At 40.9% G+C, this 144,179-nt stretch overlaps 5 protein-coding genes and 1 long non-coding RNA gene across 16 annotated transcripts in view; 1 reads left to right on the top strand and 5 right to left on the bottom strand.

The window, feature by feature from the left end:
- Positions 1-3,268, bottom strand: part of si:dkey-178e17.3 (somatomedin-B and thrombospondin type-1 domain-containing protein) — a 23,019-nt gene extending 19,751 nt beyond the window's left edge. For both annotated transcript variants that reach the window (XM_036143979.1, XM_036143980.1), the window contains exon 1: positions 2,483-3,268. In XM_036143979.1, the coding sequence (XP_035999872.1) occupies positions 2,483-2,732 (250 nt within the window). In that variant the 5' untranslated portion in view covers positions 2,733-3,268. The remainder of the gene's footprint in view (positions 1-2,482) is intronic.
- Positions 3,269-5,764: 2,496 nt separating this feature from the next.
- Positions 5,765-43,263, bottom strand: si:dkey-178e17.1 (tricarboxylate transport protein B, mitochondrial). The gene is made up of 9 exons (XM_036143978.1): positions 42,923-43,263; positions 18,594-18,701; positions 17,278-17,377; positions 11,678-11,816; positions 11,172-11,256; positions 10,907-11,011; positions 8,524-8,639; positions 8,337-8,410; positions 5,765-6,817 (listed from the first exon to the last, which is right to left on the bottom strand). The coding sequence occupies exons 1-9, from the start codon at positions 43,032-43,034 to the stop codon at positions 6,703-6,705; spliced, it is 954 nt and encodes a 317-aa protein (XP_035999871.1). The 5' UTR covers positions 43,035-43,263; the 3' UTR covers positions 5,765-6,702.
- On the top strand, positions 28,406-29,096 carry LOC118564806. Its single transcript, XR_004932047.1, has 4 exons — positions 28,406-28,491; positions 28,651-28,713; positions 28,802-28,888; positions 28,986-29,096. It is a non-coding gene; the product is annotated as an uncharacterized LOC118564806 (long non-coding RNA).
- A 1,647-nt stretch (positions 43,264-44,910) lies between the features above and the next one.
- Positions 44,911-91,351, bottom strand: cltcl1 (clathrin, heavy chain-like 1). 4 transcript variants are annotated; one of them, XM_021318059.2, is made up of 33 exons: positions 91,095-91,351; positions 75,837-76,044; positions 75,480-75,482; positions 71,082-71,350; positions 69,222-69,383; positions 69,028-69,141; positions 68,762-68,935; positions 66,863-67,060; positions 66,444-66,644; positions 66,196-66,348; positions 65,912-66,034; positions 64,885-65,022; positions 63,264-63,428; positions 62,931-63,111; positions 62,677-62,840; positions 62,459-62,584; positions 62,202-62,344; positions 60,938-61,172; positions 60,736-60,858; positions 60,502-60,647; positions 60,241-60,424; positions 59,070-59,262; positions 58,823-58,980; positions 58,471-58,635; positions 55,779-56,054; positions 54,523-54,672; positions 53,631-53,762; positions 53,429-53,539; positions 52,929-53,099; positions 52,225-52,446; positions 51,913-51,939; positions 47,116-47,191; positions 44,911-46,326 (listed from the first exon to the last, which is right to left on the bottom strand). In XM_021318059.2, the coding sequence occupies exons 1-33, from the start codon at positions 91,134-91,136 to the stop codon at positions 46,190-46,192; spliced, it is 5,070 nt and encodes a 1,689-aa protein (XP_021173734.2). In that variant the 5' UTR covers positions 91,137-91,351; the 3' UTR covers positions 44,911-46,189. The 4 variants fall into 4 exon arrangements, with proteins under 4 accessions (XP_021173734.2, XP_012721059.2, XP_021173735.2 ...); XM_012865605.3 differs by lacking the exon at positions 51,913-51,939; XM_021318060.2 differs by lacking the exon at positions 75,480-75,482.
- Positions 91,352-95,292: 3,941 nt separating this feature from the next.
- On the bottom strand, positions 95,293-111,139 carry si:dkeyp-117b11.1 (B-cell linker protein). Its single transcript, XM_036143977.1, has 20 exons — positions 111,083-111,139; positions 110,930-110,994; positions 107,215-107,240; positions 107,062-107,099; positions 106,915-106,952; positions 106,548-106,641; positions 104,996-105,048; positions 104,892-104,913; positions 104,716-104,811; positions 103,665-103,693; positions 102,220-102,256; positions 102,027-102,087; positions 100,972-101,002; positions 100,789-100,825; positions 100,598-100,697; positions 100,418-100,455; positions 100,246-100,280; positions 98,451-98,519; positions 97,517-97,675; positions 95,293-95,880 (listed from the first exon to the last, which is right to left on the bottom strand). Exons 2-20 carry the CDS (start codon positions 110,930-110,932, stop codon positions 95,764-95,766), a joined length of 1,083 nt encoding a protein of 360 aa, XP_035999870.1. The 5' UTR covers positions 110,933-110,994; positions 111,083-111,139; the 3' UTR covers positions 95,293-95,763.
- A 6,188-nt stretch (positions 111,140-117,327) lies between these two features.
- plat (plasminogen activator, tissue) lies at positions 117,328-136,463 on the bottom strand. 7 transcript variants are annotated; one of them, XM_012865636.3, is made up of 15 exons: positions 136,336-136,463; positions 129,452-129,556; positions 127,835-127,958; positions 127,484-127,618; positions 126,638-126,748; positions 124,251-124,425; positions 122,649-122,740; positions 122,391-122,565; positions 122,212-122,297; positions 120,808-120,870; positions 120,498-120,702; positions 120,278-120,414; positions 119,896-120,036; positions 119,170-119,318; positions 117,328-118,112 (listed from the first exon to the last, which is right to left on the bottom strand). In XM_012865636.3, exons 2-15 carry the CDS (start codon positions 129,512-129,514, stop codon positions 117,945-117,947), a joined length of 1,824 nt encoding a protein of 607 aa, XP_012721090.2. In that variant the 5' UTR covers positions 129,515-129,556; positions 136,336-136,463; the 3' UTR covers positions 117,328-117,944. The 7 variants fall into 7 exon arrangements, with proteins under 7 accessions (XP_012721090.2, XP_012721091.2, XP_021173765.2 ...); XM_012865637.3 differs by having other exon boundaries at positions 127,916-127,958; XM_021318090.2 differs by lacking the exon at positions 136,336-136,463 and adding an exon at positions 131,738-131,926.
- Between the last annotated feature and the right edge of the window lie 7,716 nt (positions 136,464-144,179).

The raw sequence follows: 144,179 nt of genomic DNA, 5'->3' as shown, positions 1-144,179 counted from the left end.
GTGTTCATTAGGTCCATGTCCACACATAGCACTTTGCATATAGGCCAAACAGTTCAATTCTATTATGAGACCCCCACTTTGGGAATCACTGCTTCGCCTGACTTGTAGCAAAGCAAGCTAAGGGCTTCTTAGATATTTTTTCTACAATGAGGGTTGCCAGCCTTCTTGTCAGTCTTCCACAGAGGCCAGATTTGTGAAGTGCAAAAATAATATTTGTCCTGCTGACGCATTCTCCAACCTGATCTCTGGATCTCTGCAGTTCCTCTAGAGTTACCATGGGCTTCTTGGCTACTTCTCCTATTAATGATCTCATTGCCCTGCTTGTTGGTTTAGGTGGTACACCCATGTATTGGTAGGTTTGCAGCTGAACTATATTCAGATGGTGGATGGAACGGATCTTCTTTAGATGTTCAAAGCTTTAAACTTCTTTATAACTTTAGCCGTGACCTGCCTGCTGTGTTCTTTGGTCTTCACAATGCTTTTTACTCACTAATATTATCTAACCAACATTAGAAGTCTTCACAGGACAAATTCATACGGAGATTAAATAATATAGATTTGTCCTTTGTTCGGTGAATCACGAACAAAAACAGACTGAAAACAACTGCATATCACACTTTTCAGATTTTTATTTAAAAATGAAAAGAAAAAAAAAATCACGTGACCTGCAATGTTACATGTTTTCGCTCATTATGTGGTTCTGTTGGATTTTCAGGCCATGACCTCCAGCGTGAAATGGAGCGGCTCGCTGTTGAATCTGTAGTGGCCGATATGAGAGTCAGCTCATGTAAGTCTGAGGCCATCGTCCTCAGCTGGAAAAAAGGCGTATTGCCTCCTCTGGTTTGGGGGTCAGTCTCCGTGTCAAGTGGAGGAGTTTAAGTATTCTGGTGTCTTCCTCACAAGTGGTAGTATGGAAGGACGATAGATGGACAGACAGATCAGGGCGTTGTCTGTTGTGGTGAAGAAAGAGCTGAGCAAAAAAAGCTAAGCACTCAGATTACTGGTTCATGTATTTTCCGACCGTCACCTAAGGCGAGTTAAGGAACATTACGGGTCGTTTTAACACACCGCAAAGTTACAGCTCTCTGTCTCCTGACTGTCTCACTGCAGAACTAAACTCCACTGCAATCCTAACCATCTTTGGCAGTCGGTTGCCTTTATTTGTCCATATATAGCAGCAGACAAAGATGATGGGGCAAATGGTGGCAGTGGGGTTGTGGAGGCGCTGGTGGTGCGGAGGGGTTTAACCAGTCATTTGTTTAACTTGTTTCTGTTTTTCTAAGTTGTGCATTTTAAAGCTTTGATGTGAAGGTTAAGGGTCAGAACTGCAAACCTGAAGACACCTTCCTTTGAAAAGGCACTTAACAAACACTATATTTAGTCCTCCCAAGTCTCAGCCCAGGAGATTGTCTTTGGGTTTTCTCCTAGAACAAACAGCCACGATGGAGACACTGGAGACAGTTATGTGTAGTATGTCGCACAGTCTTTCTGCCACCTGAGTGCCAGCTAGCTTTCCCCCATGTGCAACGAGACGACAGATGACAAGAAGGCAGTGGTAGATTTTATTATAGATAATAAAACTAACTGTCCAGGGCAGCACATCCTATGAGATGTTATGAGTGCTTACAAAAAAAGTCATCAATTTGTTGTGCCTCACCCAAGATTTTATTTCTTTATTTTTATCTTTTTGTTTCTATTAATATAAGATATCGGTTTACATTTACATATTATTGCGTCCCTAACTTTTTTCAAAATATCTGGCTTTACAGTGCAAGTTCATCTGTATAAAAAGCACATAAATTATTTGTCTTTGCATATACTTTACTATTACTATATTTACTATCCTTTTAAGCAATTGGACTTTCTGTACTCCTTTAAAGTGAATATTTAAGCACTTTGTTGTTTAGAGGTTTCAACTTTTAGCTGAATTCGACCAGGAAATTCTACCGCAACACCAAAGATGTGTCCTAACGCACATGCCCTCAGGTAAAATGGGTCACACAACGGTTAAAAAGTACATGGAAGTTGGTTTGTAATTAGGTAGATTAAAATGCTATTTCATAGTTCTTGTATTTTCATTTTTTTCTTTGCTCTTTTTTCCTCTTAAATAAACTGGGGCTCTATTTGATCATCTGTAGTTCTTTTTTGCTTCAGAATCATCTGAGACTGATACGTATTAGAAGAGAAAAATATTGCCAAGCCAAACCTCAATTGAATGATTCTACTCTGATCCATATCTACGTATATCTGTTTTGTATATCTCTATAGTATATTGTAATTTCTGTATTTGTTGAAAACTTTTATGAAGCAAAACACCAATCTGGAAGACATTTGTTGGGGGGAGGGGGGGCGCTCGCCCAGGACGTTATCTATGCAAGAACCGCCAATGAGAGCATCAGTTATTGTAACCGTGCAACGCTTTATAGTTTTCAGGAGTCATTTGGAAAAAAATAAAATGACGAGGTAAAAGCAACCAACTCACCGGATATTTGGCACACGTACTGATAGTCCTCGCAGCAGTCTCTGGTTTTCTGACAGTAGCTGTCGCAGTAGCACACCGTTTTTCTCCTTGTGTACTCAAAACACGTGTTGTCTCTGCCGGGGCAGCAGTGCTGGCTCGCCCTCTCCCTGCAGCCGGCTTCGGCCGTCGGGAAGAACTCGCTGCAGAAAAACGCCAAGTATCCACAAAGGCAGAACCAGATGCGCGCTGCGCTCCATCCATGCGCTCCCATGACTGACGCTGCTCCAGGACCACCTGCTCTGCACCAGCGCTCAGAAGACTTTCACTCCGACTGCCGTTTTAATTATTTTGTTGGGTATCCAATATTTTCTGCATATAACACATACATATAATAAAAAAATCTACCAAACATACAATCGAGTGTTGCGTAAAACTAGATATCTGGTGCGAAAGCTCTCCTCCGTTTGTCTGGCGGACGCCGCCCCCTTTTGAGTCACTTTTATAGCAAAATACTAAGTGGGCTACCGGCCTATCTACAAGGTCCACCGCTCTATTGCATTTTATTAAGACGGATTATTAAGGCCATCTCTGACCCTAAACAGAATAAGCAGCTCACTCTGGAACATAAAGTTTTTTTCTCTTTTAGATGAAAAAAAAAAAGATCAGCTTTAGATCCAAATTATGAGATATAACTCAGCAGCACGAGGAACAAATACAGAAAATCATCGAGTGAATAAAAATAAAAAGTGTAAATATCCTATTGTCAACGACCGAATCATTTCCACTTATTCCGCGGAATGATTGCAAGCAGCCCACAGAAAGAGGCTGAGGGAACAATGCCATTAGTTACACTCCGCTGCGTCTAAGTGAAAGGAGAATGGCAGCAACCAGAGTTATGGGTCACTGTAAAAATGCACTAATCTCTTTTGGCAGCCTTGCAATCAAATGTCATAAATAATTATTTTTTCCCCCGCTGAATAATGTGAGAAAAAAACGTCTTGGATTTTTTTTTTTTTTTTTTTTTTTTTGGTATGACGCATTAATCGCGTGGTGATAGTAATAGTTTTGGTCTCCTTTAATGCTTTGTTTTTCCGTTGTTGTTTTGCATTTATCAAGCCGCGTGTAAACAGGAAAGCAGCGAGGATACTTGGAAATGACTTCAACAATTAAGTTCTCTTCCTTCTCAACTGCTCGTGTTTTGGCCTAAAATCTTGAATAAACATGAAGGACACACAGCACGGTGCGGTATTTGTTTTTCTTTTCTTCCAGGAGATTTGTTTTGTTGAGGTAATTTGGCAGCGCACTGTCCAACATATTTAAGAAGAAATGAAGGAGGAAGGATGATGAAACGAAAGTCATTCTCATATGAAGACTGCTAAAGTGTATATCACCAGTGTGTGTGTGTGTGCATGTGCGCGCGTGTGTGTGTGTGTGTGTGTGTGTGTGTGTGTGTGTGTGTGTGTGTGTGTGTGTGTGTGTGTGTGTGTGTGTGTGGTTGTGCACTGCTGTGTTTGTTGGGTGGGTTAGAACAGGTTGTGCTTGAGTTACAGCTCTCTCTAGTGTTTTGGATTAACTTTGCAGTTTCCTTTTTTAAATCTTGAGGTGTATCAGTTGACAGAGTAATGTTCCTAAGGCCTGTGCCACATGATATATATTCTGCACTCTAGTTAATTTCCTTACTTTGAAATATTACAAGAATGTCTGTTTGTAAAAAAAAAAAAAAAAAAAAAAAAAAAAAAAAGTTTTGCTGCTTTTCGGCCAATTTTATCCTCAAGTACATATAAGTAGAACACACGTAACAGAGTCTGTTTTACCTCCTGCACACTTACCATCTTATTAGTTGTGTTTTGTTGTTGTTCTTGTACGTCTCTTAAGCCTAAATAAAGTACTTTAAAAGACACTTTAAAAGACCAGGGCTATTAAAAGCTCAACATATTTTCTGTTTTTGGTGTTTTTAGATTAATCTATGCTAAACCTTTCAATGATCTCACCTAATGTTGCCTAAATTTCTCTGAGCACCAACATATCTTGTACAGAGCTGTGGGCTCCTCCTTAAATTTTCCCTAAGCAACGTGTAAAGTGTGTGTTTTGTGAGAGATAAGCAGAGAGGGATTATTCACACTCTCCACATTTGTGTGAATTCAAACTTTTTTGTTCTCCCACCTTTTATCCAAATCTGCTGAAACCAAAAACACAGAACAACAGACAAGTAGCTGATGGAGGGTTAAAAACAAGGGCTGGTCTGCATATATATATATTAAAAGTTAAAAAGAGGCTTTGGAGATCCTCACACCATACAGGACGCCGCATTAAGAGCAGACAAAAAGAAGGGGCAACATTTATTGCACAAACAGCATCTTAGTCACCCACAGCCTAAACACACCTGCACATACAACACACTGATATGGTCTCAGAATGACATTTTGCTTTAGACAACATTTGGCAGCAAAGAATACAACCGCTTTGTCAGATTTAACAAAGAAATAACTATTTACTTCGATAAAGAAGGAAATTACATTTCCAATTTCGTACAATCATTACAGTTACACCAATTATTCTGCACATCACACATAACGGGGACCGACTCCATCTCTGCTACAACATGAGATAACTGATGAAAGTACCTCAAAGCATTTACCAACAGACACATCGGGAAAAGGCACATGAGTGAGAAGTAGAACCTGAATGAACATCTGCATTTAAAGTGGACTGCTCTGGATACTGTTTGAAATAAATCGTAAACTCTTTCTTAAAGAAAAGAGGCAATACCTGCTTGTGATTCCTCTCCTGGTTTGTACATAAGTTCAAGAGATGTGAATAGCTTCGACTAAGAGGGAGTTTCTAATGCAGAAGGTTAGTTCCCCTAAGAGTATGCTTGGATTTATCTAATGACCCGCTAATGTAGGCGACATATTTAATGCAGAGTTAACCTCAGGATGAAACAGAGGGCATATACAGCATAAGCCACCATTATTGCCACCCCTGGTAAAAACGTTTACAAACGCCTTAAAGGAACTCAAAGGTCCTGATCCAGCACAGTTTGTCACAGGTCTTTATATGAAAATGTATAATTTAGAAAAGCATTATTCATTGCTTCATTTTTAATCTTATCACAATTTCCAGTTCAAATCTTCGGAACTTGAATGACCTGTTCACTTGCCTTTCCCATTTTGAAGACAAGCTAAGAGTAATCAGTCTTTGCGTCAGACCATATTTATCTCTCAGGGAAATTTAAAGTCATGCATCATTAAAAGAAAATTCACACTTTCTAGAGTGTGAATTTTTTTTTATTTTTTTAATAAAAACAGCAAATTGAGAGGAATAATTCAGGTAATTCACAGTGAAACCCAAAAGTTAAATAATCTAAAGATAACTTTATAGCTCTTGATAACAGAAACACATGACACATTTAACACATTTGGCACCGATTAACAGCAAATGGTCCTGTTTGAATTTAACATTCAGCTTCCAATAAACACATTTAGTTCAAGTATTACTAAAATAAAAATTACTCTTTAGTGTGTGTTCTGGTTTCTCTAAAATTATTTAAATCGTTTATGTTTTTACTCAGATAAAACTGCCTCTGTGTAATAGAGTTGGCATTTGGCACAAAATTTAAATATATGTTAAATTACAGTGCAATTTTTTTTAAAACAACAATATGCTCTATTCTGTACTGTATAAAAATAACTCATATACTCTACATGTAAAATTACTTAAAATTAAAGATCTACATGAGTGTGTATGCATGTAAACTGCAACCAGCTGCAGAAAAGACGAAAACACAACATTTAACTCAAGAATATCCAGAATTACACTTAAATTCTTGCAGTAAACATCATTGAAACAGATACAGGTTATGATGAAAGTGAAGCAGAAACATTGAAAGAAAATTAATGCAGTTATGGTTGCATTTAAAAAAGAAGTCTCAAGCAAAAAAACAGCATCTTTTCACAGTGATTCAGCTAACTTTATAAGCTTTATAAATCAGAAAGAACTTTTTACTTTATTTTGTTGGGCATAAAATCTCTGCTTCACCTCCATAGGTTCAAATGTAAGCACCCATTCAGGCTTTTTCTTTTCTCCGGAGCCTTTGTCTATCAGCATTTTGACTTTGAGGTCAGCATTTACCACAGATCTAAGTTCAGGTCTTCACCTCATCCTGTTCACAGCTGGTTTTATGACACAGAGGAGATCTAGAGAACTTAGATCTGTGCCACCTTCGCTGCACGTCCTGCAGCTCACTCTGTCTTCCAGACTACATTCAGGGCCTTCACGACCTCCTCGTAGATGATAAAAACAATGGCTACGTCGAGACACACACGGCCGAGCCGGGGAACTGTTCCTTTGTAGAAACTACGGACAAAGGCAAAGAGGGGGGGAAAGCAACTTTTTATCCACTGATATTTATTTCAGGATATCTGATAATAAAAACACACATTACCCTTTATGTCAGAAGGTAAAATCCCCAAGGCTAGTTTATTTCTAGTTTGATTTCAACAAAATTAAAAGCTAAAAGATTTAGAAACCAAAATTACCACCATAACTTAGCCAGGGTCACCATAAGGGCAATCTGAGCACATGAATGGAGACCCTTTGCACAAAGGAGCCCTTTATGTGTGAGTGGCTTCTTTGTGACAGTAGAAAGAATGTAAGAGGGAAGCTCCAAATATTTGTCCAACCAGATTCAAAGAGAAGCCGCTTCCAGCCTGGATTTCAGAGCAATTATGTACAACGTTGGATCATTAAAGTGGTAACCGGTGATCAAAGTACGGACCCAGATTTGATCACGTTTAAGGCGAGTGGGCAGAGGAAAGTGTATTATTTGCACTGATTTAAGATCAAGTCTTTCTTTTTGCCATTTAACGCATAAAACCCAAGTGATATCTGGCTGATTTAGAGTCAGCCGCTCGTTATCAATAAGAATTTTTTTACATACGGAACCATGTTCCACAGCGAGGGTGGGGAGAGGACAGCACTGGGTCCTCCAGCCTTGTTTCAAACTCACAGTTTACTGCTCTGACTCTAGATTACGATAAGCGGTGGCAAAAAGCTATTTTGTTATAGGCTTTTGCTGAATTTTGGAGATCAACACACATCTCCCTTGCTTAAGCGGCATGTTCTCTTGTCTTTCCCATTTTTGCACCGCGGCTACGCAGGGCTGAATTTGTGTTCCCTCGTTTTCATAACCCAGGGAAACAGGAAGGCAGAGATTACAAATTAAAGGTGTCAGACATGCTGAAGAACTTAAAATAGTAAAGTAATGACAGAAAACTGCTTTGGTTATATTATTCTGATAGAATTGTCTGGAGAGCCTTTAACTGAAGCACCTCTGGTGGTTAAAAAATTTTTTCCTAATATGTATTTTCCCCCTATCAAATAAATGCACTCAAATGAAGGGAAAAATTAGGGGGGGGGGATCCAGAGTGACTAATTATTGTTCAGTTGTTGAGTTTTTCCCCTGCTAATTTACAAAAGATGCTACAAAATGTTCTGTGGGGGCTTTATAAGAGATGGTGAACTAACTTATAACTTCAAACCCAGCAGAGGTGTCACGGTGAGAGTTCAGTGTTAAATTAAAGGCTAAATAATAATTGTTAAAGGTAGAATAACAACTAAAAGAAAGAACTATTAGGCTGGATTGAGTTGTTTATCAGGATAGTGTCACTTTGTCTGGAAATTATCTAAATTTGCATATAAGGACTCGATCTATAGAAGTGGATTCCACTGGTCAGTCAGGTGAAGATGAGCTTTGATATAAAATTTATATAATTTCACATGCCATGATGTTTATGTACCGATTTTACCTGCTAAAAACTGAAAGTAAAAAACAATAAGATTGAATAAATCAACAGATAACTGGAGGCCAACTCACGCTGCCAGGCCTTCATATTTGAGGATCTTCAAAGCGCAGTCCAGTGTGCTTTTATATTTATGAGCATCCAGACCCTAGAAAGATTGCAGGTAATAAGTATAAATTATAACATTTATCCAAGCTTGAACTGAAGCAGAAGCAAGAAGCACAAAAACTTTCTTTAGTGTGGCGGCACCACATTGTGTACCTGCATCCGTGTCTTGATGACATCTAACGGAGTGTTTCCAAATACACTGGCAGCTCCTGCTATGGCTCCAAAGGTCCCAGTAATGATGGGATTAATGGCTTTGTTTTGGTCATCACCTAGTAGTAGAAAGAGTGAGAAATTGTTGGGTAAAGCTCAAAAAGGCAAAACCAAGTAGACACTCAAACAAAGGTCTAAATCTCAGAAATTAAGTGTGTCCTAAAACCAAACAATGCAATATACTGTGAGAAGACTCTGAGCTCTCATGATGTTTGTATTGTACTTTATCGTTAAATTAGCACAAACACATGTGACCGATTGCAAAAGTATCCATAGCCAATGAACTTTTACAAATTTTGTCACGTTACATCCACATCTGTATTTTAATGTAATGTGTGACAGACCAACACAAAGTAACGTATAACTGTGAAGTGAAAGGAAAATGATACACAGATTCAAAATCTTTTCAAACAAACTAAATCTTGAAAGTGTGGTGGGCATTTGGTTTCAGCCTCTAAGTCAACACTAATTACAGCTGTGGGTGTTTCCACCAGCTTTGCTCAGCTAGAGATAAATCTGGCTATGCTGCATAGTTCAACCGCAGGTTTAATGGAGAGCATCTGTCAATTCTCAACTTTCTCTTCTGGTCTGAACTTTCTTTAATCCAAACACGCTTTGATCTGAAGCAGTGGTGTCTGGTCCGTTCTCAAGGGAAAGACTCCCGCGTGTTTTAGAGCTTTCCTCGGTACAACCCACCTGACTTAAACAACAGTTCATTACCAGGTCTCTGCAGGAGGTAATTCAACCATCTGAAAACTGTTGTGTTGGAGCAGGAACATGTCTAAAATGTTCAGGGACACCTGCTCTGGTGGACTGGTGTGCAACACTGCAGCTCTGACCGTATTTTGGGTTTCCATCCTTCATTCAAGTCTAAAGTTTTTCTTCCACCGCCAAGTGTAATGTGTGCAGTGTTAGTTTTCTGGCACGCAGTAGGCCAGTAGTATGTAGGCCAAAAAAGTCATCTGACGAGAAGCTGTATATCCCCAAAATGGAGGTCGAACTACAAATCAGACGTGTCACTGGTTTCTGTCAACCATAGGTTTATTTCTCCATAAAGGCCAGGTGTCCTTTATTGGTAATTGTCTTGTTGACAGACTCTCACATCTGAGCTGTAGATCTCTGCAGTGTCTCCCGTCACTGTGGTTCTGTTGGCTTCTTCTCTGATTAATGCACTCCTTGCCTGGTCGTCAGTTGAGGTAGATACATATCATTTGGCTGGTTTTCACATATGTCAATAACATTTCCATTTACAGCTATTGGTCCGTGCTGTCTTAGCTGTTCCAGGCTTGGAATATTGTTTCATAACCTAACAGGGTGTAAATCTGTCACTCAGCATTGTACTTTATGTTCTTGGGTCCGTAAGTGAGATCTTGGATCTCAAAGAGACAAACTTCTATAAATAAAGGGTAAATAAAAAATATATATATAACCCTTCTCTGCTTTGAACTTCACAACAATGTTTGCATTTTACTTCTCTGCTGTATTCCTCGGTCTCCATGATGCTGTTCACCAATATTCTCCAACAAACCTCTAAAGCAGGGGCCAGCAATCTTTACAGTCTAAAGAGCCATTTTGTCTACAGTCTACTTGAATTAAACTTGTTCAGAGCCGCAAATGTTGCCTGGCCTTTTGAAAACAGACAACTTATATTTTTTGATAAAGATCTACTGTAGGAAATATGTTGTCATTGGTAAAGAATCCCTATTTATGTCTATTTTGAGATTTAAAAAAAGAGGATGGATGGGATGTTGATATTTGTGGATAATGATGTATAAAACAATAATAGTTTCCAACATAATGAAAAAATATTTATTTAAAATTAGATATTACTGGCACTTTTAGCATCATTCTGTCGTGGAAATTAAAAGAAATTATTCCAAGAAAAAACTGCTAAAACCTGCATTTATTATCATTATTACATTTAAATACCATAATAAAAATATAATTTGTAACCAAAGTTGTTAAGAGCCACTGTGAAAGGTCCAAAGAGCCACTTGCGGCTCCAGAGCCACAGGTTGCAGATCCCTGCTCTAAAGCCTTCACAGAAAAGCGGATTTCATGTATTTATTATTAAGAGTATCAGAGTGAAAACCATGTATAATTTTCCTTCCACTCCATCATAACTTACTTTTCTTGTTGGCCCATTCCATAAAAACCCAATAAAGCACAGTGGGGTTTTAGGTTGTCAAATGACAAATGAAATAATAAAAATCAAGATTCAAGAGGCATTAATGCTTTAGCACAGTGCAGAATTCCTCCTGCAGAGGTTTCCTCTTTAAATGAAATCAAACAAACACAAGCAGAACATTTCCTCATGCGCACCGACCTTTGTACCAGTTCTTTAAAGACGTCATCACAAAGAATCTGATCGCCTGGTTGGAGCCTTGTTTGAGGACCGTCGCAGTCAGACCCTGATATGTTCCTCTAAGTCCTGTTGAGACAGCAAGACAGAGGTCAACATCACCAAGCTGTCCTCTGTTAATCAAAGTCAACAACACATGCAAACACTCAGCGCTGGTTGTTCGGCTGCTATGAGCTGCGTCTCCAGCAGATGTCAGGAAAATCACGTAAGATGAAGACTGCATCTTTACCCTGAGACCTGACGATCTCTCGCACTCCGTGGAAGAAGCCCTTGTATTGTGGGTTGGCTGAGGTCTGATCGTGAATGAATTTCACCTTGGGAGATAACAGAAAGGGAACAGACAGGACAGAAAGTGCTACTTTACAGAGAAAACACACAAGGAGCTGAAAGCTACATAAAAGTTTGTTTTTTTTCTGTTTCACAGACAAGTTCAGCTGGGACCCACTGCATGTCCAAAGGTACAATCCAAAACCTTTCAAACTGATTTGATCTTAGGGGAGTTAAATATTTCTGTGGATATTCTTTTTTTAGCCTCCCACCAAGTTGACAATTGATAAACCGTTGCTCCCATCCAGTCAAGGAAAACACCTTTTCCGTTTACATAGTAAAAATTAACACAGCAGACAAGGAGCAGAATCTTACTAATTATTAGACGTGTTCATCGGGCAAGCAACAACAAAAATCTAAGAAATCAGCTCTGTCAATAAACTATAAACCAGTTGTTATAATTAATACCTTAACGGTTTCCATGGGGCAGACCACCAGCACGGCCTCCATGACACCCGCTCCGAGCCCACACAGCAGGCCGCGGGTACTGTCCAGTCGGCCGTTCTCATCCTTCGCGTGGTTACTGAGGAACTCGAACATCCCGAATCTAACAGAGAGAGCATAGTCAGCTTTAAATGATGAGAAAATAACCTAAAGATGTTGACTTAGTCATTTTATAATCTGGTCTGCCGTTCCTTAAGTGCCAAAAAGAGGTTTGATGTAGCTGCCAATTTCATGTTTGCGATGATTTTCACAACATTTGCATGAATGAAGTGCTTTCTGCCCTGTTGCTTCAAGTTTTACTATAACTGAACTGGAGCTCAGTCACTGACACTGACATGATGTCTCTGAACAAAATTGTTCTTCAAAAGATCAGCATCTCATTTACAAACCTACTCTCTTTATAGTCCTAAAGTTAATTTTTTATCAATTCTGCCTGCTCTAACTGACAGATCCTTCCCTCTGGACTGATGTGGGTTGATGGAAGACTGTAGCTGCTGGGTGTGTCAAGCCGCATAAAGACACATCACCCTTTTCTCTCACTGTCTGGTTATTGCGTTTTCCTCTTTTCGCTCATCAAAGCAAATCTTTTGGAGTGACCTTCGTCCCACAGAAATTAGTGATCAGAGCTGACAAGGTGTGTGTAAAAAACAACCAATCTTCATTTAATAAACGCTCCTAATTCTGGCCTTCTTCGTTATTACTGTACGTGTCTCCATGGTTGTGCTTGTTGTTTGTCTTCCAACATGGCCAGCAGGTGCTTTTTGTGACATCATTACAAACTCCGCCTTATGGTTAACCTGGCTCCGCCAGATGGATTTGCTCCGCATATCCATCTGGAAACCTTCTGTTGAAGTAATTTTGGGAAGGGGCGAAAATACTGGTTAGCTGATTGGCCTATGTTGATGATAGACGGGCCAAATAAACCAATCAGATCAACAAAGCATATGACGTACTAACACGACAAGAGGAGCCAATTGATAGATCAAACTCTTGCCGAAACCAGTCGGGAGAAGAGCAAAAACATCTTTTCCTCTGAGAAAAGCCTCCAGAGCAGTGTTTTGCTCTTCTTTCAGTGAAGAAATACTCTGTAATTCCGATAAAACTTGCTCGATAGCCACGCTAACGCTAGTTTCATCGGCTGAAGCCGCCATGTTCTTTAGACTGAACTGTCGCGCTTCTCGTTGCGTCACACCTCAACCCGCCTCAAAGCCAACGCTGACTGGACGTTCGTTTGGTGAACTGCTCCAAATTTTCTTTAACGGAAAGTAGCCAGACTGATCTGCGAGTGAAACCATGAAAGCTCACGAGATCAGGATGGTCTCACGAGGCTACCTTATGGTAGGTTTCAGGAAGAATGGCACCAAATTTTGATCCAAATCACACAGTTTAGGTGGCAACGATGGAATATCCATGTAAACTTCTGACATTGGCACCTTTGAGAACACATCGGACTGAGACTCTGTACTGGGAAAACGTCTCGTTATAAATGATCGGATCAGTATTAGTGATCCGATCAAGGGGGAGGGGGGGTTGATCCGGGCTCCCTTAATACATGATGGAAGAGCATAATTCAGTCTGAAAGATCTTCAAATCTTCAGCTTCACAGCAGGACCCAAAATGGCCCGACATCTGACTCCAACTCATATTTCTGGAGGTCACAAAGTGGCTGACAGTGCAAAATGTGTTGAAGGCTTTTAGTCTATTGTGCTGGCTGCTGGGTTCTCATTAAAGATCCCCCGATACAGCGCCTCAGCTCTGCAAACCCGTGCCCAGCAACAGCTGCCGCCGAGGCCAGCCCAGGCAGAAGGATGTGCTTCCTGCGTCTCTGCAAAGAGCAAACATTGTGCCAGCGAGTCCGTTACGAGAAAGGTTATTTATAGAGGAAAATTGAATTGTGGTGACAGCTGGGCATCGCCTGGTCCGTTTTACAAAAAGGGGAGGGGTCTTAATAAATGCCTTGTTTTTCCTCTGTCTGCTTGGACCGTTTACCTGCCATCATCTCAGCTCCAGCTGAATTAATTTCTCTTTGCTGGGTTCATGTAAGCTCAGTTTTGCTCTCCATCTGCCTTTCTGCTGCAAGAGGTTTTTTTCCTGCTCTTTACGGTTCCACATCTGTTTCTTACACAGATTCAGATTCACTCTTTGAAACGCAGGCTTTCTGCGGTTAACTGACTCCTTCTGTCAAAAACAGACTAGCAAAAAAAATAAAAATAAACCAAGCATCTCTTTTTAAACACACACTACTCAATAAACACAAACAGCTATTTAGCCTTCAGGAAATAAATAGTAAAGCACACGTCCACATAAAGCACGCTTCGACTCCACGGGGTGGCAGCGCATTTATTAACTACAGCGCCGCTGCAAATCAAACGTTGTTCATTAAAGGCTGCCGGGGAGAAATATGTCGCCGTCAGGCTTGCTCCTCCGCCAATTTACCCCGCTCCCCAATTTAACATGTGGACTAGACTTTTTGGGTTAAAATATGACACATCTTTTGGCCGACACACCTACAGCGAGAGATGAGTCAGCCTTCGACAGAGGCAGGGCTGCCCAGCCTTTAATAAGGGGTCTTCCTGCAAGGTCAGTTCTTCCACGAGAAGAGAGGATGAAAGATGAAAACATTGCAGTGGCAGGAGAAAGCCAGGAATGAAGGGGGGGAGGGGGGGGGGTTAATGGGAGGGAAAAGCAAGTGGCTCGATTGGACGTCCATCTCGTACATCCCTGGCAATCTTCCAGAGCGCTCCATGATGATAGAAAGCTAATCAGCTAATGGGATGGAGGAGGAAGAGGAGGGCTGGGAAGGCAAACCGAGTCATAAAGAGAAGGACGAGAGAATAAGATAAAAATAGAAAGTTAAACCAAGCAGTGGTTAATGGAAAACTGCCAATATTGCCGATAAATCTAAAACAGTGCTTTGGCTGTTTAAATCTTTAAACTGGGGGGGGGGGGGGGGGGGTCTAAGTGGTTAGAGAACAGAGCGATTGCGTCCTGGAGAGGCTGCAGGGTTCCAGGTTTGAGTCCCACATGCTGTCACTCTGAGCTCCAGAATGCGCTGAGGGATGCATGAATTTCATTGTAATGTATTGTATGTATGCTGCAATGACAATGATGAGGATGATGATGACAATAACAATTATTATTATTATTATTATTATTATTATTATTATTACTAGTATTATTGTCCTTTTGTTCATTCAGTGTTTTTAATCATGCTGATTGGTCTGTAGTCTAAAACCAGGGTTGCCACAACTAGTCAGCCCAATCGATGATGTTGACAATATTAATCCCCTTACATCGATATTTTTGGTCTACACAATTATTTTAATGGATTTTTCAATTCTTTTAAAACTTTTTAACCAAAGTGACAGGTGTTTTCTTCTTGATGATGTGCAGGAGCCCTTGATTGCAGAACTTGCACGTGTCTGTGCTCCGTACACCAGCTGAGCTTTGCACCACGTATTGGTTTGCTCCGTCTCAGCAACACTTTCCAAAAAACAACGTGAGTCTAAACGAAGGGACAAATTGGGGCTTTTGGACTTTCTGGTATATTGCAAACTTCAGCAGCACAGGTGAGATACATAATGAGCATGGTGACGCCTAGGGGCCACTGATGAGCCAGTGGAAAAGACAAACCTCATTATGTTGCTTTTTTGAAGTTGCTGCATGCACTATTTGAAATTAGTCAGGTTGTCTAACTGCTACAATTTCCACTGATTAAATGTTGGAGGACATGTTGTGCAGACTGTGTGCAGCCTGCTGTGTCCAACTTATGTGTATGTATTTAAATTGCAGATAATTGTATAAATACTTATCTAAATTAATTAAATTTAAACCAGCCAAAATCAGGAATAATTCCAAATATATATAGACAGACAGACAGACAGACAGACAGACAGACAGACAGACAGACAGACAGATAGATAGATAGATAGATAGATAGATAGATAGATAGATAGATAGATAGATAGATAGATAGATAGATAGATAGATAGATAGATAGATAGATAGATATTACATGAAAATGCTAGGTTCTCCATTATTCCAATTTAGATAAAGGGTTGAACAATCATCTTTGGCTGGAGTCCTAATATTGTTTACCTCCAGTTTAATTTCATCATATCTGATATTCACAACATGCTCAATATTCAAGCTTTCTTATTATTAAATACATAAAATATCATACGAAATCTGCCATAATAGGGGTTGCACTTTATGCTCACAAATTCAACTTTCAAGTCTTTGCTTCCATTATTTCTTCATGATATGCAAAACGTAGAAAAGTGCATTCTAGAAAAATTAAATTGAAACTCAATTGGTGCTGATTTTTGGACGAAAATGTGTTGTTTGTATTTAAGATAAGTTGTATTGGATGGATGGATGGATGGATGGATGGATGGATGGATGGATGGATGGATGGATGGATGGATGGATGGATGGATGGATGGATGGATGGATGGATGGATGCTCAAAAAAACAATAAACATCTGACTTGATTTGTTTCCTCAGAGAAAATGTTCCTTCAAGCTGACAAAAAAAAAATCCCAGCTCCCTCTGGAAATGATGCTGAAAGCTGACAGGCACGTGTGCACAAACATACACACAAAAGCCCACACTTACTCTACATTGACACACACACACACACACACACACACACACACACACACATCTCAATCTCCATAGCCCTATTGAGACCCCGTCAGAGTTTGAATGGCATCTTTGCTTCGCCTGACTGGACCTGTCTCTCTATCATACAGGCACGCTCTGCACCTCCAGCATAGCGCACACACACAAAATAACACACGCTCAGAGTGAAAGAATGAGGGGGACCAAGTGCAAAAATGAAACAGAGAACAAAAAAGCAACAACAAAAGCAGCCGGCTGTGTTGTGACGTTCGTGTGTTCGCGCGTCTCCCCGCTTGCACAAGAAGTACGGCGCGCACACTCGTCTGTAGATAAATGTCAGCGCTGGGGGAAAAAAATAACAATTACACTGAAGGCTAGTGTGGCATTTGTGCCAAGCCTTGTGGGTAATGGGCTGGAATAATTGGACTGCGTGAGTTAAAAGTTTCAGGTGGAAAACCGCCACAGCTTAACTGGTTTTGTTTCAATCAGCATATTTTCTCTGCATGCATGCACACTTCGCTTGTTTATAAGCTTATTAAAATATCAAATTCTATATTTTAAATGTAAATAGCAATATATTTGAATGGATTTCTTTACGTGATGAAAGTCACAGTAAACAGCTTAATAAATCCATCTAAAACTCCTGGAAAACCCCTTACACAAACACCTACTTACATACTGATGCATGTTGGGAATGGCATATAGGTTAAATTTCAAGGCCTTGTTCTTTTTTTATCAAATGAACACATGTAAAGAATATTTTACTCACTGTATAGAAAATGAAGAGAGAAAGTGGATTTATATAACTAATTTGGTTATTTGTAATTTTACTGACCTAAATTCGTCTTTTCCTGTAAGAACTGTATGAAAAACACTTATAAATAACAAAAATTCTCTCTTCTGTAAGGAATATTAATGTTATAAGTAGTCGTTTCACTCACCTGACTGCTGATTTGGGTATGGATCCATACAGCAGTGAGCTGAGTCCTCTGTAGAGTCCTTTAATACCGTGACTCTGCATCGTCTGCTTCACACAGTCACCTGGAGAGAGGCATATGTTAAAAGCCAATCTTAAATTAAAGCAACAATCTACTTATCGTACTAAATCACACTCAAATCGGCGTCAGCTGCAGCACAGGAAGCTACTGCAGCAAGTTAGAAAAGCAGTCATTTAAAACTTCATAGAGCGGTTGTTTCGCAGGTTTTTTAATGCTTGGACCGAACAAAGAGCAGGGAAAGTGAATATAGAGATTGAAAAAATAAATTGTTTATAAAATCCGTCGACACATCCTCGGTTTGAGAAGAAGCAGCACAAGATTATTTGGGTTCATGATCAGTAATTTTGCAGACAGTGAAACCGCAAACATCGCCTCTCCCTCCAGATAAGTAGACCAAACACGACAGTCTTGTACTTTTAATCAGAACATGTCATACTCCAAGCAAGGAAGGGCTTAGAAACCTTAAACAAATATTTTTTTCCTAATGTGCTGCAGTAATTTCACAGTCACTCTAATGACAGCGTCTTTCATTTATCTCTATTTCTCCTCTTAGATCTTAGCCTCTCAAATCCAAACTCAAAACACACGCTGTTTCCCTCTTAGTGTTGTTTGCGAAGCTGATTTCCGAAACCAAGTGAATGTGTTTTTATGACCTGTATTTTAATTTGGCCTCCTGGCACCCAAGGGGCCTCTGTATTTATGATTGGATTATTGCTTGCAGGCAGCTGCCAACCATTCTGGTGGATTATTATTATCATAGTAAGTGTGCTCAGCAGTTTTTAGTATTGGCTTTGTTCACTATGACTCCTTATTGTTGTGAATTAAAAACAACACAATACCCCAACCCCCCATGTCGGTTGCAATATAATGCTACCTGACTCATTTCCCAAAATCTTTTATACCATCAGACTAAAAGTTCTTTCTGTCAACTTGTTTTGCTGCTGCACGGAGACATTAGTCCAGCAAGCCACTCAGTGCTATCAAACCAAATGCACAGCCAAGCAAGAAAAGCAACAGCTGTCCTGAGTGCTAATTAGCACCGTCTCCAATCCTCAGAGCCCGCCTCAGCAGACTTCGGCAGATCCTGGCTGTTTGTGTTTGATGGGGCGCACGGATAACGAGCGTGCACGTGTGCACTGGTCTGTTCTGATTCACATAAACAAGCACAGGGATAGCTACCCGGCATCGGTGATGTACCTGAGGATGACGGGTAATTAGATAATGAGCGTCTGAGAAAGAAAATGAGACAGGATAGATACCTATTCCTCGGTATTTTGGTGGGTTGGCCCTCTCATCCAGCTGCAACTGGGTTTTCACATATTCTGTGGGGAAAGTAATGCAGATCTCGATGCCACCGGCGATTCCACCTGGAGATAAAGAAAATCAGAGTGAAAACTGACCTGAGCACAGAATACAGACGACAGATTACCCTAGAACACGAACCAAACACGGAGAAGCAGCATTTAGTTCCTATGCTCCACTTATCTGGAACAAACTTCCAGAAAACTGTAAAAGTGCGGAAAGCCTGAGTTCTTTTAAATCAAGATTAAAAACACATTTGTTTAAAATTGCCTTTGACTGTTCTAGTTAAACTGTTGTACTGTTTTTAATGTTCTTTTTAGTTTCTACATTCTATCCCTACTTGCTTTTATTCCTATATTTTAATCATGTAAAGCACTTTGCATTGTCTCTGTACTGAATTGTGCTATATAAATAAATTTGCCTTGCCTTGCCTAAAACTAAAATTGTGCAAGTGGGCATGGTATAAAAAAAATAATTTTTAATTCTTCTTTTAAAAGTAAGTAAATTTAATGTGACTATCCAGGATTTCATAGGATAGGATTTTATGGTGTGAAGTGAATGCATAGTCATGCATGGTTTTCATAATTTCTTACTAATAAAAATCTTAAAAGTGTGGCGTACACTTGTATCAAACCCCCATTACTTTGGTATGCCTAAATAAAATGTAGTGAACCAATTGGCTTCAGAAATCATGTGATTGGTAAATGGATTTCACATGTGTGTCTTTTAATCTCATTATGAATCCAGCTTTTCTATGAAGTTCTCAAAGGTTCTTTAGAGAACATTAGTGAACATACGGCATCCCAGCAGGAACACAGCAGAAGACTGCAATGCAAACCTACTAAGGCAGGACTGTCTACTTTAATTTACCAGCCAGGCAAGGAGAGCAATAATCAGAGAAGCAGCCAAGAGGCTAATGGTAGCTCTGGAGGAGCTGCAGTGACTTACTGCTCAGGTGGGAGAATCGGTTAAGAGGACAAGTATTAGCTGTGCAATGCACAAATCTGACCCTTAAGTAAGGGGAAACAAGCTGCTGAAAGAGAGCCGTAAGAAGTCCCACGTGAAAGATGGTGCTCTGGTCAGAGATCAAATTTGAACCTTCCGGGTTAAATGCAAAACACGATGTGTGATGGAAAAATATCCATGCACATTATCTTGAACACCACATTCATAGAGTGAAACATGGTGGCGGCAGCATAAGGCTGTGGGAATGCTTTTTTTCAGCAGGGATAGGGAAGCTGGTCAGAGTTCAATGGGAGACGGATGGATGGATGACGCGTTGATTCAGGGGGGGCTGACCACAAATGAATGCAGTACATTTCACATTTTGCAACTATTTAAAAATGTATGCACCCTTTGTATTGTTTTGTCACATTAAATTCCAACAAAAATACACAGAGGGTTGTTTCAAGTAGCAAGATTTAAAATAAATGATGGAAGGAACACTTTACTAAGGCATTGCAAGGAAGGTGGCAGGTTTGTGTGGATGCTGCCTTGCCTAGCATTAGTTAGTCTCATATCCCCCTATGAATTACGTCATGGATCGTTAAGAGTGACGCCACAAATAGCTTTCAGTCCATAAACATTAAAAGCACTGCTGCTGAGGGAGAAAGAGCAATGAGCTCGGCAAAGATTAATCAAGTGCTCCCACAATGGCTGAACTGGAGCTGACGCATAGGAAGGACGTCATACGAGGAACCCAAGACTGACGTGGATTTATTTTGTTTGCAGAAAGAAAATAAATAGGAATTAAAAAAAAAAAAAACATGATAAATGTGTGAGCAACAGCAGAAAGCAGAAAGACACCACAACTGTGTCCAAAACTGCAAATGCACAACAGAGATGAGTCACAGAGGAAGGAGGGACAGAGAGAAGGTTGACATTAATTAAATTACCCACTCAGCCAGTGGGGAGGCTCCCCATTACCCAGGCCAAGACCCTCCATTAAGTCAATGACACAGGCACACACATGCACACTGTAAGAGGAAAACACACACTGTTTGTCTTCTTGTACACGACACATCATAAATGTTGCGACACTTTTTGCAGCCTCTAAAAATCTGCAATTTAGATCATTTAACAACAACAGATCAACTAAAATGCAAAACTGGACAGTTCAGCTTCCACCAACTGATTGTTGGATTGACTCTCCGGCAAGACTGTCTAAATTGCATTGATATCTTAGATATATTTAGTTTTAACCTCAATCCTGCGTTGGAGAGCTAAATGCCGTCTCAAAATCTTCTATCACACTGTTTAAATTCTGGACCCATTCCATAATGTGCCGGGCCGCATGTCAGGACTTTTATTGAAAGATTAATGCGGCAGAATAAAATTTAGATCCAGTCAGAGCTCAGACAGCTGTGTCGTGAATGAAAGCCTAAGTATCTAAAATTAAGACAACTTTTTGAACCGATTTTGATCAGTTTGTGGCCGTGCGTCAGGTACAAGTAGTATTTACGTAAGGCCTGAGGCTTGAAGGACGCGTCGGTCTAAGACTGTTTAGCCTAAACTCAAAAACTTTAGTTCAAAAGTTAAATGGCAACACCACCTGTCAGGTAAAGTGTACTTTTCTCACTAGAAGTTAGTTTATAAAGCTAAAAGGAATAAAATAAAACTGATGCGCCTGCAGGTATGAAACTTTGGCTATTTTAGGGTCACAGGACTCCCAATTACCCCAAATACTGTTCTATTTTTTTCACCATAGTTTCCCTCAAAAGTATCTATTCATATAATAAATGTATGAAAATTATAGTTCCTAACTTAATTGGAGCAATTAAATAATATTTATTATCTCTCTTAAAACTCTGGCAGTTACTTTGGCACATATTGGTTGGGTCACATGTAAAATAGAACAATTTTATATATTCTGCATTTTACAGTGGAATCTATTTTATTAGAAATACTTATTATTTATTAACAAATTAATTTATTTTTCTTCATACGCCACAGCTATTATAAGTTATTTGAGCAAATGGTGCAGAAGAGATGTGAACAAATGTGCTGACAGAGACCAGATTGCAAATGCTTACATGACTGATTTACATCTTAATGTCATACATATCATTAATGTCATGTAATGCCACATAAAGACAAAAAGCAGATTTTTACAAAGCCTATCATGAGCCTAAACTGAGAAATCTGAAGTCGGGACTCTGAATCTGTTTCAGAAACTTTAACTTATGGCTGGACAAAATAGAAAAAAAAACATATCGATAAAATTGAAATCATACTGATCGATATTGATAATTATCAACAAATTGAAAACATACATTTTAAGGGTGCCCCAGGCCATTTTATGCTGGTGCTTAACGACCTATTTGAAGATAAAGAACACACAAACACTGAACTCAAACTCAACCCTTTATTCAACCAACTTTTTACCAAAACTGCAAGTTTTTTAAAAAAAATGAAAAAGAACACGTGCTCTCTTTGAAGGGGGCGGAGCTTGGAGGCGGAGCATTCCTGGGTCTGCGTTTGTGATTGGTTGAGAAGATGTAGTGACTGCAATATTAACCTACATGGCTAGAATGCGAAAGGAAGGAAAACTGTTATTCTATTGAACTTTTTATTGACCCTTTTCTATCATCGATATACGTCTATCGATCGATATGTATTGTTATTGAATTATCGTCCAGCCCTACTTTAAATGCTAAACTATTAACATGATTGGATTCAGTTTATTGTTTGGTAACTGGACTTTAAATCAGCTCTTGCGGGGTGAACTTCATTTGGCAATTCTTCTAAACCATGGCACTCTAGCCAAGTCTCACAGGTACAAGGCTATTGTTGTATGGAAATCACTTATGACAGATCTGCTGATAAGCTCAGAAAGGTTGGTCCTCTAATTCCTCCTGTGCTGCTTGAATGGTTAGTAAATGGGAGCCAACCGAGAAGCAGCAATGACGCCTCATTCTTGCCTTTCTGATGTCGAATCAGGGGGTTGGTGTGTCGTTAAAAAAGACATTAACCCGCATGACTCTGATTTAAGATGTGAACATGCAGCAGTGTAAAGATGGCCAGCAGGAAGTCGGCCTCTAATGACTACAGATTGACAGAGTTGGTGAAAAATTACCACAGTTCAAAAATACACATCTGAGAAGATCATCGATAATCCCTGATACATTCCAGGATTTTTGTTAGCCAAAGGGTGGGATCTTTCGTTTTCTAAATAACCTGTTGATTATAGATGAATGATTTTTTTACATTGAGGTCAGATCTGCCGATTCGAATTTTGACCGAGTCTAACTTTTTATTCTAAGGATTACGACACAAACGAGAGAAGAAGAAAAAAACACGCGGCTGCTCCCAATGTCAGGCCAGTTCACCGGTCTCTGCTATTGATACAGTAAGCCTCAATCAATCTGACAGACAGTTTTAGACGACATCTCGTCCCCCCATGTTCCCCCCCTACATAACAAATACACTCCATCTTTGGGGCTTGTTATATTCTCTAGCCGGAAAGTGTTTGCAGTGACAGAAAAAAAAATGAGTGGACCAACTCAGAAGCAGCAACACACACAAACGCACGATCAATCCTCATCAGATGTGCAGCATCTGTACAGGTGATGAGGCTTGGCTGTCTGCTAGTTCATTTTGCAGCCCCCATTCAGCACAGACTCACACACACACACACACACACACACACACACACACACACACACACACACACACACACACACACACAGATATATCTACACACACCTTTAAAGGTGACAGCCTTAATGACTCCAGTGTATCTGCCAAGCGTGGGTTACACAAGAGAAAATGGCCATTAATCTTTATCTGTACAGACTCGCTTCCCTCTCCTACTAAATTTTCAATTTTTTTTCCCCTTCAGCAGCATTTTATTTCATCTCTCCTCATCCTCAAGTTTCCCTATATCATGCCTTAAAAATCAATACATCAACACAAACTCATGACACCAGTGTGGGGATATCCAGAGATGGTGAAAAATAGTACAGCACCTACGACAAATCTGCTTTAACAGACTTATAAACATGAAATATTCACAGAGTGAACATATTTTACATCACTCAGACACAGACAGTTGGAGTTGATGGGCTGTGTAAAGGTAATGCTGTCCCTCTCTGACCAGGCAGAGGAATTTACAGCTTAATCAACAACCATACCCCTCACAGCTGGGCCTGGGTTTATGCTGCAGTCGCCAAAAGCAAATTTCTGGTAAAAAAAATATAAACAAAATGTCCCTGTGGATCAGCATGAAGCGTCTAATTCTAAAAACGGATCCATTAATACCCTGCTGCAACTAGTCACATGAATTTGATCCCATTTAAAGAGCAGAAAAGAGTTTGGGTGAGACCATCACAAATCTGGATTTCCTAAACCAAAAAAATTTACTTGGATACATAAATACTGTAGCCGATTGTGGAAAGATAAAATAAGAACAATAAAAACTGCCCGTAGTGAGAATTTATCAGTGGGGAATAAAAAGTGTCCTATTAATTAGTCATAACATGTATGTATATATTAATCTTGAAATACAGAGAAAAAAAAGTGCAACTACACAAAAGGTGGTAATTTCAACTCTTTTTTCACATTTTCCAACAGTCATCCAGCTGCAGATGATGCAACACAGATGGGCTCACCTCAAAAATAAAACCACGCAAGGATCAAGGTTTCAAATGGTTTCAAAGTCTAAAGGAAAATTTGGTTGGGCTTAAAGACCATTTAATAACTTTTCTTTTTGTTTATTTTTTACACGTACAAATTTGAATCAAAATGAATATTTTATTTGACAACAGCTCATAATCTGACCGGGAATCAGGACAACAATCAATTTGAAACAGGCAATAATTTAAAGACTTCAGGAAGTGATATTAAATCAAATTCTATTTCACATGATTATTCATCATATTTCATGCAGCGTACTATTAATGGAGTAATTCATTATACGGGTATGAAGGGGTCTGTTGACTGGTACAAAGAAAAAGTAGGAAGGGAAGAAACTCCCATTTGTTGGTGTGAAATGGAGGCACAAATTAGCAAGCCCCTGCCATTTAATTTTTCGTTTACATTCAAAATCCTCATTAAGACAGAAATATGCACACCTACAGTATACCCTGAAGTTAAGGGCAGTTCTGTGCAGAAAAGAGAGAAGCAAAAGAAACCAGGTGAGCCAACATGTACCCAGCTGACAGGGAGGAACATTCCTGAAAACCGTCCCTGCCTGATGTTGAATAGCACTAATGAGCCTCAGACACATCTGTCCCTCTGATAACTTTCCCTTTTCATCAGGAGATAATGGCAGCTGAGCTCCCACTGCCAGTGTGCAGATTCTAAATAGAAGTGAAAGTCCAGATCCCCGTGTTAAATACCTGAGAATGGAGAAGAATAAACCCAATGTGCATGTTTGCAGTTCTGAGGCATCCGAACTGCTGATCAGTTTTTCCAGCAGAATCAAATATTTATTCTGATCATCTTTTATCTCGTAAAAACTCTAGAGGGAGGAGCACAGCAGAGGAGGTCTAAGGGAAAATTACGTCCATGTCGCCAGTCTAAAGAACCGAGGGCGCAGCCAGAGGAATGATGCACTTCAAACGTCAGGTCTCCTATTAACAGAACGAGAACGTTTCTGTTTGCCTTCTGCAAAAGATGAAAGGAATAATTCATCTGACGCCTGGCCTTTTCAGGCTTTCTCCGTCCTGAACAACACTCTCTAATTCAACCGCTGATGCCTAATTACAGGCAGGATGTTGATTAATTTTACATGGAAACTGCTTAAACTGCTTACAGCCCTGCAGCATAAGGGTAAGACGCTGATTTACAAGAGGAGGACAACTAAAGCGCCGGTTGTTTTGACAGCGTGTGCAACTAGAGACAATGCCGCAAGGGCTTTAGTCTGCTGACGGATAAAGCACTGTTGTTTTACAGTAACAGTATTTATAACACTTGTTAAATTATGCCAACGTTACCTGACAGTGCCAATGTTCTGGTTGCAGTCAAGACTTTCTACGTTTTATTTATCATGCAGTCATGAGTATAACTAGAAAAAAACTGCCACATAAATTGACATTTTCATGGAAACACAGACATCAAAGCTTCCTCAAAAATATAAAATGCCAGTCATAAGATCATTGCTATCTAAAAATTAACAGAGAATCGAAAAAAAAATGTATTTAAGTTACTGAAAAACACAAGGCACTAAAGATCAAGCTGTTCATCCTTAGACGCCATCATTTCTTGTCAGTTTAGCATGAGAAAAGAGAGCCACTTCAAAATGAGATGAGTGGTTTACCTGAATAAATGAATGACAAATAAATTTGCAGATATATTTATAAAAATAATCTATCTGTTTTTAAACATACTGTTACTAATTGAGCAAAACCTGATGGCTTTTCTCCAACCCATCTTTCAAAATTTGTGATAGCTGATGTCTGAATTATTGGGTAAGGTCCCTATTGATAGTGAGGAACAGCTGTTGAATAGGAACATTTACTTTTGTCCTGCTGATGGAAATTCATGGGTGAAGTTCATTGTTCAGGTCTGGTCTTGTTGTATAGTCAGCTTTTTTTGGCACGTTTACATCAAAATAACTGGAGGATGATATCTGACTAACATCATTGTATAGTTCATCTGGATTGATTTTTATAACACTCAACATAGATTGCAGACATAAAGTAAAACAGAAAAACTTCTTAAACATTATAAGACATCGATTTACTAAAACACATGTCTGTTTAGTATCGACTGTCATGCAATAATTTGCTTCCTACAAACACAGACAAAAGGAAAGGTGCTGCACAGTTCAACTACATACATATCACACTTCACTCAGTGCTCATAACACATCAGAATCTACTTACAAATCTTAATTATTCATCACGCTCTCCCATTTTTAATTAATAAAATAGAGTTCTATCAAATCTTACTGACCACAAAGGGCCAATTTGTCTGAGCAGCAAAACAACACCCTAACCTATAACCTAAAACTTTGTCAAAAATACTCCAGAAAGAAGAACAAAATCTATGGAACAGAACTAGGCATGCATTTTTTTTTATAGAGACGGATCTCACCCAGGACTGTAAACTGCAGACGCTTGAGAAAATAGGATATGTCACCTTTTAAAAGATTGCTGATGTCTGCAATTTTTCTAATCTAAAGTATCCATTTTTAAACAGGGGCCAAGTAATAACTAGAAAATAAATTACCCCTCCACGATTATTTAAGCTTCAGGGTAAAAATAAATTTACCATCAATCAACTTTAACAGTTTTTCAAAGGTAATTTAAACCCAGTTAAGTAAGGATAAAAATATTGTAGATTTATGACATAGCATATTGAGCAATTTGTTTCTTGTTTTGAAAAACCTCCTCTTTGTTATCAATGCAATTACTTTTTGTTTTGTTTTGTTTTTTTACATTTTAAGTTGCTTAGAGGTTCTAGGCTGGGACAGATGTTAGGAAGGGCTTACAGGGGCTGTAGCCCACGGCCCCATCTTTTCTGAAGCCCCAAAGTTAAAAACATACATAATTTACAAACATTGCACTTTACGTAAAACTCATAGATCCACATCAAGTGAAGGTTTTAACATTTTTGGGTGTTTAATAATGACCAATAAATAAATAAATGTTATAATTCATCATTTCAGGAATAACATGGAGAAGTCTGCTAGGGAACGTTTTAAACTAACGATGCATAAAATTGTACCTGCTATCAATCCGAGGTCAAGGTCGCTTTTATTTATATAGCACATTTCCAACAACTTGTGCTGCACAAAGTGCTTTCCAAACAAATCAAATGTAATTTGCAGGAGTAAACATCGTGTAGTTTAGGTAGAAAAAATAATGCTTACCCAGGGGCAAACAAAATTCCACAGTCAGCCCTGGAAAGAGCCACTGGAAAAGAAAAGTTATAAAGCTTGCAGCAACTGGATGACTACCCATTGGTACTCCAAATTGGAAGGTATCCATTGACAGAAGTTTCTAATCCAATGTTTGAGGGAAATCCTTGTGGGAGGTGACCAGAAATTTACTGGTTTTATATTTTGGAGGGCAAAATATTATTGCAAACATGAAAACCCCCAGTATAAGTTGAGTATGGTCACTAGAGACAAGTATGTCTGATTTTCCTTCATATATCTTTAACCTGTCAAACTAACCTTAAACAAGTAGGAAGGGATGGGGAAACAGGTTGGTTTGGTGAATAGATGACAAACAGATGGATGGATTGATTCTTTTATTTTATTTTACTTTGTGATTTAATGTTAAATTAAACTTTGTGTAACTAGTTATGAGGGGACAATCACTAGAAAAAGACATTAGAATATTACATTTATTTAATGTCTCTTGCTGTCTGGGTTTCAAAGTCTCCTATCCACATGGCTTTGCTTTTGAAAATTAGGTTCAGATAGGAATTCTTGAAATCCCCTTTTTAGAAGACTAATATTATTAAACTAACTTTACAGAGAGAATGATAATCCCTGGATGTAAATTGCTCAAACGATTTTCCCTCTTTCAGCCATAGCGTATGGAATGTTTTTTATTAGTAAAAACATTTTTAGCATTTAATTTCCACTTCTTTCTGTTGTGCTTAAAGTTTATGTTGAGAATTGTTCATAAAGCTATTTTGTTCTTTAAAACCTGTCAAGGCAAATATAAATCATGTGGGAAAAACTATATTACATTCATACCAAAAGTGCCCTGGACTGGGATGAGCACTGAGTAATTTTGGTTAATTGAGAAGAGCACCCATTAAGAGTTGATAATCTGCAGCTGCTGTGCCCAAAAGTGGGGCTATTTAAGCCTCACATGTTTCTCACACATTCATCTGCGGCAGGAACAATGGGAGGTGTTTGGATTCTGATCTTATGTGCAGTGGCTTTTTGGCCTAAAGGTTTGGCTGGTTTTTGTTGCAAAATTCTTAACTTAATGCTTTACAAATATGCACCATTTTATGATTGTGATGCTTAAGCAGTTTGTGTGGTTTAAGGAGGTTGATGCTACTTGCTTGTTATAGTATTTGGAAAAGAGATTGCAGTTACTTTCTCCCCAGGCTCTTGCTTGCCAATTGCTCAAAATGGAGGAATGCATCATGAGGTGCAAAAGACTAAAAACTGTAAGACTATATTAAAAAGGGTGGTGGTGGGGTGCTAAAGCTTTTCAAAAAACTGTACTTCTGGCATTACTATGGGTTTGTTTTGCAGTTTTGACCTACAATGGAGTTTCGCTGACGAAACCGATTGCTTCACTCCAGTCGTTGGATTCCAGGTTGTTGCAAACTTCTAGAGAAGGTATGTTTGCTGTAAAACTCTTTTCAAAAGCTCATCTTGACTGATGTGATCTAAAAGTGTAAGGGGAGTGTTATAGTTGACTTTATTTTCTATTAAGTCCAACTGGAAACCAATGAAGTGGACGTGTCAAGTGACGCCGCCCACAACGTGTCAAGTGACGCCGCCCACAACGTGTCAAGTGACGCCGCCCACAACGTGTCAAGTGACGCCGCCCACAACGTGTCAAGTGACGCCGCCCACAACGTGTCAAGTGACGCCGCCCACAACGTGTCAAGTGACGCCGCCCACAACGTGTCAAGTGACGCCGCCCACAACGTGTCAAGTGACGCCGCCCACAACGTGTCAAGTGACGCCGCCCACAACGTGTCAAGTGACGCCGCCCACAACGTGTCAAGTGACGCCGCCCACAACGTGTCAAGTGACGCCGCCCACAACGTGTCAAGTGACGCCGCCCACAACGTGTCAAGTGACGCCGCCCACAACGTGTCAAGTGACGCCGCCCACAACGTGTCAAGTGACGCCGCCCACAACGTGTCAAGTGACGCCCGCCCACAACGTGTCAAGTGACCGCCGCCCACAACGTGTCAAGTGAGCCGCCCACAACGTGTCAAGTGACGCCGCCCACAACGTGTCAAGTGACGCCGCCCACAACGTGTCAAGTGACGCCCGCCCCACAACGTGTCAAGTGACGCGCCCACAACGTGTCAAGTGACGCCGCCCACAACGTGTCAAGTGACGCCGCCCACAACGTGTCAAGTGACGCCGCCCACAACGTGTCAAGTGACGCCGCCCACAACGTGTCAAGTGACGCCGCCCACAACGTGTCAAGTGACGCCGCCCACAACGTGTCAAGTGACGCCGCCCACAAACGTGTCAAGTGACGCCGCCCACAACGTGTCAAGTGACGCCGGCCCACAACGTGTCAAGTGACGCCGCCCACAACGTGTTCAAGGGACGCCGCCCACAACGTGTCAAGTGACGCCGCCCCACAACGTGTCAAGTGACGCCGCCCACAACGTGTCAAGTGACGCCGCCCACAACGTGTCAAGTGACGCCGCCCACAACGTGTCAAGTGACGCCCGCCCACAACGTGTCAAGTGACGCCGCCCACAACGTGTCAAGTGACGCCGCCCACAACGTGTCAAGTGACGCCGCCCACAACGTGTCAAGTGACGCCGCCCACAACGTGTCAAGTGACGCCGCCCACAACGTGTCAAGTGACGCCGCCCACAACGTGTCAAGTGACGCCGCCCACAACGTGTCAAGTGACGCCGCCCACAACGTGTCAAGTGACGCCGCCCACAACGTGTCAAGTGACGCCGCCCACAAACGTGTCAAGTGACGCCGCCCACAACGTGTCAAGTGACGCCGCCCACAACGTGTCAAGTGACGCCGCCCAACAACGTGTCAAGTGACGCCGCCCACAACGTGTCAAGTGACGCCGCCCACAACGTGTCAAGTGACGCCGCCCACAACGTGTCAAGTGACGCCGCCCACAACGTGTCAAGTGACGCCGCCCACAACGTGTCAAGTGACGCCGCCCACAACGTGTCAAGTGACGCCGACGCCGCCCACAACGTGTCAAGTGACGCCGCCCACACGTGTCAAGTGACGCCGCCCACAACGTGTCAAGTGACGCCGCCCCAACGTGTCAAGTGACGCCGCCCACAACGTGTCAAGTGACGCCGCCCACAACGTGTCAAGTGACGCCGCCCACAACGTGTCAAGTGACGCCGCCCACAACGTGTCAAGTGACGCCGCCCACAACGTGTCAAGTGACGCCGCCCACAACGTGTCAAGTGACGCCGCCACAACGTGTCAAGTGACGCCGCCCACAACGTGTCAAGTGACGCCGCCCACAACGTGTCAAGTGACGCCGCCCACAACGTGTCAAGTGACGCCGCCCACAACGTGTCAAGTGACGCCGCCCACAACGTGTCAAGTGACGCCGCCCACAACGTGTCAAGTGACGCCGCCCACAACGTGTCAAGTGACGCCGCCCACAACGTGTCAAGTGACGCCGCCCACAACGTGTCAAGTGACGCCGCCCACAACGTGTCAAGTGACGCCGCCCACAACGTGTCAAGTGACGCCGCCCACAACGTGTCAAGTGACGCCGCCCACAACGTGTCAAGTGACCGCCGCCAACAACGTGTCAAGTGACGCCCGCCCACAACGTGTCAAGGGACGCCGCCCACAACGTGTCAAGTGACGCCGCCCACAACGTGTCAAGTGACGCCGCCCACAACGTGTCAAGTGACGCCGCCCCAACGTTTCAAGTGACGCCGCCCACACGTGTCAAGTGACGCCGCCCACAACGTGTCAAGTGACGCCGCCCACAACGTGTCAAGTGACGCCGCCCACACGTGTCAAGTGACGCCGCCCCAACGTGTCAAGTGACGCCGCCCACAACGTGTCAAGTGGACCCGCCCACAACGTGTCAAAGTGACGCCGCCCACAACGTGTCAAGTGACGCCGCCCACAACGTGTCAAGTGACGCCGCCCACAACGTGTCAAGTGACGCCGCCCACAACGTGTCCAAGTGACGCCCCCACAACGTGTCAAGTGACGCCGCCACAACGTGTCAAGTGACGCCGCCCACAACGTGTCAAGTGACGCCGCCCACAACGTGTCAAGTGACGCCGCACACAACGTGTCAAGTGACGCCGCCCAACAACGTGTCAAGTGACGCCGCCCACAACGTGTCAAGTGACGCCGCCCACAACGTGTCAAGTGACGCCGCCCACAACGTGTCAAGTGACGCCGCCCACAACGTGTCAAGTGACGCCGCCCACAACGTGTCAAGTGACGCCGCCCACAACGTGTCAAGTGACGCCGCCCACAACGTGTCAAGTGACGCCGCCCACAACGTGTCAAGTGACGCCGCCCACAACGTGTCAAGTGACGCCGCCCACAACGTGTCAAGTGACGCCGCCCACAACGTGTCAAGTGACGCCGCCCACAACGTGTCAAGTGACGCCGCCCACAACGTGTCAAGTGACGCCGCCCACAACGTGTCAAGTGACGCCGCCCACAACGTGTCAAGTGACGCCGCCCACAACGTGTCAAGTGACGCCGCCCACAACGTGTCAAGTGACGCCGCCCACAACGTGTCAAGTGACGCCGCCCACAACGTGTCAAGTGACGCCGCCCACAACGTGTCAAGTGACGCCGCCCACAACGTGTCAAGTGACGCCGCCCACAACGTGTCAAGTGACGCCGCCCACAACGTGTCAAGTGACGCCGCCCACAACGTGTCAAGTGACGCCGCCCACAACGTGTCAAGTGACGCCGCCCACAACGTGTCAAGTGACGCCGCCCACAACGTGTCAAGTGACGCCGCCCACAACGTGTCAAGTGACGCCGCCCACAACGTGTCAAGTGACGCCGCCCACAACGTGTCAAGTGACGCCGCCCACAACGTGTCAAGTGACGCCGCCCACAACGTGTCAAGTGACGCCGCCCACAACGTGTCAAGTGACGCCGCCCACAACGTGTCAAGTGACGCCGCCCACAACGTGTCAAGTGACGCCGCCCACAACGTGTCAAGTGACGCCGCCCACAACGTGTCAAGTGACGCCGCCCACAACGTGTCAAGTGACGCCGCCCACAACGTGTCAAGTGACGCCGCCCACAACGTGTCAAGTGACGCCGCCCACAACGTGTCAAGTGACGCCGCCCACAACGTGTCAAGTGACGCCGCCCACAACGTGTCAAGTGACGCCGCCCACAACGTGTCAAGTGACGCCGCCCACAACGTGTCAAGTGACGCCGCCCACAACGTGTCAAGTGACGCCGCCCACAACGTGTCAAGTGACGCCGCCCACAACGTGTCAAGTGACGCCGCCCACAACGTGTCAAGTGACGCCGCCCCACAACGTGTCAAGTGACGCCGCCCACAACGTGTCAAGTGACGCCGCCCACAACGTGTCAAGTGACGCCGCCCACAACGTGTCAAGTGACGCCGCCCACAACGTGTCAAGTGACGCCGCCCACAACGTGTCAAGTGACGCCGCCCACAACGTGTCAAGTGACGCCGCCCACAACGTGTCAAGTGACGCCGCCCACAACGTGTCAAGTGACGCCGCCCACAACGTGTCAAGTGACGCCGCCCACAACGTGTCAAGTGACGCCGCCCACAACGTGTCAAGTGACGCGCCCACAACGTGTCAAGTGACGCCGCCCACAACGTGTCAAGTGACGCCGCCCACAACGTGTCAAGTGACGCCGCCCACAACGTGTCAAGTGACGCCGCCCACAACGTGTCAAGTGACGCCGCCACAACGTGTCAAGTGACGCCGCCCACAACGTGTCAAGTGACGCCGCCCACAACGTGTCAAGTGACGCCGCCCACAACGTGTCAAGTGACGCCGCCCACAACGTGTCAAGTGACGCCGCCCACAACGTGTCAAGTGACGCCGCCCACAACGTGTCAAGTGACGCCGCCCACAACGTGTCAAGTGACGCCGCCCACAACGTGTCAAGTGACGCCGCCCACAACGTGTCAAGTGACGCCGCCCACAACGTGTCAAGTGACGCCGCCCACAACGTGTCAAGTGACGCCGCCCACAACGTGTCAAGTGACGCCGCCCACAACGTGTCAAGTGACGCCGCCCACAACGTGTCAAGTGACGCCGCCCACAACGTGTCAAGTGACGCCGCCCACAACGTGTCAAGTGACGCCGCCCACAACGTGTCAAGTGACGCCGCCCACAACGTGTCAAGTGACGCCGCCCACAACGTGTCAAGTGACGCCGCCCACAACGTGTCAAGTGACGCCGCCCACAACGTGTCAAGTGACGCCGCCCACAACGTGTCAAGTGACGCCGCCCACAACGTGTCAAGTGACGCCGCCCACAACGTGTCAAGTGACGCCGCCCACAACGTGTCAAGTGACGCCGCCCACAACGTGTCAAGTGACGCCGCCCACAACGTGTCAAGTGACGCCGCCCACAACGTGTCAAGTGACGCCGCCCACAACGTGTCAAGTGACGCCGCCCACAACGTGTCAAGTGACGCCGCCCACAACGTGTCAAGTGACGCCGCCCACAACGTGTCAAGTGACGCCGCCCACAACGTGTCAAGTGACGCCGCCCACAACGTGTCAAGTGACGCCGCCCACAACGTGTCAAGTGACGCCGCCCACAACGTGTCAAGTGACGCCGCCCACAACGTGTCAAGTGACGCCGCCCACAACGTGTCAAGTGACGCCGCCCACAACGTGTCAAGTGACGCCGCCCACAACGTGTCAAGTGACGCCGCCCACAACGTGTCAAGTGACGCCGCCCACAACGTGTCAAGTGACGCCGCCCACAACGTGTCAAGTGACGCCGCCCACAACGTGTCAAGTGACGCCGCCCACAACGTGTCAAGTGACGCCGCCCACAACGTGTCAAGTGACGCCGCCCACAACGTGTCAAGTGACGCCGCCCACAACGGTGTCAAGTGACGCCGCCCACAACGTGTCAAGTGACGCCGCCCACAACGTGTCAAGTGACGCCGCCCACAACGTGTCAAGTGACGCCGCCCACAACGTGTCAAGTGACGCCGCCCACAACGTGTCAAGTGACGCCGCCCACAACGTGTCAAGTGACGCCGCCCACAACGTGTCAAGTGACGCCGCCCACAACGTGTCAAGTGACGCCGCCCACAACGTGTCAAGTGACGCCGCCCACAACGTGTCAAGTGACGCCGCCCACAACGTGTCAAGTGACGCCGCCCACAACGTGTCAAGTGACGCCGCCCACAACGTGTCAAGTGACGCCGCCCAACAACGTGTCAAGTGACGCCGCCCACAACGTGTCAAGTGACGCCGCCCACAACGTGTCAAGTGACGCCGCCCACAACGTGTCAAGTGACGCCGCCCACAACGTGTCAAGTGACGCCGCCCACAACGTGTCAAGTGACGCCGCCCACAACGTGTCAAGTGACGCCGCCCACAACGTGTCAAGTGACGCCGCCCACAACGTGTCAAGTGACGCCGCCCACAACGTGTCAAGTGACGCCGCCCACAACGTGTCAAGTGACGCCGCCCACAACGTGTCAAGTGACGCCGCCCACAACGTGTCAAGTGACGCCGCCCACAACGTGTCAAGTGACGCCGCCCACAACGTGTCAAGTGACGCCGCCCACAACGTGTCAAGTGACGCCGCCCACAACGTGTCAAGTGACGCCGCCCACAACGTGTCAAGTGACGCCGCCCACAACGTGTCAAGTGACGCCGCCCACAACGTGTCAAGTGACGCCGCCCACAACGTGTCAAGTGACGCCGCCCACAACGTGTCAAGTGACGCCGCCCACAACGTGTCAAGTGACGCCGCCCACAACGTGTCAAGTGACGCCGCCCACAACGTGTCAAGTGACGCCGCCCACAACGTGTCAAGTGACGCCGCCCACAAGTGTCAAGTGACGCCGCCCACAACGTGTCAAGTGACGCCGCCCACAACGTGTCAAGTGACGCCGCCCACAACGTGTCAAGTGACGCCGCCCACAACGTGTCAAGTGACGCCGCCCACAACGTGTCAAGTGACGCCGCCCACAACGTGTCAAGTGACGCCGCCCACAACGTGTCAAGTGACGCCGCCCACAACGTGTCAAGTGACGCCGCCCACAACGTGTCAAGTGACGCCGCCCACAACGTGTCAAGTGACGCCGCCCACAACGTGTCAAGTGACGCCGCCCACAACGTGTCAAGTGACGCCGCCCACAACGTGTCAAGTGACGCCGCCCACAACGTGTCAAGTGACGCCGCCCACAACGTGTCAAGTGACGCCGCCCACAACGTGTCAAGTGACGCCGCCCACAACGTGTCAAGTGACGCCGCCCACAACGTGTCAAGTGACGCCGCCCACAACGTGTCAAGTGACGCCGCCCACACGTGTCAAGTGACGCCGCCCACAACGTGTCAAGTGACGCCGCCCACAACGTGTCAAGTGACGCCGCCCACAACGTGTCAAGTGACGCCGCCCACAACGTGTCAAGTGACGCCGCCCACAACGTGTCAAGTGACGCCGCCCACAACGTGTCAAGTGACGCCGCCCACAACGTGTCAAGTGACGCCGCCCACAACGTGTCAAGTGACGCCGCCCACAACGTGTCAAGTGACGCCGCCCACAACGTGTCAAGTGACGCCGCCCACAACGTGTTCAAGTGACGCCGCCCCACAACGTGTCAAGTGACGCCGCCCACAACGTGTCAAGTGACGCCGCCCACAACGTGTCAAGTGACGCCGCCCACAACGTGTCAAGTGACGCCGCCCACAACGTGTCAAGTGACGCCGCCCACAACGTGTCAAGTGACGCCGCCCACAACGTGTCAAGTGACGCCGCCCACAACGTGTCAAGTGACGCCGCCCACAACGTGTCAAGTGACGCCGCCCACAACGTGTCAAGTGACGCCGCCCACAACGTGTCAAGTGACGCCGCCCACAACGTGTCAAGTGACGCCGCCCACAACGTGTCAAGTGACGCCGCCCACAACGTGTCAAGTGACGCCGCCCACAACGTGTCAAGTGACGCCGCCCACAACGTGTCAAGTGACGCCGCCCACAACGTGTCAAGTGACGCCGCCCACAACGTGTCAAGTGACGCCGCCCACAACGTGTCAAGTGACGCCGCCCACAACGTGTCAAGTGACGCCGCCCACAACGTGTCAAGTGACGCCGCCCACAACGTGTCAAGTGACGCCGCCCACAACGTGTCAAGTGACGCCGCCCACAACGTGTCAAGTGACGCCGCCCACAACGTGTCAAGTGACGCCGCCCACAACGTGTCAAGTGACGCCGCCCACAACGTGTCATTTTCTATTTGAAAATAAAAAGTCCTACCATGAAAGACCCTGGTTTTCTTGTCTATGTATCAGTGAGCTTTGGTTTAGGCCATTCACTGTTGTGAGGTTACAACATTGGTGATGAGGGCCCCTAAATCAATGCAGTCACAAGGGTCTGTATCCCCATGGTCTCGATAAAAGCCTCACCCTGAATTTTAAGTTCAAATACAATATCAGGAAGTCATTTTGCATAGCGAGTCAATACTATTCACCTTTTGCTATGGAGTCTTTAACCTTAAACGAGGACGATTACAAAGCTAGCCAATTGGATGTTAACGAACAGTGCCATGTCCGGGCCTATGCTTTTGAGCTGATAGGCATGACCTCTGGGACAACACTGAGGGGAGTAGTAGCGATGATGCTAGTGGGCAGCATGGCAGGGATAGGGATTTAACAGGAGTAGCTTTACCCAGCCTTTCCAGATCCTAATTTGATGCAAAACTTAAACTGATGGCCTGAGCTAGAAAAATAATGGGTCAACCCGGGATCTTTAGCAGGACACTGATCTGAACCATGAAGCCAAATCAGTACAACAATGGTTCACCAGAACCAAAATCAATCTACATCATAAGCCCCAGATTTTAATTGTACAGAAAAATCTGTTGGGAGGCTGAAGAAAAGAGCATATTATTTGGACCATGACTGGATGATCTGGAGAGCTTGTGCATGGCAGAATAGTTAGATACATCTGTCTGGAAGCGATATGAGATTTCACAGGCAGCAAAACAAAGTTTCACACACTACTAAAAGCAAGTGTACCAACAATTCTACCAATATTTACTCTTATGGGATTTTCCCAGACAAAATGAATGTAAAGATATCAAATGGTTTTTTTCAAGCATTTTTCAGTGAAATAACCACGAATGTATGAAAACTAATTTTAAGGCTTTTACACATCTTTATCAGAGGTCTTACTAAATGTGACCAGTGCTGTATATCTGCAGGTGCGCCACACCAACATCTAACCGACAGGCTGTGGAAGTGGAGGACGCTAAGGGGGAATTGGACGGAAGACTGCACAGTGATTTATTAGCTCGCCTCCCGGTGCTCCACAAGCAGCAAGGGGGAGTGGTTTGAGTCGCCTGTGACGTTAGGGAACGGCTAATAAGCCACAGTTTGACGAGCCCTCTGAGCCTGAGACGAGACAGCCACTCTGAAAACCCGACCGGCTGGCCTCAGGCAAGAGAACGAGAAAGAGAGAGAAGTCAATGAAGGGATGGAGGGGAAAAAAGCACGAGGTATGACAAAAAAACATCGAATAATTCAGAAATGTGTTTGAAGATGAAAGTCCTATATCTTGGCAGACAAATCCTTTTTGGTAAAAGCTACAACCAGAATCCCTGACACAAAACCTTCCCTTGCCCCGACTTCAGTTAGCGTCACTTGATGTGAACAAACCAACAGCGGCAGAAAGAGCTTTTAGAAAACGGAGCATCCCTCCTCCCAGCCACTCACTGAGTGGGTTCTTTTATCCATTAAGTTTTGACCTTCTATCTCCACTTGCTTTGTCTTCGTAGAGCCGTCGGGAAGATACAAGTGGCTGGCTTTGTCTGCAGGGAAACTCTGGCAACCAGAACAGACGCCAGGCATGGTGGGAACTAGATTCTGGAAGATGGGGGAAAATACTGTTTGTTCTCTTGGTATAAACTATCCCGTCAACTGTCTTGGGGGGGGGGGGGGGGGTTTATCCCAACCTAGTGACACACTTTTACTCCCCAAAGCATTCAGAAACAATTTTATCTCTCTGTAGAAAGCAGTAGTTGAAGACATGCTGCTGTGAAACTTGACAGACAGGCCCGACTCGACCTTACCGGCACAACGATCAACACTGGGCCACAACCAGTCAGTCAGGCTGCGCTGGACTGATGGGGGCAGGGGAAGGGCTCTGCATGGCCACGTTTGCCTTACTCAGCCTTAAACATGACAATGCTCCAGTCCTGCTGTTCCACCCATAGCTAAGCATGTTAAAGCCCAAATCCTGTCCTTCTTCTTTCAGAACGATAAGACGACTCATAACTATGGAGAAAAGAGGCCTAAACTCCACAAAACATGCACCACAGGGTAAACTTTAAAACAAATTCAGCTTTTATTCCAGTTATATAATAACAGAGAGAATTGTATAGATAATTTTTCTATATATTTATTCAGTTTTTTTACCAAGCCACTGCTAACTTGCTCATCTGCCCCACAACTAAACTCCTAGAAAGAGATTGAACTAAATATGGCATGATAAGTAAGTCAATTTTCCTTATTCAATCTTCAAAACAGGAAAGACGAGTAAACATGCCCCTCAGGTAAAGCGGAGGTTTGTTGATCAGGATATTGGCTGCTCCAAACTTGCCAAATTATACAGAGTCAGAGAAAGATATAAAAAATTTAAAACAACTGAAATTGTGAGAAGCAAGGCTGGATGTTTATTCTGCCATGTGCTGTGACCAGGATGGTAAGCAGGGTAGTTATAAAAATATCCAAAGTTCAGTGTTGATGAACTACAGAAAGCTGCTTGGAGTCACTAAGTCTCTCATGTTGTTACCCTGGACCAGAAACTAACCTTGAACCTGCCTGAATATCTGCGGGCTCGTATTAACTGTGTGTTAATAACATAATGTTAATATTAGATTCAAGTTCTCAGCATGTGTCGCAGGGTCCTTTTACTGTTGTGAAGTCTGGATTATGCTTCAGTTTTAAAATGTACAACTGTTAGATCATCCTAGACTAAATATTGACACTTTAACGCACAGCTTGAAACCTTTGGTACCATTAGTTTAATCACCCACTTTAAGTACAGTTCAACCTGAATTCACTCAGAAACTAGAATATTGATAGCTAAAATGAGTAAAATTGTTATAATCCAGGGATGTAGCAAATTAAATGTAAAGCATCAGAATTCAATATCAATCGATGTGAAAACTGTTGCATTTATTAGACATTGTGATACTGCCATCCTTTTGATAATAAAAGAATGTCAACATTTCCCATATTCCATTTTCTTTTGTCTTTACTGTACTCATACATTTTCTTAATCAATTAAATTATTGATAAACTCCATAACCTTGTTTTTTTCATTTGGGAGAGAGAATGCACATTAATGTACATTTAAAGGAATTTAAATATGACAGTTTATAGCCTTGGGCTGATTTCCATCTGCAGCCCTTCCTGGCAGGTTGATGTTAAACAAAGAATAAAAAGGAGAACAAAGCTGTGTATGAATGCTATGTCAATTTCTGAGGATGATATAGCTGGTTTACATACGTGTATGGCGTGTAGTGCATCATACGGTATAACAAGTAACAAAACATGCATTATCATTCCTCAACTGTCAGCAAAGGATGAACTCACCGAACGGGTTCAGGATTATCTGGATTTCACGTCAATTCTGAATTCCTGAAACCTTAGAAAATCAAAGGCAGAGCATTTAAATGTCTAAATGGTGTGGCTTCTCTTTACCGTAACCGGCTTTTACATCCACACATCCCCAGGGAAAGCTAATCAAGATCTCAAGGCTAAAAGCTCTTAGTTGTTCCCACGACTCGACTCATGACCAGGGAGCTTGTTTATCACACTTTGAAAAGTTTCAGGTTTTAACATCCAGTTTTTAAACCGCTTAAATAAAATTCAACTAAAGACCGAGAAAGTGCTGGAGCAGCACATCATTGCCTATTCTCTATGCATCGGCTGCACACTGATGGTCAGCTGGCTGAAACAAGGCTACTTTATTTTTGCCGAAACCCAAAGAAGCGGTGGTTGTTTGGAACAAATACTGGTGACGGAAAACACAGGCAGTCATGGGGAGAAAAAAAACAGCTGATACATTTTAAAAAAAAAATAAAAACAAACACTACTTTGGCATATTTTTTTTTTCTTTGTCATACCGTGATGTTCTGCTATTTCTATTGTAGGTTCTCATATTACAAGAATCTTATACTGGCCCATGCCAGTTTTCTTTCGTTGGTTTAAAGTGGATCCAAGCTTTTGATGATAATTATTGATTACGTCCCAATCACAGTAGAAAAACAAATTCAGAATGAGTATAATAAGCCTTATTTTGAAACCAAAACCAGTTGTTTACAGTTTTCATTCAAAAGAAATTCATCCAGGAATATAAAAGATTCAGTAAGTGACATCTGACAGAGTGCAGAGCCAAAATCAGCAGAGTGCTGCCAAGCCTCAGCGTGGCGCCTTAATAAAGAAGCACCTCAGAGAGGTTCTTCATCAGCTGGAGCTGCTGCAGCCCCATCATCATCACACATGGAGGTCGATAGCAGGAGCAGGGGAGGAGGGCACTGGGTTCTGAACTGATTAATTACACATACGCCTTTTAAAAAGCAACTCAGGTAGAGCTAAACGATAACAGACAGCTAATGAAATGTATTTTGTGGGTAAAATAAATTGCTTACAGCTTTGATGCAAACCTTACTGTGTTTTATGTTTGATCAAACACTTAGTTAATACCAGTGCCATGGACAGCCTTTCAGTCCAAATTTAATTTGAAAAACATTAAGGTCGGCAGTGTTTTAGTACTGATTTATGTGTTTGAAAGATGTATTTTGAAACTGTCTAAAAGCAAAAGATTAAACAGAAACCATGGATCCAACTCTAAAACTACAAAACGCATATAAATATGTTAAGGAGCTGCTTTGTGTTTTTGTCAAGAGTTGAATAATTGTCCTCCTTGCTCAATGGAAACTAAATTTTTTAGGCATATACAGTCCACAATATGCTTTCATCACAACTGAGAAACACAGTAATACCTGATGTGATGCATGGTACTGATGTTAAAGGGTCTGATTGTTGACACAAAGTTTAAAATACCAAATAAGCTCAACCCCTGACGAGAGCTTGTCCTCTACATTACTCTGCTCTAATGGTATTACGTAAACAATGCAGGAGGAAGGATGAACAGAGGTTCCTGCAGGCTGGACCGAATCCTGACAGGACAGAGCCACAGAGGATGGAAGTAGCCGAGATGCTCTTCAGCACAAAGCTTTTACATTTTATTTATTTTTTTAGTGGCCAACAACGTCACATTAGGGTGGAAAATGATGGTGACCAGCTTATGTTGCTGGGAACCTGGAAACAAATCATCTACGTTATATTTATTAGCAACTCAGGAAACTACAGTGGGTAACCAAAAAAAAAAAAAAAACGGTGATTTGTGTCATAAAGTGGTTATTTAACCTTGAATTTAGGAGTTTAACAGTTTGAAGTGTTGTTCAGACTCCATTACCACTAAGAATCTTAAAGGATGCTGTTGGGATTTGATGTGATAGACCAACACAAAGTGCAGCATAGTTCTGAACCGGAAGGAAAATGATATATGTCCTCAAATTTAATTTACAAATAATCTGAAAAACAAGGATGCATTTGCATCCATACTCTCACACTCCTGACAAAAATAATCCAGTACAACCAGTTGCTTTTAGAACTCACCTGTGAGTAATTTAATTCAGTATAAATCCAATTGTTCGGTAGCAAAACATGGCTGTCCATCTAAACTGACAGGGGCAGTGCTCAAATGAGATCAAGATGAAAGCTTTTGGCATATATGCAAACCACTGCTGGAGCTGCACATAACAGATCTGATGGGTGTATGGATGCAGCTACGAGTATTCCTGGAAGAACATCTGTCGGATACAGCTGTGTTCATGTGTTAGAATGGTCCAGTCAAAGTCCAGACCTAAATACAACTGAAAATCTGATGCAACAGTTTTAATTTGAGATGCAAAAACACCATCCAAACTGATTTTTTTGCCATGCAAAGAAAGGCAAATGTTTCAGTCTAACTGTGCAAAGATGGCAGAGTACACGCACTTCTAGCTGCAATGAAAATAACAAAATAACACGCTTCACTGTTCCAATTCAGAATCACGCTCTACTTGAACTTATTTTATTTCATAATCTCCCATTATATTGATTAAAGTTTGTGGCTGTAACGTGGAAATTTTCATTAAAAAAACTCAAGGGATGTTTTTCATGGTGCAGGATAAGAGCAGCCTTGATTTTCCCAGTTCTCGGTGGCACCACAAAATGAACATCAGTGACATGTAGGAAATAAAATAGACTCAGTTGCGCAACAGATTCGAGACTAAAAACAAAGTATCAAAAAATTAGCGCACTCGCTTTCTGCAACTGTAACTTTTCTGTGAGCAGTGAAACCTCCGGCATTTGGTCCAACACCGACTTTCTCCTCCCGTGAGACAGACTTACCTGCCAGGATCGCTTTTCCCGGATGAGTTAGTTTCGCTCTTCCAGCCGGAGCCGCTGCCGCCAGACACCGCGGTCTGCAAAAAGGGCTGAAAAACGCGCCTTTATCCTGCATGATTGAACAATAAAATCTGTAAAACAAACCTAAATCTGAATAGTTTTTTTTTTTTTTTTTTTTTGGTACGCAAAACCAACAGTTTTTTCCCCCTCTTCCTTCTTATATTTCTGTAAAGTGAGGAAAAGCGCGCGTCAGACGCCGGTGCGCTCTCCTGCCTGCAGGTGATCTGCGCTGCGCTGCGCCGCCCGGAGACTCCCGGATCTCAGAGTGAAGGTGGGCGGATACAGTCAAGGAAGTTGGCACCGACTATTTCTAACATGTGCCGACTGTCACCATGGAAATATCGCTACTGGTCGGGACTGTTTCTGCGTAATAGCGCAACGCTCGCAGGATGTAACGATGGATAAAGATTTAGTTTCGCGTCTTAATTCGTTTCTCGAAAACATTCGTGAACTTTGCAGGCAGAGAAGCGGCAGCGGGACGGGATGATTTAGTGGTTTGCATTTCTGGGGGGAAAAAGGGGCGAAACACACCTTCTTTTGAAATAAAAAAATAAAATAAACAGGGTGTGGCGCAGCATCCTGTCCCACTGTTCATCGCGTACCAACAGAAGGGAGGAGGGTTCTGTTCTTATTAATTTCTTATTTGTTCGTTTGCTTCTTTAATCTAACAAATTCGTCTGACAGCAGCTCCGCGCATCCCAGCCACGCCCTCTCCAGACAAAAGAGGCTGGCGCTCTGGCCGAGACAGACTCCATCAATCATATCCGGCTGGTGGTTGCCCAGTTACCAAAAAATGTCAATCTCTACCAAATCGACGACGAAACGTTTCCCTGCGGGTGGAACTCGACTAACACGACAAAACCACCCCTTTGAACTCAATAGTAAAGAAAAGCATAAGAACACGCACAGACACGCCCTCAGTTTTAACGTCACTCCTCTTCCTGTATAGGGAATCTTCACATCTGGATCTCGACAAATCCCATTTGGTTGCGCAGATGAGTGATATTTCAAGTGGTTACCACCCAATATTGAGTTTATCAGAAAATTGAATTATGCTGATTAAAAACGTAATTAAATACAGAAATACTCTCATGATCTACGCTACAGCCTACAGTCATGGCCAAGCCACAAAACTGTACAGAGTTCTGTATCCAAGCATATTCGTGTACAGTTGAGGAGAAGGCGAAAGTGTGGCAGAAAAGGGTGAACAGGTACACAATGCAGGCTTGGAATGTGAAACAAATCCCATTCAAGAGTTCAGATGAGAGTCAGAGCTTTAAGAACCACAACACCAGAGCTGGGGCTACCACCGCTGTATTTATTGTAGCCATTCCTGATTCAGACATCAAAAGGGTCTTACCTGGAGTACGAAGAAAATGGATTGGATACTAAAGTCCGCTTTTCAGATTAAAGTTAATTTTGCACGTCGTTTAGGGATCAAGGTCCCAAAGTCTGGAGGGATTGCACAGGATTCACGTTGCTTTAAGTCCAGTGTAAAGTTTCCACAGTCTGTGATGATTTGGGGTGCCATCTGATTTTAGCAAAACTAGTCAGAACCAAGAAATATTTGAGGACATCATGCTTTCCCCTGCAGGCAAGGAGAGCTTTAAGATGCAATACCTGCTTTAATAACCCCAGTACTTAACTTGTCTTCAAACTCATCTGAACCAAAGCCCACAGAGAACATACACACCAATGTAAGAAGAAAAATCGCAAGACACCAAAACCAACAAAATTATGACCACTTTTAAAGAAACCTGAGCTTCATTAGCATATCAGCCGTGCTAAAGGTTCGTCACCTCCATGTCGTGCTGCATTGATGCAGTAGTTCATGCAAAGTATGCGTTAAAAACAGTAAATAAAGACATCACAGAAGGTCATGATGCTACGAGCAGAGTAAATAAAGGAGACAAAAAAATCAATGAACATCACTTTAAGCAGACTTGCCTCAAGACTTTGCCATTTATTAAGCTGCTGTTTTGGCCCTTTTGCCTTTTTCTTACAAAAAAAAAATCTTTATACTTTTTTTTTTTTAGGACTACAACACATTATAGGCAATACATATGGTGTTTCATACTATTTTACTTCTGTTCTGTTAGGAATTTCATTACATTTAAATTACACACTTTTTTTAACTTAACTGGCACCAGGAAGAGTCGCCATCTCCATGAGACTTGAAGCTTCACCACATCTTTTTTTTTTCTCTTTATTTTTTTTTTTAATATGGTGGGAAGGATTTATCATACATCTTTGTTTTGACACAAAATCTGTAATACTTGATATACTTGTGTGTAACATGACAGTTGTGCTCCTGGTTGCAGTATTATTATTTGGCAGCACATGCACATATTGATGATTTCACCTGCTTTCTTTTGTGTTTTTTTCTTCTTCTTTTTTTTCCCCCTCCCACCCATCCTGACGTCGGCGGCTCTGAGATCAGGTCGGCGGTGGGTGAAAGTTTCGTAATGTGCCCGCAAAAACTTCTGAGGCTCCACGCACACACAAACACTCATTCACAGACAGCAACCCTTATTCACAAGCAGTCATTAGTCAGCACCCTGCCAATACTTGTACCTGTTGTGAAAGGACACACAGAACTATTGCACAGTTAACTGTCTTCCAAAACAGAGCATGACACAGATGTGAAATCAAATGCGAGACAAACAAGCCACCTCCCTTCGATTAAATAAGGCCGCAACAGTGCTTTCAAGAGGAGCGTGGAGGAGCAAACACGTGCCTCCCACCGCCCCGCTGCTTCTCGGATAAGTCTCTTCTTCATCAGTGCGAAACAGAGAAACAAACAAACAAACAAAGGCTGCTCTATGGTTAATAAAGTCCACATGGAACAGTAAGAGGACAGAGTGGTTCGGTGAAGGTAAAGGTGCTCCCCCTGCAGCTGAGAGGCAACTTCAAGCTGTTCAGATTAGTGATGCAGTCGTTGAGTCCAAGTGGAAAGATGGCGGGGGAGAAAACCACTGTCCCTCATAATGTCTCTAGTACCACTCATCTAAACCGGGCGTAAAGAATCTTGAGATGAAGGTTTCTACTGCAGTTTCAGTGAGCACTGGCGGAGAGACTCTTTGGAAGGTGAAAGCCTCCACCACATCGACTGGGACTCAGGGCAGCATGTTTCAGGTCAAGTGTGCGCGAGTCTTTCGGGGGTGAGGGTATACCAGGAAATAAGATGAAACAGGACGAGGACTTGGGAGTCTACATGTTGAAGCCATAGGCGGGCTGGGCGGGGTAACCCGCCGCCGGCGGAGCAGCGGCGCCAGGGTAGCCGTATGCCGGATATGCTGGCTGAGGAGCCACAGGAGTGGTAGCGGCGGTCAGCATCAGCTGCTGGCCTGGTGAGACAAAAAGATGTGGGATTAGTGAAGGACAACAGTTTAATTTTTTTTATGAAAATTAGTTTAGAACGCTGCCTTTTCAAAAATGTTCTCAGTCTAAAACAGGGGTCTGCAACCTGTCGCTCTGGAGCCGCAAGTGGCTTTTAATAACTTTGGCCACAAATTATATTTTTATTATGGTATTTAAATATAATGATTAATAAATGTAGGTTTTAGCAGTTTTTTCTTGGAATAATTGCTTTTCATCTTCACAACAGAACGATGCTAAAAGTGCCAGTAATATACAATTTTAAATCATTATTTTTTCATTATGTTGGAAACATAATGAACATATTTTTTACGTAATTATCCACAAATATCAACATCCCATCCATCCTCTTCTTTTAAACCTCAAAATAGACATAAAAGGACGTTTCTTTAACAATGACAACATATTTCCTACAGTAGATCTTTATCACAAATTATAACTTGTCTTTTTTCAAAAGGTCAGGTAACATTTGCGGCTCTGAACGAGTTTAATTCATGTGGACTGTAGGCAAAATGGCTCTTTAGACTGTAAAGGTTGCAGGCCCCTGGTCTATAAGATAAATCTATTGATTATGAAACAGTAAATTGTAATTTCTTCCTTCAGCTAGTCCGATGAATTCATTCCAACTTCTCACTTTGTTGGAGGTAAAGCAATAAAATTTCTCTGCCATCTAAATCAAGATGCACTGAGTTAAAGTTCACAGTCACAGTGAAAAGCACTAGTGATTTCTATAACTCATTAAGTGTCTCTGAACTTACCAAACACTATCGGCTGAGGCTCTTTCACTTCATCCTCAGTTTTCCTGTGGCTTTCTGCCTCCTCAAGTTTATCCACCTGAGGGCAGCAGAGAGCACGGATAAGTTATTCATAACGTAGGAAGTCTCAAATCATACACTGAGGTTACCCTGAGGGAAGGTTTCTACTCAAAATTATATACAAATGTAGCTTAAATATTTACTAAGCTTCAATACCTTGTAAAAAATAATGTATTTAAATCAAGATTTTTGCAGAGCACCTACATTGTAATGATCACATAGATTTACAGGCTTCATTTAAAAAGGCTTCTATTTTTTAATTCTCTCAGAGAACCTAAACTGTAAAAAATCTCCTGTATAACAATTAAATTAAGATTTTCCTTCACATTGAGTAAATAAATATTAGAACCTTCAAAAAACACTACAAACACACTGTAACTCCCAGTGTAGCTATGGTTACCAAAGCGAAGATGACATGCAGGTCTGGTGAGGATTTCTAAAACAGCTTCCAGTGAGAATTTTAAAGAATAATTTAAAAAAAAGGGTCAGTTCACTGAAGTTGCATTGAAACAATGCACAATTGTTGCCATATGCAGGATTTATCTCTAGACAAACCGAGCAGCGGCAGTGATGACCAGTGTCTTATGCTAGCTTGTCTTTAAACGGTCCGATTTGCCCAGAATGATGGAAATAAAGACATTTGCATTAGAAAAGCTTCAGATTTTGGGTTTTACTTTCACCTCTAAAAACAGAAATACAACTCTTCAATGGCTGTGAACTGACCCTTCACAGACTGGATTATAACACACATCAAGGTTAAAGGAATATTATGTTATTTATTGGGAGATAAGAAGCCAACACAGCCTATACACATGCCTACAGTGCCTTACAAAAATATTCACCCCCATTGGACTTTTGTCTGTTTTGTTACATTCCAAGCTGCAATTAAAATGTTTTTTAATCTTATTTATGTGATGGATCTGCACAAAATAATTGAAGTGAATAAAAAAAAATAGAAATTGGCATGTAAATATAATGCATCCACCCCATTTGCTATGAAGTCCCTACTAGCTCTGGTGCAACCAATTACCTTCATAAGTCACAGTGAAATTAAGTCAATTTGCGTGCAATCTGTGTCCCGCCTCTGTCAGTATAAACAGCCCCAGAGCTTGCAGCTCCACTAAGCAAGCGGCATCACACCATGAAGACTGAGGGGCTCTCCAGGATGAGGTTATAAAAAATATGCCAATATTTTATTCTCCCCCTTAGCTCTATCAAATCAATCATCTTCAAATGGAAAGCACATGGTACCACAACAAACCTGCCAAGAGAGGGCCGCCTATCAGAACTCAGACCGGGACAGGAGGGAATCAATTAGTGAGGCAGACACTCAAAGATCTGTCCAAAATAAGCCCTAAACTCCATAGAGCTGGACTTTCTGAAGCAGTGGCCGCAAAATGCCATTTCTTAGTGTTAAAAATAAGAAGGCACATGTTCAGTTAGCCAAAAGGCACGTGGGCAACTCCTCAAATGTATGGAGGAAGGTGCTCTGGTCCGATGAGACTAAGACTGAACTTTTCAGTCACCAATACATGGCCGTCACACCACGTCCGGAGCAAACTCAACACATCCCATAACCCCTAGAACACCATGCCGACAGTGAAACACGGCGGTGGCAGCATCATGCTGTGGGGATGCGTTTCAGCAGCAGGGACTTGGAAAGTGGTCTGAATCGAGAGGAAGATGGTCAGTCTGCTGGTGATTTGATACCAGGACTGAGGTTTGCCCTGCAGCAGGACAATGACCCGGAGCGCACTGCTAAAGCAACACATGATTGGTTTAAGGGGAAACATTTAAATGTGTTGGAATGGACTAGTCAAAGTCCAGACATCAATCCAATTGAGAATCTGTGAAAACCATCAACATGAAGAAGCTGAAGCTGGAGCAGTTGTGCCATGAGCAATGGTCAAAAATCTCAGAGGCCAGATGTGGCGAGCTCATAGTGACTGATCCAGTGTGCACAACCAGTGCACACTGAAGTTTTATGTTATTTTGTCAAATTTGTGGCGTGCTTCACAATAAAAATAAACAACATCTTCAACGTTGCAGGCAGGTTCTGTAAATGAAATGGTGCAAACTCTTAAACATTTAATTTTAATTCCAGGTTGGAGGCATCAAAACATGAAAATGCCAAAGGGGTGAATACTTTTGCAAGGTAATGTATATGCCGGTGGCACATTTCTGGTCAGTTCAGCACCACTGAAAGCAGAGGCTTCACATGCATCCCCTCCATAGCTGCGAGTAAACGCTTCTCAGAAATCATTTAAAAATTCGGCTACTAATCACAAGCTTACCGACCCCCTAAAGGGGCATTGAAGGAAAATTAAAAAAGAAAAAAAAAACATTTCTGGTGCACACCAGAAAGTAATTTTTTTCAAATTTCCCTTAAATGTCCCTTTAGGGGCTCCGTACCAGCTCCCATGTTGAGCTCATATCTGCCAGGCAGGCAACCAGTCTTTAAAACAAGAGCTGGTTGTAATAATGTGGAGAAATGGTGCTAACTGCGAGCGGCTTTGTGCTTTAACTGTAGATATAACTGGAAATAAAAATCCTGATGTAAGAGAATCAGCTTAAGCAGCGGTGCACCTGAATCAGTGGGGATTTCTATTGAGTCGAAAGTACAAGAACCAAAAGTAAAAAAAGGGCTTTATAGAAGTGGAAAGGTCAAGCTCCACTTGAAAAGCACTTAAAAACCTCATTAATATTGATGTGGCAAAAACGTTTCTTTTTTTCTCTTAATTTAAGTTTCAAATCGCTAAGAATTAAAACAAAAGACCTCTCAAGGAACAGAAGAAAGAAGGTCCGTACTTTGTTTGCAGGCTGTAGGTAAAAACTAAAAAAAAAAAGATTTCCCTGCAGTTAGAAACATGGGGGTGCATCTAATAAGCTTTTGAGTGTTGCTTTTGATTTCATAACCCTATTTAATATTAAAGTGCTGCAGTTAACATGCAACCATGAACCAGACTCTATTTCGGAATAGCTTTTGTCCTTTTTCACGTCATACAAGTCAAGCCCTTGAGTTCCCTGACCCTCGAGTTTCAGAGCTTGCTCTGTGACTCCAGACCCAGCAGGGCGTGGTCTACAAGTCGCAGCCTTCGCCTGAGCAATATGTGAGACGTGTCCCTGTCCCAAAGAGGGGACTCAGCTCTATGTCGCAATCCTCATGCAGGCATTATAAATCCATTCAGTGCTTTAAATACAAGCAAAACGGTGCGCCGACATTAGCATTTTATCTGCATAGGATTCTGCTGGGCGACATTTTTCTCAGATAAGATAGACCTAGGAAAATCATGTTCTGTGTGCTCTTACAGTTGACGTCAGCCTCGTTCTCCATTCCTCTATTACCCCGTACAGGTCGTCTTTTTGTTCTCCATACATTAGTCCACTATTTTTAAATTTACCACTCAGCACTAGATGCAACCCCATGAGGGCCAAGTTAGAGGGCGACAGGTTTTTGTTAGGCCAGGACAGACTAATATGTGGTCATGAAGAAAAATACATTCTGAACAGGCTTTAGCTCCGGCCACCAACACAGAGTTTAACTTTGCAGATACGCATAGGCAAGTATCAGGAATCAAGGTTTACCAGGGTTTTATAAAAGATATGGCTCCAGAAAGGATAAAAACAGAAATTCTGTCGTTGCAGCACTCCCCTTCCCCCCACCTGATGCTGCACACTGCCAGTCAGCTGGCTGAAAGAAGGCTCCTTCACTTTGGAAACCAAAGGAGGGCAACAAACCACCTTAAGGATGACTGTATTTAAAAAGTGTACTTGTCAAGCTCCAAGCAGCACGTCTGTTAAGCAGCTGTCTGCAAACTAGTTACTGAAACTGCAAAAACGGGCCAAAAAATAAGTAAAATGTTCTTAAAGATAGTGTATTTATCCTTGATTTGGGCAGGTAAATAAGATTACCTGCCAATGGAACGAGTATTTTGACCCCTAAAATAAGATAATTAGACATCCTTCACTTGAAATAAGACGATGGAGATGAATTGTTCTTATTTTAAGTGAAAAAATCTTATTCCATTGGCAAATAGTCTTATTTACCTGCTCAAATCAAGGACAAATGCACTGATTTTAAGAACATTTTACTTATTTCTAGTTCCGTTTTTTGCAGTGTGAAGCAGTCAGCCAGACTAACCAACCCCCAATGCATCAGTTATATTTCTGTTCCTTCTAAAGAGGAGAACAGCCAAACGGTCTGATATTTTTGCCCAATAAGCAATTATAAACTGCTATTTATTCAGTGTTTTTTTTCAAAGCTTTATATATCAAAATAAATTGTATAGACAGCACCAGGAGCATAGCCCTTGGTGTTTCCACATGCTCTCTTAGATTTATTTTTTACTATGTTAAAAAGGTAAAGATAATAAATGTGTTTTTACTTAACATCTGTACTGAAAAAGCACTTATTAGCCCGAATAAATAAACCCAATACACTTTGTTGTGTCCCTTTAGATTTAAAAAAGAAAAGTTTTGATATTTAGTTTGTTGCTTTTTCCATTTTTTTTTTCTCAATTCTATTTTACTGTTTTAAAACAGGCTGGAGTCATTTGTTTTTTAGCTTAAAATGTGTTGATGGTGAAGTGGAACAAAAGCCTGCACACTGCAACCACAGCTCTCTAGGACCCGGGATGGTTAGGTTGTGCTCGGTCTACAGTCCATGCTGCGTTCCTACAAGTGTTACAACATAAAACAAACAGAACAGAGAAAATGTTTGAAAAAAAGAGGGCCAGAGACCGTCACCTTCGCTGCAAATTCATCAACCTGAAAAAGAACCCAAAGAGACGACTGAAAATGTCTACAGGTTAAAATTTTATGAGACAATCAATGCTTCCTTCCTCGTCTAGTTGCACCAGTACAACCTGGTTCTTCATCAACTATTGTATTCAAACCTGACTTGTCAAGACAAGTATATGCAAAAAAAAGGTGAACTACTTATGCTGTGCAGTAATCCTGTGCTAAAATGATCTTAAAGCACAAAAAAACACAATTTTAATGTAAGCACTTTAAGCGAGGGTACTCAGTTTTTGACCTCTCCTCAGTTCTAACCTTAGTGAGGTACTCTCTCATGACTTGAATGAAGTAGGGCATGGCGAAGTCCATTATGTTGTGCCTCCAGGCCAGTTCCAGCACCACATCGGGGTGGAGGAGGTCATAGGAGGCGAACAGGCAGGCGGCAAAGCACTCCTTCCTGTCTTCCTCCAGAAACCACTGCAGCAGAGTCTCTGCCAGCTCTGCATCCTTGGACTCTGCGGCGAAGAGCATGGCATCCTGGGGGACATCAACACGACCAGGAGTTAAATTACTGCACGTCACAGAACAGAAAGCGTTTCATACAGGAACGAGCCGTAAAGAAACAAACAAACACCGCCATCTGCTGGAAGATGAAGACACTACAACGTTTCCAGTTTAATATTAAATATTTCTATGAAAAAGTTTAGAAATGGGCTCATTTGCATCTAATATTAATACAGCGCTGATACTGATGATTTAAGCTGAGATACAATCCAATCCAGATATACAGGCATTACATGTATATTTAAAACAGTCAATAGTCCACCATCACAGCTCCATTGAAATGTAAAAACGGCATTAATTGATAATTTCATGGAAGACCAGTAACCCTGCAGTCCTAATTGTATCATTTTTCATTGTTTGAAAACAGTCAATGTAGAGTTTATCTTTATTGTGACAGGGTGACCAATATATGAGTCTTCCCTGGTAAGGATAGATGTTTTTTTTGTTTTGTTTACCTTGTACAGTTTGTCTTTCTTGCAAAGCTCCACACTCTGCCTCCAGCGGTTGTTTCTTTTGTACAGGTAAGCGGCGATACGCCTGAACTCGATCAGTTCGTGTTTCTCTAACCTCTGAGCCAGGTCGATGGTGTCAAAGTTATCGTAAGCGTCGATGGAGGCTCTCAGGCTCTGCAGACAAACCCAAATTTAACTCGCATTACAGAGAACAGCAGCTAGTCAGTGGAAACGTACATTTTTAGAATCAAAATTTGGAAATGTCAAGGGCTAAAGAAAGCCTTTTTCAACACCAAGACACGATTCAGCTCTGATTTAAATAAACCATAAATTATTCATAGAAATTATGAGAGTTGCAAGCAGAAAATGTAATAATTACCAAATCAACTGTCTGCATTAACACAAATAGCCTCGGGTAATTTAACAGCACTCTCAATCTAAGGAGAAAAAAAAAAGACGCCGTCTCCCCAACCAAACCTTTTTACAGCCTGTGAACTACAAACCTGGTAGTCTTCCTCTTCTGTTAGTAAATTGTTGAGCGCCTCGTTGACAGCCTTATTGTTGTGACTCTGGACCGATCTCAAGTAGGGCTTGACCAACTTTAGCTGATTCATCTGATCAAGCAAAAGCAAAATACGTCACAACGGTCACCGGCACAGATAAAGGAGGGGAATCGTGCAGCTCGTCTTCTTCGCAGGAGGTTACCTTAGAAAAAAAGCTGACGGCTCTGTTGTGGTCCAGCCGGGGAGACAAAATAGTCAGCAGGTCATTAATGAGGAGAGGTTTGAATTCCAGGTAGAAAGAAAGAGATTTATAGTACAACTCCACGTTGGCAACCTGAAAGTAAAAACCAACAAATGTAAAGATAATGTACAGATACAGAAACAAAATGTTTTTTAAGAGATGAAGAATTTTACAAAGTATACTAATTAGCAGACATTGAAAATGAAGCAGAAAACTGCTTTAAACTTTAAATCAGACCAACAATCTGAACCTAAAAATTTAGGGTTAAAATGGAAGATTCAGAAACAAAAAGAAAATTTTTAATGAAGTCTGAGCTCTAATTTAATGTGGTCACAAAATACTTTTAAACTGCTTAAGTGCTACAGTAAGGTAAGTTTATTTTTAAAGCACTTTTCAGTAACAAGACGATTCAAAGTGCTGTACATGAATAGAAAAACATTACAGTCATAGGACACAAGCTAGTTGGCTAGCAATAGCTAGTGGCAACATAGGCCAACAAGCATGTTAGCTAAAATAAATGGCTGTATTTTGGTTTTGTTCCTAAGGGTCGGACATCTTGGATTGATGCAGAAGTGAACAACAGCCTTTATTAAACCCATGTGCTCCCAACTCATTTAAGAAAAGATATTTGCCATCACAACACCCGAGACAGAGGCCAATAAAACTGATTCCAGACCTGGTCCATAAACGCAGGCCTATTCCTGGAACTGCATCAGCCCATTGATAAAGTTCTTGAAAAAAAAATAGGTTCAACGAGGGCTTCTATTTTTCTTTACATGTCTTGTTAAAAAGGGCGGCAGTAGTAGACGTTTCTGTAGAAATAAATAGTTCTGTTAAAATTAGACTGGTTTACCTTGGCGATTATGTCTTTAAACAGCCCTTCTTTCCATGCGTCCGTTGCATGGTTCATCATAGTGATGACGGCGTTGTCATACTCCTCGTATTTATCGTAAAGGAAAACCAGCTCTGCCCATAAATGAGACTGCTCGGCTGCACGAAGAACCTGGAAAAACAAGGAAAAATGTGATTTGCGAGATCTAAAGTCTACTTTCTAGAAGGTAGATTAACTGCATTTACTTGCATGAAACGTCTTTACGGCAATTGTTTCTTTCTTTCTTAAAACATTTCTATATCATAATCTTTAAAAACAGTTGAAAAAAAGATTCAAGCGATGAAACATATCAGAACACATTTAATAAACCACAATGAGACGACCCAGGAATACCTGATATTCACGTGGTGTCAAAGTCGGTTGTGCAGAGAACATAAATGGGTTTGATATTTTCTATGTTTCAACACAGAACACATGAAACTAGGGCTGAACAATTAATCGCATTTTCAATATAATCGTGATTTTAAAAAAAAATTTAAAAAAAAATCCAAACCGCAGAGGTCTGCAATTTTTGGCTATGTAACAATTAGGGAATTAGACACATCCATCAGGTGTCAGTAAAATGTTTAAAGTGGGTTTGCCTCCACATGGAAGGGAAGACAGTTGCAGCAGTGAGATCATCTAATTTTATTACTTGTTTTAAAGTTTACATAAATCATACAAAGCATTAAGTACTGGTCATTCAGTTTAATACGTAGACTTGCTTGTTGGTTGGACTTTGCACTTTATGTCCAACAAGGATTGATGTCCAATTAAATTTAAAGCTGTTCTTTTGAATAATATTCTGATCAATAGAAACATTAAAAGTTCATATTTAAAATAGTCCTTGTTTACAAACATCTTTATTTAGAGGCCATTTTTGTTGCTTGTGGTTAATGCGGAGAAAAGTCAAAATTGCAATTTTGGTTATATTGTAGGCAGAACGCAATCATTACTGCAAAATTACTACATTACTACAGTTTAGATGCTGTGGGTCTTTTAGCAACTAATCCAAACGGCGAGGAAACAAATTGATTTGTTGTTTGTATACATTTTAAAACACATGATAAATTAAACTGAAAAAAAAAAAGAAAAGAAAAAATAAAAAAATAAAAAAACGCATTAAATTGCAATATTAAGAAAAGAAAGAAAAAAAAAAATCACAATTAGATTATTTTCCAAAATCGTTCAGCCCTACATGAAACACACATTTACACCAACGCACACAGACGATCTACCTTTGGGATGTTGACTCTTGACCAGAAGAGCTCCAGGTGCTCCCTCATTTTCTGAGGTTTGAACTTGGAATAGAGGATGGCGAGCTCCGTGAACATGCCCATGTGGGCCCGCTCCAGGCCCAGCGCCGCCTCCAGCAGGGCGATGAGCTCCTCGAAGTACCCGCGGTCCTGATAGTAACTGATCAGCTCCTCCAGCTCATCGGCGTGGATCACAATGTGAAGGCCGCAGATCTGCGCCAGACGAAACTCCTCGCCGTTGACACATGCAAAGCAGACCTGTGGAGTTAAGGGAAAGGGGAGAAGAATCGCCGGGTTTCATTAAAAATAAAATAAAATCAATAGAGCTTAACAGATCTGCTCTAGCTGAGGGCCTTAGGACTGTTTTCAAGTTTGGTTTCTTAACCGCTTGAATTTCTGCACAAATGAGAGCTCAAGGAAAACCTTTCTCTATCTCTACACAACAAAGCTGTTTCTAAGAAAAATTACAGAAACATAATTGTTTAGCGTTTTTTCCCCCTGAAGGATGTTGTTTGTAATAACTGCAAAGTTCCCCCATTCCTCAATATTTACTTGTATTAAAGTTTTACCTTCAGTTTCACATTTAAAAATACAATATTTATTTTAAAATGTTCAATTTAACTATAAATACCTATGCATAATATTAACAGGTTTTCCAAACTGTTTGTGCAACTAAGAATTGGCACATATAGCATTTAATACCAAAACATGAAGTATATACACTTCCAGAATGTTTAGCTAAATTTTAAAAGTTACATTTTAATTTAAGAAATAAAGTCTAACATCGCCCAGGTAAAGACAACTCTATGGTTTATAAAGCTAAAGGAGAAAAATAAAAATATTTAAAGCAATAGCTATAATTTGACTTATAGGATGTTATACTATTTTCCCTCATAAATTCTGTCCTAATAATTCCCTTTTCCATTTATATTTTTCTGAATTTTATGTTTCATAAAGTGGGAATTGTTAAATGAAACGCTTGTAGGCCGTACTCATGTATTCACTCCGCCTGTTGCAGCTGCATTGTTTAATTTACGTGTCAGCCTGTTGTATTTCACCTTGCTGGGGCCTGGGGAGTGTTTCAGAAGATGTCAGGAAGTGCCCGATACGCATAAGGAGGAAACTCTCCCCTTGGTTCAAGGTTTAGTTTTTACTGTACACATTCTTTTTGAAAGAGTTATAGTGCTCATTAGAACCAACCTGGAGATTCCCAGACCTCCTGTGAGATACTGTGGTGTGACATCTCCCACAGATTGCGCTGGTATAAAGGGAGCGATTCACTTTGTCAAGAACAGATGCCGAGACACTTTCTGTTCTCATTCTTGCAAGAAATAATAAAGTGCTGCTTGAAAGAAAATCACAATCTCCAGCACATCAACTAAAGTAACACAGGACTTCATGATATCCTCAACTCCCTCGCTCCACTAAAAAACAGATTTGTCTCTGTCTCCCTCTCTGCTCCCTGGTTTACAGCCGAACTTCAGCTTATGAAAGCCAAACGCTGGCAGCTTGAATGGCTTTACCGTAAAACTGGACTCACTATCCACAAAGAGATGTACAGAAACTATTTTTGCATTACCAGCAGGACCGCATTGCTAAAACCAAATCTAACTTTTACTCCAGCATAATCTGTTGTAGTATAGCGAACACCAAGTCATTATTTCAGTGTTCAACAAGATCACTCGATCCCCAGGTTCCATTATTTACATTAAAAGCTGGCTGGAAACTGTGCACCATTTACCTTGAGGTTCAGAGATTACATTTTGCATTTTCTCCAAAGCAGATGTGATTTATTTTGCCAACGTGTGTCTCTTTCTGTCTGACTCATGACTTTCCCATAAAATGACTGCCCTCATTTACTTTCAACATTCAACCAGACGTAATTGCTACATCTTCATATAATCCGTTTTTCTGTATTTGATGCGTCTCCACCTTAAGAGTACAAGATTTTGCTTTTCTTAGCAAAATGTTTAAAATTACAAAGATTTTACTGGAAAAAATGATCAAAACTTATAAGATTTAATAAATAACCGTTTCTGTAAATCAGTGTTTTTGTAAATATGTCAGTTCTTAATGTTTTTTATCTATATCTAAACATGCATTCAAAAGATCTCGTGGTACTAATGGTTCTTTAGCGGCAGTAATTATACATCAACAGGCAGAGAGAAAGGGGGAAGACATGAAACAAATGTCTAAAGGTTGGCATTTGAACCTTACACCCTCCATTTATGGAGTGCACCTTTTATAGTTTACATCCCAGCCCCTCACCAATCCTTTTCTTAATGCATGTATTATAAATAAAAAGAAAACAATGATTTGTTGTAGGCCTGGGCAATATGGACCAAAAATAACATCTCAATATTTTTTAGGCTGAATGCAGACATACAATATTTACCTCAATGTTTTTATTTTCACAGTTATTATAAAAAGGTATCTGTGAATCAAAGCTTTATCCCAAATGTCTCACTGGGAATTTTTTCTTAAAACAGATGTAGATAAATATGCAAATCAGCTGAAAATTAACCTACTGGAATACATACAAGTATAATTCTAATGTAACATAGGCCATCTCATCTCGATTTTAAACGATATAGTCTCATCTTATATCTCTTTTAAAAATATCGATATTTGTCATTATTGGTATGGTGATCAGGGGGTTTTTGCGTTTTTTTACCTCCTTCCACGTCCGTGTGCTGTTGGCTTTCCTGGCGCTGTCCACGGCCGCCTGGTATTCCCCAAGGTGGACTAACGTAGACGCAAGTCGAGCAAAGTTGGACACGTTGTTGTACAAAAGTTTGGCCGCTTCGTACATTCCCTCCTCATAGCATCTGTCTCCCACCTGAAATTTAATTACCGTTCAATTATTCACATTTTGCTGGAAAGAAGGAAAATTCCTCATAATCATAGTCTTTCATAACCACTCTCAACTCTATGCACTTATTCGAAGGTATCTGGAAACGTTACGGGTTAAAAATGAGCATTACTTGCCATTTCAAGCCTTTATTCCTGTAATTTTTTGTTTTTACCTGCTGAATGTGAGCATTATTTGGCCCACTAACAAATTCTTCCAGCTCAGCCAGACGGTTTGTTTTAGCCAGGGCAAAAATCAGCTCCGTCTCCACATACGACTCTCTTGCCTTCTTACGAGCCATTTGCAGGAACTTCACCAAGTCCTCCCAGTTATCTGCAACGAAGGCGCACACCCAGAAACTCAGAACAACAACACAAAGATGCACGGAGGCAGCCGAGACACCTAGCGAAGCAGGGGCTTACTGTTCTTGCTGGCTGCGTTGACCACCTCCATGTACGCCGATGGATCCACGGCTTTGATGTAGGAATCGATGGCCTCTTTGACCAGGTCTCTCTGCAGCTGAGCTCTGGCTAACTGACTCCACACTGCAGGCTCATTACAGCGCTCTGCAAACTCGTAGGCTCGATCCAAATTCCCTATGTGTTCAATCAAAACCTACAAAAATGAATAAATGGAATCAAAACAAAGAGGTTTAAAAGTAGAAATGGAAAAAAAAAAAAAAGAAATCGGCTGCTGGACAGAATTGGTCAATATTCAACTAGATCAACCAAACAATCAAAAACTCAAACGCCATTTAATTCTGTCAGATTGCAGTAAAACCAACACTCTTCATTGAGAAAGTTCTTATTGGAAGAGGACTTAAAGTTATCTCTTATCAGGATTAGTGAGGTGGTTTAAAAATTAACCAAATGAAAGCACAGAGATGTAAGAAGCTATCTATAAAGGTCATTCCGTTTTCGAAAATGTAAAATTAAATTTAAAAGAAAGTGGAGAGAGCAAAGACTAAAACAGGTAACAGGAAGGCTGAAAAGAGAACATCAAATTGCTCAGTTTTGATTTTGTTGAATTTTAAATCTCTCTGTGATGGAATACGCTTGATATGGAAATATTAGCAGCCTTTCATAACCCTAAGAGTTAAAGTAAGGGTCAACACTCAAACGGGATCAACACTGACTGCAGTTTCAATAATGCCAAAGATGCTAATGGTTAATACAAGATGCTAAAGAGACACCAACAGTTATTATGGAGTTTATCCATCGCAACTGCCATTTGCTTCAAAGAAATTAACATTTATGGCAGGAAAAAAAAAAAATAAATAAAAAAAAAAAAACATTCTTGAATGCAATTCCTTTTTATTATGGTACCTGTTGAAGAGAGATTGGAACCTGCTAAGTTAATTATGTGCCAGTCAAATCTTTACAAAATCCCAAAGAACAAAGATCTTTGTGAAGAACAAAGATCTTTACAAAATCTGCCACAAAATTCAGATTTTTGAAGAGAAACCACAGAAACACGGTTCAACCATTTGATGCTGTTTGATTCATGTTTTTATTTTGGAGATTAATGCTCCAAAAAAAACAATAATCTTTCTGGAATCGTGAATATCAACCTATAATGGTCACGTTATTTTACCTGAATGGCTGAGGTGTTGACGTCAAACTTCTTGAAAATAGCGAATGCCTCTTCAAAGAGCTCATTGCTAATAGCGATGTTGGCGATATCAGGAGCGTCGTAGTTATCTAGCCTGTTGATGTACTCCATCACACGAGTGCGGTCAGCCTTGATAGCCGTCAAAATCAGCAGATTCTGGAGGTTTCTGGGAAAAATAGAAGTTTAAAAAACAAAATAAGACCTGCATTGTGAATATACTGAGAAGCTATGTAACTAAAGTACCTGTGCTCGCTGAAGACAGAATTGTCGAGAACAATCTTCTCCAGCAGCTCGATCAGCTCATTTGGTAGGTCTGCAGTCATAAAAGCCTTGACTGTGACCGACACCTCCTCTGGGTCCTGGGTCTCTGACAGGGCTGTCTGCACCACCTGAAAGTGGAAACAAAATAAAAGGTGAAGGTAAAAACAACAATAATAACTTCTGGTCACAGTAGGATTGAAGTTAAATGAAGCGAACCTGATCGATGAGCTGTCTTCTGTAAGGATTGTTTTCTTCTAATACTTTGGCCCAGAGCTCAGGATCTTTCCGTCGTACAAGATATCGAGCTTCACTCTTAAATAATGAATTTTCATTGCAAACCTGAAAGACAAGAAACAACACTTGGTTTAATATCAGCATATTACGGGGTCCTCTAGATGGAGTGATGGGATCTACACACTTTGATAAGGTCCAGGTCACACTGTCCCCTCTCATAAGCCACGCAGGCCAGGTGGGGGTCTCTTTTCTCACAGTACCGCCCGACCACGGCGCTGTCATAGAACGGGTTCTCCTTCAGGAAGCGCTCCGGTGTGTTGTTGCTGTCGATGTAGATCTTGGCCAACGCGTTGTGGGTAGCTGGCTCTTCACATCCTTCATGAATACGGGACTCCAGCCACGGCAGCAGAAGCTTCAACCTGGAAAAGTAGCAGAAAAATATTTATGTCAAATATATTTTCTTACAGATCCACTGAGCTGTAAGAAAAAAAAACAAAAAACAGACCAATGTAGGAGTAAAAAAATAATAACTTGACAAAACAATGGTTTTGTTCTTGATATTCCGTTTTACCAGCTCTAGCACAGAAAGCGAACTTTCTGCAGAAATAAACCAGCTCTTTATTTAGGCGTCTACAACGGAGAGGTAGGCCACTGCAGATAACATGAAGCTGAACATTTTAAAAGTCACCTGTTTTACACTTTTGATAAGTCCAGTTGTGTCTGTCTGTAACTGGACATGCTGGATCGGGAAATGTTGGGGTGTTATTTGGGAATGTTAATAAGTGAGAATGCTATACAGCATTCTCACTTATGGTTTTCTTGTTTTTCTTTATTATTATCATTCCGTTGGCGTCTAACTACTCCCGCATACTTCACCCGATTTCAACAATTTCGGTATCAAAACAATTGCCGGCTGGTTCCCGGCATGACTGCTATATTTCATGGTTATGCCAACTTTTACTCTTTTTAAAATATTTCACTTTTTGTGCGATTTTTTGGCTGTTTCCCATTGAAATCAATGCAAATTGATACAAATTCATTCAAATTCTTCCAATTCTTCTAATTGTTCTAATTCTTCAAAAAAATTTAATGTTTTTAAAAAAATTTCAAATTCTTCCAAATTCTTAATTTTTTTCACTTTTTTTTCCAAATTCTTCAAATCTGATTTCAATGTTTTATAGCTACTTTTTCTCTTCTGCAGGGATCTTCTGCATCTTCTGCTCAAATCATTCTGCAGATTAGCATTCTCGCTCGCTGTTACGCAGGAACAGCTTTTTCTAGTTTAAGATAAGGGTCTATTTACTCCACAGAGAATGCAAACGAGGGCTGTGCACTGCTAGTGATGCTACAATTGGTATATGTAGTATCCATATATTATATATTTAAGAAGGAAGGAAGAAAACGGGTCTTTGCAACAACTTATGGACCCAACCATAACGTGACCTCACCTGTTCCTCTTTTCCACCTCGTCCACCAGCTCATCAGTTGAAAACTGTCCTCTGACCACCATGATCAGGTTCTTGATGACATCCTCAGAACAGTCGACATCCAACAAGCCTCCGATCACCACAGGCAACCGACTGGGATTCACCTGTGAATGCATGGAGCACATTCAAAATAAACAAGCAACGTTTATAGAAAGTGAGGCATAGATTAGTTAGGAAACTCCTGGTGTAAGAAATCCTGGCAGGGGTCTTGATCTTACTTTCTGAACATAGATTTCGATGTATTTCTGCAGATTGTTGCGGTAAAGGTAGAGCACCAGATCGTGGACGAAGTCAAAGCGATCGCACACTATGATGAGAGGAAGCTGGTCTGTCAACTTAGCCTCCTGTGAACAGCACCGATATGAAAATAACGTTTGATTATCAATGTAGGACAAATGAAAGTTAACCATTAGCACATATGAAGCAGCGATTATACCTTCAGGAAGTTTTTGACCCTCTCTGGGTCGTAGCAGTTGCTTTCTCGACAGATTCTCTCCACCTCTTTGATCTGACCCGTCTTACAAGCAGCCTGGATGTATTTGAAGTGAACGTCGGGTTCCTGGCTGAAATTCACGATGGAGCCAAGGAAGTAAAACAAACCTAAAAATTAAAAAGAGAAATCGCATTACTTCGATTCTCATTTAATTCCTCCATTTTGAAATGAACGGAGAGCGAATGCCTCAAACCTACCTTCATAACTCTTGAAGGACTCAAAGAGCTCCACTAGCGCCTGAGTTCCCAGCTGCTCGTGATACTTCGATGCTACCTGCACACACAGCTGCAGGTTCTGCCTGATGTTGGCCGACAACATGGCCCTTAAACACTCCAAAGAGTCGTCAACTGACAGGGAGCCGAAAAAGTTTACCAGCCACTAAATGAAAAGAAAAAAAAAAAAGGAGATCTAAAGAAAACTGAATCCACAGGAGGAGATTAAAGGCATTATAATGCATCAAGACAACGAAAACCTAATGTCTCCCAGTGGAGCTGTATTCACAAGCATGGCTGCACTTGCTCCAAGCGTACCTCGGGGTTGAGCAGATGGGTGTGCACCACGGCTCGTTTGATGTCGTACAGGTCGGTGTAGTGTTCGAGCGCTCTCTGCAGCAGCCCCGCCTTCTCGCACAGCTGAGCGACGTGGGCCCGGTCGTAGTGTGTGAACATCTGGTTCCCCAGGATCGCATCTGCTACCTGAAAATGGTCGTTGCACACATCAACACACAGATCATTTTGAGTGCGACTTTTAGCATCAAAGTGTGAATCTGCAGCAGCGGATGAATGAGTTCATTTTAGGGTCAAAGCGTTTCACTGCTGTTGTCCTTTATAACCCTTTAAACTTGTCACATTGCGACTCCAAACATCCACATATTTAACAGGATTTTAGATGATAGACAAACCTTAAGAGGAAGGAAAATTATACATGGTTTTCAACATTTATTACAAATAAAAAAATACTTGCTTTGCATTTGTATTCAACCTCCTTTACTTTGAGACCCTAAAATAAATTACTGTAGCCATTTGACTTCAGCAGTCACCAAATTACCGCTGTCTGTCAGAATTGTATTAGCAGTTTACATCCAGTTGTCCTGTGAAGGCCCCAGGAGTTTGTTAAGAGAACATTAGTGAACAAACAACATGATTAACATCAAGGAACACAACAGAAAGGCAAGTATAATAGTTATGGAGAATCTGCAATCTTTGAATGTCTCATAAAGTATTTTTTTTAATATATCATCTGCAAATAGAGTATGCAACAACTACAATCATACAAGACATGGTCCTATACCTAAACTTACAAGCAAGGCATGGAGAACAGCCAAGTTGTGTATGGTAACTCTGGAGAAGCTGCAGTGATCCAAAATGTGGATGGGAGAATATGTAAATATTAGTTCTGCATTAAGATTAGAAAGCCATACAAAGCATAGGTGTACACACTCAACATGTGGAAGAAGATCTTCTGATCAGATGAGACCAGAATTCAACCTTCTGGCCTGTTTGTGGTGGGAAAAACTGACACTGCACCCTGGACACACCATCCCAAAAGGTGAGATGTGGAGGTGGTACCAACAATGGCAGCATTTCATCAGCAGCGACAGAAAAGCTGATGAGAGGATGGAGGGAGGCAATACAGAGCAATCCTGGAAGAAATCTTATTACAGGCTAAAAATACTTGAGACCAGGGTGGAGACGGTTCTTCCAACAGAAAAACGACCCTAAGCACACCACCAGTTTTATAATGGAACATGCGGATCATAGCATTTAGGTTTTTATTTGTAAAAAATAATAATAATTTGTAAAGTAGGAGAAATGTAAATAGCTTTACAGTTATGTGGCATATTTGGTCTGTTTACCACATGAAATCCTAATAAAATCAGTATCTGTAAGTCAACTTTATTTTAGGAGAGAATACATTTGCAATAAACTATAAACTACTGTGGTTTAGGTAAGGTTGAGACAACAACTGTAGCTAAAAAGACAACTTTAACTCTATGTTCCTGAGTGTCAGTCTCTGCGTGTGCAATATGCTCTGTGTCCGTTATCCTTACCCTTTGTGGAAATAACATTACCGGCGACTGATAACATGGCGTAAACAACGTTAATGTTGGTAATCATTGCAGTTTAGAGAAAAACTGGTTAAATATTTCACCTGGGGAGCATGTATCAGGTTCATCTCAAGCAGACGTGTCTGTAAGTGTCCTTCAGCTGGGCGGTTGTTCTTCAAAGCGTCTAACAGGAAGGATGTGCACTGCTGAATCAGGCTGCCCTCCATGAAAACATCAACAATCTATAGAAAATAAAACAAAACAAACAGCATGCACTAAAGTTAGGAAAAGTACAGACTTTATATTCTGCTACGAAGCATCATTTCGGTTAATGTAAAAGTCACACGTTATTAAACATCGGCCAGATGTTTCTGCTCTTCCAATTTTCTGCTCAACTTCCAGCGCTAATCCAAAGCAGAGCAAGGATGTGGCTTTAAGGAGGAGGGAGTCACTGACTCAGTGAATTCTTGGCATTGCTGGCACATCTGGAACAACACAGACACAGACTGACTCCCATACTAAACACCTTCTGTGTTTCCTGTACATGTGCGCCATTAAAAACGTGTACTTTTTCTTTCTTTTCCTCTTTATCCCGAAGTTACAGATCTGGCTTGCGGACCTTAACTCCCTTCATCCAACATACTGTTCACCTTGAATACCTGCTGCGGACATGGGCAGCAGGTCTTCGGGAGATAAACTTATAGCAACAAATATATTTAGATAAATTCATCTTTTGCCATCTATTAGTGATTGAACACGCATATTAGTTTTAATTTTCTACAGCAATAAGTTGCTTTGTTTTAATGATTTGTGTTTTTCTTTCTTTTGTACTTTTCTTTTAAACGTTGCAACATGTTTTTCATGTCCAGACTCCACACTTTTCCACATTAATTAGCAGAGTTGTTCATCCAAAGTATAAATACTGTAAATGTACTGCAGCCATGTCAATTGAAGTTAGGCTTTGCATAAAACATCTGCAAAAACCTAAAAGGAAACCAGGAAGGAAGAAAGGATTAATATTTTAAGATAGTAGTACAGGGAATAATGTCCTTTTCCATATTAATCCAGACTGGGGAAATACTTAAATCAATTACAATATTCAAAAATGGAACAGAAACCTGTCGGCATTACCTGATTGATGTTGGCCAGCGGCTCCTCGTCTTGGACAAGCATCTGGGCGAACTGCAGTCCTTGGTCCGGATTGACTCGCATTACGTTCCTTAACAAAAATACCCAGTCTGGGGTATACCCCACCTACAGAGGTACAGGAATGGTAATAAATGTGAATCTGTTTAATCCTTTTAAAGTACTTTTATATTTAAAACAGAAAAAAAATACAGACAGGGAAAAGTGAGTAAAAAGAGATGATAATGAATGATGGGGAAGAAAAGAGGAGGTCTGAGCCCCCGGATTACCTTTTTAGCATACAGCACTATCTTCTGGAACTGTCCCGTCTCTGCAAAGCACTGAATGACTTTGTTTGGGACGTTTGCCCTGAGATAAACACTAAGAGCCAGGGTTGGATCTGAAGCCTTTACCAAGTCGCCCAGTTCCTCTGAGCACTCCAGCTGCAAAGCACGAATAGTCGTAATTACTAATTGTGACGATCACGTCACATAGATGAGCACAAAGCCTTAGCTCGTGCTTCACAAAGCTGTCCTACCTTGTCCTCCTTCAGCCATTTCTCCAGCAGCTGCTTGCGGCCCTGCTGCAGGACTGGCCTGCACAGCTCCAGAGACTCAAACTTGTTGAGCTGTCCCTGGTCCAAAAGAATACCAAAGTACTGGAGCAGGGGGGAGGCCTGACCCGGCTGGGCTGGGACACTCTGGAACTTGCGTATGGTTTCTGCTGTTCGGAGGATACCCTGAGGGTAGGAATGCATCACACAAAGGAGGAAATATCAAAAGGAGAGAAGGCAGAGCAAATTTCATGGTGGTTGAAGAACAACTATTTTCTATAACTTAATATTTTATTCATATTATCATCTATAACATCTGTAAATCTGTTGTTTTTTTTTACCCAAGTGCACCTGGTAAGCATTAGAAAATGCAAGCGCTACACTTTAACTGCAGTCTGGCGTACCTTGGGTGCGGATGCAGCAACCTTTGCAGCTTCTGAGTAACTTCCCTGGGCAAACAGAGTGTTGAACTTTCTGGCAAAAAGCTCCTCTGCCCCAACAAGATTAGACCTCACGGCCATCCTCAGGGCAAGATCAGGGTTCTGCAGCACGTTTGTGGCATAGTTGACAATGTTTTCTTCTTCGACACACACTGATAAGACCTATAAAAAGGGCAGAAAAGGCAGTCAAAGGATATTAATAAAACTAGGAATAAAAACATACATCTTACCATGCACATTTAAGACAGAACAACACAGCTACTAATCCACAACCAAGCATTTTAAAAAAAGTAAAATGTCTTCAGTTTTAGAGCCAGAAAACAAATAAATCTTAAACATTTGAAACATAAACAAAACCTTGGCTTTTCCATCGTTTTTATCAATATAATTTAATATTACAATAAATGGATAAAGATTTATAAAAGTAGAATAAAACAGGTTTTTAGACAGAAATATACTCTTTGGAGCCAGGCATGTCCAACATTGAAGAGCACCAAAATATATGAATGAGACACGGCAGACTATTGTTGTAATCAAACGTTTTCTTGACAAAAAAGAAACAAGATTAAGTTGAATGGATGTGTGGTCGCTTATTGCTTTTATGTACAGAGTAAGCACTCTTATTATCCTGCAAAACCATGAGCATCACAATAGTAAATAGGTAAAGAGTCCATATTTCTCTCATCCATCAAAAATACTTTGTCCAAAATTGTTTTCTTCCCAGGATTATCACAAAGTTGGGAGACTTGGGTTCGAGGGAGGCAACAACCCAAGGCTGAGGAACAAGTTCAGCACAGTTCATCCAACGACAATAACGCAGAGCTCTTGTGGAGTTAGCCAGACTATGTAGCCACTTACAGGAGTCGTTTGTGAGCATAAAGTCTCCTAACAAAGAAGTTTTGTCTTTTGTTTTATGCCCTTTGTCGGTACAAAGCATTAGCTCACATTACTGATTACATTATTTAAATTAACCAATAACCGACCCCCTCCAAATGTCCCCCCCCCCCCCTCCATTTTACCCACAATGATTGGCTGTAGTACCAACTTAGTGTTTGTCTCACTGTTTGAGCCAAATAAGTTAAACAAGGTTTTTAAACCTTTGACCTCCGCTGCCATCTGACTGCAGCCATCAGTATCTACAACAACTCATTGAAGAAACCCCATAACATGAGTTAGAAGAGCATTCAACTTCCCTCTGGTATTAATAAAGTATTTTTTAATTGAATTGAATATCAGTATCTTCATTTCCCTTCCCAATACTGCATTAGCCTCAAGTGGCATTTTAGGGACAATGACAGGATCCGGATAAAATAAATCGAGTCAGGCTTACAGAGCTCGATAGTTATCAGGACGCAGTTTTGACAGCTTCATCACTAACGTAATTAATATAGTAAAACATGGACTTTTCATTAAACTAATTCTGTTCACTGTTGTAAGTTGGCCATTATAGTGACACTCTTGTTGGGAGAACTGAGTACAGGCTTGCCACACTTTTAAAAATCACTCCATTTTAATCTCTACCTTATAAATATGCGGATTTATACTTTTGTCTTGGGTAGCCGTTTTAATATGCATCCATACCCAAATTTGGTGTTGCTCACTCCTGCTCATTGCAACTTTTGCCTGCGTTATTGGCTGCTTTGGGCTCACCAATTTAAATTTTTTTTTTCACATTTTTCAATTTCAAACTTATTAAATTAACATAACTATGAGCTCCGAGGCTGAACACAATTGAAAAAGTTGGAAAAATAATATATGACCTTTGATAATATTTGTCCTACAAATAATCTTTGACAACAAAATCAGAGCCCCATGTTACCAGAGGCTTTGCATTAAAACACTTTTAGAGTTCTTTTTACTCACCTGTCCCTTCTTATTAACGCCGATGATCCCTGAGGTGGCCTCGTGAGGGGCAGTAACAAAGATGGTCTCCGCACTGATTCGGTTCATGTATATACACACTCCAGACTCCAGGTCGTACAGGTGAATGTAACCGTATTTCGTAATCAAATATATAACACCGTGCTTGTTCCCGATCTTCAGAGAAAAGAGTAAAACAGAATTTTAAGAATTAGCCAGCCACATAAAGCCGTTATGTGATGAATACGTCCCAGACCCCCCCCACTCACCTGCATAGCAACAGGAAAGTCTGTCTGGGCCTCTGGTGGGAAAAACACATCCACTGCTTTCTTAGCAAATGGCTGGTTTCCTGCAGCTGGCTGACCAACTTCAATGATGTGCAGCTACGAGAAGGAAGTCATCGTGCATAAATAAAACAAGCAGGGCAAGCAGGACTTCAAGAAATTAATTAACAAACTCTCACCTTTCCTCCTGCCTGTGAGCGCACAGCAAAGCAGAACAATGTGGACGGTTTGGCATTTCCCTCCACTTTGAACTCTCCAAAGGCAGCAGCGTGGCCCTCGATGGGCTGAGACACTTTCCTGTCCACCGAATAAAGCTGCATCGCTCCGACCACACGGTTTTGCTGCAAAGAACAACAAAACTGCACCTCAGACTCGTGGGACTGCCAAGACTCATGTCACAGTTGTTGAGCTGTGACGCAATATAATGCAACAAAAAGGTCAGATTAGCAGTTTGATCATTAGGGTTTTAGAATAGTCACAATGATTGAGAACATTGCTTAGTTAAAAGACCCAGTGCTGTGGGATTTATTGATATCCAGACACCATTTGCAACACTGCAAAACTGTTTTTCCCCCACTATGTGATAAAATTGTTTTTCAATATTTTCCTCGTTCAGTTTGATTTCTCTCCAGAAAACGTTCTAAGGGATGCTTTTATGCGAGTAGCTTAGGTGAAAGAAGGGAAATTCCCCTTCAGTCGCAGACAAATCCATCCAATCTTTTTCATCAAGTCTGGCAAATCATCAAACTGGTCAGCGGTGAGAAGGCATAAATATCTAAGGAACAGCTTTACTTCCCCTGTTCCCTTGACTGAAAACGAACCGTTTACTTCAAGTTATCTCTAGGTTTACTAGTAAAAGTGTAATCAGGGCACATCAATCTTATTTATCCATTCAGGACATGAAGCACTTAGGACATTTCTGAAGTCTCAGTGTGTTGCTCAAAGATGACAACCCTTTTCCTACTAAAGTGTCAATTAAATTCTTATTACATTTCCTGACAAGAAATAAAGATGGCAACAAAACTAATAGACCCAATGCATCTAAATAATACGAGACAATGTGAGACATTATAATGAGTAGACCCATCTTTTATACCTAAAGTCTGTGATAATGACTACTTGAATCAATATTAAGATTTGTTCGATGATTTGAAACATTTAAGTATGACAAAAGCCACACAAAAAGGAGCCAGTAGGGGTTAAATACTTCTTCACAGCACTGTAGAATACAGTAAACGGAATAGTACAATTTTACATAAAGCCGTTTTGTGCTTTGAACAGGAATACGCTGCAAAAGTCTCCTGAAATGGTTGTAATCCGTTTGCTCCATGACTGAGACCGATTTCTTAACAGAACAATGCTTCTGATGTTTCTTTTGCACTTATGTGGGTTAACTGAAAACTCAAGTTGGATTGTTTTTAATGCATTTCCTTCACTTAGATTTTAAACATTTATTTATGCATTTTTACAATTTTTCCTCCTTTATGTAGAATGATTCATATGCAAAGCCTCACCTAAAACGTTTCAACCAAATAAGAAAAAGTGGAAAAATGTTTAACACCTTCATAAATTGAACACATTTATCTTTATGACAGCAGAATATATCAAACCGACCAACTAAATTAACCAAGGCTCTTTATGCTACTCACCCCTGACGTAGTCGCTTGCTGATATTTTTTTTCAGCAAGCTAAACTGTAGAAAAATGTCTCTGTACTTCAATGTAAAGACCCAACAAACCAGTTAAATCTGAGAACGTGATGCTGCACCGCCTCATTAAAACTCTAAAATAAAGAGAAAACGGCAGATTCAGCTCCCCTGTGATTGTTAACACCAGAAATGTGTCCTTTAAGCAGCGTTAAAGCTTTGTCTGCCGGTGTGAAATTGCAAGCGCAGACTGGACAGAAGGCCAAGCATGAGGACCAGGAATAGGGGAAAAGCTTTCTCGCTGTGTAATTTTCTCCAAAAAGCCCGCGGACTAAAGATCAGAAAGACAATCCATGAGGCGCGAGTAAACATGTCGTGGAGTTTAAGTTCATACCTGTGCAGAAATCCCAATCAGCAGTAACCACTTCTGTTGCTCGTCAGTTCTGTAGTTAATGATCTGACATCCCGCCAGACTGGCATGCCGATCGAACACTTTGGTCGGTTGGGAATCCCCCTCCATGCTCCAGTGGTAGACGGCCGCGTCCGTCACCAAAGCTACGGTGTTCACAGATATCCACTTCCAGAACAAGACCTCCTCCGTTGTGGTGTGAGCCTTCATCTTGCTCTTCATCTCGATGTTGAAGATCTGCAGCGTTTTGGCAGCTGTGAGGATGTATGGAAACACACTAGTCAGACTAGCTTGAATTACGACGGGATTTTTTTTTTCTTTTTTCTTTGTGCCTCTCATAAGGCAGATGTTTTCCCGCACAAATGCAGAAAAAAAATAAACTAAATCTAAACTTGGTTCGAGTACATTTATTCAGTGAAGAAAATAAATCTTTGTTTATAAAAAAAAAAACGTATTTGTGGCATAACCGTTTCTACCTCTAACAATCATATCAAAATAAATGTTGACTGAAGCAGTTTTTATTTGTAGACTACAAATTTTGTTGTTCATCACAGTATAAACTTTTAATTAGTAGTCCAAAACCTTCTGTTTCTCTATGGTGTAATAAGCACGACATAAAGGGCCATTTCCTTTGACCACTGCTAACCAGACCATATGAGAACCCAGTATTTCCACTACCATTATCCAATGCCCTCCAAGATCAAGGTATGTAGTATTTATAGGGGTTTGCAGTTAATGATATTACATTTATTATCCAAATAGTGCCAGATAACATCACAAGCTATATGTGTCCCTACGAGGTCCTTTCCTCTAGTTTCAGGTCTTTGTCGTCGACGCAGAGACGCGGCGAGTCATGTGCTCTTGCACACATACACACACGCAGACAAATTGGTTACAAGAATTGTCACAACGTATGAAGTGCCAAATTTGACAAAAAGCTGACCAGGTAAGAATATCTGTGTGTTTTTTAAACCCATCAAATTCCATGATGAAGGAAGCTCTTACTCTCCTGCACGTAGCAGTAGGAGTAACTCTCCTACTCCTGGTACAAGGGAACAAAATAGCCAAAGGGCGTCATGCCATTGCCCAAACATGTAGCAAACATTGATCATACCAATAAGTTGTTTGTTCTGATTGACTGCTGTTATCAAAAGACATTACTTGTTTAAAGTGTCTTTTCTTAGTTTTTCCCCAAGGATTTTGAGCGAGGTGTTTTGCTGTAGATCCATTGTTGACACACACACACAAAATTAAGAGAATAGTGAGAGAAATGGTCAGTATAAGTCAACTACAGCAATCAGTGCCATATTGGAGTCACCAAGTCTCCATTACAACCATTACCCTGGAGTCTCAACGAAAACGTAAGCGTCGTAGAGGCATCACAGAAGCCTACAAGTACACTAATATCGTGAGATGATGCAATCCTTGTGTGATCTGAGTCCAAAGGCGCACCGGTGCTACACTCTAAAAATCACTCCCGGTGGAAAGGTTGCCTGGCAGAAAGCGCAGCTCCTACCAGGACGCTTTCTCGTTCAGTGGAACCGACACCAACATGTTGTTTGGGTGACATCAGGAACAAGTTTTTTAGTCTCACCATAATAAATATAAACAAATGTTTGCTAAACTTTACTGGAACACTGGACTGAAGTCATGTGCTTCAGTCATATGAGACCAAGATTGTGTTTTTCAGTAGGAATGCACAATATAACATTGGTTTCAGCCAATGCTATTAATTTTTTAACATATTGGTATTGGTCCCACAAGTGAAAGAGGGCCCATATTAATAATTTATGTTTATTTCCATCTTTTGGCCATTTGCGTATATAATTCTGGAGGGTGTCGGGCATGTGACAGTGATAGTAATGCAGCAAAGGATCGTGAAGCACGGAAGCCGTGTTAGTGGATAATCTATATCGGCTCAAATTTTGGCGTGAAACAAAGGACAAACATGGTAAAACAACCCATTTTAATAATGTTTAGGGATCTGTAAAGCTGCAGGCCTGTTTCTCTTCCAAAACCTCCTGGAACCTTGTAATGGCATTATGGGGTCCTTGAAATACTAAAACATTTTAGACAAAAATTTTTTTGGCCTCCTTCAGAAAAGTGAAAATGGGTTGTCGTTGGGACTTTGAACAGGATTAGGATCCCTTTCTATATATGCTCCAACTTTGTGAAATTTAACATTAGAAAAGTTGTCTTAGTGCTGCCTTAACATGAGATTTTTTTTGTTGTTCATTGAATAAATGTACTCAAATAAAAGTTTGTATTTTTTATATATTTTTCACTGCAATAGTGAAAAATATACTGCAATACATGATGGATTTATTTTATGGCATTTAAAAAAAAAAATGTACCGGGGTTCTCAGCAAATGTTCTGCAACTGTAATAATATGAATAACAGCATTTGTTTTATAAAACAGTCAAAGACTCATTTTATGCACCTAGAATTAACTGGCCTCTGGCTACAGAAAGCAGATGACAGCTCTGATGGCAGATGGAAGACCTTAACTACTTGTCATTGTGTTTGAGTCGGTACTAGGGATGGGTACCAAAATAGGTAATTTTATAGGTACCGACCGAATCCCATCAGTACTACTGGGTACCGATTCAGGTAAAATGAAACAATACCATGTTTCGGTACCCAAACGCCTCACTGTGACAAAGAGGTCTGAACAGTGGGCGATTTTCCATGCCGAACATGAACACAGCATTAGACGCACAAGAGCGCAAAGACGTCAGTTGCCTCTGGTCCAGTAAGCAAATCATGGCTGATAGAAAGCACCTGAAAGTATGACTTCACTTTCCAAAATGCGCTGCAGATTACGCTCGCTGCAATATTTGTGAGACGAAGTACTTCTAATCTGAGGAAGCACCTGGTTACTGTTGCCGATTTAGCACATTTCTCGCTATATTTGGCAGCTTTTCAAACCCATCCAGTGACCTTTTTTAAAAAAAAACACTTGCGAAAAATCTAGCGACTTTCTTCCGTCATCGGTGACTTCCCGTGAAAGCACTAATCGTTCTGCAGTCATTGACTTGGGAAAGCGGCGAGTGCTGCTCTGAGCCTCTTCCCAACATCTTCAGGCACTTTCTCACACAGACAGCTGCTGCAGCCTTGTCCTGTAACTCGACTGCAGTTAGAGCAAAGAGAGCAAAGCCTCCCTCTTCCCTCACTGCAAATGTATCCTGCCCTGATTCACAAAGCAGGATAAATTAGGTTAATATCATTTTTCTTTCTCTGAAACTTGCACTAAAATAATTCCCTGCATTTTTTTTTAATCCCATATTGAACTTGTTCACCGTGTGCCTCTAATAACTGTTTTGTGGGGGGGGGGGGGAATGTATGTGCTGTGGATTCTGGCAATGTATTAAAATTCATAAATTATTTTATAAGGTTTTGGAGATTTTGTAAATCCAAACAAATTTATATATTAAGAAATAAATATGTTAAATTTTAAAATTTTGAGATTTTATCAATAAACTAACATTTTACTACATAAGCACACAAAAGTACCGAAAATAGATACCGTTAAGTACCAATATCGATTCCCAGGTCTAGAAAGCACCTGAAAAACACCCAGGTGTCGGGTTTCGGTACCGTATCGCTTCAAATATGAAAGGTACCCATCCTTAGTCGGAACCTTGATCTTGTGCTCCTAGATTTGGTCAGACTTGTTATATTATGTATGAAAATATTTTGTTTTGCTGTTTTATATTAATCCGTTTATCTGCTGAAATTTTTCCAGGTCCCTCTTGGAAAAGCAATTTTTTAATCTCAATGAGGCTTTTCCTGGTTAAATAAGTCAGATATAACTAAGAAATGTCATAATAGCTTTCAGTAACTAAGCCATAGTAATGTTTCTGAGCTCCAGAATCGAGTATATAGCTCTATATCTGACCAGTAACAACCTTCACCGGCCATTAAAACTCTCAACATAAACAGGTGAGGCAATGCATGAGGTTTGTGAATACTGAGCCTGTTGTGCAAACAGCCTTCAGCACAAACAGGCCTTATGATAAGCTAATAATGGGTTGCCTAATAAACAACAATGATATGGCTACTAGCTTACACAGGCGTGCAAAGACCAATGCAGTGCTCCAGCCCCTTTCACTTTAATATGTGATGATTTATTTACGACACATACAATGTAACAGCGTTAAGTCATGCCAACACATGTGTTGTTCTCATAAAAGAAACGTATTCACCAGCAGGTTAAATTAGAGGATAGGTTTGGGTAGCTTAATTTTCCCAGTTGTCTTGCAACTAAAGAGTGGTCAAAAATTCCTCTGCATAGTTGTGAGGGACACTTTTATGAGAGAGACATGGCTACTGTATCATCACAACAGAGTGCCAGACAGGCAGACACACAGAAAGAAACTCACCGTCTGAAAAATGACAGAAAGCAAGGGAGGAAAAAGCAGAATGTCAATCAGGTAAGAGCGAAAGGACAAAGTTAGACTACAGGGGCCAACAGGGGTGAGTTATTCTCAGATCGAGGGGGGAAGATGGACAGAAAAGACATCCTGATCAGCACTTTCATTTGTGCTTTAGGGGTTATATTCACGAGCAGGTAATCAATCTGATGAACCAATTAAGAACATTGAGAAAACAGATTTAAGTGCGCTGAAGGAGCATTAATCATCACATGACTCCTGCACTGCCCACAAGAAATTGTACTGGAGACAAAAACTAACTCATCTAAAAACACAATATAATTAAAATTGATGTCAACATCCCACCTTTTAACGCAATAACCTTGCTTGCGGGATTCATGATGGCACTGTCAGCAGAGATCGGCCTCCTTATTGGGTTGTTGGGGTCAGACATGTCCACGATCACCACCTGGTTTTGCTCGCCAACCTTCTCTCGGATGCAAATGAACTTGTCCGACTCCATTGTCAGATAGCTGAAGCCGATGTTGGCTGGGTTCACACCCAGATTCTGCAGCTGGAAATAAAATAGAATACAAGAAAATCAACACACCAGTCGGAGCATCATGTAGAAAATGAGAGCGGTCTGGAGTCGCCCTGTGCAGGGATGCTCCATATAAAACACCTTTAAAAGGTACAGCCAATAAAACCCACACAATAGAAAACATCTTTAGATTATTTTCAATATTTTAACTGACAATACACATTTAGTTTTTTCACAATATAGTAAAACTGTATAATGAAATAAAATTACGTTTCTCTTATCCACAGAATATCAGTGATCTAGCATCTTCTTTTGGATCTTCGGAGATCCAACCAGTTGGGAGTGAAGCAGCGGCCACCAAATCTGTGAAACTCCTTGGTCTTTCATGTGGCGTGCCACAAGGTTCCACTTGAGGCCCTCTGCTTTTTTCCCCACATACATGTTGACACCAGGAGTCACCAAGCTTTTTGAAACTGAGAGCTACTTCATTGGTGTTGTGTCATGCGAAGGGCTACCTTTACTAACCTTCACTTTAACTTTATGTAAAATAAATACATTTTTCATACTGTTGTAGATATTGTCATTTTTAAATCTATATAAATGCAAGTGTGATTAAACAAGAAGAGTAACGGAATAAAAACAAGTTTTGATGGTGGATTGTGGTTCTTTTAGAGGAGGCTCATGGCCACCCCATGTGGTCCTGCGGGGGCTACTTGGGGCACCATGTTGGTGACCCCCGTTTTAAACTATCATGATCCTGCACAATCTCAAATTCCAATGCTATGCAGATGATTTGCTAATTTATTTTATCTGCTATGAAACAGTGGCTTAGCAAGAATTTCTTTGTTTTCAAAGCAGCACCGTGTAGCTTTTAGCCACTAGGGGCACTATACCTGTAACACCCAGGTTTAGGCCCATGAAGGCCACTAGCAACACTGCACTGTCTCCCTCCATGTTTTGGAATCATATAGCCGACCACTTTGGACCAGCAGATTGAGAAATCATGGAGTTACTTCTTAAAGCCATATTCACCCGTCTAGATTAAATCCTACATTAGAGAACCAGAAATATGTCTGATCAGGTTAGTGATCCGTTTTATGTTGTTGTCACGGCTGCCCTAACCTAGAATGGGTCATGTTACCGAGGTCATGTGAGCCATTCAGCGACAGATCTGACCCGCTCAAGTGACTTAGGCAAGTATTTGAGAAGGGCAGCCCGCTTGGAGTATCCATACGCGCCAAGTGCTGTATATTGATCTGAAAAATCCATTTAAAATCTCTCTCTTAAATACCTCTTAAGCTAACACGGTCCTGCTTTAAATGAACAAAAAACAAAATGGATTTTATTTGGCAGGAATGCTGCCATTCATGTTGGAGTTGTGACTAATTTCAGCAACTCTGTCAAAAATCTAGGGGTCATTTTCGACAAGGATTTAAAATTTGACAAATTGTCTCTGTAGTTTGCTCTGGCTTTTGTTCTCTATGCCTTTAAACTACGGCTGAGCCTTTTTTTAAATTGCTACCTGGAGAAGGCTGTTGATACTTTCATCAGTTCCAGAACCGATTATTGAAGCACCCTCTATGTTGGTGTCCCCCTGTCATCCTTCCAACGTATTCAGGCAGGTCACGTTTTAACTCACTCTTCCAGACTGCTGATTATGATTTTTTTTTTATATATATATTCAAAAGGACTATAAAGCATTTTTTGACTGAGCTTGTAGTTTGAATCTAGCAGAAAACGTAGGATAACACCAGGATATGTTTTGCTGCAGACCAGACCAAACGCTTGTGGCTTGCGGATTAAAGGACATTAGCCATCAACATGGTTAGTACTTCCAGCTGGATTCAGAGACGGGGATAATGAGACGGCCAAAACACAACAGCAGTGTACTTGCAGCTGTAAATCCATCCTCCTATCCAAGGGCCTAACATTTGCAAAAAGTGAGTTGTGTTCATGTTTCCCGCCGCACAGTAAGCCATATTCTGTGCCTCCTCACTTGGTCAGTTCAGTCAGCAGCGTTCCTCCTCAGTAGTAAGTCATGTAGTTTCTCCTCTATAAGAACTTGGCTACAACAGTTTAAGCAAAACTAAAGCTTGTTATTATATTATGCTGCGGCGATGTGCACAGCTATTCTCAAAATGTTGAATATGGTATAATAAACGGCAATATTCAATTGGTTTTACTGGAAAACGTGCAGCTTTCATGCCAGTATGGTAAAGATAAAGCTGACCCCAAAAAGTGGTCATCTGAAGTTAGCATAAAGAAAACCAGGAAAACTGACGGTGACAGCCGTAGCATGAATAAATTCTCCATCATATCATTACAAAGAGAAATTACATGTGAATAAATATTCTTCTATAAAACTCAAACTCATGCGATTAGACTGGTCAGCCTAGCAGTACAACAAGGTGTCCAGCTGGTCATTTTATGGTTGTCCCAGCCGCACATGTTAAATGAAGCGTGAAAGACTTTTACATCTAATTTTACCAACGCTGTCTGATGTGAAGGTCACCCATGAAAACTGCTTCTTTGAAGAATGTGGAGAGAAAACAAGTCCCTGGGAACTTTAGATGGCAGCAGCTGATATTTGCTTTGCCGGTGTAAAGCAGCGAGAGGCACATCAAAATATAGTTTTGATTAAAATAGCAGCATGTCGGCTCCTGCCTTCCAGTAATTTTCTCAAAGGGTGTTTTCCCAGACAGGAGTCTCAGCAAACAAGCATAGAGACCTTTGACAGAACAGGATGCTAACGCTACAACCATATAGTTTAAACGTCTTTTACAGCTAAGTATAATCTCCCGCAATAACCAGCGATTCATCACATCTGCTGAATAGTGTGAAATCTTCAGCGAAGTAAAATGTAAAACACTCCGGCTGCACCCAGACCGTTTGACTGAGCTGCTGAGAGAGCGCAGCACAACAAGCATTCTCCGTCTGATGACTGAACTGACTGCATTATGCAGTCTGAAGCAAGCAGAAAGGAATCTTTACAACTCATCACAAGGGCCACACTATCTCCCAGTTGGCCGGAGCAGCAGGACAACAAATCATTTGAAGCCATTTAAATCAAGTCTGCAGCAAAAACGGGAAGGCTGAGGCGATCGTAAATCAAGGGTTAAACGGGGGGCGTAGATTAAAGGCTACTTTTAGACAAGAAATGTTTTACTGTCTAATAAATTAGGTTTTTTTCAGTGAAATCAGAAACCTTTAGCCAACTGAATAACTATTTCACATTAAAAATTGGATCTGTTAACTGTTTGTAGAGTAATCCACATTCTCCATCCATCCGTTTTCCGACACGTTTATCCCTGTTGGGGGTCGCTTGGGGTGCTGGTGCCTATCTCCAGCTGTCAATGGGCGAGAGACGGGGTACACCCTGGACAGGCCGCCAGTCTATTGCAGGGCAACACAGAGACAAACAGGACAAACAACCATTCACACACACACTCACACCTAAGGACAATTTAGAGAGGCCAATTAACCTGACAGTCATGTTTTTGGACTGTGGGATCTACATTTTGTACAAAAAAAAAATACAACTTATAACAAGGTTGACAAAGAAAGTTCAAAACAGAATGGACTCTGGTCACCTGACATTACAGTCCATTTCTGAAAGTGAAAAAGTATACCACCTTTATTCCATTGTTTAATCACGGAAGTTTGTTTTCAAATAAATACGCTTCCACATCCAATAATCATGGACGTCTCCTAAGATGTTCGACAAACATCCAAGCTACCATAAAGTAGGGAAGCCACCACTCAAAGCCGTCTAAGCTCTCCAGATATAATTCTACGACACCAAATACACGACGACCAAACCGAGCTAGAAAACTCCCTTAGTTACAGCCTGCTTCATTCTACACAGGAATGCTCAATAAAAAAATTTAAAAAGCATGGGTCAGCAGTATTATTAGTAAATACTGCAATAACATTATCGGTTGCGTTAGATCAACATTTCTTGAGTGCCCAAGACTATGTTCTTCACCATCTACGGCATTACACCTGTCATAGGTGAAGGAAGGCAGCTGCTGCATTCAGTCTACATCAAACAGCCTGAAGTTTACATTGACATTACACTGACGTACAGTTTGTAAGCTCCTGACTCGTTTTATATAAATGAGCCTATTCCAACCAGTCCTTTGCAACATTAAAGGTAAATACCGTATTTTCCCGACTATAAGCCGCTACTTTTTCCCCACGCTTCGAACCATGCGGTTTATAATGTGGTGCGGCTTTTCTGTGGATTTTTCATAACCCGCCAGGGGGCGCTTTAGCAGAAAGTTAAAAAAAACGAGACGGTAGGGAAGTCAAAGTTGGAAATCAAAGAAGAAGATAGCGCTAATTTTTATTTAGCACTTGTAAGCAGCAGACACGACGGAGGATTTTATTCAAAACCATACCCACTCATCATGGAAACAGCACGAAGAAGTTCTTATGATGCCGCTTTTAAGTTGAAGGCCATCGATCTGGCAGTACAGGAAGGGAATAGAGCTGCCGCACGTAAACTTGACGTGAACGAATCCATGGTTCGGCGCTGGAGACGGCAGCGGGAAGAACTCATCCAATGTAAAAAAACCAGAAAGGCTTTCAGAGGACATAAAAGCAGGTGGCCTGAACTTGAAAATGTTCTTGAGGACTGGGTTAACACTCAGAGAGCAGGTGGCCGAGGTGTATCCACCGTGCAAATCCGGCTGAAAGCCAAATCAGTCGCCCGCGAAATGAATATTGAGGATTTCAACGGAGGACCGTCTTGGTGTTTCAGATTCATGAGAAGAAAGAACCTGTCCATTAGGGCGCGAACAACTCTCTGTCAGCAACTCCCCCCAGACTACCAGGAAAAAGTAGCAAATTTCCGACAATTTGTTAAAACAAAAATTGCGGAGAACGCCATAGGACCAGACGATATTATAAATATGGATGAAGTGCCATTAACATTTGATCTGCCGCTGACCAGGACCGTGAACAAGACAGGTGCATCATCCATTATGGTGAAAACCACCGGTCATGAGAGAACCCATTTCACCTGCGTCCTGGGCTGCACCGGCTCTGGAAAGAAGCTTCCCCCGATGGTGATTTTTAAGCGCAAAACTATGCCGAAAGACCAACTCCCGAAGGACATAGTGGTTAAAGTAAACCAGAAAGGATGGATGGTTGAAAGTCTGATGAAGGACTGGTTAACGGAGTGCTACGGAAAGCGCCCAGGAGGATTTTTTCACCGTAAAAAGGCGCTTCTTGTTTTGGACAGTATGAGGGCCCACATCACCGACTCAGTGAAAGCTGTCATCAAGAGAACCAACTCAATTCCTGCTGTGATTCCTGGAGGCACAACAAAGTTTTTGCAACCTCTGGACATCAGTGTGAATCGGGCGTTTAAAGCAGCACTCCGGTGTGAATGGGAGGCTTGGATGACGAGCGGCGAAAAATCCTTCACAAAAACTGGCCGCATGCGAAGAGCATCATTTTCTGATGTCTGTCAGTGGATCCTAACAGCGTGGGGCAGCGTGAAGGAATCTACCATTACCAACGGGTTCCGAAAGGCCGGACTGCTGCGTGAAGAGAGCGCCGCAGCTTCAGAGCCAGCTTCCCCCCGGGATGACAGCGACACGGAGAGCAACTCTGATATTCACACAGAGAAGGTATGTGAAGAAGCTCTTCTGATGCTGTTCAAGTCCGACACTGAAGAAGAAGACTTCAGTGGTTTCAGTGCGCAGGAGGACGATGAATAAATAAATCAATAACTTTTCTGTTCTGTTTGATCAGCACTTTTACTTTTGTGCTACAGTTTGTTCAGTTGTGTTCTGTTAAACGAGGTACCGGTAACCATTTCAGTTGTTATCAGCGGCTTTTACCCCGGTGCGGCTTTTATATGTACTTTTCTAGGTTTTTTTTAAAACTTAGTGGGTGCGGCTTATATAGAGGTGAGCTCTATAGTCGGGAAAATACGGTAAGTGCTAAATGGCTTGTACTTGTATAGCTCCATCAAGTCTTACGACCTCAAAGTGCTTTACACTACAGTCAGTCACTGGTTTCCATTCACACCTTGACGGTGGTGAGCTATGTTAGCAGCCACAGCTGCTCTGGGGCAGACTGACAAGAGGCGAGGCTGCCATACAACGGCGCCTCCGGGCCTTCTGACAACGACTGAGACTGTCAGAGCGGGGGATTGAACCAGCAACCTGTCCATTTTGCCAAAATCAAATACCAAACGCTGCGCTCTGTTTTGGGAACCCTGGGAACTCTTATATGATTGGCTCAGGAACCAGGAAGTAAACACGCACTACACTCTGAACCAAAGTAGTTCCGCACTGTACCTTTAATTTTGAAAAGAGAAAAACTCGACTAAGACATTGTTGATGGACAGGACCGATTGTTTGGAGGGGATGCTACTTTCATAGCGAGTGACAAATGAGAATGATTTTGGTTCAATTTACAGTAAATTTGTTGCTTATTGGTCTTTTAATATTGTGCACATTGCTACCAAAAATTAAATGACCAAATCATAATCAGCAGTTCGTTGCAGATTTCTGTATTGGTCTATTCTTGCACAAATCCAAGCACGACTTGTACAGAAACAGTCTAATCATATAAGATTTTACAATTAAGGATTCACAATTCCCATTTTCGTTCCTTTACAGTTTTCCTACTTTGTATTTGTCCACTCTACAGTTTTTTTTCTAATATATCTACATGTTTCTATTTATTTATAACTTTACCCACTGGGGGATAAAATAAGGATTATCCTGTCCTCGTCTGTTAATTTTTTTCTAGAATAGTGCTCAGCAGGGCAACGTGCAAATGCAGCTGCGAATCTCGCAAAAAAGCCTTTACTGAGAATGATGTGTGGATACAGGGAAGAGAGTGGAACCAAACTGTCAGGACAACATCATGAACATTTTTAGAGTTAAGGCGTGAAAACACCTACTGATTCTGTCATATCAATGAGAAAGAAGACAAATTAACCTCAGATTATGGAAAAACAGGAGGAAAGATAACTTGAGACTTATTCTTGGGATTCCTTTGATGGTAGAACCTAACGCAATTGTCTAGCTTCATATTGATTGCTCAAAATTGTGTTCAACAGTAACACACCCTATAGTGATATGAGGAACATAAACACGTCTTGAAAAGAGCCACAGAGAAGACCCGAGGGCAGATCGGAGCCATATGGTGGTTCTCCTGCAAGCACTGCCAAAATTATCTAAGGGTGTAGAAGGGAAGGGGCACAATGAGGAAGGCGGGGGACTAGATGAAGACGAGAAGGAGAGGAATTGCTGAAGATAAAGCCTAGCATCATGGTAAAAATCAAACAAGGGACCGGGGAAGAGAATAAAGAACAACAGTGAAGAGAAGACGTCTGAGTGATGTATGGGTTTCTTATTAGAGACGAACAAAACAAGAGACTGATAAGTTGGCCTGTGCAGAGCAGTAACACAGGCCTTTGGCATTTTACAGTTCAGGGTGGGGCGACTGACTCACCAGACCTTTTAGCAGAAGGTTCCAGACTAAAAATCACACTCCAGCTCTAATCTACTGTCTCCACAGACCCATAAATTACCTCCATCGATCCCTCACACAAGACTGTGCATCGTCTTTCTGCAAAAGTTGGGGGTTAACTAGCACAAAATACCATTAATACCAAAAAGACAGAGGAGCTTTACTGACCATACAGCATGGAGGGGATCTGGTGAGTCAATGACTGGAAGGAAGTGTTGCATCAGTGGCTCAAGTGAGGAACCACGCAAAAACACTTCAGTGTTTTATATTTTTTTCACAATAAGTTGCTGCCCTAGGTAGCTGAATAGGCAAGGAGGCAAACTAAACTGCAAGCTTCCCCTGATGAATCTAGATCTTCCTCTCTTAACTTTGCAAGCAGTATTAGCATAATTACCCACCGTTTTTTTGGGGGGAGGTGGTTGTCACACAGAAATGTTCATGCTTTGGTTAACATAAAAACAAAAATCACATTACATTCTGGTAGAAGGTGTTTCATTCACAAAAACCTTTGGTTTCCACATGATTACATTGTTTCTGAGGTTCACAGACAGAAAAATATGAATAAGAGAAGAGATTGGAAGGATATTTTTAAACCCATTAGAGATTAAATCAATTGATCAGAGCCTAGAAGAGGTGATTTTAGTTTGATTGGCTCTCATCGCCAGTTCTAGACCAAATTTAACAGGGGGGGGGGGGGGGGGGGGGGGCAAGCTGGGGCCAGTGTTTTTACAAAATAATGACACAATAAAACAGGGCAATATTTAATGGCTTAATAATATTAAGTGAGCCACTTGTGGCCCTAGAACTACAAGTTTCAGACCCCTGATCTAGCAGATGAAAACCGTAATCCTTCTTAGAGTAAAACTGTATAGGTAAAAAAAAATAAAAAAATGTGGACAAAGTGACCAATCAATTATTGTATCTTGGCCAGTGCATATAATCTTAGGAAGTGTATTTAATGTTATGTCTTTAATACAGGGGCCAGGACCCTTTCTATAGGGGCACTGGCCCCTGTCTGTTGGCTCTTATTGGTGAAAAGCAGGAGGTTCTTCATTATAGACTTTCAAAATCATCTACAACACAACTCTGCTTGCAACCAAAACTAGAAAAATATAACATAACCTCGACCCCTAAACCCAACCATAAACAAACACCAGCAACATTTAGAAGTGGCCCAAAACTGTAAGGTGCCTTGCTGTGTGAACTGAAAGGTCTGTTGGACTGTCCGGGTATCGGAGCGGCACTGAGATCCAGCAGTCAGATATAACCTAATGAGACGTGATGACAATTTACCTCTAAAAATACCAGCCTGCCTCAACAAACAGCAACAAACAGCGTTATTACCTCACCTTCCAGTGTTTATATTTAATATCGGAAATCTATACTACCGTTTTAGCTGCTTTCTGTGCTCTGAAGAGACATCTCAATCAATTCACAGATTCATGTTCTGAGTCCAGTGGATCCTCCAGATCACAGATGAGTTCCTGTACCTAAAAAGAACCGGCCCCAACGCTGCTCCTTACCGGCTGGATGAGAGACCCCGACTGTTGCTAGACCCGTACGGTTAAGTGTCAAAGACTTTTGATCCCAAGAGAGCAAAAGGTTAACTGCTACTTGTGTGAAACTGTTACAGTATAATGTTGCTCTTATCTAAAAAGCAAGTACCCACAAACGATGTTACAATCTGAGCTCCACTGTTGAGCTTGCTGCAGTAAGGCCACCCACAACCGTCTGTCAGTGGATGGTAATGTAGTCCTGAGTGGGACTAAAGCTAAAAAAGCCTCGACAGAGAGAAGCAGGCTAATGTGGATTTACAAGGATCAGATCCATTAGCTGCGTAAAAGGATCAGTTTTAGTTTTCACTTTGGCTTCAGTTCGTTTTACGGCCTCATGCTGTTCGGCTCAACTTCACCAGGTTGCCGTGTTTGGGCAGATTGAGGCAGATTTCTGGAGTCATATCATTCTTCTTGTTTGCTTGTTTACACCCCTCACGTTTCTTGGTGGATATTTATTAAGAGATGCGCCGATGAAGCTTTTCCTGACCAACGCAGATTTTCTCTTTACCCTGCAGTCTTCACTTGCTGATTACAACTTTTGACTAATGTTCTTCTTAAGTACTGTAACACATATCTTCACTTATTTATGTAAAAAAATATTTAAAGTCACAATTAAATTAAAGGAAAAAAATGCCCTTCCTTGATAAAAGATAGTAATTTTACTTAAAAAAAACGAGCATTAATAGGCAGTCTCTTGATGCATTGACAGACTGAATAAAGTAGGAGATTTCCCCTTTAATGCATTTAATATTTAAAAAAGTTTAAAAAGACAATTTATTAGTACTTGAACTGTCGATCACCAATCAAGGATAAACGGGGGGAAAGCTGGCCCACTGATAAGTGCCTCACTTCTATATTTAAACTGTACATTAAAGCAACTTACTCATTATTTTCTAATGAGAATGAAATGTTCGGCATGAACATGTATGCTGGGTATGAGGGATTGCTGCAAAGTTAGTGACACAATGCAAGCAACTGTCCACTGTCGCTGCATGCCAATCCTGGAGTTGATGCTGCATAATAAACCAAACTTGACTTGCATTGTGGGATAATTAGGATACATTCATTCAAATTCACTTTGAATCAGTCTGAATAAACTGCATTGACCATTTTTGTAAAGTGCCCTTGTTGTCAATAGGTGCCATATAAATAAAGTGAATTAAAGTGAATCTCCATTTTACATCATTTTAACCAGCTAAAGAGTAAAAATAAACTAACAATGAAAGCATTGTGTGTAAAACAGAGCCCTCAAAGTTTTTATGTGAGCGCTCTGGTGACCGAACACAGACGCACATCCTCCTCCCTGCTGGCCAGCGCTAAGAGTTCCTGCCTCTTCTGTCCCTCTGCTTCCTTTCCTGATGTCGTTTGCCGGGTCTGAACAAGCCACGTTTACGTCACACCTCCATCAAACGCATCCGTTTGTCTGCCGTGGTGGCATCGTTTCATTAGCACAGATGTTGCAGCAGAAATTGCTGCAGAGCTGCAGGTTAAAAAGGTGTCCAAACAGCTCGGCTGGACAGTTTTCAGGAGGTTTAGAGCTGCAGGACATTTTGGCACTTACTCACGCTGCTACAGTACGTAGGTTGCTGCGCACACAGTCAGCAGCAGGGCTAAACGCGCTGCAAGTGACTCTGAATTTCAGAGCCCAGCAGAGCTTTTCATCTGAATACAGCATGTCGATGCGATTATGAACTTCAGAGCATAAATCTTAGCTAAATAAACCTGGCCATGACAGGTGTGCATTTACTTTGATCTATAGCCAGAGATGTGCGAAATAAACATTTGACACACAGAATCGTTACACCTGGGAAAAGAAACATTTTCAAGTTCAACGTTCAAAACTTTAGAACAAAGCTCTTGATCTTTCACAAGATTATTTTCTTTTATATCCTTGATTTTTTAGGCACAAAGCATTTACCTAATTGGATTTTCCTAACTTTCTGTTCGTAAAATCATGAAATCAAAAACGCACTTTTATCAATTTAATAAAAATATTAAAGGTTAAGACATACATTTTAATCCATAAATGGGATTAATCTTATTCCTCATTTTCTGGTGGTTTCCGAATCTTTTAGACTGACGGCACGATTTTACCCAACTTTTTTTTTTACGCTGCAGTTTGGAACAAAAATCAAATTTGAGGGCTTAGACCTAAAAGCAGCATCGGCCACATAAAGCCTGATTGGTGCATTCTTTTTCCTTTTGGTATATTTTATAATGTCAGCTCTATTTTTTGCAAAGTCTAAAATGTGATTTCACAAATAAATTACTAAACAACAATGGTTATCCAGATTCTTTAAGATGATATTTGTAAATATCAATGAATTAGTTGTTTAAAAGCTTTGTTTTACATCTGAAGCAAACCCTGAAGAGGCTCTAGAGACGAAACAAATGGTGAAATTATACTTTTCTGGATTTGTATTGATTACTTTTGGCAAATTTTCCTCTGTTAGTTTGTCTACGGGTATTCTGCAACCTGGCCAGCCAGATTGATAATGTGTAGCACTCGCCGTTCTGCACATTATCAATCTGGTTCTGCTCCCATCAAATCCGTTCGGGGAAAGGAGGGACCTTCAGCAGAACTCTCTGAGCTGATTGGGTGAAGCGACACTTAGTGGAGGTTGGTTTTAGCCAATCACGTTATCAAAACTAAAATTTAAGCAGCAGGCGTCATGAGAAACTTCAAGAAGGTAAGCTATACAGGCACTTCCTGTTGTTCTTCTTTCAAAGATAGAATTGTTGATTCTTACGAAACCGATGTGACAGCAGCAGTTACGCCTGTGTCCTCTTGTGCTGCCATGTTTATTTTGGTTTGGCTGTGGGCTCGGCAGCTCTTGCTTTCGTCACAGCTGCATGTCCCGCCTTAAACCACAATACTGCAACGTGATTGGCCCGAACCGTTTTTGGTTCGGTCACAAACGGCTGAAGCCGGATTCTCGCATGCTTGTGAACGCACAAATACCGCGAGAATTCAGCTCCTCAAAAACCAAAAGTGTCGATGAGTTTGTCAAATTACGATGAGACAAAATAACAATAACAGGTGTCATTCAAATTTAAATCAATTTATAAAGCCTGATGTTCTTTTTTTTTTTTTAGGAATTCCAATTTTAAACTTTTAGATATTAAAATAAGAACTAAAGTTCAGGAAAGCTAAACATTTTCCACACAAATAATTTCCTTTTACCATACAAAAAAATATATAAAACACTATCTCAGTACTTTGAGTCTATGTTAGGAGTCTATGTTATCCTCCCAAAAAGATCTGAGCTGGAATAATCAAGAAGGTTCAACTGAAGCTGGCAAAATTCCTGCACCCTGACAGTATAGACTGAGCTGTAAATACCAGGCCAAAAAAAAAAAAAAAGCTCAACAACTTGAGACTCAAAGCCTTGGGTTTGCAAATTCCAAGCATTTTTCACTCTGCTTGAGCCACCTAGATTCGCACGGGGATACGACGGCGTAGAGCTGGGATTTCATGCGAGGAGAGGAACGTGAACCGGTTTGTTGCTTATCACTGTCTCATGCTTAAGAAATGTATATAAAACGCGGGCGGTATGCGGCTCTGAGAACAGTTTGAACTGATGACCCAGACGCTGCCTGATACGCCACAGAGCTCTGCTGTTGTTGCCTGCAGTTTTCAGCCAAATAGAGGATCTTTGGTCCAGAAAGAAAGTAGAGCTAGAAGCCAGAGAAGCTGGAGAAGAGGGGTGGGGACTGCCTTTCTCCTTCTTCTCTAGTGAAAGGCCATTTCACTGCCTGCTGCTGCCATAACAACCGGCTACAGACCAATGGAGGTGGAGGAGTGCGTCACCAAGTTTCTCTTTTGGCTGCAGGACACCAGGCAATGGGGGCTGCCTGGAGACGATTCAAAGTCCGAAGCATTGAGGGTGAAAAAAAAAAAAAAAAAAAAAAAAAAAGGGGGACGATGGTGAAAACGGTTCCCCCCGCAGACGACCGAACAAGTGGCTGTTTGTTTTATTTATTGTCACGCATTGTAAAGAGCCATTTTTCTACTAAGCGATGACTTACCAAAGACTAAATGGCATGTGCTACTCTTATAAAGTGAGAACGACTGCTTTGAAGCTGCCCAGAAGCGTCAGTTAGAACCTGGAAATACAAATAAATCAATACAATATTACTGCTGTAATATAAAGCAGGATGCCACGCAAAACAATCTCATCCTGGAAGTTCGAGTGCAGTGAAGCAACGCGGTCTGGGTGCAAAAAATCCACTTCTGCACACATCCGTCTGGTAGTTTTATCTCCAAACTCTGCATGGGCACCAATGACCATATATTAATTAACTAAAAAAACATGGTAGCAATAACTGAATGGCCGGTGCCATTAAGGGTCACAGTGACAATGCAATGTTGTGCACTCAACTTTTTTTTTTTAATGAATCTTTTGAACGGCATAATGCAAAAAAAAAAAAAAAAAAAAAAAAAAAAAAACTAACTCTTCTTCATTCATTGCCAGTTTATTTGTTTGTCTTTCTTATGTACTCTTAGCCGGAGTGGCCAAAAAGAAATTTAATCACGGCAACACGAGGTGACAATAAAGAATCTTTGAGTCTTTTTCCAGGTACGAAACAGAGCCATCTGCCGTTTCATGCTGAACACATATCAATTTGAACGCCCTCCGACAACGATTCAATTACTTTTATTCACCGTCTAACCACAGAAAATATGACTATATGACTGATAAATAATCTAGAAAGGGATCGTTCCGAGTCATTTAGATTTAATTCGAGGTAAGTCACTCGGTAGGGGAAGCGGGAATTCGAATTCAAAACCAGTCAAAGTACGGAGCAAGAAATATTACCGAAAGATATATACTTTTAAATATTTTCCATAATGGAAGCGGGGTAATGAGTCAAGAGGAAAGCTTGATTTTAGAAAACACAAAGAACGTACAAGAATCAGGGGCCTGCGCATGGCGCTTCTGTGGCATGAACGTCTGGGGACTTGAAATGTATGAACAGAAATCCATTTTTAAAAATTATATTTTTTTTAAAAATCCCCCATTGTAAAAGTACATGTTTGTCATAGAGTTTTAGGCACACTGTTGGGGGATATCATAGCAGTTCTGTATATTTAAAAAGCTATGATGGGTTATGCAGATTATCAAGGAAAATTTGCAGTGGATTTATTTGGAGGGGGGGGGGGGTTCAGGAAGTACAAATGCAAGCCACACTTTTCAGAGTATCAGTTTTCAGCATTTCTTAAGATTTGGTACAAATGAGCATCATTTGTCATAAGAGTTTGCAATCAAACGCTACAGTCTGATGGTAGCACATCAAATGCCAAAAAAAAATTAACTGCATTTTGTGGTTTTAGAAGGATAAAATGTGAAAAAAGTTAAAAAAGGACGCAAAAAAAACAAGATGCTATGCAGAGCTTGCAGGATGAACGGCCCAGAAATGTTTCTCATCCTGGCAGCGGTAAGGCAAGGAAGTGAGGCACCCCCCAAGCGCAAAATAGCAGATTCCACTTCTGCCACACACCTGTCTGGAAATGTACGCCCAAGGCCCCGCAATGGCCTCGTTTTCAGCGCATAAATTGGCCCGGCAGACGGCTGCAAGCAGGCGAATATGCCGCCGCAAGACCTGACAGCGCGGCAGCAACAAAGCCTGAGAGCCAGTGCCATTCAGGGTCTCAGTTACGACGCGACCGCGAACAGCTGAGCTCCGTGGTAGGCGCTAAAACATTAAAGAGAGAAAGTATCAAAACGCTGCAGATGGCTACAAAAAAAAAGAAGAAAAAAAAGAAACTTGAAACACGCAGGTCCGCATTGGAGCTGTGCACAAACCAGCCTGCTCATTTTCTCCAAGTCATCATCTGCCCGGCAGGAGAAAACTAGGCCCTGTGGCTATATTGAGCACCACCCTGCAGCCCAATTTCAGATTCCATTTAAATGCGACATGTGCTGTTTGTGTGCGGAGCAACATGGGCGCAGAGCCACGCAGAAACAAAAGGAGCTCTAGTTAATTTCAGGGGTGTGTTGTTGTTGTTTTTTTGTCTTCCTGTGTGCTTACCTGGAGATGTTCCTGAAACCGTATCGGTAATATCTGAGCCATTTCTACAGGATTTCTGCGCCCGAAGAGTCCGCGGAAAAAAAAGGAGAGGGGATGGGGGGGATAACAAGAGGAAAGAGGTGGCTGTCTTCTGTTTTATGCCCCCCTTAAAAAAAAACCCGTAAACGCTGGGCGGTAGTGTGTAGCCTCGGTGGTAACTCACACGAATCCACTGACTGACTGCTCCCATTCAGGAGCCCCCCTTCACCGGTGCTGAATCAAAAACTCCGCTCCTCCGCTAAGAAAAGTAGTCCCGCCCTCCCTGGTGGCTGAGCCAAACCAGCTCTCATCGGAGCCTCGCAAGGATACAGGCTCGTCCCAAAAATCTGCAAAGACCCATCATAAGTCATGATGTAGCATGTGTTGGTGTATTCTTCTTCTTCTTCATACCTGACGATCCATCCCGTTTAATGTGTAGCATGTACCCTTCCGCGGAGACCCCTTCCCCCCTTCCCATTTCACGAACTTCAAAAATGAACAAGCCATCAGCTTTTTTTTTTTTTTTTTTTTTTTTTTTTTTTGCAGGATTGGCACAAAAATAATCACAAATCCTTCTGTTTCTGAAGGTTTGAACCTAAGACTGCTGTTCCATGGAGTTGCATTGGATTATTTCACACTTTGTCTCTTTACAACCACAAATGTCTTTTTTTATATTGGGGTTTATGTGATAGAACAACACAAAATAGTGCACAACAGCAGAGCAAAAGCACAAGAATGGTTTTATTCTGAAAAAAAAGGTGCATTTCAGTCCTCTTTAATCTGATAAAATCCTGTGCAATCGTCTTAAGAAGTCACCTAATTAGAACATAAATCCAACTGTTTGTCATGTAATCTTAGTTTAATTCAGCTTTTCTGTGGATGCCTCACTAATAATGTTTGAGACCATGTGCTGTGTTTCTTGGGCTGGGCTAAAGTTGTGGAGAATTTCAGTGCATGGCTAGATTTTAAAACTATACCCCAAACTTAGTGTTGCAAATATCTCAGGCAACACCATCAAAAAATCTATGATGCATTCTTGGATGAGCAGGGAACCCTGCCAAAACATGGCCCTCCACTCACACCCCAGACCAAGAGATCAGTGTTTACTTTGGAAGACCTGAAAAGATCCACAGCTTGGGTGGAAGGATCTGTGGACAAGGGAGTTACTAGTTGTGGATTCTGTAAAACTGGCCTTTAGGAGAGAGTGTTATGATGAAAGCCATTGTTGGAAAAAAGGCATCTAGGGGACACGGCGAACATGTGGAAGAATGTGGTCAAACTAAACCAAAATTAAAGTTTTTGGCCTACAAAAACTCTAAATTTGACTAAAAACTAAAAGTGCACATAAACCTGAATGCACGCTTCCCACATTGAAGCACCAAGGCAGCATTATGCTGTACACTGCAAAAACAGAACTAAAAGTAAGTGAAATTTTAATGAAATCATTGTAATTTTCCTTGATTAGAGCAGGTAAATAAGACTATTTGCCAATGGAATAAGATTTTTGCACTTAAAATAGGAACAATTAATCTCCATCATCTTATTTTAAGTGCAGGATGTCTAATTATCTTATTTTAGAGATGAATTGTTCCTATGTAAGTGCAAAAATCTCATTCCATTGGCAAATAGTCTAATCTACCTGCTCAAATCAAGGAAAAATACATTAATTTCTAGAAAGTTTTTCTTATTTTAATTCCCTTTTTGCAGTGTAGGGGTTAATTTTGTTAAGCACGGTGAGGGAAGCTTGTCAGGGATGGATACGAATGTGAATAAACGCTGAACAATTCAGGCTGAAAACCTGTTGTAGCCTGAAAAAACACACTGTGGCAGAGGGTTACTTCTCGGAAAGAACACCATCCAAAGCATACAACCACGGTTATTATTAATCCTGCTGTCAATATGCATTAACAACAATTAGGACTCTAAAACATTTGATATTGTTAAAGTATGAAAAAAAAGAGGCCTTTTTCTAGATTATCCAGATTCTTGCGTCCCGTCTTTTGCTCACCCTAATTTAGCCTCCCAGTACAAGGTTTCCATAGGATTTAGTTGTGGAAAGTTAGGTTTCTGTCTAGTAAAGCTTTTCTCTATGTGTGCATGATCAAAGTTCTGTCCAGGTTTTTGAATAATTTTCTTTTGGCTTCTTAAAGAGTCCAGGACCACATGCGCTCTGAGAAGGTTTCCAGGGCCTTTGGAAGTGAAAGAGACCCCCAGCATCACAGAACCTCCACCCTTCACACCAGTGACCATGAGACTCTTCTTTCACATATTCTTTGTTTAGATCCAAACCCAAATTAAGTGTCGGTTGTTGTAACGCTTAAGCTTAGTCTCATCTGACCAAAATGCAAGGTTCTACTTAAAATCCCAGCAACATTAAGAAAACTGACATAAATGATTGTCAGACAGAAAAAGCTCTTTCCAGGTATGTCTTCCTGACAACCATTCAGCCTTGCTTCCAGTTACAGCTGTTTTAAACTTTTAAATATGACTCTATAGATGTATGGAAGCCATGCAAGGCAAGTAGCTATTTTCTTAAAGCTTTTTCCTGAGGTATGAGTATCCACACACATCTGACCTGCTTGAATCAGACGTTCTCTTTAATATCCCGTCATGAAGAGTGACTAAAGACATCAGCCTCTGTGTCATATGACATTTACAGTAAATCCCAGCAAAACAGGAAGTTGTGGATTAGTATTTAAAACTGGAAGACACGGCAACCGAGTTGGTAATTTGATGAAAATATCTCTAAATATTAAATATTTTTTAATAAATGTACTCAAATTAAAATTTTAATTAATTTGGTGCTTGTCTTTACTGATAAGAGCTACCAAAGGGGGGCGCTGTTTGTATGTGTTATGATTTTTCATCCAAAGCCTTGTGCTTAGTGAATATGCCTCAATTTCCTTTAGTTTACATATATTTCAAAAATGATCTTCAGCAGTTTTTCTCTGAGTATTCTACGGTTTTTCTTCACACATTAGATATGTTAAATCCAATTTCCGTCCAGCCCTTGTACCTTTTTTTAGATAAATGTTTATGACTGTTAAAGCCCCCTAAAATGACACATTGTACACTAAAAATGCATCTATATAGACGGGAAACAACTATAAACCTGCACATAACAGGCAAAATGTTTCATTCATATTCTTTCTTTTAGTGCTTTCTTAAAAGCATTGCTTCTAGAAAGCACAGAGTTTGTTTCAGAAAGAAAGAAACCCACAGTATTACCTACTACTACTACTACTAATACTACTACTACTACTACTACTACTACTACTACTACTACTACTACTACTACTAATAATAATAATAATAATAATAATAATAATTCAACAATGGTGTAAACAAGACAATAAATGGCTGTACTTGATTCACCTTGCAATAGATCATGGTTAACTTTGGACAATAAACATTTTCAGAACAATAATGACCAGAAAATATATGCAACTGCAGAAGAGCATTATAGGAAAGAAAAACAAGTTGAAGGTATCAGCTATTTTTCCGCCTCCACAGACCTAGAAGTTGACAATATTGAGGTTGAGGGGAATCCCCTATCAGAAGACGGAAATATCTAACAGTATAAAACTTTGCTGCAGTTCACAGGGCTTTGACTGGATCAAACTCATTATTATTAGCTCTCTTTCTAGTTCTTGTGCAAGACGCCACACACCCACATGCCGCACACAATGGGCTCCAGGAAGTAACTTTGTTACTCCTTTGCACCTCGTATTCATGCAAATGTCACCTCTACGGTAGCACACGCTTTTGCATACTGGGCGCCACAGACATCCTGTACAAACAAAGCCATATGTAAAAGAAAAAGGTATTAAAAGCTTATAAAGTCGGATTTATAGCTCAGGATGCAATCGGTTTGATGTCCCACATTTGTTGTTCCTCCATCTGGTGTTCCAGGTCTAAGATTTATTGCTGGAACACGGAGGAGATGTTTGACAGGAAGCAGGTGGAGCCACCAGGATCTACATAGCAGCTGCACAAAGGCATCTCCCACAGATCCTGGAGACCCTCTGCACTCAGCCGGATACATCATCAGTAGAGTTAGGAAAACAGTGGAGCATTAAGTCTTCCTGAAAAACACTGCTAGAATGTCTTACTGTGACACACTAAAGGTTAATTGTAAATACGGAGAAACGTGGACAGAATGAACAAAATTGACATAATGCAAGGTAAAAGTTCTGTATTACAAAACATTCAACATGTAGTATTACACCAAAACGTTGAAAACATTTCAACTCAAAAACTTTGAAGTGAACTTATGGGAGGATGGCTGATTTGCATAGATGTTTTATGCAGTCAAGTAAACAAATGTATGTAAATGAACAGAAGAGGGATAATGGCAATCTGGGTGATTGTGGCTTAATGAGTGCTTGTTTGGAGTCATGATGCTTGATAAACACACATTTACAGCTTTTATGTGCAGAAGTCATAGTGATAAAACAGGGAAAAAAACACATTTTTCATCAAAGTTAACATTTTCTCTCATAGAACCTCAATGTATTAATGCAAATTGTTTTATTTTGTTTTACAATGACAGGTAAGCTTGTGTTTTTCCATAAAATAAAGTTTCAGTTTCTGCCTTTTAATTACACAATCGAACAACAACAACAACAACAACAACAAAGTGAGTGTAGTTTTAATATCGTACAGGCTGTGTTAGGTTTGCTGTGTGCTTGGCCTGACTCTTGCTGTCAATCAGAAGTATTTGGTTATTCTTGTGGTAAGAAATCATCTCATCCAGACTGCTGAACACCTGAGTGAAAGGGGAGTGAAAGGACAAACAATTAAGACGAAATGCTGACAGTACATTCACAGTGCCTTCCTAAAGTATTTTTACACTTTGAATTTTACATTTTGCCACATTAAAAACAAAAGACATCAATGTGTTTTATTTGGATTTTATGTAACAGACCAACACAAAGCAGTTTTGAGTGGAGGGGGGAGTGCTCTGGTTTTTGAAATGTTGTATAATTAAAAACCTAAAAAAGTAGTGGAGCGTATTTGTATTCAGCCCCCTTGAGGCCTTATGCTGAAGAACCACCTTTTGTAGCAATTACGCCACAAATGTTTTCCCATCTAAATACTGCATATTGCCCTTTTGTATCTTTGTGAAATTAGTGAATTTCTGTTAGACTGGCTAGAGCGCTCCAATGAATATCAAGTTTCAAGTCCAGCCACATGTTCTTAGTTATACTTACACTGCAAAAACAGAACTAAAAATAAGTCACATTTTCTTGAAATTAGTGCATTTATCCTTGATTTTAACAGGTAAATAAGATGATCTGCCAATGGAGTGAGTATTTTCACCCCTAAAATAAGATAATTAGACATCCTGCACTTGAAACAAGATGATAGAGATGAGTTGTTCCTATTTTAAGTGTAAAAATCTCATTCCATTGGCAAATCATCTTATTTACCGGCTAAAATCAAGGACAAATGCACCAATTTCAAGAAGATTTGACTTATTTTTAGTTTTGTTTTTGCAGTATAGCTCTGGACTTTGACTTTCTATCATAAATTTGCTTTGATCTGAACCGGTCCAGTGCTCTGGCTGCATGTATATAGTCATTTTCTAGCTGTGAGGGTGATCAACCTCCATCACTTTCATTGTAGTCTCCAATAGGTTTTCCTCCAAGATTCCTCTGGATTTAGCTCCATCTATATTCTGATCAACTCTTACCATTTTCCCTGTCCTACTTTTAAAAAGCATCCCTGCAGCATGATGCTTCCACTGCCATGCTTCACTGTGTGGTTTGTTGTGTGGTGTTAATCCCCCAAACCTTGTGTTTTACATGTGATCCAAGACACTAAAAACATTTTGGTCTCAGGTGACCGGAGCGCTTTCTTCCTCATGTTTGCTGCTCTGTGGCAAACTGTAAACATGACCTCTTATTGTTTTCTTCTAACAACCCTTTCAAAAAGGCCATATGTTTTAAGTACTTGGTTAATAGCTGTCCTGTCAAAAGTTTCTCCCACCTCGACTATGCCTCTCTGAAGCTCCTCTAGAGATACAACACAGGCCCGTCGGCTGCTTCTCGCGTGGACGGCTGTGTTTAGGTAGGTTTGTAGTAGAGCCACACTCTGGATATTAGAATATTGGTTTGTGAACGAACGCTCCTTTAAACTTTTCCACAACTCGCTCCCTGACCTGTCTGCAGTTTTTATTGGTTCGCACACCAAATATCTGGATTCCTAACTGTATGTGCTAATTAGTGTTTGCCTGATGTATAAAATCTAAATAAAGTACATTGAAGTATGTGGTTGTAAGATGAAAAATGTGGGAAAGTTCAATGAGTGGGGAGGAATTTATCAGGTACTCTATTGTTTTGGCTTCATAATTTCTTTCACTTCTGCCTTTTCCAAATATCACACATTTTCTTCACCCTCACCTCTTCATTCTTCTTACCCTCCTTCCCGAGGGCATATCCCTGTGAGTCTTCCAGAAAACGGATGGGGATGTTATACACCTTCTGCTGGTAGAGGACGGCGAGGGTGTACGGCTGGTGGGGGCGTTTGTCTGAGCTGTATCGAATGAGGAAGGCGCCGTCCTGCAACACATTCAAATACACTGAAGACAGAAAAAAAAAAGCTGTGGCAAAAAAACTTATGAAAGTCATTTCTGGAATTGTAAAATAAATCACTGACTGTATCATGACAGAATAACGGCCGGCTTTGGATCTAACTTTGATCTAAAGGGTATTTACGGTATCATCATTTTTACAACTTTTCCTTATTACTCATTTTCAGGCTTGAAGTTAAAAATAGTTAAACTTATGTCCAACTTGGAAGTTGAGAAACATGTAAAAAAAAAACGTGAGAGAAAAAAAGCAAGCATACAAAAAGAAAAAGATCACAGTTCAGTACGTATGTTCCCTCATATGAAGCCAGAATGATTTTTTTCTTCATAGCCCCAAGCCAAAAAAAAGGCTTATTTTATTAAGCGAGCAGAAATCTTCACCTTCATGAATCTCTCTCTCATTTTGTGCACAGTAGGATGTTTTGGGGAAGAGTGCACACTCTTCATCACTTTTCTGTGTCGCAAATAAAAGGCCGCAAATCCATTCAAACATAATACTTCTTAGTAAGGTTTTTTTTGTCAAGAAAAAAAAAGTATTTTCTATTTACAGCAATTTTACAGCTGTGCTACGCTGCTACTTTGACATCCATATGTATGCCTAATTTGGGAGAGGTGATCCTAAGGCTATTTATGTCAGGAAAGTGCATTTTATAATAGTGTAAGTGCTTTATAGCACATTGTAAGTGAAAATGCATGGCTCTTTGTCCTTCAACAGAGTCAGTGATCCTGTGCGACTTTGGGCTTACCTTTCTGACTCTCTTTAAGAGACCCTCAGCTATCTGTCTGCTGCAGTCTCCAGCAAACCACTCTTTATCCTGGGGTGCGTGAAACACAAAAATTTAGTCAACAACTGTACATCTGTTATTACTTTGAGGCCTACTTCTGGATGCTGTATATTACAATTCGATTTGTCTGCCCCAGATGCCTTGTCCTCATTCTGTGCCTCTCTGCTATGCCTCACGTCAAAAACACAGAAATATGCTTATTATAGGGAAAGATGACGGACCCAACAAGACTGGAGTGTGAGACATTTATTTAAAACCCTCTGCAAATGTTTTAAACCTCTCCTCCTGCCTTCATACTTTGGAGGAGTAAGATTATCGTATCTTTCCTTCAAAATGTTTCTTCAAGCTTAGAGTGTTTTTTCACTATTTATTTTTCCCTGTTCTTGTGCCTCACCATGACATGATCTCGTTTTTCTCAGCAATTAGAAAAGCTGGAAAACTGTTTTATCTCTGACGGTATGAACTGATAAAATAAGATTAATTGTGACGACTGGCCACAAAGTGTCCTTACATCCTATCTGAGACAGACTCTTTGTGAAGTACCGAGTATTATTTATTTGGCAGTTGAAACTCATTCCTTATGTTTAGGAACCATTCATTCCCTAAATGACTAACGCTTCCTAGTTAAATAGCCTAAAAAAAGTCTATGAAGTGGCAGAAGGCGAAGGTAAAAATCATCCAAAGTTAAAAGAAAAACTTTCTTTAAAAATCTTCAGAAAACTCAGTAAAACTCCAGTAAACTTTGAAAATAGTCAATTTAAAAGTTTTCAAGAATGCCTGACTTATTAGAAGCAAAGTTAAAAGAAATGAGGCACGAAAGTCTTTGTGATTGTTATAAACAAGTTGGAAAATGCTTCTATTTAATACTGTGATAAGATAAAGTAAATAACTAGATTCAAGGTGTTGTTTAGTGAAAAACCGTGAGTGAGGCTCTAAACCAGGGTTCACCAACCTTTCTGAAGCTAAGCGCTACTTCAATGGTGTTGTGTCATACGAAGGGCTACCAGCACTGACCTTTGAACTAGAAGAGTCAGGGTTCACCTTAACTTTATGTAAAATAAAATAAAAAGATCAGATCTGAAATGGAAAACGTAAACACACAGATGTTAACTGTCAGGATCCACAGGAGCGTGATTACTCAGTGCTGGGTTCCTGCATTTGATGTGTTCTCACTTTAAATTATTAATTGATCAGTCTGTTAGATTCGGTTCCTGTCTCAGTCAGTTTTGGTTCATTATGATTTTAATAGCTCTGTCAGATCTACTGATCTACTGTTCTTTTAGTCAGTTCTTTGGTTATATCGGTTCATTCACCATGTTTTCCTGTGTGGTTCTGGTCCCCTCATGTGTCTGAAGGGGACATCGTTCACTCCCTCTGCTTAATCACCTCTACACCTTTCACCTGCGCTAAATTGCTCCACCTATCTTCTTTTCTGTCCACTATCCTATTCATTCAGTCAGCGTAGTCACTCTAGGTCCTCCTTTATGCCACCCCTGTTCTGGCCTGTTTCCTTGTTGTGTTCCTGAGTCCTGTTTTGCTTACTTGTAAGATTTATTACCTTATAAATTACTTAATAAATCACCTCTCACTTCATCATCACGAGTCTCGAGCCCTTGCCTGCACTGTGGTCCGTCAACAACCCCCAACACAACGTAGGGCAGGAAAATTCATTAAACAATGTCTGGATGCCAATCTGGGTTTAGTTTTTTTAATAAAACCCCAGAGCTTTAAGCGGAAATTCAGGTGAATACTGTACCTCGTTCCCAGATAGTTTAGACATCCTACCGCCACCTTAAAACAGATATGAAACATGCTAAGTATTATCTGTGCATTGTTTGAAATAATGCAACGTGTGTGTGTGTCCCCAACCTCAACAATAAACACACAGACTAACACAAAAACAGGTGACTGGAAGATTTTGAACCCACCTCCTGGTTTATAGTCTCCCATCGGAGAAATAGAAGGCCTGGTAAAATAAGACATTGAGCGATTAGTTTTCTTTTATGCATACGCTAAATAAAAGGTTAAAAGAAGAATAAATTGGGAATGATTGCACAAGACGTCAATTCCAGCACTTTAAACAGTCTGTATTTCCATCTCTCTCATACATGGTGGGTTTATGTTCCTTCATGTCCGGAGGCAAACAAGGGTTTGAAGCGTGGGTCCGTAGTGTTGTCTGTCCAGGAAAGCTGGCGCGTCTGTCTTCAGCTGTAAGACATGCAGGCGAAATGTTGTTCTTGCTTCAGTGTCGCTCAAGGTTGGTTGCTGTCCATTTTCCACTGCTTAACATGTTACTCACTTGTCTTCAGCTCATGAATAGCAGAAAACGATGGTTGCTAAAAGGGAGGACAAAACGTCGCTCTTGTGTCAGACTTGTAAATATTAGCTTTGGCACAGAATACTGAAGGATTTTTTCTTTAATCTGGTTGTGTTACTTTTATCAGTGTCCAGCATTCAAACAAGAAAAGCAACGTAGACTTACGGTCACAGCTCTTGGAACTGGTGGTTTCGCCCTGCAGGTGTAGGGAAAATGAGAGCTTTAATATTAATATTACATTAAATTTAGCTTAAAATACGTATGTATGGGAGGCATCGTTGGCTGAAAAGAAAAAGACTAAGAAGTTGTCGTGGGTCCGTCTCTCGAGAACTGTGCTTCATCGTTTGACCTTGGGTTACTGGATTAAGTTCTTTTCTACTTTGCTTCTTTTTTTTTGCACTTCTTCCAAGTTCCTTTCCACTTGCACCATCAGGTTGATTTGTTTCTTTGTTTTGAATCTGCCCATCTTAAATGGTCTGGGATAGTATGTTGGGATGTGTTCTGTGGTAATTATCCATAATTATAACATTCTTTAGTTTCGATATTCCTGGTCTTTACATGAGTCCTATACTTTGTTTGGTGAAAAGTAGGCGGTGAGTTGGAGTCCTTCGTTGTTCCCTTCCTCTGACCGAGTACTTATTTTTGTTGCTGATCCATCCAACTCCTGTTACTCCTGATTCTGAGGATCCTTGACACCTTTTGGTTTGGTAATTGTGCCTCTTTTGGATGTGTTTTTTTTTATATATATATATATATTTGTACTTTCTTCTACTTTATGAGCCTCAGCGAGATATAGTTCTGTGCAGCCATTTTCCTCGTTTTAAGTTATCTCTGTCTTCGGCTCTTGCTTCCCTTCAGCTCCGACAAATTCTGCAAATTGGACTTATCTGATCGTGCTCCCAATAATTTCCCTGCCAGCAGATAACCCTCCAGGTCTAATCAGTCCTCAGTCAGATACTCCTGTTTCCTGTATTTTGTCACTCAGGGTCATTTGCCATTAATGCTTGAGGTTCATGTTCCCTACAAGTTCTCTTTTGCTTAAACTATTCCGATTTTGGTTTTGTCCTCTGAACTTGCATTTTTCTGTACATTGTATTTTGTACATTATCCATCTTTTTTCAGTATGATCCTGACTGCATTTTGTTTGTTAATGGCCTTGCCCTCGCCTAATCCTAACCCCCTGGAGAAAGGCACAGACTCAGATTTATTGCCACACTCACATGGGTTTTGGAGGAGGAGGCTTTGCTGATGGAAGCCCTCTGGTTGGGGCAGGGGGGCAGGCTAAAGAGCAGGGAGAAAAGAAATGGTCATAATCTTTTTTACACCGACACGTTTTCTGTTAATTAATGTTATCGAGGAACATTCTGGGAACTATATCAAACACAGCCGTTTGTAATGTGTGATGCGACATACATGCTTCTGGCTCTAAATACACATCATCAGAGTCTTCCTGAAAGAAAGAAAAACAGATCGTGAATTTGTGAGATGAAATTACTTTTTAGCTGTTTCTTTTGAAGCTCTTCAGGGTTGGATTTTATTGAATTGAGCTTTTATTCCCTTAGGTGATTATTCAGTCCTGTGTGGATGTTTAGCAGTAAGTGAGTGGACTCTTTCATTTGTCGCAGCAGATATAATCATTGGAAGAAGAAAAAGGGCAACACATGAAAGCCTTCCTGTTTCCCAAACATTTGCACATATAGATCTGGGGTGTCAAACTAATTTCTGTATTAGGCCACTTTGGTGTAATAAAGTCATTAAAAGGGCTGGTTGCACGTGTATAGTTGATACTATTGATTTAATTTTAGTTCACATATAAGTATAAAAAATGCACAGTAACATTAAAGTAGGACCCTTAGGCCCAGTTTATGCAGTTTATCTGCAAAAAGGTTAATATTGGGGTGAGCTACACTTTAAATTCTCAACAATCTGCATCACTTTTTCTCTTTTTGGACATTTCTGGGTTGTTTTAATGTGTTGTGGGAAAACTGACATCTAGTGTCAGAATGCTGTTACTATACAGTTTTTAAAAATCAACATTTGCTATAGGAGACACAGTTTTAGCCACTGTATACACTTTAAAAGGATATATGCATCTACTTTATGACATGATATGCCTTTTTTTGGCTATTGAGGGCCGGTTAATTGCCTTGATGGGCAGGATGAGACCCGCGGGCCTTGAGTTTGATACATGTGATATACGTAGATTATGTAAATTGAACAATACCAGAAAATTCAGCTTTGTAATGAATTGTGTGGGTTAATACCCCCAACAACCAAACATTTTCACTTATCCTCTTGAAACTTCAGCATGTTGGACTACAAAATCGCTCAGAGAAATAAAAATGTCAGATTTGGAAAATTGGCAAGCTGGAACTCCATGACCTTGTTTATCCCGTTTTCAGATATTTAGTGTGGCTGTGCTCCTTACTTTTGAAGTAAGGGTGAACATAGAACAACATAGAAGGTCTGAACAGCTGTCCGTATAAGGTTAGAAATAACCCTTTGTTGACGTACCATTGTCTCACAGAAAATTCAATATTTAATTTGACTACATTTCTTTAGTAGCAAAAAAAATTATTTTCAGCTTTCTGGCAGAGACTACCTGATTTACATTTAAAATTGTCTGAAGAGAAACAACCCCACAGTATCATAGATCCTTCGCTATACAGTGCGTGCATGAGGTAGTTTCCACACATTCGTCCTTAGAGTTTCTCGGCATTTCTTGGCAAAACCCTCCATTTTAGTCTCGTTTGACCGAAGCACAGGGTTCCAGATAAAGCTCTAGCTGAGTTCTTACTGTGGCGGTGTTAGGACAGAAAAGGCTTTTTTTTTTTCATGTGCCTGTTGTTCAAACTCACCTCTTCTACATTTGGATCCAGATACACATCTAAAAAGCAAAAAGAAAACACACAGTGTTCAAAATGGTCACGTTATGCAACCAATCAAACTAAGAATGACCCATTACTCAGTTGATTACTTATAATCAAATAACTCTTTTTCTTTTGAACGAAAGACCTAGTTGGACCTAGGCATTCACCTAAACCAAAATACGACCAAACTCACACCTTTTTTTTAATAAGAATAAGATGTCTTTTTCTTTTAGAAAAAGAAGAAGTTTTGTGACACAGCAAAGATGTGTTTGCAGTGTCATAAATGAAGACTGATAAGGTACAACTGCCTGACTCTACATTTGAGCAATGTCACCTAATATAGAAACTTTTGGGTGGGGTTCTTTTACCAAAAAATGTATTGTGTTATGTGAAGTCTTTCTTCCCCCTCTTTAAAGCTAAAAATGAAACTGCACTTTATTTTAACTAAATGGGGAAATGGCAACAATTTAATTATTAGTCATTTGTCTTAAAGTGGGATTTTTTAACTGTAACATTGTTCAGAACATTAGTTAAAATACATCAGTTTATTATAATATTCCACCCAAAGATAAACCAAACACAGCATACATAACAGGACTAGATACTGAGGTGTGAATATGTATATAATTGACCTTAAATAGTTCTTATGTGCTTGATGTTTTATGTTTTTAGCAGCAGTGTCAGTAAGTTTGAAGTTACATGCGTAGTTTTATCCACACCATGTTATTCCTAGTTTTTCAAGTAATTGGATTTTTCTGTATCCCACAAGTTGTAACCTGAGAAGCGCTTCAGCAGGTGGCACTGTCGTCTTTATTTTTAGGACCTGCTTGTTTGCTCCCCTTTTAATTTCCCAAAGGAAAAGTCCTTGCTTATCTAAATATTAAACACAACAAATAAGCTCTTGGTTTGTCTGTTCGTTTCCTTTAAAAAAAAATGCTTGAACCACAGATGAAAGGAAACCTATATGACTGCTACATAAACCCGTTAAAAATATACATTTGAGGTTTTAAACTTGTGACTGTGGTCGGGATTATTTCACCTTCTTCAGGCAGAGGAACCGGAGCGGGAACATGGCGGGCTGGAGGATCAGGGATCTTCCTCCTTCCAGGTTTGTCATTTCTGTCTATTTCAGGAGCTGAAAGGGCAAAGAAGGCGTTCAACCAACGTTAAAGAAAGACTCCAACGTTGAATGAACAACATGTGATGACGACTCACGTTTTCCTGTGTTCTGTGGCGCCTGGATGGAGCAGGTGAGAACATTAATCAAAACTAAAACAATAACTTTAGTTTCAAAGACATATTTTGAAGACTGCCTTTACCGAGAGTTTGGACGGCCTTGGTGGGGGGTAAACCTCAGGGCGAGATGTTCTCTCTGGGGAAAGAAAGCAAAAACAAAAAGGTCACATTTTCAAAGAAAACAAGACATACTTGCAAAACTGTGGCCCTTAAACTTTTTCACATTTTACCCTCTAAATGTTTTATTGGCATTTTGTGTGATAGAAAAGTGTGGCGTACATTTGTATTCAACCGTCCTGAGTAAATGCTTAGTAGAAGCCCTGTTTGTTGAGATTCCAGCAGCGCGTCTTCTAGGGGCACATTTCAAGCAGATTTGCACGTGGAGAGACTGAATGTTTTTCTTTGAAAGATAACACAACCTCTGCGAGACTAGATGAAAAGCATCTGTGAACATTGATGTTCTAGCCACAGGTTTTCAATGAGACTTAGCTTGGATCATTGACTAGACCATTATAACCAGATCTCAACCGCTACTTTGATCTAAACCATTGGTCTCAAGCCTCAGTTGCCGGCACCCAGTTTTCTTCAGCCTTTAAATGGTTCTACCCATCAAAATTAAATGGCTGAATTACCTTCTCAGCATGCTGCTAAGCTCTAGAGAGCTCGACTAATGACCTGACAGCATCTTGAAGGTCCAGGACATCGTCCGTAGAGAACTGGAGATTTAGACCCCTGTTCTAATAGGGTTTCTTCTTAGATTACCTTACATTTAGTGCCATCCATCTTTCCATTTTGCTCTGACCAGTTTCCCTGCTGAAGAAAAGCATCCCCACAGCATAATGCTGCCACCACCTAACGTTGGGATGGTGCATTCAGTGTGACGTGTCGGATGAGTCCACCACTGTTTGGTTAACTTGAAACAGGACTTCTTATATCTTTCTTTCAACAATGGCTTTCTTCTTGCCTCTCTTCCATAAAGGCCGAGGGGGTTGCATGCCCGACTAACACGGTATTCTTGTCAACAGATTCTCTCGCCTAAATTGTGGATCTCTGCAGCTCCTCCAGATTCACCTCAACCATGGCTGCTGGTCTTGTTATTGTCGATCTCCAAGCCGCAGTTTAGGCAAACAGCAGTGTGTTGGTAGGTTTGCATCAGCCCCATCCTCTATCCAGCTTTAGATAATAGATTCAACAGTGGGATCTTTAAAGCTAACGGTATTGTTTTATAACCCTACTGCACAACACAACCAGCTAAATCAATACTGAGACTGAATTACACACACACATACCCTACTTTGGAATAAGCTAACTTTAGAATGTATTTGCGCCGCATATTATTCGCGGTATCAGATTAAAAGAGATTGAATATAAATACAGGCCACACTTTTACATATTAATACAAACAATTAAACGTCTCCTTGTACCATTTTCCTTCAAACTCCACAGAAAATGTTCTACTTTTGTTTGGTCCATCACACAAAATTCCAGTAAAATAAAACCATTCAAGTGTACGGTTGCAATGTGATCAAACGTGACAAAACAAAAGTTTGAGTGGTGTGAATAGTTTTTCAAGGTGATGCATATTTCATTTCAACAGAGATCTATATAAAGAGAAGAAACGACGGAGATTTTTACCCAAGTAAATGTTTTCCTGCACTTGTGTCTGTGGGACCTTAACAGGCTGACGCTCACAGGGAGGAACTTCGTACATGTCCCCCTCCTCATCATCCTGCTCAGAGACAAATCACCGTCAGACACTGACATCTGAAATATTTAACCTCATCTCCACTTAAGCATGAAGGCTGTTGTGGACTTGACCGGCAACATCTCAGCTCTCCAACCTAGAGACAGCCTTCTTACAGCAGAACTTATACACTGCGATCGTGAAAACTGTCCCGAACACATTTTACAAATGTGGTAGCTAATAATTATAAATAAGCTAAACTAACCGAAACATTAAGAAAGTTGAGAAGCGTGGTTCAGAATAATGTGGGCTACTCACAAATTCATCCGCGGGCCATTCAAACGCTGCGTTATTATCTGCAATACATACAGATAGAGAGGATAAACCAAGTGTGTGTGTGTGTGTGTGTGTGTGTGTGTGTGTGTGTGTGTGTGTGTGTGTGTGTGTGTGTGTGTTAAATGTCACCTGTGTGTGTCCTTCTCGGAGGGGCCGGAGGTCCACCGCTTTTCAAAGTTGGAAGAAAAAAAACAGACTCAACCAACACGTGCTGCAGCGATGCATGATAAATCTTGGTGCGCTGAACCAGAAGACTAAAAGGGGTTCTTATAATTTACTCACCGGTTCTTGAATTTTCCAAGGAAGCTCTGAAAACACCGGAAACATAGAGACACACAGCACTGAAGCGTCAAGTAAAGGATTAAACTATCCATCAGGACAAATAACATATCTGTGTGTTCAGCTGCATCAACAGTTAAACATCAGTTTCGTTTATTGATCTGCTTCATTGATCCGCCTGAGTCAGCGTCCGCTTTTTGAACAAAGCCACCAAGTGTTCATAATGGACCTTTGTTTGGTAGAGTATTGTACAGAGTTCTGGGTGATAGATTAAAACTTCACACTGTTAAACATTGTTAAACAGCATTTCTTTTTGGACAAATGGTGTGAATATAAGCAAAGCCAAGGATGCAGGAAAGATTGCTGGAAAGAGTTCAGTGACCCACAACCACATGTGCTTGAATCGAATACTGAGTACAAGTGCACTTTCTGTGAAACTAACAACCAAATTAAAGCAGCTGTGATTTTTCTAAGCTGTGCAGGAGAAAGCTGACCCGAGAGCCAGATCCCCCCTCGCAGGCCGAGCGCAGCCCACCGGAGAGCCGGGAAAAATCATCCAAGCCCGGATTCACAAGCAGTGAGAGACTCAAACTGCTTTCAACCGGAGAACCAGCTTCACCCTAGAGCAACTTCTTCCAACCGGTCTGCCCCAAAGTCCACCGAACGAACACAGAGGCAGAGAAATGAGCAGGGAAAGTTAAAACGGTTTACTTTTAATGTGTTTTTACTGTTATATAAAGGTTTGACTGAGGTTAAGACTTGGAGCTTACAGGCTAAGCTCCTGCTAGCAGTCTTGAAACAAAGCTATGTTGATGTGTTTTGGGTGTGTTTTACGGTTATGACCAACTATATTTCCACTGATGGGAAATTAAGACCATATTATACCCCCAAAACCAAAAAAAAAAAATTTAATTTATTGTCATGGCCCCTTTAAGATTAACCCATCAAGCTAACGACCACGTGACCCGGGTGGACTTACAGCGTCCCTCCAGATTGTTAAGTTACCAATTTGAGGGTTAATTATTTCCTGAACAAATAATTATATTAATAAAATCAAGTGTCCTAGCAGTTACATATTTTTATCTAGCAAATCATTCTTTAAAATGTTTCCTCAAATTACGTTTTATCTAACTTGGAGTTACACTGTGAATGACACTGTGAATGGGTTGAACTCATAGCAAATGTTGTTCTAAATTAATTAAGCTAATTTAACCTAGTTTCATATTCTTTAAGATGAACTTTGGTACTCTAACTTGGATCTGCAGTGAACCAAGATTCACAGAATAATTTTTATGATGGTTTTGAACTACCTTTATCTGTCCTTTTGTTCTTTTGTGTCTACATAGTTCCTTGGTTTTTTAATCTTTATTTTGTTTATTAGTTTAGTAAGTTTCACTAGCCTAGTAGAGAGGATTTGTTGATTGAAATATATTCAGATAAACAACATTCTATATGAGTGTCACCTTCTCTTCTACTTGAAGAGAAGGTGACACTCATTTATTCTTTATGTGTGCAGAGTTTGCTGTTAAAAAAAACTGCAGTGCTCCAATCACCCTTTCAATTATTGTCCTAATATCAGCTGTTTGGACTGATATTCACCGGACAATACGTAATCGACCGAGAGATATTTATTAAACATTCAATAAACTTTAGAGCAGGGGAAAATGGAAACTGTATGTTAATCAGTATAAATCCCACACCTGAGTATTGTTGAACACTTTATTTATGCCAGTATTTGACATGGTGTGATTTTCTGATGATACTACGTGGGAACTGAAGAATTTGCTGCCCTGTTCCACCGGGACATAGTTTTACTGCCGCATTCAAACCTTCAAGTAGCCACACGAGGAGCTAAATGCATTCTGCTTAAGGACAAGAGGCTGGTTCTGAAGGTGCTACTAGCTGTGTCTCTTCATATAAATATATATATATATATATATATATATATATATATATATATATATATATATATATATATATATATATATATATATATATATATATATATATATATATATATATATATATATATGTATATATATGTATATGTTTTGTTACAAGTGGACTCACTCCCTTTTGCTGCAATGCAGTCAGACAGGTATATTATTCAGTATTTTGCATCTTCCTTGTTTATTGTTTGCAACCTGTGGAAAGTGAATTCATTCATTCCACTTATCTGGTTAGAAATAGGATTTATTTTTTTATTTTAGGTGTATGATGTCATGCATTAGTTAGTTAAACTCACGCAACCCTCGGCCCAGTAATTCCCCTCCTCTGTGTTTGTGCTGATGCATTGTATTAGCATGTAATTTAAGATATCAATGCAGCCCTGCGTTCGTCTGCAGTGCGTGTAATGAGATCGATCTGAGGAGGAGAAGAACAAACTGCACACCTCATCTGAAATCAGGAAGTGGAGTTTTTTTTTTTTTTTTTCCCACAACGTTAAGCGGCCACAGGGGAAGTATGGTGCCGGGTAAATGATTACGGACGCATGGAAAGGTGGAGAAGAACTGACGGTTTTCAGGCAGTTCAACCCAACATGTCAGAAAACAGTCGCCTCACTGTCAAATCAGCAGCAGGTGTGGCGGTAAAAGAGAACTACACCACTCTTCTGCTATTTATCACCTTTTCCTCGTCCGGTGACGTTCAGATAGAGCTGCTTTTTAGGGTCGGGACGAGCTACAGTGACAGTTCTGGGCTCTGTGTCTGCTGTTTATATTGCACTGCTGCCTCTCCATGATGGGGTGTGTGGTTTTTTTTAGTGTAAAGTATAGGTGGCCCAAAGAGAGGGCAGCAGGAAAGAAAAAGGGGGGGGGGGAAGATTTGGCTATGAAATTAAATCTGATGGAAGCGAGAACGACACACGCGCAATTCAAATCCCTCAGGTTGCACACAATGGTGTTTCTGTTTTATCTCCTGAGTATTACCAGCTCAATCAGGTTCCACAGGAGCCCTCGTTGGTGCTGTCCTTCTCATAGAGAAGCAACAAAAACAGTTTCCTGCAAAGTTCTGTGTTGCCTAAACCCCCTCAAAAAATATTAATTTTGCTTTTATTAGTGAAACATGCGCCGTGGAGTTAGGGTCTCCCAAAAAAGGACGATGGGTGACTTTCTGAGGAACATCTAAAATCGGCTACCTCCTACGCTGAAAATAAAAAGCGGGAAATGAATCTTACGCTTAGTAATTAAATCTTTTGTTTGTTCAATAATATATTTATCCACATGGCAACAACCAACCCAACATGGTTTACTATACAAGAGGGTGAAACTCATCACGAGGAAGTGATACGTTTGGGAAGAAAAGTCAAAGAGACAGAATTAGTTCTAGCTGTGACACAGAAAGGTGGATTTGTTATTATATTTACAGTTTTGATATTTACGTCCAGTCAAAATGAAGCGAGTACAAATTACAGTTCAAAATCCTCCTACTGAGATAAGGAAAAATATTTCACAACGAGGAAACCTGCTTGTCATCACACAGAACAGACACCTGACTCTCTTTACTTTTTGCCTCTAAACACATTCCAACACAAACTTAACGTCTTACTGTCACCACATTAGTCCCTTATGAAGCTCTTTTACAGAAAAACGAAGTGACAGTAATCTACACAAACAGTCGACAGCAGTTTGTGACAACACCTGCTCACTTCCCTCTTATTCCATCTAATATTATTAAAGCCTTACCAAAAGTAGAACAAAGAAAATGAGCTTAACTTTACCATGGTTAAGATGTAGGCTCGAGTCTCACAGCTGAAGTCATGAGGAAACCTCTTTGTTTCAGTCCCTGGATGCAAATAGTTTCAAAGATCAAGAGCGTGTGATATCATGAGAATGAGCAGCAGCTCTCTCTGGGCTGTATTTGCATTTCCTACCTGTTGGCGGACAGACAGACAAGCGGAGAGCCTCACCTACAGCTACAGCTCCCTCCTCTAAATTATCAGCAGCATAGCAGAAACATGGCTCCAAGTTTACCAGTCCAAAGAGCAACTGATTGCCTATATATATATATATATATATATATATATATATATATATCTGTATATTATATATATATACATAATATATACTATATGTAATATATATATATATATATATATATACATATATATATATAATATCTTGTAATATGTATATATAAGTGTATAAAAAAAATATATATATAATATAATATCTTGTAATATAATATATATATATATATATATATATATATATATATATATATATATATATATATATATACTATATATAATCCTTTGTAATATACATATACATATACATATATATATAATATCTTGTAATATATATATATATATATATATAATATATATATATGTATAAAATATATATATATATATATATATATATATATATATATATATATATATATATATATATATATATACATCAAATCCGTTCGGGGAAAGGAGGGACATTCAGCAGAACTTTCCGATCTGATTGGGCGAAGCGACACCTAGTGCCCGCCTACCAAAGGTTGGTTATAGTCAATCACGGTATCAAATGAAAATGTAAGCAGCACACACCATGAGAAACCACAACGAGTTACACTGCTTAAGGCACGCTAATTTGGATAGTTACTCATGACAATCATGTATTCTGACAAAACAGATGCGATAGCAGCAGCTACGCGCTCGTCCTCCTGGACGGTTTTCAGCAGCAGGGGCTGGGGGGAAATGGTCCGAGAGGAGGGGAAAATGTATGGTGCAAAATACAAGGTTATAGTTGAGCAAAACCTATCAGTCTGCCTATGATTTAAGACTTGGATGGAGTGGTTTAGGTGGAACTTCAACTTCAACTACAAACCAACTTGTTGGATTGGCTCAAATATTTTTTTAGATGTGTTTGAATTTTTGCTTAGGGTTTGAAAAAAATAGATATCAACTTTTTTATATATATATTAGATTCTTTCATGAAGTTAAAGGTATACTATGCATCCGGGTTGATTTTCCAGCGAGGCTCCCCCCAGAGGGCGAAAGTAAAAGTGCACTGTCATAAAGATGCTCAGCTGTTCTGGTTCCTCCGTCAAGCCAGGCGCGGTTGTTTTGAGCTTAGCAGACAGGCGAACGCACGAAAAGTCGAAAAAACGGCAGTACAAACAATGACTAACACAGTGAAAGTATGAACATCAGGGTTTCCCGCAGCGCTATCTTGGCGAGGTCGCCGCCTCGCCAAACTCACGCTACCGCCTCGCCAACATTAAAAAAAATAAAAAATAAAAATAAAAAAATAATAAATAAATAATAATAATAATAAAACTCGATATCCTTGCATGTTTATTTGACGTTAACACGCGGTTCTTTGTTGTTGCTTTCGCGCGTGCATATAGTGAATGGCAGGGAAAAAACACATGGAGTTCTCGCCGTAAAGCAAGACCGACTCTCGCGGTCTTGCACGAGACTTCTGAGCCTGTGTGTGCGGGCCGTGAGCTCTTGCAATTGCAAGAGCGGTATTTCCCCCACAGACCACCAGGGCGGCCGAGAAAACCTTTGTTCGACCTGAAATGACTCATTTAATCATCCAAAACGGTATGGATGACATCAATTAACTGAAAAATGTTGCATAGTATGCCTTTAAATACATGTCCATTGCAGTGGACTACATGAGTTTAAGCACTCAATATACCACTTAATGGAACTTAATGGAAAAGAAACTCAGTTTTTGTACCATTTCTTTTTCAGTTGAACCAATCCTATTTTACGTGAAAGTTGGTAAAGCATCCAGGGCACACTGTATTTGGTCTTCCATGCGCATGCAGCATCATGGCATCTGTTATGACTCGGATGAGCTTTAGCCAGTGATTTACTGTGCTGAATCTGACTTCACTCAGTACTTTGGTTACTCTTCTGCACTTTGGTGGAGATGGGGTCCCACTGGGTCTTCCTCCTTTGCATTGCTGGAGTGCATGTAATCAGTTTACAGGCCACAGAAGCTTTGAAGATCAGGAGAATCATCTTTTCCAATCCAAACATCAAGTAGAGACGCAAGGCATGAACAATGTTCCCATTCCAAAAATGAAGAAAACACTTGTGATTTTTGAGACGACAGCGATGCAGGAGCTAGGACTATGTCCTGTAACCGGTTGGTTGCCACTTCAGACCCCTACACTGTTCATCTCTGTTGCACCTGCAATGCTTGCTGCCGGTGGTCCAGCGGCACCGATTGTCAATCAACCACAGGACAGTAGGTACAATGTAGCTTATCATCATCAGCGTGTAACGACTGTGAATGTGAATGTAGTTTAAATTGCTTTGGGGTCGTCGGGCTTGATAGAGCGCTATACAAGTACAGGTCACTTACTATTTACAATCAATATCAAAAATGGCATCAAAAATGGAGTCGCGTGGAATTTCCTGGACTATTCTACAGTCGCTCATATTCTTTGCTGCACTTTTGGTCTAAAATATGACAAAGTGATATTTTTACTAACACAAACTACACTTAATCTGCACAAAAATAAATAAATATATATATTTTTAAAAAACCTTTTAGATATGCCCGAATTAACTCAGCTACAACCCCAAAATCATAACAAAATCTGAATCAACCACGTGACCCATGTTGGAAATATAGTTATCAATGCATGACGTCCACTTTGTTGGACACATAGTTAATTGCAATTCCTGACTTACTTGAAAGAACATTTTCAAAACAAAAATATTATAGTTACTTAGACACTGTTGTATATTGTTTTTTTTTAACCTCTATGGTACTCCTAGAATCGAAGAATTGACAGGATACCCCAGCAGTGGTCAACAAGTGTCTGCCGGTCACCTTGGATTCAGAGGTTCACTTGTAGTTACAACTACCAACCACTAAATGTAATTCAATGGAGGGTGGCAGCAGAGAGCATTCTAACGGCTGATATGCACCGCCACCATATAAACCATTGTATTTAGGAGGAAATAACTGTTAAAGAGCTATCCAATGAAGTGACCATTATGCACCAAAGGGCTAGTCAAAGTCCAGACCGCAATCCAATTGAGAATATGTGATTAGACTCAAAAATCACTGTTCACAAGCAACTAGCATCCATCATGAAGGAGCTGCCGTAGTTTTTGCCAAGATCATAGAGACTGATCCAAAGGGCCTGGCGGCTGGAATCGCTGCAAAAGCTGGTTTTACAAGGTACTGACTTTATGCGGGGGGAACATTAACTTTTTTGTTGTTTTGTCCTATTTGTTGTTTGTTTGTTTCATAGTGGGGGGAAAAATCTTGCATACAGATTCGTTACTTAGAATTAGGAATTTTTACAATCAAATGACCATTCTCCTGGAAATTGTCAGCTTACTAGACTAAATCAGAAAAAAGCCAAAGAAAAATGACCTCCAGTGAGCTTTTATCATTATAGATTTTTCAAAAATGTCTCTAATACTTATCGCAACACAAAGCACCGTGTTTGAAAAAGAGGTTTCAGTTATGCCATTCAGAGAACTTAATGTCATGATATCATTACGTGTAATTACAAAACTGAAATAAAGGTCATTGTTTCCTACTGCAGCCAAACCGGTGTTGTAACATGCAAAAGAGGAAGTTACAATAGTCAGAGCTGGAATAGCTTCAACAGTTCAGTAGTTTTGTACAAAAGTGTATGGAAAAAATATTTTTAGAAAGAGATCTGAGAGAATTTGCTTCTGTTTTTAAAAATGGTTTCAAACATTTGCTTTGGTTTTGAGCTGCAACTACTGAAGGAGAGTGTCCCCCGTTCTCTGCTGTCATCTACTGTCCACCAAAGAGCAATACAGATTGTAGCAAAGATTTTACTCATTTACTTACAGCAATATTGCCAAATTATGATCCACTTTTCATTGTGGGTGTTTTTAAAGTTCATGTCTGGTATAAAAACTAGACCTTGAATCAAAGAGTTCTTAAACGCTGAATGTTTTAGTCCGTGTTTGTGTTATTAATCATTCAACCTCAGAGCGTTTTTTGCACAATGTTTTTTAAAGACAGCAGCTGTTGTCTGGAAGGAAAGGAGCATTAAGGAGCTTTTAAACTGTTTGAACTCCACTCGCTCTGATATTTTAGACTTTGTTGCTCCACCACAAACCAAGAGTAGCAAATCGTTGTCTCAGCCTTGGTTAAATGAAACTACTCCCTCTCTCACATGTCAGTGCAAACGGGCTAAGAGAATGTGGAAAAAGGACAAACTTGACTTCTCTTTAGAAATATTAAGTGACTGTTTGTCAAAGCACCAATCCTTGTTCAGAATCAGAATCAGAAATACTTTAATAATCCCAGAGGGAAATTGTTGTTTCAGTACAATCTCCGTAACATAATGAAAAGATGTCTTCTCTCTGAGTCTCGTTATCTTATCAGGATAAAGATCCCTCATCTTCTCCCCCATGCTCAGCTGCCCTGCAGCAGTTTCAGCCTGTGTTGTGCAAGAATAGGTTTGGTTTGGCCATGAATAACTATTATTAATGCCAAAGGCCATTATTGACAAAGTGAGTATTTGTATAATCGGGATTGTGCAGTTTGTCCAGCTTTTCATCTCTTCAGTATTGTTTATTAGCTGTAGATTTGGTTCCTTCCTTGCTTGCCGGTCTTTAGCTTAGCTAGTGAGTTTATTTTGTCATATTCTGTTTATTTGTTTATTTCTGTATTCTTGTTGGGCCCTGTCTCCTTCCACCTCACTGCTCTCCCTCTCCTTCAGCTCAGTCACTCTCATTTCTGTCACCTGTGCCGATTACTCTGCACATTTTCATTGGGCTTATTCAGGATTTTTAAAGGTTAATTCATGTAAACTTGCTTTGTTCATTCCAAACTAGTCCTAAGTTTTGTTTGGCAACATTTTTAAACATTCACTTCTGTCTAAGCTCCAACGGCCTCAAAGATAAATCAAGGTGATGTTGAAGGATTTGTAGGCAGTCCTCATTAATAAACCTCGTTGTCCTTGTGGGGGGCTGGTAAGCTGATATTGGGTGAGAAGGGCGTACACCCTGGACTGGTCGCCAGTCCATGTTTAGACCAATGTTAAGTATCAGCTGGTAAGTAAAGCTGGTGTTTCACCATCTTCTGGCCCACGACAGGCTTGAACTTTGATGGTTCGATGGAGTCTCAACATCCTAACCGGTTCCCTTGTATCTGAGGGTGACGGTTTTGCTCAGATGGGAAAAAACCTGGAAGCTGTTGGGTGCTTCAACATGATAATTATCCCAAACTAGTGAAAACTGGTTTTGGGAAGGACAAAGCTGGCTATTATAAAGCTTGTAGAACGGTCGTTGCCAGGCTGTGACCTTAATCCTTTTGAAAATTGGGGACAAGTTGGGTTTGTGCGTAAAAACCACCCAATTTGACTAACGTCTACCAGTTCTCCCACTAGCTCTATAAATGCTCTATAAAGTTAGAATTGTGCACCAAACACTTGTTTTAAAAAGTCCTTGAACTTAAAACCATTGTTTCCTCATTTCTTTTATTGAAACAGAAATTTGTTAACAGATGGGGTTAGAATGACAAAACCATAAATATTAATAACATAAGGTACTCAAAGGATGCGTATTAACACATACAAATTTCTACAAAACAATGCATACTTAAATATTAATTTAGCACAAAACACCTGATACTCAGAGCTCCCACTGAGAAGCATTCACAGAGCAAAGCAAGTTTAAACAGCTCGGCTTGGCAGTGAGTATGCAGTCGATGATACGAAATATTCATATAAAACTAATATCTAGAAAATATACATGAAACATACTTGCTGGGATCAACCCGGCTGTTTAATGTTATAAAATAAGACACTGAGAACGAGTTCTGCTGTGATGATTGGATCGAGGATCTCCTGCTTAAAAGCTTTTAATGCTCTGAACCAGCAGATTATTTACAAGGTTTGGCCGCAGGTCTGGGCTCCATCAAAAGCAAATACTATTTCAATCTGTTCGGAAAAATATTGCAGTTAAGGGGAGTTTTTCTTTCCGCTGTCCCTCTATGCTTGCTCAGTATGAGGGATTGCTGCAAAGCCATGGACAATGCAGACGACTCTCCCTGTGGCTCTACGCTCCTCCAGAAGTGAATGCTGCTTGTCGGGACTTTGATGCAATCAACTGGTTCCCTTATATAGGAAATTTTTGACCAATCTGTATAATATGATCAAATTTGACTTTGCAAAGTGCCTCGAGATGACATGTTTCATGAATTGGCGCTATATAAATAAAATTTAATTGAATTGAATTTATCCTATAAATGCCATCATAAGATAAGCCCTCTTGGAGAGTAGCTGTGAGTTGCTGCAAAAAGCTCTCTGAAGATGCAGAGGGAATAGAAGTGCTTCAGATCTGCCAATAGCTCTTAATTTCTTTCTGTGAAACTGCAATAAAGAGAGAAGAAACCTTCCTTCCTATTATTCTACTTAGATTCACCACCATTGCTTCATGTCTGTTGATAGCAGTAGGTGGAAAATAAGCTTCGTCATCGATAATTGGCAAAACATCTCAGGGTTATTATACAACAGCCCCCGGAAGGAGGATAAAATGTATTTTTTCTGACTATATAATCAGTTCAATCACAACAGCGAAGACTGGAAACTTTGAAGATATGGAGCCACGCTGAACTCCACAGACCCTTTGGCCGCGTTTCCGTCCTGCTGACTTCAAACCCTCCATCCGTTCTCCAAACAGTCATGGGTGCCATGGATTTCTCCGTCTATCATCATGATAAACTGCTCATCCAATGTGTTTGAGTCCTTCAACAACGCCTTTGCTTGCATTTAGCCTGACTTTAGACTGGGTTCGCTGTCATTTTGCTGTTGATCCAGTCGATGTAGTGGGAGACGCGCGTGTAGACCCCTGGCTTATTCTTCTGCCCGCATCCATCCCCCCAGCTGATCACGCCCATCAGAGTCATCCTGTCCTTGTTGCGACAGACAAGAGGGCCACCAGAGTCTCCCTGTGGACGAAATGTGAGAAAATCTGCATGAAAAAAAAAAATTCAACTGCTTTGATTTCATTACATATCATCTGAAGGTGAAATATAATTGAAAATGCTTTTCAATTATCTTTCCTAATAAAAACCTGAACTGAATCGCAAGCATATTGAATTCAACCTACATTACTTTAAAGCCCTTAAATAAAATACTGTTCAATCAGACGCTGGAGAGTTAATGGATAAAGTTGTGGAGCAGAGTTAGGTCATAAAACAAACATTCGAAGCTTTGTTCATGGCATGAATCTCTGCTCGCTCCGTCATTTGGGAAAGACGGAGCAGAAAAAAAAGGCTCAGGGAAACTCAGGAGGGGCGGCAGAGTGCTGCAGCTCAGGTGAAATAATGTGTCAACAGGACAACGTTTTATACTGCCCTCCAAAAAAATCTGAACTTTATGGCAAAAAGAAAGCCGTTGCCGCAGAAAGCTATAAACAGCCCCGTATAAAGTTTGCCACAAGCCTCGTAGGCGGCACAGCAAACATGTGGACGAAGCTGCTTTGGTTACACGAGGGTTAAGGTTTGAAGGCTTGCCGTCATAACAAGTCAAGGACCCTGAACGTACAACCTGAGCGTCCGTAAAATGTTCCCAATGTGTTGAAATGGCCTAGTCAAAGCAGAGACCCAAATTCAATTAAGAATTTGTTGCAAGACTTGAAAATGACTGTTGATTGACATTTTCCATTCAAATCTGACTGAGCTTTTGAAATGTTTTGGAATGGGCAAAGATTCAGTCTGTGGATGTGCAAAGCTGACGGCGGCAAAGCCCAATACACCTGCAAAGAACCAGCTATTGACCCAAATGTGGCTAAATACAAATTTAAATCCCCCTTTTCAGATTTTAATTTGTAACAATGTTGAAATCATGAATCCTTTTTCTTAAAACTTTTTTACACTTCACTTTGGGTTAGTAAATAAAATCCCCATAAACTCAAGTTTGAGATTTTAATGTAATAAAAAGTTCACATTTTGAATTTTTTTGCAAGTCTGCAGAAGACCAGGAGTGATCCCCAGTCAATCTCACCTTGCAGGCATCGTCCAGCCCTCTGGTGTCGCCTGCACACAGCATGTTGGAGGTGATGGTCCGTCCAGACAGCACCTCTGGAACGCAGCGCTCTTTGGGCCAAAGCCGCACGTAGCCTCGCTTAACTCGCTCTGAGTACTCATCAGAAACTGTGCAGAAAGTTTTAGATGTGAGCACCTGAAATCATGCGACACTTGTACATAAATGCTTCCGCAAAAGCAGCCGTGAGGAAACTACCAGTTAAGGCAAGGCAAGGCAAATTTATTTGTATAGCACAATTAAGTACAGAGACAATGCAAAGTGCTTTACATGATTACAATACAGGAAAATAGAACAAAATATAGGAATAAAATGTAGAAACAAAATAGAACATCAATAAACAGTTGGACTAAAAAAGCTGAACTAATGCTGTTTCAGTAGAACAGTTTAACTAGAACAGTCAAAAGCAGTCCTAAACAAATGTGTTTTTAATCTTGATTTAAAGGAACCCAGGCTTTCTGCACTTTTACAGTTTTCTGGAAGTTTGTTCCAGATAAGTGGAGCATAGGAACTAAATGCTGCTTCTCCACATTTAGTTCCGGTTCTAGGTATGCAGAGCAGGCTGGAGCCAGAAGACCTGAGTGCTCTGGATGGTTGATACATTGATAACAAGTCTCTGATGTATTTAGGTGCTAAGCCATTCAGGGATTTATAGACTAACAGAAGTTAAGGGCAACGTTTGCTTACATTCTGAGTCTTTTCCGTAGCCTGAGATCTCACACTCAGTCCAGTCGGGCAGCGCCTGGTCTTGTTCGGGCAGACAAGCTGGACGAACCTCTGGAGAGACCACGGCACACATGCCAATGTCCGTCTTGAGCTTTAAAATAGCTGCAGGAGGAAAGCGAGCAGAGGAAAGTCAGGCTAATGGTCAGAGAAGATGTGGGCTAAAAACGGTTTACGAGCCTTCACAGGCTTTCCATGTCATCATCGCTGAGGAAAAAGGCAGCAGTTTAGACAAAACTCTGTAACCCTAAAACATTCGCTGCTTCTGACAGGTGTTTAGAGAATTCAAAAGGTTGTTCAACCATTAAGAAAATAATAGAAGTCTGTATATTTAAAGCCTACTCACCAATGTCATTGTCAAATGTTTCATTGTTGAACTTCTCGTGGATCCAGTACTTCTCCACCTCAAAGATCTGATCGCCGCTCGAGTTGTGCTTCCGAAACGTCCGTCCCAAAACCACTTGCAGCTTCTCCGCTTTGTCGCTGTGAAAACAGCAGTGATCTTACATGACAGTCTGACATGATTTCTATGTGTTTGCGAACCGCTGGATGAACTGCGTGCGTACCTGATTTCAAAGCAGTGTGCCGCGGACAGAACCCAGCAGGAGTCGATGAGGATTCCTCCGCAGCGGTGGAAGTGTTTCCTGAGGCGGGCCTGGTAGACGTTGATGGCGGCCTGCCATGGCTGCTCCGTGATGTCGCTGTTTCTGCCGCCGACCATCCGGAAAGCCGGCCGGTTCAAGGTGTTGTCCAAGCGTTGGCCGCACGTCGCTGCAGAGAGTCGGGTCGCAGGATGGGGTTTAGATAAAAAATGACACATTAAAAGGCACAACGGAGAAAACTCGTGAGGATTCATTAAAAAAGGTCTCACTGTACCTCCGTTATTGTTAGTGGTGGGAGCACGTATGCCAGGAGTGGTGATGACAGACGGACGTCTCGCTAAAAGGAGATAAAAATTCATACTTAGTACTATTGCAACGGTGTTGACGTTCACCACATAGTTATCAGCACTGTATGTAAAAATCATTTAGCCTAATTATTACAAAAAAGTTAAAAAACAAAACAACTGGACTTTTTTTTCAAAGTTTGAAGACGTTTCGCTTCCTATCCAGAAAGCTTTCTCTCTTCAAAATGTCTGGAATGTCTGGAGATTGCTACTCCACATTACTTCAGACATTTTGAATTGAGAAAGCTTTCTGGATAGGAAGCGAAAGGTCTTCAAACTTTGAAAAACAAAAAAAAGTCCAGTTGTTTTGTTTTTTTAACCATTTTGGAATGACCATGACCTGGATGACCGAGAATCTTCACCAGCATTAAGCTCAATTACATTTTTACTACAGCAGCATAAAGTTTGAGTCCAATTATTCTCCCAATCTTAATGTAACCGAAACATTTTAATTCATATCAAATTGCTTTTAAAGTTGATTCGAGTACACAGGAACTTTTAGTCATAATCGTTTATTGGTAAACCATGACTTCCTGTATCTGTGAGGTATAAATGGCCCTTTTCTCTTGGTCACCCTTCAAACTGGGAAGAGTGTACGCTTATTCAAGTAAGGCAGATCATTTTCATAATGTGGTCATTAAAAACCAACTCTCGTTATCTAAACCTTTATATACAGTCAGACAATATTTAAAATGTTTAAAAACAACTGTAAGAGTTAACAAAAAAAAGACTGAGAATAGACCTACATTAATTTCTCCACCATGTGTTGTGACAATGATGGTTATGGAGTTAAAACAAAGTCTCCAAAGGTATATTTTGTTCAGAAACAACCAGATGTTATCCAAAAGGTAACTGGTTTTCTTAGAGGCGTGCTTGGAAAAGACCTTTTCTGTCCTACTATAACAAAGGTGATTGCCCCACTTTGCTGGGACTTTAAGAGTCTGCCTTGATCAGATAGGACTGAGTGCGTTTTTCTGCAGCAAACCATTCAGGTGGATGCGTTGTGGAATAGAGGCGGGGTTAGGTAAAAAAAAATAAACTCAAAACCACATTTCAATACGGTGTAGGATGAAAGATGCTGTAGGCATGATTTTTTTTCCAAAGAATCTGACATTGTTGCTAGAGGGCCAGTATCATGAATAGTTTACTTTTAATATTTTTCCTCAGCTGATGAACATGCTCACATCTTTTTGTTTCATTTTATTTCTAAAAAGACAATAAAGTAATGCATAAAAATTTCAACTTGTTTTCCCCCATATTTTTACCGGGGGAGCGAAAACCGGTGGCGTTTCGATTGAACGCCTCAATACAGAAGAGTCATTGAGTTCACTCACAGCATTTGGGTATGTCACAAAGCTCCCAGGTCAGCTGCATGTTTTTGTAGGTGTGACACCATGGAGCCGCATCACCATCAGGATTCCTGACAAATAATCAAAAATCCGAATTACAGTCATCACTCAGGTTTTTTTGTTTTTTTTGTTTGTTTTTTTAAGAAGTCAGATGTTATCTTTACCTGCAGAAATTATGGTTGCTAAGCCCCAAGTCCAAGGCGTTGGATCTCCAAGCGTTGTTCAGCTTGCGTTTAACGGCAGGAGAGTCCCACGGCAGGCAGCTGGAGCCGCTCTTAGTGACAGACGCTGTGCCTCTGTAGTTCTGACCTAACTCCACCACACACTCTCTGTTCTTATCTGCTCAACACACACACACACAGGACATGCGTTATTGACAACATTCCTTTATTTTATCCTTTATCTGTTTGCTGTTTCCTTACCTTGGGGACATTTGGGCACGGAACAGAACTCCCAGTCTATCTGTGTGCCTTTATAGATGTAACACCAGGGTGAGCTGTCCCGGTCAGGATTCCTGAGGAGAAAAACAGGAAGTTTTCAGGTCTAAAACAACTCAAAATTATATAAAAGGATTCTTTTATTTTTATATCATAGATCCTAATCAAATATGTTGTTTCTGAACATCCGATGGCTTTACTGTAGTATTGATGCAGTTGTGGGATTTGTGAGCTATTTTTTAATTTTTTCACATCGCTGATACTATCATGGTTTGGGCTAGATTTGTTACAACTGGACCAGAATGGGTTGTCCTCTTTAGATCATCAGTTAAGTATAAGGGAAAATATCAGGACATCTGTGCACGCTAAGCCTCGACAAAAACACAATGATTTGAAACGGAGAAACCCAAAGAAAAGTTATATTGCTTTTAGTAAGGTCAAGACAAAGCCCTTACTTTAATCTAAGAAAATCTTACCGAACGCCCTGTATCATATATGTGTCGTGATCTTTGGGTGTTTTGATTTTGTTATGTTCCTGGGTCAGGCTTTCTTTTGTTACTTTTCCTTTTTCTGTCTGTTTATTTATTTATTTATTTTATTTCGTGGACCATCTTGTTACTGTCTTACTTATTTGGTTGGATTTCCTTTGTGTTCCTCTCTGCCAGCCTCATCTCAGTATTCTCTCTTCTCCTTAACTCTCTACTGCTGAACTCAGCGGCTCCTGATTTCATCTGATTGCTTCCACCTGCCTTCTCCAACATCTTTCCCCTCTACCCACTGCAAATTTATACTCCCTGGTCCCCTCTACCCACTGCTGGTTCGTCCCTGTCCTCCTGCTTCTCCATACCTGCATATTTCTGTTCCTGTAAATTCCTTATTTTATAACTCATCTGCATCTGGGTCCTTCCAACAGCACAAACACAACAATATAAGCATTTTATGTGTGAAATACCACAAAGTCAAACTTTCTTGGTAAGGCTTTCTCATGTGGAAATCAGGAATTTGAATTTATGAAAACATGCATTTTGTTTACATAATCTAACCAAATATGACATTAATGAATGTCTGATGTCTTCCTGTTCAGTTTGTGCTTTGATGCTCGGTAGCTCTCGTTCTTTACGAACGGCTTAAACTGATGTTAAAATCCAACTTCTAAAACATGTTACATGAAAAAAAATATCAACCATTTCCTCTAATTAATCAATGATAGCAATATTTTAACAGAAACATATTTATAATCATTATGAGTCTGTCTTCTTCTAGATTCTGCATCTTTTCAATCACAGTTTTGATCTTTTAAGAAAAGACTTTTGGACATTTTCCTTTGCAGCCTCACCTTTTCACCAGCTCAGTTGTTATGATCTACAAGTTACCAAACGTTGTTTTAACTACATTTAGTTTGGGTCGAAACGTTACAATAAGTTGGACTACAGTTTGAGAAATAATTTCCATTCAGCTAATAATACAATCAATTCCATAAAATGATTGAAATCCAATTTCATAGCACAGGGGTAATGGCTGGATTACTGCGCCGCTTTTTTAAATGTACGTTCGGATTCGTGGAAACTTTGCAGTGTCGCCGTATACCTGCAGAAGTTGTGATTGCCCAACCCAAGGCTTCTGGCGTCTGATTTTCGAGCTGTGAACCTTCTTCCTCTGAGAGACGTGGAGTTCCAGTTGATGCACTCGGCTCCTGTCTGACTGATGCTCCAGGCCCCGCGGTAGCCTTCGCCCTTCCCCACAGCACACTTCTCATTGGTGTCTGTTGGACGGAGAAACAGGATTTACTCACTGAGCTTCGGTTGAGAGAACTTTTCCCCCTCGTCGCCTGCTTGTAATATTTCAAGGAGATTCTATAGATCCTCAGGCAACAAAACAGGTTATGAAAGGAAGTAAATCTCTTGCATATCATATAAACCCGTAACAACGTTTACGGCAGAATTGATATCATAGTTTCCATATTAGTGGTTTAAAGGAGTGACCCAACACAAAATACGGCCACATTAACTGGCTGCACTCTGGCTACAAGTCACTTGGCTGTGACGGCGTGGCTTCGGATAATTATCCCAGGGTGGGGTGTCCATAAAACCGCTGAAACAAAAACATTCATGTCCCAGAATGTCTTTCCATGGTTTATGATTTTTCTTTTTTCTTCTCTTCAAACCACAGGTCCATGACAGCAGCTGTGGAGTCACCCAGCCAGACTGTGACCTTATCAGGAGTCACGAGCAACTCTCACTGAACGCTGCCTTCACAGGCCACCGGAGTATGCATGCGCAGTCTCTGCAAAAGTGCCGACATCCCTTGGACTTTCTTCACATTTAGTCACATTGAAACGACAAACGTCAGTGTGTTTCATCAGGAACTGATGCGACTGACCAGGATCCAGGTTTTTCAGAAGTTTGTACAGACAAATATCTGTAAAGTGTGACGTGCATGGATCAGAGAAGCGTGCAAAAGCCTCTGGAGGAGTTGTAGAGTTCCACAGCTCAGGTGGGAGAATCTGTCAACAGGGGAACTTCTGTTGGGGCGACAGTGGCGCAGGAGCTATGAGTTCATGGGAGTTCAGTCTTCCTGTCCTCAGCAAGACACTGCACCTGCTTTGCCTCCATGTCGGTGGTCAGAGGGTGTAGCGCTGGTTGTATGGCAGCTCCGCTTCTGTCGGTCTGCGCCAGGGCAGCTGTGGCTACAATGTTGCTCACCAATGTCAGTGTGTGAACGTGTGAGTGACTGAAGGTAGTGTAGTGTGCAACACTTTGGGGTCATCTGACTTGATAAAGTGCTATACAAGGGATGGCCATTTAGTTGTGCACTCCACCAATCAGGCCTTAACAGATACGTGGCAAGTAGAAAGCCATAAGCAGTCCCATTCAAAGTTTGTCATAAGTCATGTAGGAAGAAGGTGCTCTGGTCAGATGGGACCCAAATGTAACTTTTGGACCTTTATGCAAACCATTATACACAGTGAAAAACTAACACCACACCTAAACACATCATTCCCACTGTGAAACCTGGTGGCTGCAGCAGGGAAGCTGGTCAAAGTCGACGGGAAGATGGATGGAGCTAAAGGCAGAACAATCCTGGAGAGAAAGTCTGCTAAAGACTTGAGACTGAGGACGTGGTTCACTTTCCAGCAGGACAGTTCCCCTTAACACACGACCAGCGCTTCAATAAAACAGTTTAGATCATGGGTAGGAATGGCCTCAGGCCCGTATTAAGACAATGTGGTGTATACTATACCTTAAAGCCCCCCCCCCCCCCCCCCCCCCCTTACCCGTGCTGTCCTCCGGTCAAAAACATCAGACATAATCAAGGGGATTTCTGTAATGTAATTTACTATTTACTAGCTTACACAACTACATGTAGGCATATGAGCAGTGAGCAATATTCAAATATCTCATTTTAAAATGTTGAAATCAAAAAAATGTTGATTTATTTATCATTTATTATTATTGTGACATCAGTGTTCACAAAACGAATATTGCATGGTTTTTCAACAATTTCAAGTAAATAATATAACAATTTATAAAAAATATATTTTTAAAACATGTGTCATGTGGCGTCCCCCCATGGTTGGTGCCCCTCGGCACTGGCCCACAGGCGCTTATGGATAATCTGGCCCTAAATGGCCTAGTCAAATGCCAAACATAAATCCAACAGAACACTTGTGGAAAGGTCACAGAGGACGTCTATCCAGTTTAAAATCTGTGATTGCAGTGAAAGGGGTTTTTATAAAGCAATAATTCAGGGCAGGTGGCCTGAATATAAGTCCAGGCAACACTTTTAAAATGTTAATTTTGAATGTAATCTTGCACCACTTTAATTTAAAAAAAATTAAGTTTCACAATTATGAGCAACTTTGCATTCAAACTACACTGAAGTTAGTAGTAAAGTCCCAAAATGCCAACAAATTCCAGGGTTATGACAGTTTTTCACAGCTGTGACCCAGATTACAGCGTGACGTGGACACTTACTGATCTCACACTGAGCGCCGCTGAAACCGGCGGGGCACTGACATATGTAGTCGGATGAGTAGACGGCCTCCTTACAGGTTCCCCCGTTGTAGCACTGGGACACGTAGCAGTCTGGAAAAAGAAAGGGCAGACGGAGCCGTTTAGTCAGCCCCACGTCATCCGCTTCTTCAGAGAAGCAGCGGCTTAAACAATCATAATTTGAGTGATTTGTCATGACCGGTTACAGAGAATTAAAACTGTGGGCTTGAGCAGTATGCAAATGTCTGTGTTTACGTGGTCCAATCTGGCTCCCTTCCTACTTGAAGCAAACGCATTGTGGCTTTTAATGTCAAATGTGCGACCAAGCATATTTTTTAAACCAAAGTTAAAGCATTAGCCGGCCCTGTTTTGCTTTTAATATTTCCCACTATGCGCAGACGGGTCGAAGGCTGCACGAAAGATGGAAAATGTGGTTGCAATTTGTCTGCGGGAGGGTTGATCATGCTTCGCAGCATCTCTCAATGGGGGTGAAAGCGTGCACGAGGGGCCGGTCTGGCACGAGCGTTTTCAAATAATCTCAGACTAAACTGAGAGCGCACTGAAACGCAGCAGCTCTTCATGTGGCTCCACTGGAATAACAGGGAAGTGGAAACGGGAGCGAGTCAGCCCAACGAAAAATAATCAGCCGAGGTCGTAACAGCAAGTTAGAGGCAGGGACTGAGCTATAATGGCAGGCAGGCAGATCGGTGAGGGCTGGAAAGCAGACGGTCACAGAAGCCATAAAACAGATGATTATGCTCTGCAACGGAGGAGAGAGAGAGGGGGGGGGGGGGGGTTCTACTTGTGTTTGTGTTATATCCAACTCACTGATGACAGGCACAACATGACAAAGCTGTCTTCCTCGTAAAGCGCAACGGCAATACTCCACACGCTGTCCTTTCCAACGCAGCCAAGTGTCACCAAAACTACGTACTGTGGACGTTTCACTATCCGCACACAGAACTGAGGAAACACACACACACACACATAAAAACAATGAGAAAACAGACAAATCAGACAGGACGACACACATAATTACCGTTCGCTCGATTCCAACATGAAAAAGCAAACTAGAAGGGGGGACAGCAGAGGATTAAAGGACATGGAACAAAATGATGGTTAAGACGACGGTTATGGTGATATATGGGAGAGGATGAACAGAAACATGATGAGGCTCACAGGATGTTTCAAAGGAAGGTGAAGGCTTCTTCAACTGAACAATCAAAAGCGTCCGTCTAGCCGGCTGCCTGTCAGGCTCACCTCTGTAAAAGCGGTTCCCTCGCTTGGTGCGGACCAGCGGCACCTGCAAACATGAAGGAATGCGTTGAACTTTAGCCTTAAAGGTTAAAGTAGTTTTTGTTTTGTTTTTTCATTTTTCAGCAATGCTTCCCTCTGCAAGTCAAGATGAGGCCCAAAAAGTAGCTCTTGTAGTCTATGGAGAAACATGAAGTGCAAAAAAGGTTTCTCAAAGTCTACATGATAGAATACGGTGATGTGCATCCCTCATTAACCCAAGTTTTGATTGCTACAGAGCATCCTACGCTCATTTTGCCCCATGCATGTGGGCTCTCTCCAAATTAACTGATTTCACCCAATTCCCCTTAGGTCTGAATGTGTGTGTGCATGGTTGTCCTGTGTATGTTGGCCCATGATGGCCTCGCGGCCTGTTCAAGATATACCTCACCACCTCACACACAATGGGTCCCAGCAGACAGACTCCAACCCACCCCCCTTATCCAGAAAGAATAAACGAGTAGAGACTAACATAGAAGCAAAGAAGAAGTCATATATGAACCCATCCAGAAACACTGGTGCATTCTTAGGTAACCGGCTCAATAATAAAGGAGTCACACATCTCCTCTGTACTAAAGAGTAGACAGGAAGACCCTCCGGCCTGTTATCAGCGCACAGTTCAAATGCCTTCATCTCTGATTGTCAAGGGGTGCATTGGTGCATATTGCAAGGGCAGCCTGCATGTATAATAAGGCACCTTGCAGGAAAAATACAATCAGTGTATTCAAGTTTAATAATTCAAAAAGCTCCAATCCAGATGGCATCTTTTTCAGAAAAAGGCCTCGTAAATGTCAGCATTGCATTCTGCATTGTGCATCTATTTTAACCGCATGGCCTGGTTAAAGAGTCCAGGTGCTGGACTGGTGTCAGCGGTCCAGACCGCTTACCGAGTAAAAATGTTTGGCACATTGAGGCAGGACAAATGCAGCTGTTAAAGCCAGGACTGTTAAACAGCTGGAACAGCACACCCGACAAGGCAGGGACAAATTCCTCTCCTTAGAAACTCTCCATTATGGACTGTTGTTAAACTACAAGCAGGCACCTCAAAAGCAGAATAATTTAGTTCTAAAAATGGTACAGGTCTGTTTTTGTTTTGTTTTTTTACGTTTTGTTGTGAATAAAATATGGGATTGCAAGATTTACAATTCCTTGCATTATTTACATTTTTAAAAATTTAAAAAAGTTAAATTTAATTTGCTTACTAAAACTTTTTTTTTATTTCATCAGATATTGTAATGCAATATTAATGAAAAAGCAGAATAAAAGTTCAATAATTTATGAGATAGATTACAGACCACATTAATAAAAGTGTGTATATATATATATATATATATATATATATATATATATATATATATATATACATTATTTATATATAGATAAAGAATATACTGATTTTTAAAAAGATAAAATAGCATTATGTTTTATTTGCAATAGATATTATATTATGCATTATTTAGAAATGCTGTCATTCTTTTTTTTAAACCATAATGTTATACTTACATTGTCCGCTAGGGAGCAGCAGAGAGCAGAAAGAAGGAAGATTCCTTGAATTAAGCTCGTCATGGCTTTTGCAGGTGGTCTGCAGTTTAAATGGTCGTCACTTTTCTGGAAGAAGAAGACAAATTTATTAGAGGACTTGGGTGAAGATTTACCAAACTAAACTAAATCTAAATGTTCTGTTAGCATGTTTTCATATTTGAGCAGTGACACGTTGGCTCTGGGAAGACATGCTGGTCTTTCGTCCCATGACAGTGCAGAACAAAATGTGTCGACAATGTTAAAAGAAAACATGCATATCTGGCAGTAATAACTACCAATTTCACACATACAACAGTGACATGCATCACTGCTGACACAGGAAATTCCTGTTATGGATCTCTGCATATATTTTATTGCCACTGAGTCAACTGCTCCCCACAGGCATTGTTGCATGTCTGTATATGTTTTGTCAAATATATGTCATCGGCTGAGACAATCACAGGAAAATATGCATACAGGTCACCTTCTCCCAGCTGAACCGTCTGTATATTCAGCTTCCTTCCTCCGTCAAACAGTCGGCATGCTAAGGCGCCACGGAAGAGGAAGGGCTGGAAATATTGGAGTACTGGAGGGATCCCTAAGGTCACTTCCAGTTTTATTCAAAGTCAAGGTGAAGCTTCTGAATTTGTCCACTTTTTCAATCCGCCTTGAATTACTTTCCCCCACTTTGTTTACATTCCTCCTAGGAGGACCCTTTCTTTGGTTTAATTACATCAGATAGAAAAGTAAACCAATTTGTTTATCAGAGAGGAATAAACAGGAAACGAGTCATCTACTGTTAGTTAAACAAAATTAGAGACTGATCGCCACATCGGACAACATCATCTGGAAAACCCTGAAGTTATATATACATATATATATGTAGGATAGATACATTTTCCATCCTAAGTTAAAAAAGAGGGGTTTTGCAAAACTATTCAGAGCCCAGTGAACCTTTTCTTAATTTTACACATTAAATGTAATGAATTTTATTGGGATTTTAAATGCTAAACCAACACAAAGTATCCTGTCACATATGTTCTCCGCCCAAAGGAAGAATGGGGCAAACTTTCAGTCTCCTTCTGTAACTGCAAAGAAAGTCCTGAATCTGGAGCTCTGAATACAAATTCAAGCCACCCTTTTCAGATTTTTATTTGTGTAATTGTTTTATAAAACAGTGTCTTATTTCTCCTCCACCACCCCATGATCTGCTACTATATGGTGGCCTTTTTAGGTCAAATCTAGATCAAATGCATTGGGGTTAAAAAGAGCAGCTTTTGTTGTTTCTGCAGAAACTGCAAGAAAAACCTTACCTGACTCCGCCAGATAGATTTGCTCCGCATATCCATCTGGAAACCTTCCGTTGAAGTAATTTTGGGAAGGGGCGAAAATACTGGTTAGCTGATTGGCCTATGTTGGTGATAGACGGGCCAAATAAACCAATCAGATTCGTCGTCGCTCGTAACAGAGCGACGACGAAAACACAACCACAAGCCAAGCTACTCTTGCTGCTGCAGGTAAAGGCTCGTTAGCTCAGCAAAGAAATACTCTGTAATTCCGATAAAACTTGCTCGATAGCCGCGCTAACGCTAGTTTCATCGGCTGAAGCCGCCATGTTGTTTAGACTGAACTGACGCGCTTCCCGTTGCGTCACACCTCAACCCGCCTCAAAGCCAACGCTGATTGGACGTTCGTTTGGTGAACGGCTCCAAATTTTCTTCAACGGAGAGTATCCAGACTGATCTGCGAGTGAAACCTTGAAAACTCGCGAGATCTGGATGGTCTCACGAGGCTAAGAAAAACCAGGATCCTGCTTCTCCTCAGTCGAGTATGAGTAAACATGAGTCACAGCAGTGGGGATGAGAGGAAGGAAAACGACAAAACTGAGACAGAATGAGGTAGAAATGATTCCTAAATAAAGAACTTCAAAGCTGTTTGAAAATTTAGAAAAAGGGAACTTCTTCCATAGATCATGTGCATAACAGACCCTGTAATGACCATCTGAAGCCGTGTCAGGTGGGGGGGGTTCTCCTTCACACTGCCTGGTGTAATCTCCTGTGAGTCAGTGTCCCTGGTAAACTGAGCTCATTAAATGCATGTGTTGTAAAATGTATGTGGCGTGGAGCAGCTATGCTTGCAGCCACTCACACAAATGAACAAAGAGGCCGGGAACACGGAGATAATCGTGAAATTACTGCTCGTTTCACTCAGCATGCAGCAAAGCTGACTCCCCCTGCAAGGTCTTTAAGTTAGAAAACACAAACTCACCACGAACCGCCCAGCTCCCGATAGAAACTATATGTTCCTGAGCCGCAGAAATACCTCACGGTGCGACGGATTCACCCCCACCCCCATACAAGAGCCTCACTGGCAGCGTGACAACACCCCAGTTTCCTTTTTGTTTTCCTTTGTGCATCTGTGCTGCTCCATTCGGTCCATCCCTCCATGCAGCCATGTCAGCTGAAAACATGTGTTTCCTGCCAAAAGCCTGCTGGAGTCAGGCCTCTAACATTTGAACAAAAAAAACAAAAAAAGGGGGATATCGAAGCATGCACGCACAAAAACACACATCAGATATGAACATATGTGCTTCCCACCCTTTTAGAGCTCTGACATGCAGGGGGCCAATTAGGGTGTTCTGTTGGTTCTGTTGTTTTTGCAACTTTATTGCATATAAGTGGAGAGGAAAGCACAGCGTATGCACACAGCCCTGTTACATTTAAAGGATACAAAGAGCTGAATCCTTATTTGACTTTTTTTTTCCGGTAACAGGACTATTGTGGGTGTGGAAGAATTCATTAAATAGCACGAATGGTGTCAAAACTAAAAGTGATTTAAACAGAACTGGACTTGACAGCATACACTGACTGAAAAGTATTCACACCATCTGAATTATTTCCAGTTTTGTTATGGTCACAGCCAAAAATTTCAACGCATTTTATTGGAGTTTAATCTATTTTATTGTGATTGAGCAAGATAAAATCACGCATAGTTGAGAAATGGAGCAAAAGTGAAAGTGTTTATTCTTTTTAAGTAGAAAAATCAGATAAGTGTGGCACGCACTTATTCCCCTGGGTTTCTAAGACCCCCTTTTTAATTGCAAGTGCAGTTGCAATTATCTTTGCTGTATTGATTCTATCAGACGTGCACGTGCGATTCCTCATTGCTAAACAGCTCAAGTTCAGTCAGATTGGATGGAGACCGCCCGTGTAAATTAGTTTTCAAGTCTTGCAGCAGATTCTCGGTAGGATTTAAAATAAGAACCTTATTTTATCCAAACCATTCCATTGTAGCTTTTTGACCGTTTAGGGTCACTATTCTGCTCCAGTCCTAAGTGGTTTGCACCCTCTAACAGGTTCTCTTCTAGGTTCTTTGTCTTGTTTTTAGCACTATCTATCTTCCGATCTAGTTTTCCTAAACACCATTCCTGAAATCTTTCACGGAACATCATCGTTTATTCTGAGGTTTAACTCCACGCAGGCTCACTCTGTTTTCTCATCAAGTGGTTCTGAAGGAAGTCCATTGCCCTGGATTATATTTAGGGACATCTGAGCAAAGGGGCCTCGCCAAAAATGCACACCGCACCTTTCAGATTTTTATTAGCAATTAAAAATATATATATTTAAAATTGTCATTACCCTTTGAAATTCTGTGCTACTTTGTGTTGGTCTTGGAGCATACGTTCATACTGTTCTAAAATGGGGGAAATGTAAGGTTTGAGAATTATGTTTGCAAGGCACTGTAGTCAAAAAAGATCGCAAATATTTATTTATTCAACAGTTAGTTCAAAAAAAGTAAAAAAAAAACAAAGCAACTGGACTTGTATTCCGTAGTCGAAGACGTTTCGCTTCCTCTCCAGGAAGCTTTCTCAATTCAAAAAGTCTGGAGTAGTGATGAGTACCAAGCTTTATACCACTGCCAAAACAAAGGCCTTGTAATGGCTTAGATAACATGCAAATTATAAACATTTAGTTTATAGAAGAAGATCAGCTGTAACACTGAAAATGAACAGCTGTAACGCCGAGATCCGAGTATTCAGCCTTTGTAGAGCGTGGTTTCCCTTATTGGTGGGTCAAATAAGAATGGACGACATGAAAACATCTTCGGAGAGGCAGGGAGCAGACTGTGACTCATAATAGCAGGTTTAAGATGGAGCAGATAAGCACTGCAAACAAATACAACAGACACTGGTGACAGGTAGGCAAACACGCCTGCACTCTGCAGTTATGTCCAGAGCTGGAAGTAAATGCCAGCAGGTGCGTGACTCTTCTGTGTATTTATGGAACTGCTCTTTAGCGCTGACCACGATCTTAGCGATGAGTGTATCAGAGCATTAGAGTGGATCTGTAAAGATGATGGTGTGCTGAGCTCGTGAAAGATCGCACGTGAGAGATTCCTTTCTTGGAGCAGGAAGGCTGGCACGGTCAGTTGTGAACGAAACTGCATGCGTCTGCAGAAGACAAATAAAAAACAAAACCAACCAAGCGTCTGCAGAACTCCTTAAAATATTTTTTTTATTATTCTTCCTCTTTCTCTTCCTTCCCATTATGGCATCCTGCAGAACCCAAAGTATGCCCATTGTTTGGTTTTCTGAATTGCCTGAATGAATGTGCAAGCCTATGTTTTATAAACTCCATACATTGCTGAAGTCGGTTGTGTTATCTTCTGGCTACCGAATGTCATCTGGGTTATTTTTAACAGCTAACTCACTTTTTACAGCGCCATTTCGAGCTTATAGCCTGATCTTATTTTGAAAATGCAATTCATCTAACCGGTTTGATCGTACATTTGCCCACATTCATTCTGCCATAGGTGAATAAATGTGGCCAGTCCACCGTTCAGTTCTTGTATGACCTTTTAAAACTTTATTTATTCATTTTATAGTAATAGCTACCTGTATATCATGCTCACAATTCTGCCTATAGTAATAGCCATCTGTACATATATTTATAGTACATGTAAACTGTTATAATAACAATCATCTGTATGTTATGCTATTGTACATATTTGTAAAACTCTATTCATAGTATTATCCACCTGTATATTATATTCGGTACATATCCAGCTGTAAATTTAGTTCACAATACTGGTTACCTATATATTATATTCATAGGACAAATCTATCAGTAAAATTCTGTTTATAATAGTATCCATCTCTATATTTATTCAGTACATATCCATGTCCTGTACTTATGGAACCATTGTTTATCCTGCACTTGCTGCTATTGCACTTCTGGTTAGACCTAAACTGCATTTCGTTGCTTTGTACCTGTGTAATGACAATAAAGTTGAATCTAATCTAATTCTAATCTAATCTAAAAATCAGTCAGTTCTCAATATATAATTATTGCATAAATCTTTTTGGCTTCTTCGGATCCTAAAGTTAATCGCTCAATCCAGCAGTATATTTAGGTTCTCATCAATGTGAATGCTGTTAACACCAATGATGTCATTTTCTTAACAGTGAGCTGCTTTGAAGGATTTATTCATACTTTGCCCGAGGGTTTTCCGTCAGGCTTCATCCGACAAAGCAGCTGTGATCTGGTTTCTGTAAAGTCCCACAGAACAGGCAGCTGCATTGTTACCTTCCAGCCTCCCTCTGTGTGCAACAACACTGGGAACCGCTTATCAGCGAGAAACGAACTCAAAGGGCCGGGGGAGGCAGACGTAAAGGTGTTGACATTAGGGATGAGCGAAACCTGAGGCTACGACGAGGCAATTTCAGGGAAAGGAGAGATGAAAAGATGGATATGTTGGACAAAAAGGGAGGGAGAGGGGGGGGACCACGAAGGGGGATAGAGCAGAAGATATTTAATGCAAGCGATCAGCAGAAAGGGAGTGAGTAGTTGTGAGTCATCCTGATTCCCAGGGCTGCAGACACACTGAGGCTTTTATGTAAAGACGGCGTTAGAGCGCTCAGATGGAACTGAAGTTCAAACTTGAAGTCCTAAAAGATTTTTTTTCTATTCTTTCTCAGAACTCAGCGGTCAAGCTTTGAAAGACGTCTGTGATTCAGGCTCATCTTCTGGTTGTTCTCCTGGACCTGAGCTGACCCTGTGAGTCACCAACATCTACAAGCATGAGACACAAACCCAGCTGAGGACGCTGTGGAGATGGGATAATGTACATAAACCTCGGAGTATGTGTCTGATAAGGAATCTATGCAGGGGAGGACACATATCCCTCTGATATCTAAACAATTGCTGGGTTTTGCACTTAATAAGGCAGTGACAAAACGCAGGGAGCCTTATTCAGTTTAACTGCTAAACACATTGCTTTTTTATCATCATTATTAAACACCTTGTTTTTATGTTGTTGTTTTTTTTATTAAACACCTTGCTAAAAGCAACTTGCACAAAACTGTAAAGTCAACAGGTTTAGCAGATGAAGGTAGATGCAAAGGGAGCAGAAAGTCAGAGAAAGTGACCGCTTGGACGCATGTGAATCACCCACTTTCTGCAATTTATTCAACATATGAAGAATTACAAGTTATAGGTAATAGCAGATTACCCTAAAACTAAGTCTGAAACTATAAAGAAAAGTTTTTTTTTTTATTGCAATCCATTATAACGTCAGAAAGACATTCCTGATCCTGAATATCTTAATGGCATCTATTAAGATATTCTGTTTAAAGCAGAACTGCACCAAAAGTTCACGAGGCAAGCTTTTGCTGCTTTAAAAGTAAAGCAGCACAGCCCGGTGCAATTTATGAAATCAGAAACGTAGCAGAATGCTGCCTGTAAAACGCCTAAAACCACATCACAGCCGAGTTACACCGGCAGGAGTAAACACCGAGCAGGAGGCTTGCAGCGGGACGAGTCACCAAGCATCGCGATGGTTACATAAAACAAAAGCATCAAGCTTACCAGTCAAGCAGTCTTCTAGGGGATGAGCGCTTATCTGGATCTTTGCAGCCGCTCCAGTGATGTTGTGAGAGTCCTTCTGCTTCCCCGGCGCCGTCCGAACTTTTTATCGGACCAGTGCCGGTTCCCCCCGGAGCCCCAGTGGGCGGCGTGATGTGACATCAGCAGGGGAGAGGCTTACTGGGTCACGGTGAGGATGGTGGTGATGCAGCCTGCAGGGTGGGGCTGTCGCTTTATTAGTTATTAGCTCTGAGGAATTAAGAAATGTTGGAAGGAATTTACTGACATCACTTCTCCATAGTTGCTGTCTCTGTGTTACAAGTTAAAACATTAAACACCTAATGACCTGCTGCTCCTGGACCTAATACCTGTAAAGTCCAGTTTTCCTTGGAACTTCATTATTATAATAATAATAATAATAATTATTATTATTGTGATATATAATAATAATAATAATAATAATAATAATAATAATAATAATAATAATAATAATAATGGTATTGTTGTTATTATTATTGTTTATATATACATATATATATATATATATATATATATATATATATATATATATATATATATATATATATATATAAAATGTTATTGTATCAAAATTTAAGCAACTTTTAAATTATTATGAATTATGAATGAATTAAATTATGTAATTAACTTTCATGCATAGGGATTCGTCAAACATTTGACATTTACAAGAATATCATAATTTTTTCAGACCTTCCTTAGTATTTTCTTTACGGCACTAAACTTAAAGAACTTTCTGGTCACATCTCCAGCTCAACATACTTTTACACCAATACACGCAGCAGCAAGTTTGGGTTATTGCTCAAAGGCACATTAACATTATATCAGGGAAGACAGATGGATTCAGTCACACCACATTTTTACTGTAAGACAAATATGCTTTCCATAATTTTCTTTTTGTTTGTTTGTTTCTTTTTTGTTTTATTACAAAAAAGCTTGAGACTGAAGAAGCATAAATTAACATAGTTTCCCAGCTGATAAAACATTTACAGTCACTCATTGGGGGCATCGATCTCATTATTCTTTTGAGGCATTTGACCGGTTCTTATTGCTGGAGTTATACAATTATATTTAATAATTTTTAAATTTACGAACCAATTAGAAGTTTAATTCATTGTGAATTTTCACAGACAAAAATCTGTGCATGGTTAAGGGAAAGGCTTTGGGACGGTCACTGCAGGAGCCTGTGTAGTCCTTGCCGAATTAGATTATAATCTGGTTTGGACATTCAAACAGGTACAGGCTTTATCTATTTGACCCAAATTGTCCCAATCAACTCAAAAGAAATTAGTCAGGGTATTCAAGAACAACCCAACCACCACCAAGACATGTTTGTTATTTAAAGGTTAAGCCTTTCTTTTACGAGGACAAGGGGTTGGAGTAGAAAACAAAAGATTTCAAACAAAAGTTTTCAAACCTCTGACTCTTGTACAAGTTGTTAAGCATGGTGGTGGCAGCGTCATGCTGTGGGGCTGTTTCACTGCCAGTGCTACTGGTTCATTGCACAAAGAAGACAGAACAATGAGGAGGAATACCTCTAACGAGAGTTGAAAGACAGACGCAATTGTCCTATTGCCGTTTAGTAAGACCCTTGTGCAGACTACAGACAACCGAGGAATGCTTAAAGGGTTTAAGCCTTCCTGATTGCCACTCTGTGAGAAGGAACAATCTGGCATCTGCCTCTGGGGAACCCGCTCCTCTTAAGTTCTTTCCTGATTTTCCTTAATGACCAGCAGCTGTGCAGAGTCACCTGCTGGTCACACCCTGTAATGGGAGAGGTGAAGTATGCACACACACACACACACACACACACACACACACACACACACACACACACACACACACACACACACACACCACAGACAATATTTACCCAGTCCCGTCGATAGGACAACGATATGGTGTCCCAACAGAAGATAATGATCCCAAACTCTCATCTGAACTGGTTTATGAATGGATAAAACAGGCTAAAATTAAACATCTGGGCAGGCCTTAAACTTGATTGCAAATATATATATTTGCAATCAAGTTCCCAAATATATTGCACCAAAACTGGATCCTTCCTACAAAACCAGTCAAATTAAGAGTGGTCAAATATCAAACCATAATTATGCTGAGAGCTTTCTGATGACCAGGGTAAACCTTTTCTACCAGTAGCATGCTTAGAAACATGATTTCAGACCCTGTGGATTACAAAAAAAACATAATAAAATCAATCTTATGCATTTATCTCTTGTTGAGGTTATTTAATGCAAAATAATTGCACCTTGTAAAAATAACGTAATAACAAATACAGATTAGAAAGCTTACATTTATTGCACTAAGAACCTCACATCCAAGTTGAGTGTAAGTAAACTTCTCATCAGAATGTACATAAGTCATAACATTGAATAATCCATTTCTGCCTTTAAAAGTTACCGGAGTCTGAATTTTCTATGAAAAATAAACATTTTGAAAGACGTTACCTTTTAAAATCAGTTTTTATGTAGAACCAACACTGTTAAGTTTACATTTGATATGAAAATTACAGAACAAGTAAACTACTATGCGAGTGAAAATTGGTAAATAAATCCCTTTGAAATGTTAATATTTAACAGTGTTGTAGATATTTTTGAATTAAAAACATTGAGCAACAGCTCTTTAGTTTTTTTTAAATTATGCAAATGTAAGTTTTTTATTAAAGCTTAGACACAGTCGTGAAAATATAGTTCCAGGTTTTGGACAGCGTTACATGCATTTCAAAAAGCTGACCTCACTTTTTCCCCCCCTTTTTAATAACCTAGTTGTGTTAAGTGGGAGGGTTAAATCATTCACAGTGTTTCATCACTTATTCAAAAATACCTGCTATAGAAACCTCTGCTAGATTCCTTGGTATTTAGGACAACATTGTCCAGTAGAAGAAATGTAGCTTATGTGTTGAGGAAACATCAATGAGGAAAAGAGTTTTTACAAGGGACCTGTGAAAGATTTTAAATAATGTTGCGGAAACATTAAAATAAAGTTATCCACCGTCCCAGTTCGGATGCTAGACAGATCTGGGTCATGTAGGGCTTTCTGCTGTGGGAGTATCGGTGTGATGATTCAGTTGGCACCAGGACTCATTTCTTTCAGCCACAGTCCCCCTTTATTCAGCCCTGCCCTTCCATAGGAAATCGGCCTCTTTGCCTCAATAACACTCAGTAACAGCTCCTTCTTTTCTTAGAACCACAATCGGTCAATTTAACTGGAATAGTTCCTGCTCAGAGTTTGTTTTACTGGTTAGGAAAACCACATCATATCAATTAGAAACCAGCCCTTAAGCATGTAATATTAGGTGGGCGTCAGTCCAATTTGTCTCTGTGTTTTATTGCAGTGGCTTCCCATTTAGGGAAATGCACATAAACATGAGCAGTAGAAGGAAAGTCACTGAAATTCTGTCTTTTTGACGTTTCAGCCGAAATCACCATTTATAAGTAGAGAGAGACAACCGGATGTCACAGTTGGGTTACTAATTGTCCCAGAAAAAAGTCCATTTAAAATTTCCCCTCTTTTTGCTTTTTTTATCACACTTAAAAGATCTTCCAACTAACTTTAATAACAAAATAACCCGAAAATGTTTTTTATATGGTTTTTGTGGGGAAATGAGCAACCTAAAACAAAGCGCCTATGATTTTTGTTTTTTAAATCAGGACGGCGATTTACAACATTTTTGGGGTTCAGTTTCACCCGACACACCCAGACCTAATTATTGCCAAACTTCAAGAAATCAAGAAATTACCTAAATTGAACCTGTCTGGTGACATGAAATTGTCTGGGCTTTCTAGGCTTTGGGCCCTCAGTGAGAGCCATTATCCATAAAAAGGAAGATAAAATGGGAAACTTTCACCAGAGTACCCTCATTTCTCCAGGAGCTCATAGATAACTCATCCAGGAGGTGGTAAAAATATGCAATAAAGGCCTGTAAATAAGTTTTTGATGCCATAAACACAAATGTAGCAGGGATGAGTTGGCTTGCTAGGTGAGCAACTGGAAAATGCTTATGTTGCACTTAATTCAAACCGCAAAACTCAAAGTTTTTAGGAAATTTTCATTTCAGTTGTTGAAGTTCCCGTCACAACTCTTACCTTTACTGGAATCTAACTTAAAGGGGACATATTATTGTGCTTTTCACTTCTTCCTTTTCACACTGAAATCATTCAATTGTGGTCCATACGTATAAAGTGGAATTCTTCATAAATTTACCACAATGCTCCCTTTTTTTTTTTACCCCTTTTCTGAGGTTTGTCTGCGAGCATCTCGTTCTGGTTCTGTCTCTTTAAATCTAAAGGAGGAACTTCACATTCATTTTTTAATTTTATTTATTTGTTTGTTTGAATTGAGCGGGTTTTACTTTGTTATCAGATCTGGCAACTCTGCTTGTAGCGTTGGCATCCTTCAGCTTGGACTACAAAATCACTCCAAGAAATAAAAATGATGGATTCGTGAACAGGTTTGCTGAAAGACCATGACCTTGTTTAGCAGCTTTGCAGCAAATACTGTGACATAATTGTTTCAAAAACATAACGAAATATAGCAACACTAAGGGCTTAGAAAATATGACCCAAAAAGAATACAAAGATATCTACCCAGCAATGGAGCAGACTACATTCACATTTTCTGCACGCCTGGAGACTCCATGTACACAAGAAAATCCTAGTAAGGGCTAAAAAAGTGGATTTTGCTTGATGTGTCCTCTTTAATGCTAATTGAAATCAATTTACTTTATAATATTATTAAAAGCATTTCATGACAACATAACAAATATAAGCAGGTTTTGACAAACTAGAAATGTAACAGTTATCAGTTCAACAAATAGAGAAAGAGGCGTTGGCAATAATTTGGGCCCTAATTTTAATGTGTATTTGGGTTCTGGTGGGGTCTTTGTTGTGGTCTGGACAGACCACAATCCATTAAATTTTTGTCATGTCTCTGCATTTTTCAAACCAGCATCGTTCCTACAGTTATACTGGCTTGTTATTCTGTTAATATGTATAAAGGGTTCAGACAATGTGGCGACGGATGCCCTGTCTCGAGCTCCAAATAGCTAACGTTCACTATATAAATCTGCTCCTTGTTCATCCTTGTCTTTTTGGTGACGGCCTCTTTTTGTCAGGGCCTGTTTCTTTGCTGTTTGTAGGTCCTGATAAGCTGTGGCAATCAGCCAGACTGGGACCACCTGGACAGTCTTTAGGACTTTAACGCTGACCGAAGACTGCCGCAGCGCTCACTCTCTCTCTTCCAACCAGAGACGGAGACAAGCTGCCAACCCTGGTTCCTCCTGGAAACCCCAATACAACCGAAGACACTCTTTATGTTAATTTTAGTTAAATAATCATATGGATAATTGTCTTTAAATTTATTTCTCACGTTTTTTTTCCTTTCTTCTCATCACAGCCAATGAGCCAGGCCATGGCAGTAAGATTGGATTCGCCTTAAACCTTTTTGAGTTAGACAGAACAAAGGGAGTCTGAGGAAACAACAGTTTCTCCAGTTACAGTTTCCTTGTTATCTAAAATCTGATAGCAACGACACATGAGAGCTGATGGCTTAAAACTGGGACTTTTTTTCTGTTAGAAACGTTATAACAGACCTAGCTGGAACAAGGGCAAAGCTATGACCCTCATATTTTATTAAAATGTTGGTCGACCACACCAGTCAAACCGTCAAAGCTGTTCATGACAACACAAACAATGAAAGCAGACATTAAAAGAAAAAGAAAATGTACTAAAACACTTGCACACCTTTCATCGACGTAAAGGAAAATAAACTAGAGTGTAGTAATACGTAATTTCAGAAACCATCCGAGATGTTTCTATGTTACACGACAGCTCAGTGATTCTAGTTAAGACAAGAAAGGTCTCCTATTACAAGGTTTGCTGACGCGTTTATGCGCCACTTCTTGTATTCTCAATTCCCTGGAAAAGATTCGAAAGATTAGGGACTATATACTTTTCTTTAAAAGGACAATTTCCCGACAACGTGTTTTTCCCACGTAAGATTTCATCAAACAAACGCGAGATGTGTTTCAAATGTTTGCTACAGAAAGTTTTGGTATTCCTCTCCAAGAATAGCAGCCGCCGATCAAAGGAAAACGTCACTCCTCTGGAAAATCTCAAGTGCTTCTCCAACTACAACATCCGCTGGGTCAATAATGACCTGTTCGAATCATCGGACTTTGTGTAAGGAAACTAACCAGCACGTATTTCAGATTAAACTGAGATAACGGACATGAATAATCCCAAAGAAACATTGTGCGTTACGGAGTAGTGTAGGCAGACATTTCAACACACAGCAACCTTGTATTTATTTATTCTTTGAGAGAGCATCTCAAGAAGGTTAGGATTATGAGAAGATTGTCCACATCTGACTAAAGTGTTACATAAATCAATATAAAGATGTGAAGTTACTCTGTAATTCCGATGCAACAAACTCCCAGAAGATTGTAAAAGTGCTGAAACCCTGAGTTCTTTCAAATCAAGGTAAAAAAAAAAATACTTGTTTATAGTTGCCTTTAGATACTAATGTTTTAGTTTGTAGTCCAACATGTCTTATATGTTGACTTGCCACTATTATTCCCCTGCAATGTGCTTTCCTCTGTAATGTTTTCTTTTCTTATGTTCTGTTCATGTACAGCACTTTGAATTGTCTTGTTACTTAAATGTGCTTTACAAATAAACTGGCCTTGCCTTGCCTTGCCTTGCAGATGTTTGTCCAAGAAACCAGTGGTTAAGGTCAATTCATAGTTTGGACAACCTGTAAAACGTCAGCCTGCTTCATGCAAACTTCTGATTTTAGATTTTAGATCAGAGGATTTTTCATATTAACTTGTGGTAAACTGATGTTAGTGGAGATTCTGGGTCATCCAGGACTTGATTATCGTTTCCTTATTGTGTCTCCTGGTGAACATTTCACTTTCCAGTAACGAGGCTCATATCATGGATGGAGAGTTTACAGATTACAGTGCCTCGCAAAAGTAGTCATATCCCTTGCAATACGGTACAATACAGTTCCATATAATCTGTTAGGATGTTTGGTACAATGACAACAACACAAAGTCTATCTATCTATCTATCTATCTATATAGATATATATATTCCAGTCAGAAGACTTGCTACTACTTACTCTACTTACTTTATTTTTTTTCTTTCGCTTGTTGTTTTCATTATGGACCTTTTTTGGATTTAAAGGAATTTGTATGTGTGTATATAGTTCAGTTGTCTCGATAAAACGATATGGTTCCATATAATTTGTTCGGATGTGTGGTACAATGACAACAACACAAAGTTGTGTATAAGAATAAATTCTCTCTCTCTCTATATATATATATATATATATATATATATATATATATATATATATAAATATATATATATATAGATAGATAGATAGATAGATAGATAGATAGATAGATAGATAGATAGATAGATAGATATAGATAGATATATATAGATGTGTATATATATATATATATATATATATTATATATATATATATATATATATATAGATAGATAGATAGATAGATAGATAGATAGATAGATAGATAGATAGATAGATAGATAGATAGATAGATAGATAGATAGATAGATAGATAGATAGATATAGATATAGATATAGATATTCCAGTCAGAAGACTTGCTACTACTTACTTTACTATTTTTCTCGCTTGTAGCTTTCATATTGGACTTTTTTAGGATTTAAAGGAATTTGTATATATATATATATATATATATATATATATATATATATATATATATATATATATATATATATATATATATATATATATATATA

The sequence above is a fragment of the Fundulus heteroclitus genome, chromosome 12, assembly GCF_011125445.2.
Source record: "Fundulus heteroclitus isolate FHET01 chromosome 12, MU-UCD_Fhet_4.1, whole genome shotgun sequence".
NCBI classification, from domain to species: Eukaryota; Metazoa; Chordata; class Actinopteri; order Cyprinodontiformes; family Fundulidae; genus Fundulus; species Fundulus heteroclitus.
The sequence above is the reverse complement of the archived record's forward strand: the minus strand, read 5'-3'. Positions and strand labels throughout refer to the sequence as shown.

Excerpts from the sequence above, each read along its gene's own strand:
- plat (XM_012865636.3), bottom strand. The coding sequence starts at position 129,514 with ATGACGAGCTTAATTCAAGGAATCTTCCTTCTTTCTGCTCTCTGCTGC. Across the intron at positions 122,566-122,648 it reads CGTGCCCAAATGTCCCCAAG|ATAAGAACAGAGAGTGTGTG; the intron begins GTAAGGAAACAG and ends TGTGTTGAGCAG. Across the intron at positions 122,298-122,390 it reads AGCAACCATAATTTCTGCAG|GAATCCTGATGGTGATGCGG; the intron begins GTAAAGATAACA and ends ATTATTTGTCAG.
- si:dkeyp-117b11.1 (XM_036143977.1), bottom strand. Across the intron at positions 104,914-104,995 it reads CAAGGCCGTCCAAACTCTCG|GCGCCACAGAACACAGGAAA; the intron begins GTAAAGGCAGTC and ends TGCTCCATCCAG. Across the intron at positions 102,257-103,664 it reads TGGATCCAAATGTAGAAGAG|GAAGACTCTGATGATGTGTA; the intron begins GTGAGTTTGAAC and ends TCTTTCTTTCAG.
- si:dkey-178e17.1 (XM_036143978.1), bottom strand. The coding sequence starts at position 43,034 with ATGCAGGATAAAGGCGCGTTTTTCAGCCCTTTTTGCAGACCGCGGTGT. Across the intron at positions 11,817-17,277 it reads ATACCCAAATCAGCAGTCAG|ATTCGGGATGTTCGAGTTCC; the intron begins GTGAGTGAAACG and ends TCTCTCTGTTAG. Across the intron at positions 8,640-10,906 it reads TTTAAAGAACTGGTACAAAG|GTGATGACCAAAACAAAGCC; the intron begins GTCGGTGCGCAT and ends TTCTACTACTAG.
- cltcl1 (XM_021318059.2), bottom strand. The coding sequence starts at position 91,136 with ATGGCTCAGATATTACCGATACGGTTTCAGGAACATCTCCAG. Across the intron at positions 65,023-65,911 it reads CGCTGGCCAACATCAATCAG|ATTGTTGATGTTTTCATGGA; the intron begins GTAATGCCGACA and ends TATTTTCTATAG. Across the intron at positions 53,763-54,522 it reads TTAAAGACATAATCGCCAAG|GTTGCCAACGTGGAGTTGTA; the intron begins GTAAACCAGTCT and ends TTTTACTTTCAG.